General features: G+C 41.2%; 4 protein-coding genes across 6 annotated transcripts; 2 read left to right on the top strand and 2 right to left on the bottom strand.

Moving 5' to 3' along the window:
• Positions 1-3,208: 3,208 nt before the first annotated feature.
• Positions 3,209-21,079, top strand: mapk8ip1a (mitogen-activated protein kinase 8 interacting protein 1a). The gene is made up of 12 exons (XM_069686449.1): positions 3,209-3,576; positions 11,349-11,424; positions 12,455-13,039; positions 13,276-13,854; positions 14,521-14,778; positions 15,557-15,632; positions 15,723-15,889; positions 15,988-16,091; positions 18,511-18,621; positions 18,858-18,928; positions 19,543-19,641; positions 20,494-21,079. Exons 1-12 carry the CDS (start codon positions 3,505-3,507, stop codon positions 20,564-20,566), a joined length of 2,271 nt encoding a protein of 756 aa, XP_069542550.1. The 5' UTR covers positions 3,209-3,504; the 3' UTR covers positions 20,567-21,079.
• A 5,624-nt stretch (positions 21,080-26,703) lies between these two features.
• cstpp1 (centriolar satellite-associated tubulin polyglutamylase complex regulator 1) lies at positions 26,704-32,054 on the bottom strand. 2 transcript variants are annotated; one of them, XM_069686604.1, is made up of 9 exons: positions 31,850-32,054; positions 31,610-31,712; positions 30,526-30,656; positions 30,171-30,255; positions 29,679-29,764; positions 29,255-29,462; positions 28,776-28,885; positions 28,406-28,469; positions 26,704-27,650 (listed from the first exon to the last, which is right to left on the bottom strand). In XM_069686604.1, exons 1-9 carry the CDS (start codon positions 31,929-31,931, stop codon positions 27,482-27,484), a joined length of 1,038 nt encoding a protein of 345 aa, XP_069542705.1. In that variant the 5' UTR covers positions 31,932-32,054; the 3' UTR covers positions 26,704-27,481. The 2 variants fall into 2 exon arrangements, with proteins under 2 accessions (XP_069542705.1, XP_069542706.1); XM_069686605.1 differs by having other exon boundaries at positions 27,551-27,640.
• A 1,912-nt stretch (positions 32,055-33,966) lies between these two features.
• Positions 33,967-71,129, top strand: ckap5 (cytoskeleton associated protein 5). 2 transcript variants are annotated; one of them, XM_069685939.1, is made up of 45 exons: positions 33,967-34,056; positions 36,744-36,840; positions 38,927-39,120; positions 40,928-41,134; positions 41,652-41,823; positions 41,916-42,048; positions 42,159-42,259; positions 43,170-43,283; positions 43,456-43,560; positions 43,906-43,995; positions 44,932-45,096; positions 45,353-45,481; positions 45,577-45,756; positions 45,836-45,937; positions 47,317-47,427; positions 47,637-47,729; positions 47,905-48,090; positions 48,191-48,285; positions 48,448-48,631; positions 48,761-48,918; positions 50,253-50,427; positions 50,946-51,059; positions 51,607-51,735; positions 51,889-52,083; positions 52,211-52,334; positions 53,594-53,676; positions 54,835-54,945; positions 55,469-55,591; positions 57,053-57,202; positions 57,290-57,493; positions 57,577-57,712; positions 58,428-58,621; positions 58,711-58,883; positions 60,679-60,702; positions 63,997-64,170; positions 64,268-64,388; positions 64,494-64,673; positions 64,796-64,983; positions 66,261-66,336; positions 66,427-66,615; positions 66,810-66,947; positions 67,891-67,974; positions 68,091-68,250; positions 68,333-68,454; positions 68,615-71,129. In XM_069685939.1, the coding sequence occupies exons 2-45, from the start codon at positions 36,784-36,786 to the stop codon at positions 68,876-68,878; spliced, it is 6,207 nt and encodes a 2,068-aa protein (XP_069542040.1). In that variant the 5' UTR covers positions 33,967-34,056; positions 36,744-36,783; the 3' UTR covers positions 68,879-71,129. The 2 variants fall into 2 exon arrangements, with proteins under 2 accessions (XP_069542040.1, XP_069542041.1); XM_069685940.1 differs by lacking the exon at positions 60,679-60,702.
• A 1,675-nt stretch (positions 71,130-72,804) lies between these two features.
• Positions 72,805-77,882, bottom strand: LOC138613492 (homeobox protein DBX1-B-like). Its single transcript, XM_069687179.1, has 4 exons — positions 77,513-77,882; positions 77,129-77,212; positions 73,712-73,914; positions 72,805-73,107 (listed from the first exon to the last, which is right to left on the bottom strand). Exons 1-4 carry the CDS (start codon positions 77,880-77,882, stop codon positions 72,805-72,807), a joined length of 960 nt encoding a protein of 319 aa, XP_069543280.1.
• Positions 77,883-109,869: the final 31,987 nt, after the last annotated feature.

Raw genomic sequence — 109,869 nt, 5'->3', positions numbered from 1 at the left:
GGGACTTTTAAAGGTAAGGACGCATACAAGCTTCCGGTGTTATCCGCCTGATCGTTCCACCGACCGGACCATGGTTTGATGATATTCTGCCAAACCCCTTATTGGATTTGTTTGCTTAATCTGACTCAAGTGGTTTTGATGCTTGCCTTTCATTTTGAACAAAGTTAACCTCGACTTTAATCTTACCTGACTGTGATTGCTTCCTCTCTGAGCCTATTCATCAAGGCTGTTCACTGTATTTATCTAAGAGAGTAGCAACGTTCTGCCTTACTGTGAGGCAAGAAACCCAAAGAAAGCAAGAGTTCTTTAATCTACAAACAGATAAGAAGATGAATTTGAAGATACAATTACAGGAGATCATAAGGTCGTCTGGAAATGGTCCATGTAAGCCAGTGATTACCTCTTTCGTAGCATTCCGCTTCTAAATGCACCTGATCAGTAGACCCAGGAAAGCAGACAGAGTACCCATAGGATCCCTTCTGCGGCAGACTCAGAACTACCAGTCGTATCCAAGGAAAACTCTGCAATACACCAAGGAATTCTGCTCCAACAGACCAAGGACCAACTATTCATTATGTCCAGAATCACAGCTCCATCAGTCTCAGGATCAGTTCCTCAATAGACCCAGAACAACCTCTGCATTAGACATATGAATGCCTCCATTAGACTCAGGATCTCTTTGATAGAGGTAGGTTTCCTTCCAATATACTCTTCATAATACTCCAGGACATTGCTCCAGTATACCCAAAAACATTTCATTACACCCAGGAACACTACCGCAGTGGACACAGGACAGTCTCTTTCTGTAGACCTAGTATGTCTCCTGGATTTGTAGATCCACGACTACCACTTTAATAAACCCAGGGCTTCCAGGGTTCACCTCTGCATTAGATTCAGGACCATCTCTTTATTAGACCTAGGAACTTAACTGCAGTTGACCCAGGTCTGTTGCATCTGTGTAGACCCCGGACTTCCTTTTCAACCAACTTAGGCCTTTGCTGAAGAAGACCAAGGTCCACCTCTTCAAATGTCCTAGTTTCTCTTTTCCAGTAGACCCCCTCTCTTCAGTAGATGCAGGACTACTTTTGCAGTCGACTTAGTATCATCTCTCCAATCAATGTTTACTCCTCCTGTAGATCCAGGAATAATTTCTCAGTAGTCCATCAGTATCCCAACCCCAGTGGATGGGGATCCAGCTCCAAGGTATAACCAGAACAAGTTCATGAGAGACTCTGAAGATTTAGGAATGGCACAGACCTAGGACTGGTTTCTGTTACCTTAGGACATACAGGACAGCAGGCCCCACCCAGTCACCCATCCCTCTCTACACCGTAACAGGCTCTATCCAATATTATTGCGGCAAAATCAGGACCTGGCTGTTAGATGCAGGCTACGAAATATCAGAAAATTGTTGACGGTCAACACAAGGCAATATTCCCATTTTGTCTAATGGTTGTTTGTTTAACGAAAGAAAATATAAATGTTGCATTGTTCATTTTAAAACTGGGAGCCTTGGGGCAATGCCAAGGGGCATCAGTGGTTAAAAGAATGCAATTTTTTCCATCTCTGAATCATAAAAATCCACTTGTGTGTCTGCTGCATCCTTGCATCGTCCGAAGCAAGCGGTCCACGGAGGATGCGCCATTCGTAGCCTGCGTAGACCGCTGAGGCCGATCTGAAATGAGACTGCCCGGTATATGGAGGATTTCCTGTTTGCATCACCAGCTGTTCCCGCCCTTACCCTTGTGTCACCAAACGCTCCTGTCGCCTAACAAAAGGTAGCTAGCTGGCTTACTAGCTATCATAACTAAGGTCACGTCTCCTAACCTATTATTTTAAAGATAAATAGTTTCAAGGCCCCTTTCATTTTTTTTTTATTTGTATTGCTGGCTATTTGATTGAGTTGAAACCAAGAACTTTTTCATTTTAAAGTGTATTCCTTGGTCGTTCGAGAGTCCGCCATCTCATTTAATTTTACACGCAATGAATCTTGGAATATGTTGAACTGCTTAGGATGCACCCGATGGATCGTTTGTGGCCCAGGAAAAGGAGGATGCATCTGAAGGAGTCTTCGAATTGGGACAGCCTTCGACTTGCTGCTGTGACACAATCAGTCTTCAAATATGCCCTTCAAAGGACGCAGCCTCTGAATTGGGACACAGCTAATGTCTCAGTTTGCATCAGCAGTTGTTTTTTTCACAAAGGATGGGTGCACCATTCCGGTTGTCACTGCAGTACCGAGTTGACAAAGCAAACCACTCTTTTAACTTCCTATACTACATTTTCTATTAATGTGCTGGCTTGCAGACAGAAAAGATTAACTGAAATTAATGTCAATTATTTTCAGCAACAAGGAGGTGCTGCAACAATAATTCTTCTTTCATCAGCAGTGAGAATTTGTCACATTAGGACTGTCATGTTTTTTGTCACCTTACACCTACATCTTATAAATCAAATATCTGATCAGTTTTTGAAAGTACAGAACACCCGGGTCTTGCAACTTAAACTAACCTTGCCTGAACAAGGTTATGCTAATATCTCCCATTAAGAATCATACATACCTGCAATCACTGATATATTGTTTCTCACTCTAGAGGAGAGTTCAAGTTGAACGCAAATATTTCAATTTATATATTTTCTAGATTTCCTGTTAACCCTATAAATCACGCTATAATTTGGAAATTAACCTTTCACTAGCTTACCACACTCTGAAGGACACTGACTGAAGGACTGGTAGGGTTTGTTGACTGATCTAAAGACTGACCTGTTTGTTAGCTTGTTGGATAAATGGGTTTAATATCAATTTGCTGACTGCTGTGTGGGCTGAAAGAGTGATTTACTGACGTGCTTGTTAACTGCTTGGTTTCCTGGCTGACTGAATGTTTAGTTCACTGACGGGTCTGCGGTCTTTGTCTCTACGTGGGATCACTGTTTCAGTGTAATCTTATTTGACTGGGTTACACAAACACACACACCACACAGGCAGTGTTTATTAGCCTTAAAACGCCACAGGCAGATGAGCTGATGATGTCATGCCTTGCTCCGATTGGTTGATCCTCACTTCCTCCTCCCCCCTCTCTCTCCCTGCCTGCATCAGCCTCTCTCTCCTCCCTGCCTGCTTCTCTCCGTCAATCCTTGTTCTGCCCTAACCGTCACTACTCAACACCACCCACCTCCCTTGCTCTCTTCCTCTCTCCTCTCAACTCCTCTCTGCTCCTGCCAGGAAGATGATGATGATGGTGGTGATGATGTGACACTGCGGCCAGCCAATGATCACGCGAGGAGTCAGAGTGAGGGGTGTGTCCTGAGGGCTGGGAGCTTGGAGCTGATCGATGCTGAGGAGACCGAGCAGGAAGAAGGGGCAAGAGAGAGGGAGATAGAGGAGGGTGGGGGAGGCCTTGTCCGAGCTGAGGAGCGCCTACCCCGGCTTTATAAAGGAGGAGGAAGAGGAGGAGGGAGGGAGGAAGCTGTCACCTGTCAGAGAGGGATCAAACCTGTGCTGTCATGGACAAATATCGACCAAAGAGGCCGACCACCCTGGCTCTGTTCCCACAGCTGCCACAAGCCGGCACCCAGGTAGGGAGGCTGGGAGGATCCCTGTTTTTAAAATGAGCAGTGTGTGTGTGTGTGTGTGTGTGTGTGTGTGTGTGTGTGAGAGCAGGGGTGGATGCTGTGTCTAGCAGCAGTGACATCAGGCTGAATAAATGGGTTACTGTGCGTGCGTGTGTGTGTGTGTGTGTGTTTCCTGGGAGGATCCTGTCTTCACAATGAGACAGCACTGGCTGGTCGTGTATCTGTGTTTGTGTATGCTGCTGGGTGTGTGTGTGTGCTGGCAGTGGGTCAGCTCTGAAAATGGTCCATCTGTAGCTCGACGTATCTCTCCTACAGTAAATAAGCTCTTGCTTTGTGTATTTGTGGCGTCTATCCTTGACAAATACCCATATTTAGAATATATATAATCATAAATCAATCCATATCATGTTGCAGACCCACTCGACTTCCTCAAGGACGCTTTGACAGCAAACATCAGCTGTTGTAATGATAGATCACGATTGGGCTTTTGAATCAAGAGCCTTCATGTTATTCTGCCATCTTGTTAAATACAAACAAGTATGTCTAAAATAGGTCAGCTGTAGCCACATCTTGTAGTAAGTCAAAAAGAGGAAGAGGATAATACCAGCCAAGTCAAATAGACTATTTCAATTAAAAAAACATGTGTCGCTGATGGTGGTGTAGCTAGCCTTGGCTGCTCAGGCGGTCTTCAGTAATGAGTGCTCTCTGGAGGGAGCCAGCAGTAGTAGCAGTAGTACTAGTTTCCTGGTGTATCCCTTTAAATGAGGTGCATCCTGTTTACTGTGTCAGTGCAGATCGGATCAGACCATCCTAACCTTGGTTTCCTTTCAGTACAAACCAAATCACCCAACATTTTTGTAAATCAGAAGTGCCACTATATTTCAATAGAAATAGAGCATAGGTGGTTGGATGAGGGCATATTTTTTTTACAAGTGAAAGTGGAAGTATTTTTTAAACCTGGGCCAGTAGATTATTTTAGCCAGCAGTCGTCCTCTAGGTCAGTGGTTCTCAACTAGTCTAGCCTCAAGACCCATCACAACCTCCTTAATGACAAATCGCAACCCAATGACATTCTTTAAACACTGCCGTTTGGACCTGAGACGGAATGAAACAATATGTCAACTTCACAAAACACAGCAGTGTAATAGTTGAGCAAAATGATCAGCAGGTAGCTGTGCGTAAGAGGAAAATATGCCCTCTACAATTTATTAGCAGCCTTTTTTTCCCAACAGAAATAAACTAAAAAAAGTCCCTGTCAGGGACCTTAAATAGAATAAGATATTAAAAAAAGCAATACAATACAAAATATGTACTCTCTTACAATGTTTACTACTTTTTGTTGAAGACTAAGATACTTTTTTTGAATCAAGTGTCTTCAAAGCCACCAGATTCCATTGACAAAAACAGAAATTTTACTTTGCAGAACACACAACTCAATTGCCTGCCTCAGTCAGTGTTTCACAAATATTGTATTGTATATAAATGTTATATGTATATATCTGAACTAACCATTAAATAAAATAGTAACCCTTTTGTTTGCCACGTGTTTAGGGAATCCCCTTTGAGTAAGCTAGCATGGGTTGTCACTCTGTTTGTGTTTGAATATTCTCATAATCGGTGCTATGTCAGTCTGCAAATACCTCCTCAGTCCCTCCTTAGCCACCTGTTTTTAAGGGAACAGATATATGCAGAATCAAACCATCAAGCGGCTTCATTTATTTTTAAAGTAGCACTCTCAAAGATCTAAATTTTGTTTGGTTTGGCTGCATCTTTGGTGATAACGGGCTGCAGGTTCCAAAAAGTGTCCTCACTGAAGGTTTGACTGTTTGTCTTCACCTTAACTGCAGGATAATTTCTTTTTCTTTGGGTTTGCACTTGTTTTTAACATCTGTTAACATCTGTAGTTATCAAAGACAAGTGTTTTTAAAGTCCAATCCTTGGTGGTTTAAACAAAGTTAAAGATCATTTTATTCGTTAGCATTCAGAAACCTAGTTTTTAGTTTATCAGAGAGTTAGCAGAGTGCTAAGCATCCTAATTACTCAAACATACTCTGTTCTTATATAACATCTGTGCTGCTTGGCTCTTCTTGTATTGATTATTTTACAGCCTATAGTCTTAACTAGATGCCGGTGTTGGCTGGCCTCTTCTGCATCGTTGATATTAACCAACAAAGGCCTTGGTCCTGTGGGAAATGTTCTTTAAAGGCTGCTCAAATAAAAGAAATATAAAAAACAAATAGTTTAGTAGAAATGATGCAATGAAATTCACTGTTGAGTACTGAGGTTATATCTGTAATGTTATGATCTCCTATAGAGGTTATCAGTAATGATCAGACTGTACCAGATCATTGGAAAGTCAATGATCCTCTGTAACCTGAAATAGAGTGACGATGTGCTGACGGGCGTATATAGAAGGTTATTGTGTCTTCACTTCAATCCTTCATAAGCTGCATACTGAGACGGCCTGCTGGCTGTAATGCAGCAGCACTGTGAAAACCTGAGACCTGGTCTCAGTGGATTAAAGGCACATATAGAGCTACTAGCTATATGCTACTTCAAAGGGCTCCTCATTTTATTATGTATGATACATTAGCTTGGCTTAAAATAGGTTTTACATGAAGCCTGAACTGAATACTGAATATCTTTAAAGGTGGGATGTCGATTCGATCCTTATCCGCCTTTTGTCAAACCCTGCAAATGTCTCCCCTTGGTTCCCCAGCTTTGTGCCTTTGCTGATAACAAAATCCTGTGTTTGAATATATGTAAATATGCTGTTGTTGTTATGCTAGCTGCAGCAGCAGCAGGGGAGTTTTGAGTGTCACTTTTTGAAGCTGTTGTGATGAGAAAGCCCTCTTGTCCTCTCTGCATGCTAGATTTGCAGCAGCAGCTGTGGCAACAGTGAGCTAATCCAAAGCTAGCTTACGTTAGCTAAAGGCTAAATCATGCATTTATGCGTACAAAATGGATTTATAGCTACAAACAATACACAATAGGAAGGATATGAGTAAGTTTACTCTGCGACATGATACAACGGTATTACATATTATTGTGATCAGTTCAGGAACAGCCAGCGTAGTATCGAGCAGGACGTCGCGCCACGTGTCATCAGACACATCAAACCTGCAGTATGGTGATCATCAGAGTGCAGTAAACTGTGTCCTCTCCTGTCTGACAGCTGGACTCACACCAGGAGCTGGATTAGACTAGACCAGATAACACTCACTGTCACTTAACATGTAAGCCCTGACGCTCTCTCAGTCCTGTGTACACGTGTGTGAGGGTGTGTGTGTGTAGTCATCCACTCTAAGCTATGAATTAATTACCTAATTGCTAGTTCTAAAATGAGTTAGTGTTAGCAAACTGTCCTAAGATAATCAATAGGCAGAGTAAATGTTATAATCCACATGATCTGGACCACATGGGATCTTATGATTCAGCTAAACTTTAACATAAAGGTAGACATGTAAAACAATCTCTTGACGAATGTGATAAATGTTTTGATTAGTAGCTTTAAAGGTGCATCTCAGCAGGTTTTGTCACAGAGCAAAGCAGTTTGTTTCCGTCATTGTCCTGTCTCTATGCCAAGCTAAGCTAACAGGCTACATGGAGCTTCACATTGCTAACTGCAAAGACAAAAGACTGCTGCTGAGTCAAAGTTACAATTAAGCACAAGATCTAATCTTTGGCTTAAGGCGAACATTGAACTACTTACGAGGCCACGGTGGTGCTAGCTTATGCAGAAAGTGACTAGGCATCTAATGTGTACCAAGCGACATCGTCTGGGCAAAATACCACAACACAATAAAATACCTCTCTCTGCATTTTATACTGGTAAATTGGTCGCACCGGTATATAGGACACAGCCCACTTTTAAGATGAAAAAAATGAATCAAAAGTTATACACCGAATTTTAAAGTAACTACACACACCAATAAGAAATATATAAAGTCACACTGCAGCAATTTAGCTATAAACACCTGGCGTTAGCGTCATCTGGGGGTGATTATTTTTTACATTTTCTGGCCACGTTTCTGGAGTGTTGTTTTTCGGATCTGGGAGTAACGTTAATCTCTTTTCTGCAGCAGTTGTTTTGCGTTTACATCGTCGAACTTTAGCTCCGTAATTATATTGCCCTAGCCAATGCTACAGGGCCATCCTTTAACGTTTCATTCAAAGCTTTTAGAGCAAAAAGGAGCATCTCAGTTTATGTTTGTACAAACTTTTCTACTCAGGAATGATATGGATAGCAAAGCATTTTGTAATGACATAAAAAATATTTTTTTTGGTAGGGCTTCTGCTCCCTTTTTTTATTCTGCGACAGACGAGGCAACATGACTGACCGTTGCGCCATTGCTGCATGGAGCCAGGTTTGATCGGACACACCCACACATTCTTAATCAACGGTCTTAACAGCAAATATAACCATCTTTTGTAACTGGGTTTTCTCATAGTTATGAATGTGTTTTTTCTCTCAGATTTGTGTGAATGTTTCACGAGGCTCTTAACTTTGGTATCATAGGGAGGGCGGCTGAACCCCAAATTGTCCTCGAAGGCATAGCCATCGGTGAATAAATGTGTTAAACCCTGATTGGAGATGGCACTTTGCATAGTAGCTTTCGCCATCAGTGTTTGAATGTGTGTAAATGAGTGAATGTGAAATGTAGTGTAAAAGCGCTCTGAGTGGTCTGAAGACTAGAAAAGCGCTGTGTAATTGCAGTCCATTCACTATTTCAAGCAGATTTCTAAGGGCTTAAAGTGTTGAGGTTTTATCTGTCTGTGTAACACAAAGCAAGTGGATATCTTCTTAAAGTGTGACCTTGGAAGATATCCTCGAGTATTGAAGTGCATAGAAAAAACTTCAAATACAATTTGCATGGCAGAAGGACTCCCTAACACTAATCCACTTTAAAAAATATATATAAGGAAAGAATATAGAAATGTCAGGCTTAAAAATTGTGGAAAACTTCCTTAAACTGAATCATACAACAATGTGATCACCTGTTAAATACCTTACAAGGCATGTAGTTTCCATGTATTTCAGAACTATGAAACAGGAAGGTCACCCATCTTGTCACTGTTTTCTCATCTCCATGTGGTAAAGCAGCTGTATATGCAGACTCATCTGAGCAATGGCGCATTCATGCACTGTAATCCGAGCAGTGTGCACTGACTGTGCAATGCTGTGGAAAATTTAAACCCTTTAGACACACTATAAGCAAACATGGACGCGCTGAAAAGCAGAATGTGAATCTGATGGATCCATGAATTACCCAGATGGTGTGATGCTTTTTGACATGTGCCCTTTCCCTCATCCCTGCAGTCTGCATGGGGTTTTCATGGCATGTGGTGAGGATGACGAGGCTGCTGCTACGTTCGATGAGCACATGACAGAGATCCGGGAAAGGAACCACTCTGAAATAAATAATCTAATATGAAATAAAGCAGCAGTCTTTGGCCTATGGGTGATGTCTGGCTTTCTCCACTCTGTTTTCTGCTGTTAAAAAAGCGAGAGAGAAAGTTGTTGATTGAGCATTAAAGGCAGCCACATTGATCTGTTTTGTCTGTCCAATAGTCATTTTAAGTTCACTTTGAAGGGAAGGAGTCTGGTGTCTGGACAGGGCTAATGACATGTTGTTATAGTATAGTAAACCTGCTCCAGTCTGTCTACAGCCAATAAGAAATCCTGATGGTGACAACAGTTAAACCTGTGAGGAGGTTGTTACCCGTCTTGAAACTAACTTATATGGTCAGTTTTTCAATTCACTATTGTTTGGGAGTTCCTAGCATTGGATGATAAAAGATAAAGATATTTTTGTAGTTTCTCGTCGAGAGTCAGATGAGAAAATCATCTTCATATCTGTATGCTTGTGAAGCTACAGCCAGTTAGCTTAGCTTAGCTTAGCATAGGAGTAGAAAAAGTAGGAAGCGGCTCCCTGGTGTCCAAAGTTAACAAAAATCATCTGATGTATTGCATGATATATCTTCTTTTTTGTAAGCTATGGGGCATTAGGGGGTCATGACTAATTATTTTCCAGGAAAACTGACTTCCTGTTGGTGTTCTGAAGTTTTGTTGGCACTGTGAGGATGCTAGCAGAGACCTAAGGTTGTCTTCAGTGCTCCTTGTTTGTCCATTTGATATACTCTACATCGTGTTTGCACTTGCAGATTTGCATATAGAAGACTGGAGTATTCACTATATCTACAGAGCGAACATTTTTCTCTGCGTTATGCTAAGGTTGTGTAATTAAAGTACAGTGATGTTGTACTGCTGTATGTGTTAACATTTCACTGCAACAATTCATTAGCAACTGAAAAAAAACAATGGATCGTGAAAATTAGAGTCCATTTACTAATTAAACGTGATAACTCATTAACTACCACATAATGTTAGCATTAAACCAATCACTAGCTTACACTACTGTTAGCTAGCTAACATTACCGTTAGCTGAGCATTTATGCCTTTTCTAGTGTGTCATGTAACACTATAAAACACTGATGTTAATCAGGAATTCGTCGGATTACAAAGTCAACTGTTGTTTAAATTAACCTGCTAATGGGTTATCAAATGTTGGTTGGTGGTAACATTTTTGTCAGCTTACCAAACCATGACTGGCAACCTAGCAAACAGCAGTACGACTTATAACATTATTTATAGCTTCCAACCCTGAGCTTGACATCAGAGGAAAATGGCCGCCGTGTGTATAAGGTGAATTGGTCTTGGCGGAGGACTGTGCTCTCTGACTGTGCTTTTTATAAAAGTGGCTCCATTGAAATCACCTCAGACTGTTACTGTAACATCAGGCTGAAGGAAAATGTCATCAGAGAGAGAGATGGACTTCACACAGAGAGATACTTTGATCGGCCCCCTGTTACGAACACACACACACACACACACACACACAAACAAACACACACACAGACACTAGCACACATACGAACTGATGCAAACACACTGAGTATCCATAGTTACAGAACAAAGTGTGCAACAGGGAATGCTGATGCGTGATGGGATGTCAGTAAGTGAGTCAGCGTGGTTCACATGACGTTGAGTCTGGACAGTTGCCGTTCCCGTTGATGCTCCCTCCTCTTCCTGGCTAAGTTGAATATTAGTATTAATAGGTTTCTATTTCCTCTCTTTCACCTTTTTGTCTCGTGAATCTGTCTGTTTTTTTCTTTTGTGTGCTTACAACTAAATCCAGTTTTATGAGGCTGCAATCAAACAATTACACTATTTTATCAACTGTGCTGTTTTTTAATCATAACCACTGCAACTAGTTAACTGAATTAAGTTTCCAACAGGTCAATTAAGAATTAAAAGAAAATAAAAATTACCTACACGTTTAAGATCTAAATTTGAACATAGATTTTGAATATGATACGGTTTGATATTTCATTTTGATTAGGTATTCAGTAATGATATAGTATATAGTATTGCAGTTGCTTAAAACATTGAAATCTGTATGACAGCTATACTTGCTTCTTGATTTTTCTGGTGGACCCTCAGTCACCCTGCGCTGACACAACGTGGCCTTACTGGGCCTCAGAGTGACCAAAGAGAGAAAATAATTTATATAAGAGCATGTTTTACAACATTAAGTGCTCAAAAGTGTACTGCGTGTGCACAAGGCAGCACGAGAAAGGCAGCTCTGTTGTGCTGGCTCTTAGTACACTTATCTCATGCCCAATAAGACCTCCTGTGTGTTTGTGTGTAATTACCCAATCATGTGTTGGTTTTCGCTCTTACGCTGCTGCTCTGTCTCATTAACTCCCTCCAGGACTCCATCAACAACAACTCTTTAGGCAAGAAGGACAGCTGGAAGGACTCCCACTCCTCCTCTCCACACATTACAGGTAAGGACACCTGAAAAAGTTCAGTGGTAAATGGACTGTACTTATACAGCGCTTTTCTAGTCTCAACCACTCAAAGCTGCTTTTACACTACCTACCCATTCACACACTGATGGCAAAGGCATAAGTGCCAATCTCCAATCAGATCTATGTCCATTCACACTCTGATGGCTACGCCACCGGGATGAATTTAGGGTTCAGTGTCTTGCCCAGGGACACTTTGACATGCGGCTGTAGCAGTCAGGGATCGAACCCCTAACCTTCCAATTGAAAGACGATCGACTCTACCACTGAGCCACAGCCGCCCTTCTGCTGACTAAAGAAACAGAACACAGCAGAGGGTAAAGAAGTGGACAAATAGTTTGAAATAAAAATAAAATGGTTGCCATTTCACCTCTTTTTTTCAAATTCAGTAAAACTTCGCTTTTCTTCATCTTTTTTCCTTCATTAACACAGAATCAGCGACTTATCTTGCCACATGAATAATCTGTTCCTTAAACAGAAATACAAAAAAAATTGTTGATTATAGAAATGTGTTCCCTCTACACACACATCCAAACTGAAGAGGTACTGAGCAGAAATTTAATCAACTTCACCACTGTGATCAAGCCTTCAATTTAGTCACCGCCATCTTTGTACAATCTGAACCCTGTCAGTGGTTAAAACATCACGTTTATTGGATGGTCAGGAGCATGTGCCCCCATAGGATTAAGGTGTAGCCATTACTGCTCGTTGTTTCTGGTGGCTGAAGCTTAATAGTGGAGTAATTCCAAAAAGTTTGGCACATTTAGATGCTAAAATATCCAAATAGGATCCAGCTTTAAAAATACTGCAATCCCCTTTAGATCCTCAAGAATGAAGTAAAAATGTTCTTGAGCTCTTTGAATTTAATCTTGTGTGGATTTTTACTCTGTTCATGTAACTCTCATCTAAGATAAACTGCTTACTCGGGGCTACTTTGATAATCCCTCCTCATACATCTGGTTGCCTAACATATAATCTGATACTATTGTTTGTTTCCTTGTGTGTGAAGGAGACCTTACACCACCGGATATCCAGCCAAAACCGGAGGACAAAGTCCGACGCAGCACGCGCCGCCCTGCCCCAAAACCTCCCACTGCCAATGGAGCCAACAGCAAAACCAACTCTCAGGCTGCTGCCACCACTGCAGACACACGGGCTCGACCACAGGACAGACCGGGGTCCGGAGCCACGAACACGCATCCCTCCAACACACAGAGGAGTCAAAGGAAAGCAGCAGGAGGAGGAGGAAGAGGAGGCAGAGTGGGAGGAAGAGCAGCAACAGCGATGAGAGAGAGGACCCTAGGGGACATCAGAGGGAAAGATGGAGTGACAGCAGGGAAGGAAGAGAAACGAGGAGGACGGCTGTGCGAGGAGTCCAGGGGAAAGGAGAAAGAGAAGAATGGACATCAGAAAGTTGTAAATGGACTGAAAAACCGGGGGGCTGATGGGAAAGGAAAAGTAGGGGGTAAAGTGGGTAACAGAGGAGGGGTCAAACTGAATAACGTGCTGTCAAACCAGGAAGTTTATCTGCCTGCCATGGTGGTGCCACGTACGCCTGTAGCACCAAGAAACCAGGACAAGACCCAGGACCAAGGTAATGAAGCACCCTTAGAGTGCAGTGTGGTAACTTTCAACTGTCTTTTTGCCACAAACTTTTTTTTTTCATGCACACATCCACGACCCACTGAAAACATCTCTGCGACCCACTTTTGGGTCCCAGGCCACCAGTTGAGAAACACTGGTCTACATTTTCTTCTTGAGCTGTTTGCAAGACGTTTGTGAATAACTCTCCTAACATCAAACTAATGTCCAATTTTGTGTTCTTCTTAGGTCAAAATCATGACAGGACCCAGGACAACCCCCCGGCCCTCTCCCGGTCCAGCAGCTCGGGAGGCTCCAACAGAATGTCCCTCAGCTCAGACACAGAGGGCCCCCCACCAGGGCCCCTGCATCCCTCTGTAACCCAGCGAACCAACCCCGCCATCAGTGAGGAAGAGGGGGAAGGAGTTCCTACACCCTGCATGAACATCCAGAATGGCCCGATCCACTGCTTTGACGACAACAAAAACAAAGAGACAGACTGTAATAAGTCAGCGGTTGTTGCAGGCCGAGGAAAAGGTCACTCTAAGGTGGATGGTACCAACTCTGTCACTCAGGCAAATAGTGTGGCTGCTCAGACTGTACCAAAGAGTGAGGCTACAGCAGGGTTGAATTATGACTCTGTTAAATACACTCTGGTGGTCGATGAACACGCTCAATTGGAGCTGGTCAGCCTCAAGGACTGCTTTCACGGTTACAACGAGCACAACGACGACAGCGATGCAGAGACGGTCTATCAGTCGGCCAATGAGGAAGAAGACCCCGAGTATAAGGAGGAGAGGAAGAGGAGAGAGGAGGTGCAGCAGGAAGGTAATGATACAGATTCATTTCTAATATGGACAATCATATTCCTGTCACAAAACAGTATCTAAAAGTGGCTTAAAGTCTACATAGAGATATAAATTGCTTTTTGCTATTTTGCTTGTTTTTATTGACGTAGGATATCAAAAAGATCGAAACCAACTTGGTGAAGAATGACATCAGTGGTATAAGTTGGTCTATGTTTACCAGGTGCAACTCAATCAATGCATGTAAAGGAGGGACGTACCAGAGGACGACATGCGAGAGGGGACATTTTTCATTAATCAACTAACTGGGGAGAGCGTAGTTCTCTTGGGCTTAGGGTAGTTAGAATCGCATTACTGTTTTCTCTTTGAGTTGTTAGTGATGATAGAAAAGAAGATTACAGAGGATGAAACCTGTGCCGCAGAAGAGAACAAAACTGAGACTTTCAAGGTGGCTACCTTAAGGAGACAATAATGCTTTTGTACTATTATAAAGTAGGAACATGCAGTAGAAAGAGACAAGAGTAGAGGACCCAGCACTAGGCCTTGTGGAACACCACTGAACAGTTACTGTTTCCAGCACCACACTCCTATCTAGATGATTGTGTATATGTAGACATAAAACCTTAACTGCTTGCACAGTTACTTGGTTCTGCTACCAGTTTGATCTTTTCTTGTTCTCTGCTTGAAGAAAGCAGGAAAGAGGAGGAAAAGAAAAGAAATGAGGAGGAGGAGACCAAAAAGAGGATGGAAGAGGATATAAAGAGGAGGAGGGAGGAGGAGGTGAAGAGAAGGAGAGAAGTTGTGGCGAGGATCTGCAAGCAGTCCAAGGTAATATCGACCATAACCTCAGAGGACGAAGAGTCTAATGGAGGACTGTCCGAAGCTTCCCAAAGTAGGAAGTTCCTCAACCTGTTCGCCAACAAAGGCAGCAATTACAGTGCCACAGGTTTGTATACGCTTCAGCTATTTAGTTTCTTTAGAGATGTTGGCACATTACTAATAGGTCTTCATTAAGCGGATGGTGTTTTCTGAGTCTCTATGTGGTGTAGCGTAGCCTGACAATCAGACTTGAGCCCAGGCAAGATGTGGACCTCTATTTCAATTTCAGAAACTATCAAAAGAACTTTCACTTTGCTAATAAAAAAGAGCATATCTCAAAAACAAAAAAATGTAGAGAGGAATAAACTGCTAGTGTTAACATATGTTTCTAAATTCACCATGGTGTGGATCAACATGTTGATTTCAGAAAAACCAGACTGCTGTAATCTCAGACAAGAAAACCTTGGGGGGAAAGTTGCACTGCTACAGTCACAAGAATCACTTACTAGCTAACTTATAACATTAGCGAGCAGCGAGTAGCTTTTAGTTAACTAGCACCTTGAGGAGCACAAACATGCTGATAAACAGTATTGCCATTACAAACATGTCTTATTATGGCCATTTATATGTGGCTGTTTTGCATGAAAGTAAAGATGACTTGCCCTGCAGTATATGAGGCAGACACTATGAGCCATCATAGTAGGAAGTAGCTACTGAGCAGACGTCCAGCATATTGCAGTGTCAGTACCACTTATACACCAGTAAAGTTCTACAAACAGGAATCGTATTAAAGGCCATTCCTCCAAGTAATGTTTTACAAAACATTGAATTGCATAGTGATTATTTGTATTTATTAACTGATTTCATTCATTTTCTGTAAATAACATTAATTCTTTATCATACAGGAGCCGGGTCATTCGGCATGTTCTCCTGTGTTTTGGATGGGGTCGAGAGAGAGCAGAGCCACAGAGCTGCCTACAGGTTAACACACACATTCACAAGTGAATTATGACATGCCCCCATAAACACACTTGACTGAAATTTGTATATACTTTTTATTCCTGTTTTCAGGTTTGTCCCTCGTCATGCAGATGAGCTGCACCTCGAGACAGACGATCCGGTGTTAATGCTGAACCAGTGTGAGGACCTGTGGTGTCAGGGTTACAACATGAGGACTGGAGCTACCGGCATATTCCCCGCCTTCTACGCTGTCAAGGTGGCCAAAGACATGAATCAAGGTACACTGTAAAAAACTGAACTGTAGAAACAGAATATCACCATCATGAACAACATTTGGTAGATAAACATGTTTCTTTGTTCTGCTTTCTCTTTGCAGTCAAGAAAGATGGTTGCATGGAGCAGTTCCTGGTGCGATTCCTGGGTTCAGTACAGGTCCCCATCCACACCGGCAACGACGTGCTGTGTGCTGCAATGCAAAAGGTACATTAGTACAGACACTGTACAAGAAACTTAAAGGTTACAGATCCATTATTAGACATCCCCAACTGCTCCCAGCTTTATTGGGAAGTTTGATATGTAAAGTTAGGTAGCATTCTGCTACAGCCACATACCAAAAAATCTCACCTGCTGTTGTCTCTGAAAGACCCATGTTGAATACATCCGCCATATTTCTTTCTTCTTCGTCTTCTTCGTTGCAGACTGTTACCGTATAACACGTAGTAATGTGCAAGCACATTACACACTTTTGACACATCAGCATCACATAGTCATAAGTATCAGGACTCTGAAAAATTATTTTATTTGAAAATGACTCATGATAGTTATTTTAGCGCAGGCAGCTGGCTGCTCTCCAGATATGCCCCTTCAAAATAACATATAGTCCTAAATGAACAATATCTTGCAATATTATGACTGTTTTTCCTTGTGAAATTACGACTTTATCTCTTAGTATTACAACTTCTTTTCTCTTAAAAGCACAACCTAATTCTCGTAGTGTTGCAACTTTATTCTCGTAAAATTACGACTTTATTCATGTAACATTATGACTTTATTCTTGTAGTATTCCAACTTTTTCCTCGTAAAAATTAGGACTTTATTCTCGTAGTATAACAGGTTTTTTTTCCACGTTGAATTACAACCTAATTCTCGTAATATTACAACTTTATTCTCGTTATGTTATGACTTTATTCTCGTAGTATTCCAACTTTTTTCTTGTAGAATTACGACTTTGTAATATTAAGACTCATTTCTCGTGATCTCATATTTGATTTCCTTTAGTGTGGCCCTAATACTCTGTCATACTTTAGGCCTGTCTGCCTGACCGTCCCAGTCTTATTAAATATTTCTCAAATCCAGCTCAGAAATCCACTTGGACTCACACATGAACTGATGCTTAGAGGTCAAAGGTCATTCTTTGATCTCCTTAAAGGGCATGGCTTTATGTTTTTAATATAAATAACTGTAGTGCCACCCCTCTGTTTTTATGTTGGCCTACTTATGCCTCATTCTATACTTCTCATTCATACTTGTTTTTAGGGTAATCTTGTCATTCAAATATATCTAATATACAAATGCATCCAATGTCACAGCCATAGTTACACTACTCATGACATCATGTGAGCTCACATAGGATCAAGTGAGATGGCACATCATCCCATCGAGCACACGTTAGTTAATGTCTTATAGTTTGTGGTGTGCCATTATTTTCTAATCTTGTAGTGTCAGCTTGTTTGAAATTGGAGAGCTACATATCTATGAAGTTTATCATTATGTGCGTAAAATGATTATCAGAACTCCTGGAAAATGTATCAGACTGTGTACATTTAGGTGTAGAAATCTGTGTACACACAAAACAGTGAGCATGCATGTGCAGTCCTCTCTGAGCCTTCTGACCATGCCCACAGTTTACTATACATGGCCTCCAACACCACAAATTGTCACAAAGGACCAGCATACACTTAGTATTTTATGTAAGAGGAGAGCTTTGCCTGTTGCAGCTAATTCCTCTAAATCCTTCACTGGGTCTTAATCCTTATTAAATACATTACAGCACAGAGCTGGTTACTTGAGCTCAGATTGTAATGGACACACTCTCTCTCTTCACATCACATTTTATTCTCTCATTTGGAGCAGCTTGTGAAACAAGACGTAATTTTATTGATTCTTGTGGTGAAATTTTCATCATTAGACCCAGAAGAGAGTGAGAGAGGTGTGGTAAAGCGGTTTAACTCGAGTAACTCGGTGTTAAACTAAACGCATTACACAACAACTGAAAAGTATCAGTGTTTGGTATCAATAAAAAGGCTGTTTACATGCAAAATGAATTATTAAGTTAGTCACTGCAACGAACAGGCAAACAGAGTTCAAGTAAAGGACAAGATGGTACAAAGGCCAGTTTCAGATGACATACACTGAAAGAAGCTGTCATTTAAAAAGTAAAAGGAAAGCGACGGTCAGCGAGGAAAATCAAGTTTAGTTACAACCGGAGCCAACCATGGACGTCACACATGCAACACTGTCTGGATATCTGGGAGGTGTTCTCCTGAAATTACCGTTTATCACCATAGGTGCTGCCTAAGAGAACCAAACTGAGATCTTCGAGATTATAACTTTAAACATAAATTTGATCACCAGAGAAAAGTTAGAATGTCTACCAGGACTGGACGCTGAAAATTTGGTGCTGTTATCTTGGGGAAAAAATCTATATGCTAGGGCATTGTGATATTATGTTATGTGATACTATATCAATTTTTAAAAAAGATGATTCCAAAATGGTCTGAAAGAGCATAAACCATGATATCACTGCAGACCAGTCTTTGCCAGAACCAGCACAAGGTGCTGATATTCAAAGTTCCCCTGTTATGTAATCGACTGATTTCCTGATGATCTGTGTGAACAGGTGGCGTGTAACAGACGGGCAGCGGGTCTGCCGCCCTCAAACTGTGTGCTGGAGGTCAGCGTGAAAGGTGTGAAGATCACTGTCCAGGACCAGTGCCACTCCGCTCACAGGGTAAGTGCACTACTTTATCTCTCAGCCTTCATTCCTTCCCTTTGAGCGTCACATCCTTTTCAATCCAGCTGCTCCAGGTAATTATAATGATGGAAACGAGAGAGTTAGGTGTAGGTAGGTGCAACGAGAAGTAAGAACAAGCTAATCAAAAAGGTGAAAGTGTGGGAACTACTCTGCCTTTGGTCTGAAATGATTTAAACTTTGAACATTTCTCTCTGTATGTCTATAACTGACAGGGGGACCAGTGTTTCCATTTCTTCCAGTTGAAGAACATCTCATTCTGTGGCTGTCATCCAAAACACAGCAAGTGAGTCCAACTACTTAAGGGATTATTTGATCTAATCAATATCTAATCTGTATTTAGTGCCATTTATATAAGATGACACAAAATTAAAGAGTGGGTATTATGCTGTTTCACATTTTAAGACATATATATAATGTTACAATGTTGGATGTCCAGACTGAACGTGGGTGAAGTTTCAAATCTGTAGGTAAAAGTATGTTGGGGTAATCCCCAGGCTTCTCGACTCAGTCTGCAGGCTGCTGTGAACGCCAGGTTTCACACAGTTCTTCATTGCAAAGTGCAGCCTCAGCACGCTTCAGGCTGACCAATCAGAAGAAAGTGGGCTTATAGGGGTGAGGTTTCTTAAAGGGACAGAGCTGACTGAGTCGGTCCAGGCAGAGGCTGTATGAGAGCCTGCACAGAGCACCAGTGTGAGAAAAATTAAGAGTTTGCTTAACGGTAAATTATGTTAAGCTACTCCACAGGTATTACAGAGTGAAATATGAAGTGTGAAATTAACATAATACCCCCCTTCTTGTTCTTGTTTTGTCTACTATACTAGGGTGTCATGAATGAATGTGTTTGTATAGGGTCTAAAATGTTTCCTGCGGTAAGTGATGCTGGTTTTTGCACTGCAGGTATTTTGGTTTCATCACTAAGCACCCTGACCAACAACGCTTTGCCTGTCATGTGATGATGTCAGACACAACATTGTATCCTCTGGCTGTGTCTGTAGGGTAAGACCTTTTTTTCTGTTCTGCGGTTTATCCTGGATATCTTTTGGAAGACCTGTTGCTGTTGATTCTTTATGTAACATGTACAATGAACAATACTCCAAATATAATGATACCAAATCATACAAACTACCTTTCACCTCTACTGTATTATGATAGAGGCACAAATCTAGGACGCAGATGTTTAAAGACTTTGCCTCTGAAAAAGAGAGGCTCACACACTCATGCGACAATATCCGCATTAGTTGGGTTTCAAACCCAAAACCATAAAGCATTTGCTGAAGCAGCACCTTGCTGGATTACTTTTTGAAGAGGTCACTGTGGTGGCTCTTAGAGCTCAACACACTGCAGCTTAAGATAACATCAATTCAGTTTTTTTTAACCTAAAACAGCTGTTCAACACTCAAGAAGTCACCAGACTCCATCGACAAAAACGTTAGTTCTACCTGACAAAAGAGGAAAGTTGCTGCTCTATCCAGCCTCCTCCGGGGACTTTATTTGTGTTGTTGTGTGACTGCAGTGATTTATTTAGATCAAACAAATACGTAAAGCAGCAGTCGACCAGCAACTCCCATGTTGTAAGAAGTAAAATGATTGTTTTTGTCAGTGGAGTCTGGTGCCTTTGAACAGAGCGATAGAACAGCTGTTCAGGTTAAAAAAACTTAGGATGTACTTTGATCAGGATCGTTTGCCCCCGAGGATTATGTTTCTGCCATCACTTCCTGTTTCACTGCTGCTGACTGAAACAATCTGCTGGAGCAGTTTCAAAACGTTTTGAACCTATTAAACATTTAGGTTTATAAAACTACTGGATTTCCCCTTTAGTTTGCTGACTCTCTTCTCTCTGATCCACAGGAAGGCCTTCCAGCAGTATTACAAGGAACACATTGGCTACTCCTGTCCCACTGAAGACATCTTCATTGAATAACACCCGTCCTCTTCTCACACTATGTACTGAATACTCACTATGTGCATGTAAGCCTGGTCTTACACCACAAACTGGATCACAGATATATCTTTGTGCATGGTGGATTTCTTTTCTTAGCGGCATCCAGTGATACAGCAAGCTTTCCCTTCCTTTGGCCATGTCACAATATAAATACCTCTGTGGACGGATACGATCAAATGTTCCTGACAGTGAGATAAAATGTAACATAACGCTTCCCAAACGTAAATGCAAATATATTCATATATTTTATGAGCTAAAGTAAATCTCATGTAATTAACACCAACATATTTGATGTAAAAACATAGGGAGAGCCTTCAGGAGGATGGAGTTCATTCATAGACAGAATGTTTATATCACGTGCAAACTTACAACCGGAGCTGAAAAGACTCCTCCTTTTAAGGACCATAGGTTCCAACACAATTTCATGACAGTCTGTCCAAAATTTGGCAGATATTTTAATCTAGAAATGTCCTTCTTTTTGATATTTTATAAGCTGATGAGTCATTTTAACTATTCAGTACAGTAAAAGCAAAAACAGGAGCTTCTTTAAACATTAAAGGTAGTTTGGTTTTTTGAAGCTGGGTTGTATGAGGTACTTATCAATAGTAAGTGCACTATGTACAGTAGATAACAGTCAGCACGGCCCCTGTTAGGAGAAGCCGGCTGGAGTTCCTACAAAAGAGTCTTAAAAGAGTCCTATATATAAACAAATATTTCAGTTTAAGTGTACGCTGTATTTTATTTGCCACCACTTCACCTTGACGTCAGACAGCCCTTTCCCTCTGCACTATGTCTTACTCTGCACAGCGGCCCTGTATGCCTACGCATGCTGCGCACGGTTTCACAACAGCTGTTAAGGTCAGCGTTTTTTAGAAGAGACAACAAGCAAAATGTAATATAATGGAAAAAACAAAATGCCGTCTGCAGCGGTGCTTCGCTTAGCTTCTGTGTAGGAACTCCGGCTGGCTTCTCCTAACAGGGGCCATGCTTGACCTCATACAACCCCCCCCAAAAAAAACTATCCCTTTAAGCACGTCCCCTGCAAAGTGCATTCTAAAAAACGTTTTAAAAATCTATTCTTTATCTATTTCTATGCAAAAGTCTAACGAGTATGTAGACCAAATGGAAAATTAGTGTCTTTTCCAAAGTAAGTGATGCATGAGTTTGACTTTTAGCATAACATAGCTACTTCTAAAAAGTTGTGTTCAAACCAAAAGTGAAGCAAATTTTCACCTTGTGTTAGCCACAGTGGTGTGACCTTGGGATTATTTGTACACCGGAAATTCACCGGTAAAACAAATGCTGGGTGCCTGGGTTCATAACATCATTTCATCGGCTTCTCCAGGAACTGTGTCTGGACTAACTTCACTTCTGCTCCCAGCTACTTGAGGCTGACAAGTGCTCAGTTTGAAGGCCTGTTAGCCCGGTCAAACTCTGCTCGGTACCAGAGTTTAACCCAAAAGAGACTGGGTGATGCAGATAAAAAGCATATTTGTAAAATGTTTCTCCACCTTTGGTCTGAACACAGCATAAGATTTCTAGTTCTAAAAGATACTATGGGAGTATAGACGATAGGAGCATCTCCCTTACTGAGCTGCCTTTATCTTTCTGACCAAAATGAAATGTAAATTTTGGGCGTTCACTAAAAGGTCAAACCCTGTTTCGTGTGGGCAGAGTTTAAAGCCTGCATGTTTATGAAAAGAGGGTAAACATTCTGTCTCTAAATGAGCTTCATCCAGTAACAAAAGGACTTAGAAACAATTCCCCATTCAAGTTAAAAGGCAGTGCTTTAAAGAATTATACAACAAACAAATGAACCAGCTTGTTTCTTTGCACAGACGAGGACAGAATGATCCAAAAAAGTATAAAAGTATAAATCTGTATCTTAAAACCCTGAGACTTGACAATCTACTGTTTGACCTTTGGAGATGCTTTCAAGGTGCCTAAGTTCTCTTTCTGCTGCTTACTGTTCCTTTTTCTTCCAGGTGTGGTTTCATGCAGGGTTTCTCTGATCGAGCAATGACATGATTCCTTTAACTTTGTGTGTTTAACAAGGCCCAAACGACGCTGTGCAATTTAGTATGTGTGCAAAACAACAGCCGGAATCACTGGTCTGTCCTCAGCACTTTTTAGCTCACACTTCTTTTGTATTGCCTGCTCAAATCTTGCAACCAAGCTGACAAAATCAGAAATGCTTGTTTCAATTTGCTTCGATATGTTATATAGGTAAAAACTGAACTTGGCCCTGAACGTGACCCTCAATCTGACCTGTTTTGAAGAATCCATTTTCCATTCCCTTCCTCCATTAGCTTCAGACTTAAAGCTGCACCAATCAATACTTTTTACATCAAGAGTTTAAGTGACTGTGTGTAAGGAGCTGCTCATAGTGGTGAACCTACAGAGAACAAATGTCCTACAGCATAGTTGCACTCATTTCTATGACGACTTTCGCATCTTCTAGATGTTTGCTTTGGTTTTCCAGCACACAAACTCTGCTCTCCTCATTCTTGTCTCTGGCAGCAGGCGGCTATTTTCAGCCTAAAAGCTCTGATACATGAGCTTCATATTGATCGGGTCATCTGAAACATGACACGAAATAATGTGAGAACTGCTATATGTGTAGAGGGACAAATATTCCCTAACAGGCAAACCATGGCTGCTCTGGTAATGTGGCAGTGTTATTTTTTAGCTTGTCCTGTTGCATCCAGGGCTGGTGCAGTGATTAGCACTCTCGCCTCACAGCTAGAATGTTCCTAGTTCAAGTCCTGGTTCTGTGTGAAGTTTGCATGTTCTCTCTGTGCATGCGTGGGTTCCCTCCTGGTACTCCGGCTTCCTCCCACAGTCCAAAGACATGCTCGTTAGGTTCATTGGTGACTTTAAATTTCCCTTATGTGAGCGTGAAAGGTTGTCTGTCTCTGTGTGTCAGCCCTGGCGATCAGTCCAGGGGGTACTCTTCCTCTCGCCCAATGACAGCTGGGATAGACCCTGAACAGGATAAGCAGTATAGGTAATGGATGGATGTCCTGCTGCCCCCAAGTGGCCAAAATATCGATTAGTTCAGCTTTAAGATCCAGGATTTGAACTGTGACCCCTATCTCACACTGGATGCAAAACAGTGCACAGCGCAGTGCAATTGTTATTACTGTTGTCCAACTGACACAATTGTTCTTAAAATAGGCAGTGTGCAGGTGAATGTTGGCATTTTGCGACCTTAACTGCAGCAAAAAGTGAAAGACCTGAAAACTCTGCTCTGAAATCAATGGTGCAGTACTTTCCTGCTGTTTCAAGAGCGCATGAATGAAATGGTAAGATGCGCCTAAAGCAGGCTCTCAACCATCCTGCTTTGATTAATGAAGAGACTATGTACAACCTCTTTGCACCTTACTTTGTGCCCAGATTTTGCGCTATTTAACCAGCAAAAGTGCAGCTGGACACATGCTAAATGCAATTGCGCTGTACACTTCAAAATATGAGACCTTTATGGGGCCCTTTGACTTGGAATTCCAGCCAATCAGAGCGCATCTAAACACACTATATGAAATAAAGAGGTTTGAGCAGGCAAAGTCAGTAGAAATGAAACATGACTTGTTTTGTGTTTAAAAAAACAGTGCCTATTTTTTATTTTCTGGTGTAGTGATGATAGCTGTCCTCAGTATTACCTGTTGAATTCAGATGTCTCCATTCACAGAACTGAATCGATACAACAGCCAGACTCATTCAGATGAGTAGTCGTGTAACAGACAGGACGTGGTACACCAAAGATGGCTGACATGGACTTTAAAAAAAATGTGATTATGACTCAGTGGAGATGATATTATGTCAAGTAGGGTTAACAGGTATGAGGAGCTTGTATCCTCCAGTCAGTCGTTGCAGTAATGCACGAGCTCTATGGAGAGACATGAATCTAACGTGATTGTAATGCAACATGTTGGATTTTGCGCAACTACGGTATGAATAGAATTATTTGTTCATTAGTCCGAGCAGTATTAACAGACTTAGCTGAGATTTTTGTGGGGAAATCTTTGTCCCATGATCTGGCTGCTTCAGTAGCCAAAGGAGGATAAACATGCACGCCAAACTGCTCAATAAAAAACAGTTAAAGGTAGCGAATATTAAGAGGCATGCAGCCTGAGTCTGAGAATAGGGATACTGTTTTGTCAATTTCAAAATAAAAGAAGTGATGACACATTTTAATTTCACGTTTCTATTGGGCACACTAAAGTGAGTGAAAATAAACCCTGTTTCAAAGTCTTTACAATCGACCATATGTTTTTTTTCATGGCAGCCATCTAAGGTGCACCACAGGAAGTAGTTCTGACCCACCAGAAAGTGTCCTTTTTATGTATCAAACTTCTGTGATTCTACACCACGGGGATCAATTGTACATGACTCATCAATATAGATATATCCTGTATAGATCCTGTACGTATGTATGTATGTATGTATGGTTGTAAAGGAGTTATTATTGTATGCTGTTGGTTTGACCAAAACCTGGGTGTTACACCGCATGATATTAATGTTATAACATGAAGATGCTCAGAAGATGCACAGACTAGTGATAATGATGGTGGTTATTCTTGTCAATAAATCACGTTTACAAGTGCAACAAGAATCCGCGTTCTTTAGTGGAAACCAAATGTCTTTCTTATTATTAAATATAAGTTATTAATCATTCTTAAATGGATTTGATAAAAAGAAACTGTAACTCGGATAAAGCACCTCCTGACCAGCACAAAATATTTAGGTAGAGAAAACATCCAATACAAAGGGGTACAATACAGCGCTGCACCATCAGTGTATACATGTGAACTTTGCACGCAGCAGGCCATGCACATATGTTGTGTGTGCTTGTGTGTATGTTGTTATGTAAGTGTGTTGTTGCACTCTGAAAAGAAGATTATGAACATGAGGAAGTGGTTGCTCTTCAGCCCCTTGTGGCCAAAAAGAGTATTACGCCAAGGAACACTTAAAAAATGTAACAAATGAAAAAAAGTTAGGAACTTCAGAAAAAAGTTTTCTGAAAAACAAAACAAAACAAGAAACTAGAAACTTGATCACCACAAGTTTTCTTCCCCCTGACTTACCCCTGTACCTGTGGGCTTCTGTACCTCAAGGATTTAACATGTAACCGCTGAGCTAAACCAGCACCCCTGCATACTCTTTTCTTTTTTTAATTTCGCTGTAAGATAGAGATACTCTGGACTAAATGCATTCCTGTGATGGTCTGAGGAAAGACTCTGAGTGTCTCTGTGATGCTACAGAGTGCAGACACTAACAGTGGGCAGTGAAGAGCCAGTGGTACACCAGCCTGAGCAGAGCAGGTCCCAGACCAGCTGGTGATGCCAGTTATTAGGGTGTGCCCCACAGTACCATGTGTGAGACATTACACTTAATGTATCATGGACAGTGTGTAAAAACAAAATGGTAAAGTATAACTTACAAAGCCCTGCACACTACCAGCACCACCACACAGTTGTTTAATTAGACATCTCAGGACCATGTATGTGTACGGACTGAGCTTAACTGACATATTTTATTAATTCTGTTGCACTCGTTTGGTTTCGTTCGAACCACATCACCCCCATATACAGTGTGCAACCCCCAAACAGTGTGCAACATAAACTGTACGTAAGAAGTGGATTGAACATCTTGGTTTCAAAAGCTAAGCCAAAGGGCAAGTGCATTAACCTGGCCAGCAGGGGGCGACTCCACTTATGGCAAAAAATAATATCTGATTGTATGAAACCAGATGGGAAAATAAGTCTAATTCTAACATAATTTATTACCTCAGTAAACATTTTCCTAACAACGGCTGTTGTTTGAATATGATCACTTCTGGCTCCAAAAACCGAGAAGACGCCAAAATGCAAGACTCGATGATTCAACACATTAGTGTACAAACCAATGGGTGACGTGACGGTGGCTACATCTACTTCTTCTGGCAACTTTTTGGGTGCAGCAGGCTTTGAAATATATGCGTATCTTGTTTAAGTGGCTTTGGCAGAGGTGTTACCCAATCAGCATTAAACAGAGCGCTCTCACATAAATACACAACAGGGTGTTCAACGCACAACCATTTCCTTTTAAGGCTAAAACATATAGCTCATAGTCAGATATCAGTTAGACGTGAAATCATCCACAGTTACATCTTTATTATTCACAGCTTGAGTAAGCATCTTCATACATGTTTTATCACATTCACATATTAAGCTTAATGTCTTCAGTCTTTCACAGATAAAAAGTTAATAAATTAATTAATAAATAAGCGCTGTAAATACAGTTGAAGGAGTCAATACATTCACTTCCCTTGGTCACACACACACAAGTCCCACCATATAATCTAAAAGACACAATTACCAGAACATTCCTGGATGTGCTCAGGAAGACTCTGCCACGGCATTGTGAACCCAAAGGACCCAGAAAACTGTCTTTCCTAAAATAAAGTGTAGTTCTTGATACTGATACAGGGGGATATGTGTACAGTTAATCAACCAATCAGCTTTGAGCAGTAACAGGAATGTTATTACTTATATTCAACATGATTATACTGCTCATTACTTAAGCATCAATCATCACAACTAAGCGCAAATTAACATAAACGACCAACTGATTGATGCAGCAGTAGACAAGAACTCTGTGTTCTTCAAGGTTAAAATTAGCGTTTTTGTCAATGAGTCTGGTGGCTTTGAGGAGAGTGATGTAACGCTTGTTTCTGGTTAAAGAAAAGATGTTACCGTAACAAAAAGATCCATCAGTCATCACTTTTCTGTTAATGTTGTCAGACACGAACAATAAGAATGTGTTTTACAAGGGGAATAAAGGGCAGGAATGTTTTGTACCATACAGCCACAGTAAGCTCTGGACTTCAGATACATGTTACAGAGTGTTGAACATTCAGTTTTCAGAAGAGTCTGTCTCTTCTGTGGAGCCGTCACTTTCCACCTCCATCCTCCTCCTGTGGTGGATGTTCCTCCTGGGGGAGGCCCTCCTCTGTACCTCCTTCAGTGCTCCCACTGCGCTGCCACTGCTGTTGCTGCCAGGACTCACAGAGATCTGAGCGATTCTGCCCAAGAGGAGAGATGTTACCAGAAGAACAGTAGAGGAGGAGAAAGTAGAGAAACAAAAGCCATTTTCCCACTGGTCAAAAAATCTGCTAACACCTGCTAACACGCGGCTTTTTTGCTTAGTGGGAAAGGTTACAATCTGCATTCATTGCAGAGTCATTTGACCCGGCATGCCCAGGTCAAATGACTCTGCAGTAGACCCGAGCAATTATCGCCTAGGCTCTGATCGGCATTGATGGGCACACAAAACCTGTGTCAACATGCTAATCTCCGCCCCCTTTCCAGCGCGATGCTATGCTCCGTCTGTAACTTCTGTGACTCCTTGTCATCTCAGCTACAAATTCCGCCCGTTTCCGTCCAAGCGGGGTTTGAACATCGTTCCAAATTTGGCTGCACCGAGTTTGATAAACAGGCTGAATGAGTAATAGATATAATAAAGATCTAACCACCGTGACATCTTCACTGTTTACTAAACCTGTCTCCGGCGCGTTTGTGACGTCAGACGGTGACGCAGCAGAAAAGAGAACGACAGGAGTATACTTCACTGGCAATGGGAACAGAGACAATCGGTTTATATAAGTGGGTCTTCCCAGGTCTGAAAAACCTGCGTCAACACGCTAAATTTAGGTGGGAAAGGGGTAAAAGAAGCCTGGATGCAGAGAAGAGCGTGTGCAGTTTACATTATACTGCATGTGCTTGTTAATACAAGTGTGTGTGTAGGTCTTTGCATGTGTGTGTTTGAGTGTCCTCTCACAGCTTATCCAGTTCCTGGTCCATCTCTGGGTCAATGAGCAGCTCTGCCTTGCTGGGTAACGCTCCTGCAGAAAGAAGGAAGAACGTTTTTAAAACTGTATTTTTAAATATTCCCTGAATGCTTATTGGAACATGTAGTCAAGAACCAGGAGAATTCTTGCCAAATAAACTATATATATCATTAATATACTGTATTTAGTCAAGTCACGTTTTCAAGTAGTCAACTTTGACTCGAGTTGAACACTGTGAACACTTTGTAATTTTAACACATTTTGTATATGGTAGCATTAGCAGTGAGGCAGTAGGAGTATTGGTTGTAGTAGGAGTAGTAATAGTAGTTGTATGGTAATGTAATGTACAGTGTTAAATACCAATAGTTTGGTTGATGGCCTCGTGTTTGGCGAGGCTCATGAGGAAGCTGTAATAGGAGACTTTGTCGACCTGTTCCAGTGCTTCTCTCATACAGGACCTGGGAGGATGACTACACACACACACACACAAACACACACAGTGTTGCAGTTGCGGCGACACCAAATAGGGCTGTGAGAGGTTCAAAGGCCATCCCAAGTGTGGGAATTCACCTTTTTATATTCCAATACTAGTCCACAAACTGCGATACAGATACTTTTAAAGTACAGACGTGAGGGCTAATTATCAGTTACTTACTAACAATAGTAATAGTTTCATCGACATGCAATGTGTTGGCAGAGTGCTTCATAATGTCTTCTCTTGTAAATACTTCTGTGTATAAACTAGAAGGGCAGTTTTTTAGAGGCTGTCTCTTCCCAGTGAGAGAGAAGTGAGAGAGAAGTGTATAATGTATGTATGTGTGTGCGTGTGTGTGTATTACCTGCGTTTGAACCTGTCACACAGGTCGTCGATACACTGAGCCAGAGTGGACGGCTCCACTCCATCCTGCTGCTGCTCCTCCTTTTCGTTCTCCTCGGCAGCCACAGAGGGGAGCTGCTCGATGGAGGTGGACGTGGGGACGATGACGGTGTTGGGACTCTTCCCTGATAACAGATCCTGGTAGATCTCTAGCACACTGTCCAGGAACTCTGCGCACACAGGGGGGGAAACAACTCTGTCTGTCACTTCTGTTTTTATCAACTTTTGGTGGAAAAATGGGATTTTATAATAACATTGCCTTTATCAAAATAAGATACAATTATATATAAATAAATGCTCATCATTAACATACATGTTTAATAAGGGTGAATAAGCCCAGACAAACTGCTCATCATCACCAATGAGGCACAGTAGTTTTATTGTACCTTGGTAGAAGAACTGCAGCTGGAAGGCGTAAAGGAAATCGGAGAAAGACATCAGGCAGTCAGTGGCGTCGTCCATCAGCACGATTCTACGGGACAAGGAAAGAAATACTGTCAACGACATCTTAAGTCAGCCAGTTTAGTCCAGCTGAACGGATCATTAAGGGACCAAACTCTTCCAGCAGAAACACATGTCAAAGAAAAGACTGTATGAGCAAAAGAACCACAAAACCTGAGCGGTTTGCAACATGTAAACAAATGTGAAATAACTGGGTTTGTTAAAGTAACCACAAAAAGTGTGACCTTTGATATTCATGGTCTGTCATAAACATGAGGATGCTATGCTCTCGGGACATTAAGAGTGACTTTTGCTGTTTTGATCACGCTTATGACGGCTTATTGGGCTTATTGCTCGAACGTGTTCGCAGTTTTTCCCCAAAATAAGTAACAGATTTATGAGTGTCATGTTTTGTTTCCAGCTGTCAGCGTACCGACCTGGCTACGCTCTGCACCATCTCTGCTGGGAAGTCTGGACACAATAACTGCAGCAGAGACCTGTACTCTTGCATCGACAGCAGGTCTGCAGAAAAAACATGACATACAACCAATCAGGCCAAGAGGGTTTTGCAAGTAAATAAATTAATATTTGGCTTCTGCCTTCTGTTACATTAGTTTCTGTTATTAATTCACTGAAACAGTGTGTAATTACTAGGACTTTCCAAGCTAGTTTTATGTCATAATATGAAATGAGCCATATATAGAGGAAAGAGCATTCATTTATGACTATCATAATCAAATGATCATCAAAGCAGAAATGCTTCCACTCTTATTATTTCTGTCTCAGGCTCACCACCACTCTTGCCGATCTGCCTGTAGCACCTCCAGAAGACTCTGATGAAGGAGGCTCTGTTATGAGGCGTGGCCCTGATGTAGTTAAACTCTCTGAAGAGGACGTGGTTACTGTTCTTCACGCTGCTGAAACTACAAACACACACACGCACACGCACACACACACACACACACACACACACACACACACACACACACACACATTACAAAGAGGAGTTCAATTCTACCTTACCACAAAATTTGTCAGAGGATGCATTTTACATTGTGTTGACTCAGCTAGTTTGCATGACAGTCTTGCTTATGAAACAGAAATGTCACAGTCTTATTAACATTAGCTACAAACTGAACATTCAGCATAAGTATTGCTAACTGTATATTACATCTGCAAAGTCAGACTACAATCAAATAACTTGTAGGGATACACAAGATTAGATTTTAGCTTATATCTCACAATGCTAAAAATTTCCCAATGCATTTTGGGTGATTGCTGATGTTGAAACCAGTACATGCACATATATTTTTTCACCTAATTGCAGAGACCATCTAGTCTCTCCTGTAGAGGATTTAACATGTAATTCTGCCTTCTCTTACACTGATGGCCTGGTCAGATTTAGATTTAATTGCCAAAAACAATATTTAATTTTGTAGCCTTTATTGCTGACATCCCAAACTGTTTATTTATGAATTTATATTTTAATTAGAAAATTAATTTTTAGATGACCCTTGCAAACAGACGTGGCTAGCAGTGTTCTGATGTAAAAGTGTTAAAGTCAAAATTCGCCTACTTTTAGCTCTGGTTTAACTGAAAAATGATAAATTGCCTGCACTAATCAGTTTTTCACGAGAAATCAGTCACCAAGTCAATGGTAAGTGACTGATTATGACTACATACTGTATACCTATTAGGTCTAGCTGTTTGGCCTTTAATTAGTGCATTTCCATTCATTGTTTTCTATACATCTATGTGGAGATATGAGATTTAAACATGTTCGTACTGGCTTCACAGACCTGTTTCATGGTCTGCTATCAGACCTACAGCAGAACCTCTCTATACATGTAGATGTGTGACTGAATGTGTGACATACTATTCAGCAAAGTAGCGGATCACCCCAAACTGCGTGTATTCCTCTTTATGTTCCAGCAGCTGGGTCACTGCGTCACTCAGGTAAAATAACACATTACTGTCGGCTGGAAGAACAAATAAATACAGACACAAACGAATAAGATCACAGAATTTTAAGCTAAAATGGTTTGCTGATAGCTTCAATATATGAGATAGCTTGCGAGCTCAACGGTCAACAGTGCACAGCTAACACAGAACCTACCGAGGTATTCGTCAGTCGGGACGGTGGAATTAAAACGGTTCATTCTGCTCGTCCTTTCTGGAGCTAGCGTTGAAATTAACATCAATACACTTGAGCTGTATGTAGCAATAATCGGTCTCAATGTAGCTATGTACACAGTTTAATAATTTCATTTATGTAGCCATTGGATTTTGCTAGCTATTATAAAACGACACTTCTGACATGGTGGGCATCCATGGAGACATCGGAGTGTTTTGAGTGACATCAATTAAACGCCCCCAAAAACAACACAGCGCACAAAGGTTCCACTGCTGTACCGTAATAATAGGTTAATAGTTATAGCCAAACAATAATAATAATAATAATAATAATAATAATAATAATAATAATACTTGTATATTAATCCATTTTAGAGCACTTTGAATGCATTAATTTGTGTGAGAGATGCTACGTATATAAATAAAGTTTTATTGATTGATATTCAGACTGCAGCTTGGTCCATGTAAAAAATGCTCTATCTTTTATCCTTTCTGAATGTAGCACTAAAAACAATTTGGCAAACTTGATGAAGCTGGATAATTCTTTCAATTTTTGCACTTATTGTTTATCGCTTTGTATCAAAGCATCACATAAACAAATGTTAGAGTGGTGCTGTTCTGCAGCAGTGCTTTTGAATAGAACAATAATGTTAAGGGTAAAATCATCTATATCTCAACACCTCTTTCTCCATTGTGCACTGTGACTGTTATGCAGTATTCTGCAGTATCGCGCAGCAGTTTCCCAAATTTCCCTCAGGATAAATAAAGTATTCTGATTCTGATTTGACTTAGTCTGTAATATGGGTAGAGATTGATAAATTGTAAAAAGTATGAAGAGCTATACTGTCTGACAAGATGCAAATAAATAAAAAGCTGGTGTTGATTTTTTATTAAACTTTTTACTTATTTTAAAGTGTGAGATTTTTCATTGTATTTTGCTGATGGTTTTGCTATTGCATTTCTTTCCTCTTTAACAAATGCCATGATTTATCAGGTTAAATTCTATGAATTGCAAACTGTTAGAATACAGTAGTTTCTACCCTTTTTCATTGTATTATGTGTGTGGGACATGCTCCATGCAGAACAAAGAAGTTCTTACTAATTTACTAATATATATATATTTAAAAAAAATAGAATGTGATCTTTCATGATTTTTCTGTAGGCCTATGAGATTATGTTGAAGTTAATAGAGAGTAGCACAATTAATGAGAGGTAGTTTTACTTGGAAAAGGGATAGAAGATATTCTCTGGAGGTGTATAGGTCTTTTTAGATTTTTGTAATATTTTAATATTATATAAGTATACTTAATTTGTGTATGCATGTGTTTATTTTCACACTTTTAAACACATGAAATAGAAATAAATAACTTTTATGAATATGCAATCAGATGTACAACCTGCAGCCAGTCAAATCACGTAGGTTTAAAGGTAAAATATGAAATGGACCTATAATGGGTAAAATAGGAGGAGGGCTTAAGTTGAAATCAGCCAACCAAAACTCTTCCAAAGATAAGTAATACATGGGATGGTCCAATCCTAAAAGGAATTTCATACTTTGGGGGCGGCCCATAGTTCAAATTGAACCAATCATTGGACTTGTCTAGTGACAAATACGGAAGCCTATTAAACAATCACTAATGAATAAAGGATTATGTGTGAAGCTGTTATTTTGTAGACGAAGTTGAACATTCTCTTCTGAGTGTTCTGGCGATTCATAGTGTTAAATTATTTTTTGTGCAATGAAACTGTACACGAAGTCAATGAGAGAACACAGGAGTGATGTAGTCAGGGTGGTGCCCCTGTCTCCGCCCCTCCTCTGTCTCTCCGCCCTTGGAGGGTTTTCAAAAATCTTCAACAAGTTGGACACACGCAGCAATGATCAGACCGGAAATGGATGTTTATGTGTATCCCAATTACATAGAAAGATCAACAAATAGATCAAACTGTATCCAGAAATCTTTATTATTTTCAGAAATTTACAAATACATAATTTATATTCAATGAATCTATGCCTTTTGCTTACAAATAAACCTTATTGCTGTTTGTTTTATTTTGAACCGGAAATTATGTTTCATCTTTGCAGTCGCAGCCCTTGTATAAAGCTCGACTGGGCTTCTCTGTAGTGATCCAACTATCAACCTCATCGACCTGGATAGACAGCATCGTATTGTCTCCTAAAGACGCAAACAGGTATTCCAACGACATGATATTATGTTGATATTTTAGTAAAAACTCATATTTGCCTCTAAGCTAGTATGGTAGGCGGATGTGTTTCAGCAGCTGCTGTTGTGAACTGCGTTGTTAGGCCTGTCTCTGTTGGCGCGGATGAAAGGTTAGCTCATAGCCTTGTTTCTAAGCAGCTAACGGCGGATACCGACTTTTAGCACACAATGCTCACTGTCTGAACATATTTTGGACCTTTGACGTTTATACCATGTAAGCTTAAGGGCTACATGTTGGACGTGAACGGGTTGTATCTCTGCTGAAGCCGCTTCAAGCAGAATGAGCGGGTTACCGAGCTAACCTAGCAACGGTCCCTGTCGTTGCTAAGTTAGCTAACTAGTTAACGTCTCTCATCTAATTAACTTATTACCAACGACAGTTAGTTAAGATGCTGACCACTCCCAGTCTGAGCCAAATAGAAACCGGACTGGTGACAACCAGTAAATTGTTAGCTAACTAGATGGCAGCTAGGCTTGCAAACCTTATTGATAATGACGGGCTGTGTTTGAGGGTGCAGGCTTGTTTCTGGGTGCACGTCGAATAGCTGTGCATGCATGGTATGCACAGCTCTATCAATATGTTTTTCATAACTTAGCGGAAATTCATTGAGCCTTATGAAGCAATCGTGTATTCATTCTTATATGCAATTCAAAATGTCAGTCATATTTCTGGCGGTTTACTGCTGCCTCCATCATGCTTACGGGCATACCTGCTATGTGTGTTTAAAACACAATGTTTAATTGGGATTAGAGCTGGGTGACAGGTTATTTTGCTTTTTTTTTTTGTGATGTTGTCATTTTTAACGTACACATGATCTTTGATTGGTCCTAAAGGCTTGTATAACTGTTCAGTGGTAACATCTTTGAACCAGTTATATCGGAATTAAAATAATATTGACTGCTACTTTTAGTACGAAGATATTATAAGGTGTTGTCAAGTCAGTTTATCTACAGAGTAAATTTAAAAACAAGTGCTGACCAATATTTTTTTGCAGTGAAAAATAAAAACAACACGAGCTAAAAAGAGCTGGTTCCATAATATGAGTTTTCAAAATACCGATGATGTTTCATCTTTTACAATTGAACAACTTCAAATTAGGGATGCATGATATTGGATTTTTTGTTGATATTTTCCGACCCTTTTTGCCGATTGCAGATTTCCATTCCGATATATTAGGCACATATTTTTTTCCCCACTTAATTGCAGAGAACATTAAGTCTCCCCTGTAGTGGAATTGATACCATGCCTACTCTCATTGTAGTGGCCCACTGGCAGATGCAGAAATAACATAATACAGTGCTTTTTAAAATGTGCACATTCACTTGGCAATATAAGAAAACTACTTAAGCTTAGGTTATGTACAAAATGCCATATTTATGTAGCATTTTCTTTTCTATCTTTAGGGACTCATCGAGCATTTAGGCATAATTAAAGGGTTTTATTGGTGGAAAATATTGGCAGAAAAATGACGCCTGCTGATGGCGAGATTTCATTTTCAAGCTATTATCTGCAGAAACTGATGACTTGCTGTGGAATGTAAAGCACTGATTGGTCACCAGATCAGTGGTAGCAACATTTTTAACTTTTGTCTGTATTGCACAGTTTTACATTTTCAGGATGTGAGAGCAAAATATCTCTTCGTTAAAGAACTAGGCCTCTTGTTTCTTTCTACCCGAGCCTTCAGTTGGGTGCTAGTGAGCCATAGTGTCTGACCATAAAAGCATTGGCATGCTTTCTTTGTGGTAAGATGCCTTTTGGAAGGCTACCAAGTCAGGTTCAATGTGTATGAGCTCCTGCCTTTATGGCTGAGCCTTTTTTGTTAAAGTAGTTTAGTGCTTTCTCCATCCAAGGTTCTGCTGTCATTTTTGTGTCACATTTTCTGTATGTGTTGTGAATTTTTAAGGATGCCCTTGTGGATCAATATGCCTCAAACTTTTTGAAAAGCCAAATTTACTTTTACTGTTTGTAAAAGTGGCTTCAAGCTGACAGTACTTTGCAGAGACGTGGAGGATGTCTGTAGCCTGTTTACTTTACTGGCTTGGATCAATATGAAATATGAACTGAGCCCCTCCCTGAAAGTGCATTAGACAATCACATGCTCAGGCTTTCAAGTGGAAGGGAATTCATGTGAGTGTTGGTTTCTGTTAAAAGGGACTTCCAGTTGTCTTAAGTCACATATTTCGCTGTAATGTCAAAATATGTTTGGTGACAGAGAGGCTGGTCATGCTGATTAAACAGACATTTGGACATTGTTATAAAGGGTTGACATACTGTATAAAAAATGCAACTGCAGCCCACAAGTCTGTTTGTATTTATCTTACAAAGAACTGTGTTGCTTCACCTGAACACTCTCTACTTTTCATGCGGGTGTCAGAGTGTAGTTGTTATAATCTTGGTCACGAGATGTTAGACGAATGTCATTTCTATATTCACTGTTAAAACTGTTAAAATCATGACATGTGATGCAAAACATTATCATTCCAACTAATTGTGAATCCTATCACAGTTCCCAAATCTGTCACAGTAATCGCTCTCATTTTATTTTATTAACCATTTATGCATCTCTTATTATAGGCTTAATTTCCTCCAGGGTTAAACCACAGCTGAAATGTAATTCTCCGTTGATAATGATCATGATGTTGTTTGTTTTCCAGTTGAGTACCTTTGGGGAAGCCCACCCCCCGAGTGGCCACCATGGGGGACGATAGCGAGTGGATGAAGCTTCCCATCGACCAGAAATGTGAACACAAGGTGACTGATTCTCTGACTGATGTTTGTCCTCCATGATGTTCACTACATTTTAAGTTTCCTTGAATTCAGTCAGTTTGAAAAGTATTTATTAAAGGTCAAATACTGACAGATGTTTGTTCATCTCTCACTTTTGAGGACCTAGTTTTTGATGCATAGTTTCCTTTTTGTTTTTTAATATGTGTTGGACCACCTAATGGATCCTACTCGTCAGCTGTTTTTTATTGTTATTCAGCTCTATTCACATGCCCCTTTTATTGTACATTACAATAAAATCCTTTTCATTTCTCAGATTCAATTTAACTAGCACATGCACAACTTCCATCTCATAACCTTTCTTAATACTTTGTCACCCTTTTTTTTGTATTTTTACCAAAAGGCTTTAAATTTGTTACATACATAATACACAATTTTGATTCACATTTTACTAGCACCCTGTTATTGAAGCATGATATCCTCTTAATACTCTGCCATGTACAGTAGTAAGCCTCTAAATATGAAGCATTCATATTTATATTTTATTTAGTTCATATTTAAAGTTATTTATGGTGTTTGGTTTTTGCTTTTCTCAAACTTACAATGGCTTTGCTTAAAATATACTCCTGTGTGGCTGCTCATTAGGCTGCTTTATTTGGTGATGGAACATCTGGATTTCAGCCTGGATGGTTAAAGAATAAGAGGTTCTATATTTCACCAGATTTGATCTAATTTAGAGCATGTCTGATATTTGGCGATATCGCACTATTATGAATGTATCGCCAGATGCTTCCTAATGTAAAAGCGTTTTTGGGGGTAGGGGTTGACAATTACTAAAATGTAAAGATCCTTAAATATAGGTAACTGTATAAGAAGCCTGCCTTCTAGTGCGACAATATGACATGCAAAGGTTCTCACATAAAAAAGGTCCATTTCATTCCAATCCAAAAATACACCGTATCCGCTGCCTTATCGATACATTTTCCCTTGTAAATTTTATTTGGTTCTGCTGAATGAAAAAACCTATTGAGTATCGTCAGAGCCTGGTGTGTTTTGCTCCTCTGTGCCATAGAATTCAACTGTTCTCCAAAATGATTAACTGCACATTAATGATCCACACTGCCATCTCTGCACTGGGAGAAATGTCCATACTTTACCATGGTTTCACACACTGATACACATGCTGATTTTAACTCAATCCCAAATACAGTGTCTCGCTCCCAGACATGGCCCCTGGTCCAGTTAAGCTGAAACTAAGTCAGTCTTATACAACAGCCCTGCAATAAATCCTGCCTTCAAACAGGTTATTATCAGAGCTGCAACAATTTGTTGATTAGTCCTTTTCCAAGCTTGGAATTCTGAGCAGAAATTTCAAAATGATAATTAATTAATTTTTCAAACAAAGAATACTTAACACTTGATGGTTGTAGCTTCTCAGATGTTGCATGTTAAAGCTTTCATTGTCTTATACAATCTTTATAGCGATAGTGTGGTATATCTTGGGGGTTTGGGGCAGTTGGTCTGATAAAAATGGGCAGTTTTTAAATATGCAATCTTACAGACGATGATTAACAAAGTAGTTGCAAATGTTATCATCAGTATAATGTAACAGGGTGCAACATTTCTCTTCTAACACAAGTGTATATAGAAATAATTATTTTAGAAAATGCGGTCACCCAGCAGGGATTGTTTCACCTTCCTGAGTTAATTTTAGACTCTACAGTCAGATAAGAATCATTGTTGAAGTGGAACCATACAAGAATAACAAGCAGACGCGGTCACCTGGGACTTAACTAAACCATGCTTTACAGCCATACGAACTTATCCTTTTGTATCAAAAACAAAGGACTTGTTTTTGTGTTTACATCATCAAACAAACTAAAATCAGCCTACAAGAAAAGCGAACTACACAGTTAAATGCAAAAAGACAAGAGGATGGTATGCAACAGATGTTCAGTCATTATGAATGTAGGTCACATCCCCTGTTCGTCATGCAGACCCTTGTTTTCCAAAAGGAAAGACATTTGAACATTTGTCTATCGAGTTATGCTTTCTGTTTCTCTCCAGACAATGTTTTACTAACTGAATACCCTTTTCTCTTTCCCTTGGCCAGGTGTGGAAAGCCCGTCTGAGCGGTTATGAAGAAGCTCTGAAGTTGTTCAAGAAGATACCAGACGAGAAGAGTCCAGAGTGGGGGAAGTACCTGGGACTGATAAAGAAGTTTGTCACTGAGTCGAATGCTGTGGCTCAGCTCAAAGGCCTGGAGGCCGCCCTGGCCTTCATTGAGAATGCTCACGTAGCTGGAAAGTGAGTACGAGTTTGAAAAATAACGTCATCTGCAAGCTTAACTAAGAGTTATAGACCATAAGCAGCCCGGCAAAAGAGGCAGTGGAACCAGGTGTGGTTCATTTGTGGGAAGAGAGTATTTGTTTAATGGTTTATCAGATGCCAAACCACTATGAGAGAGTTACCAAAATGAAGTTAATTACATACATGACTTGTTACGAAATGAATAAAGGGTTGTATGAATGAAAAAAATACAGGAATAAAAAGGGGGGAAAACAAAGGGAAAATAATGTCAGAGGTTAGAAATGATTAAAAGAGCATCTGGTAGAGGCAGCAAATAATAGCGGAGATGGACATAGCATTTTCTTTGTAATGTTCTGTTATAAAACATACTAAGAAGAGTTGTGATGTGGTGATTAGTAGGTCAGTGGTGTTAGCGAGTTGATATCACAGGAATGTGGTGTGACGATACTGGAGAGGAGCACGACAAAGAAACAGAGCGTGACTTCCTAAAGGGAACACAAGTTTAAGTACTTAAAGAACAGGCACTTGGTGCTCCAGCACAACCACACCCACCATTTAAACACGCGACTAAAGTACAATGAGGCAGATACAGCCACACCTAAACAGGCTGTGTTTGAAGTTTCCCCATTTGTAAATAAACAATAAGGGGTATAAAGTAATGCAACTTTAATTAATAACATTCAATGCGGAAGTTGAATGAATAATACTAAATGTTTAGTTTAGAACACAGTTTAGTCAAATGAGCCAATTTATGTGACTGACAAAACCCAATCAGCATGCAAATGTGTGTCAGCATCATCATTTCCAATAGTCTGTTTCTGCACAATTAATGCAGCCCCAGACTTTTCACCTAAGCAGCGTTTCCAGAAGTCTCTGTGATTGGAGCTCTAAAAAGGCCACAGAGGTGTGGATGCAAGGCGTAAACATCGCAAAAGTTATGTGTTATTATAACTAAAATATATTTGTCTAGATGTAGCATCTGTGTGGGATTGTGGTCCTGGAAACCGATCAGCCACGCCTCCACAAATCCTCTTTTCTCATGACCATTATTTCACTTTTCATTGACGTGGACAGCTGTTCTTCTACACATCATTTTCTAGAATTTACACTTTATTCTTGAAGATGGCTCAATAGAATCCATTAATTTTTATTTTTTTAACAGGTTTAAAAAAAAACCCAAAATATTCAGGCAAACTAAGCAAATCGTAATAACTGCATACTTTTTATTAAAACTGTTTGGTAATGGATTTCGTAACTGATGGTTTTTCGCTCTGTTCTTGATTTGAATTGTATTAGGTCCTTAAATTTCAATGGATTCAGTTTGAAGAGTGTGTTTGTTGGTTCCCTGTAACTGGATTTATTTACGATTTTTATGGCTCTTTTTTGAAGGATGAAGATTGGGTCTGTTTTTGTTTTGTTCCCCCACGCTTCCACGCAGTAGCAAATGTATGGGAGTATGAAGGAGCAGCACAAAGTGTATCATGATTGTTGATTAAGGAGATCTTTGATGTTCTATAATATGATGAACCTGATTGATTTAATCTGATAGTTTAATGTCAAAAACAAAGAGAAGAGCAGAAGACTTTCCCACCATGAAATGAACATTTAGCTTTGTGTTGACAAATGTAGCTGCACTTTTCTCTTTTAGATCTGTTTGACAAATTACTGTGTAAACCTTAATCTGACAGCGCTGTTCACTGGAATTTATTTAACCCAGGCTTATATACGTACACCGACCTGAGCTGAGACAAGTCAACTGCGTTGTTCTAACCTGCTGTGTTTGTCTAAATCCTCTGTGCCGCAGGACGACGGGTGAGGTGGTGTCGGGCGTGGTGACCAAAGTGTTCAACCAGCCGAAGGCCCGGGCGAAGGAGCTGGGCACGGACATCTGCCTGATGTACATCGAGATCGAGAAAGCTGAGGTGGTTCAAGAGGAGCTCCTCAAAGGACTGGACAACAAGAACCCCAAGATAGTGGTGGCCTGCTTCGAGGCTCTGAGGAGGGCTCTCAGGTCAGTGCTTCTATCCGGAGCTAGAATGACCACAATGAATGCACCATGGTTCTGCACTTGCAGCATTTTAGTTTGACTAAAGATTTATATGCACGAGACAACGGCTGTTAGCCAAGGCTGTCTGTATTTGTTTGCTGTGCTCTGCAATAGTCTATAGCTAAAGATGCAGTTGTGCTGATAGGAGTTAAAGCATACGCCTTGTTTCTGCATGTCTTTCTTACAGGATAGAGCCAGCTGTGATGTCATTTTAGTTTCCGGATTTAAAAGAAGAGATAGCGCTATCTAACTGTATGATCAGGACACTGTAATTCTTTTCTATGCATGCATCGGGGCGCTGCGCTTTGTATATTTCAGTACAGGCCCAGTAATTACTTACTTTAGTAGTAATTTAATTTAGTAATTTAATTTAGTCCATCAATGATCAAATAGATATTAAAGGGTTTCACTGGTTCTTTAGTTCGTCACTCTTGTATCTTCTGTGGCACTAACCCTTAGCCCTTCTTCTTCTTATCCTCAGTGAGTATGGGTCTAAGATCGTGACATTAAAGCCCGTAGTGAAGGCTTTACCCAAACAGTTTGAGTCCAGAGAGAAGGCGGTGCGAGACGAAGCCAAGCTTCTCGCCATAGAGATCTACAAATGGATCAGAGACGCTCTAAGAGCACCGCTGCAAAATATTAACTCTGTACAGGTAGGACTCATTCATCATAGCACATACTCACCTGTCTTTTTAATGTAAAGCCTTCAGAATCATAATAAAATGTCTGTTTTCCGTCTGTGCAGCTGAAGGAGCTGGAGGAGGAATGGGTGAAGCTGCCTTCATCTCCTCCCAAACAATCCAGGTTCCTGCGCTCACAGCAGGACATGAAGGCCAAGTTTGAACAGCAGCAAGCCCAAGGAGGAGACCAGTCTGATGGTGGGTTTAACTATACAGTAAAATACTATGTACATTGTGCCTAGCTGCTCTTCTTGGACATGAGTAGTTGTAGAGTCATGGTGTCATCTCATCCTCTGTGCCTCTTCCAGGAGAGGAGGAGGTGGACACGGTGGCAGCCGTGGATCCTTATGAGCTGCTTGAATCTGTGGAGATTCTGTCCAAGATGCCCAAAGACTTCTACGAGAAAATAGTAAGTTTAACTAAGTACGCTAGGCCTGTGCTGATTAACGGTTAGATTATATATTATATACATGTGAAACGCTGGTTTTTTTGAGGCGACTTTAAATAGCTTACTAGGGAACTCCTATGATATGAAATATACTGTAGAATATGTGGCCTTCAGAGAAGTGTCTGGTGGAGCAGCATGTCCACCTGCTGCGCCCCTTTGTAATCAAGGATTCAAAAATTACACACCCAAGTCTCTTTTTTTTTTTTTTTTTTTTAATGGATCTGACACCTTATAAAAGTAGTTAACATTATGAATATGATTTAGATTTGTTATAAAAGATTTAATAAAAATGTTACATGGAACATGATGGTGTGTTATTGTCCAACCAAGCACAGGGACAGAACTTGAAAAGAAATGCATTGTTTCAATAGAGCAGAATATGTTATCAAAAGATTTTTAACATTTTAGATATTTAAAATAAATGTTCACACTCGTTAATGAATGTCTATTCATGTTTCGCTTGTAAAAAATTTTAAGGTTTGATCATTTCAAAGCTCCATCAGACCCTGAGCCGTGTTTAAGAAAGATTATTACAAAAATCTTCAATCCAAATTGAATTCTAACATTAGGCTGCCATATTTCATGGGACCAACATGACTGTAGTTTCCATGGGAACGCAGAAATGAGTTGCAAACCGACACACTTTCTAAACAGATTTTGTGGACAGAGAAAAATATGTACAACAAAACAGATATTCACTTCAATGTTTTACTGTTTATGAATCTGTTACGTCTCATCTCTCTTCCAAAGACACAATCTTCTGCTACAACACTTTTTATTGGGAAATATGTGCAGCATAAGCATGTTTGTAAATGAGCTTCTCTGAGTGATGGAGCCCTGATTGTGTTAACATGTGACATTGCCTCTGCAGGAAGCTAAAAAGTGGCAGGAGAGGAAAGAAGCTCTGGAGGCTATTGAAGTTCTGATCAAGAACCCCAAACTGGAGAACGGAGACTACGGAGACCTCGTCAGAGCGCTGAAGAAGGTGAAGACTCAAGTACTTTGCACAGTTTCAGATAGGCTTTTATATTAGGAATTCTCTTACATAGAAAGGTAGGACAAATAATCAAAAGTCCCTCATTTCTCATCATGTATAAAGTTTGCTCTAAGAAGATCTGGTGACTCTAAATCGTATACTTTGTGGTTTTATGTTCCAGGTTGTGGGCAAAGATGCCAACGTGATGCTGGTGACGCTGGCAGCTAAATGTCTGGCAGGATTGGCCGCAGGGCTCAGGAGGAAGTTTGGACAATATGCAGGACAAGTAAGTTAAAGGAAGCTCTTAACATAATGAAAGAAAGTTTGTGTCTGACTAAAAAGGTGCAACTACAACTACTTTTCCTTTGTTATTTTAAAGAGTGGGTTTATTTTAATTCCATTGAAGCTAGTGGAATAATCGGCACAAAGTTCTTAATTAACTTTTGCCCATAGATAATATTCCATTTAGCACACACTCTATGTAGGATTTTTAAAACATTTAATTATTTAGATTATGATTAATTATTATGATATAAAGGCTTTGCTCACTAACAGCAGTTTAATGACAGTATTATTACATCTATCTAAGCCTTTGATTACTTCTACATCTGAGCTCTCTGTGTGTTTTCAGGTTGTTCCAACTATTCTGGAAAAGTTCAAGGAGAAGAAGCCTCAGGTTGTCCAAGCCCTGCAGGAGGCTATCGATGCTATCTTCCTAACTGTAAGTAAAGCCTTAATACTTATAACAGTTTGCATCTGCTTTCAAACACGTTGTCATCGGCCTCATAAGGACAATCCTTGTAACACATTGCCCACAAAAGCGCACATTGACCTGATGCGTTCAGCCGCATACTAGGTTTTGACCTAGTCTTGTTTCTTATACATGAAACAATTACTGTAGAAATCGTGGAGGTATCAAAACGCCAGCAACTGGTTAGTCAAATTTGACAGATTAAATAGACCTGCGCCTATGCAAGACTCAAATATCATAGGATGTGCAACCTCCAAAGTGCTTTCACTTTATTGTTTTCGTCGCAACTGCTTGATGAGGACCAGGTGTCCTGCGCCAAATGGCTTAACTCATAATGAAGCAGGAGGAACATGTCAGGTCAGGTAATGGCATTTAGCATGCTGCTCCTGCCTCCTCATTAGAGGCCAGCATAGACCCCAACAAAGCTAAATTAAATTTACCTGTATTAGGGACGTGTCCAATAAGCTCCCCACGGTGCACCAGCTATTTTCAGTGGAGACAAAGACCAGAATGGAGCCTGCAGTGGGCAACAGGTGTTATTACCCAATCACTGTGCAATGAATCATAGGTCCAGTCAGGCCAACTGCCCCACAACCTCCGTTTCAACAGGCTATTCAAATATAATTACGATAAAGGCACACTGAGATACTTGCAGGTGGGGAGGGAGAAACTATATTATCTTAAGTTTTGGTAGGGCACATATCTTAACCAATAGTCCCTTAGTTTTTTCAAAAGCCTCCTTCAATTGTCTCGGCAAAGGACTGCAAACCCCTGATGTATTGATTCCTAGCTATTGATTAGTTATTTATAGAGCACTTGACTTTCCAGGCCAGCTTCATGTATTTTAGAAGTCACCCTAATCTAGATTGGGTAGAACATCATATTTAATGTTATCTTCTTCTCCAGACCACTCTCCAGAACCTGTCGGAGGACATCCTGGGTGTGATGGACAACAAGAACCCATCCATAAAGCAGCATGCCTCTCTGTTTCTGGCCCGCTCCTTCAGACACTGCACGCAGGCCACTCTGCCCAAGAGCGTCCTGAAACCCTTCTGTGCTGCTCTCCTCAAGGTATACATTACAACATTATTATGACCTTTCCCTTTGATAGTGTACAAATTCCTGTCTGTTTGTGATAATTTATAACTCAAATTAAAATATCACTAGGATTAATTAGTAAAAATATGTAGAAAAGTAAAGCACAAAAATATGAGATATTACCCTGAACATTTTTCTTGTCTTATCGTTCAGCCCCTAAAAAGACACTTGGCTCCTGTTTTCAAATCTTTTAAAGTGCTTTGTTTTGTTTTCTCTTTAACCTTCTCAGCAAGTGAACGACTCTGCTCTGGAGGTGCGAGACGCTGCTTTTGAAGCTTTGGGAACAGCCATGAAAGTGGTGGGAGAGAAAGCTGTTAACCCTTTCCTGACTGAGCTGGATAAACTCAAACTGGACAAGGTGAGGATCAGCAGCAGGATGAACTAATCCCTTGTCTACTCCTGTTTTCATGAACGTTACTGCTAACCACTTTCCTCTGTGTCGCATGTTAACAGATAAAGGAGTGTGCTGATAAAGTGGAGCTCCCCGGAGGAAAGAAGGGAGCAGGAGGAGGAGGAGGAGGTGGTGGTGGTGGAGGGGGGGACAAGAAGCCAGGTGCTAAAGCTCCCCCAGCTGAAGCTCCACCGAAATCTTCTGGTCCACCCAAGAAGAGCCAAACTTCTGCTGCCAGCAGGGTAAGCAAAGAACATACAGATAACTATACTTAAGACTTCTATTGTCTCTGTTTTACTCAGTGTTCTGTCTCCTCTGCAGCCGGCAGCAGGTCCATCTAAGAAAGGCAAACCAGCTTCTGCAGCTGGTGGAAAATCGAAGAAGACCTCAGACAACAAAGAAGTGGCAGAGACTGAACTCTCTGTAAGTCTGATTGACACAACTTTAGACAAAAGCTTCTGCTGAAGGTTAAATATTTGCAGTGTTCAAGATGATGAAGATGTTTTCTTGTTTGAAAGTTATCCCTGAGGTGATTATGAGTCCAAAAGAAGAGTGTTATCCACAGTGAAACCAATTACACCAAACATTTCACAAGATTGCATTATAAACACTCTGAGTGTTGTCAGGTCACGTGGATTCAGGCAGTACTAGAAGGCATGCTTTTAGTGAGAACGAGCAGGAAGATAAAATGTAATGAGTCTTGTAGAGAATGGCGGTAACAGTAGGCAACATTAAGGCCCAAAGTCAAAGAGGAGCTTTTTGCTGTCTCAAGAGAATTTACAAGATGTTGCATAGCTCCCGAAGGTCCTGTATCCACTAATGATGTTTTCTGCACTGGCAGTGCCCACAACCTCAATTTCAGAGCGCTTCTCACTGGCGCTTACTGTTGTTCAGGTTATGAAAGTTGTTAAAGACCAGCTCCAGTCATGTTTTAAGACATATAAAATTCTCTGCTTCTCTGCGTCATGAATCTGCATAGTCTCCGTCCACTATGCAAATTTCCAACCGCCCCCTCTGTCGCGAAAACAAAACACGTCTCTGGCATCGTTTAGTGGCAACTTGTTGAAACTTAGCTAGCTTGAAATGTAGTCATTAGTAGTAGTAACGTTAGTAGTCAGTAGTGAGTTTGCAAAAATTAGGATGACGGTTACAGCTGGCTCGCATATCGCTGAAGTGGTTACCATAGGTTACACATAATGATATGCATATTGTCACCCCGTCCATTAACGGGATTGGCTCCTTAGCTTTGTGATGTCTCAAACCTGCCAATATGAAAACGTGTTGTTCAGCCTGTCCTTGGTACACTGCAGTTTAAAAGCAGACAGGCCCAGCCATGGAGATGACTGCTGATGTTGTCCCTGATATGTCTTGTAGCACATGAAGAACACCACATGGAGATGTTTACAAGGTTAAACACTTTTTCACTGGAGGGGTTCAGTAAGGCTGTTTTTAAATTGCTCTGTATGCTTAATACTTGCTTTTATTCAACGGAATTTTACAAAGAAAAAATTAAGACGATGTAAAGGAATCACTCATCGCGCATTAGCAGCAGAAATGAAAGGATGAGCTTCTCCTCCACCATTGTTGTCAAAGTTCAAATCTGAAGTCCCGCCCCTTCTGGATTTTGATTGGTCGGTGAGGGAGGTGTTTTTAGTCGCGTGCCATGTAGGTGTCATGTATTTACTGCCACCTAAAACCTAAAAATGTTCTACAGGTCAACTCTTCCTTGGTACCCCACTCTTGTCAAATGTTACATGAAATCTGACTGATGATACTTCTTATTTTCTATTTGTGTGTGTCAGGTTGAGGTGTGTGAAGACCTGGCAGCAGGTGTACTTCCTGCCTCTTGTCTACAGCAGCTGGACTCGAGCAACTGGAAGGAGAGACTCGCGAGTATGGAGGAGTTCCAGCGGGTAAAGGCTTTGTTCTTCTACTTTGATGACACAGTGAACTCTTTAACAAAATGATTCCATTAAGTTGTTAACATTTTTTCATATTTGTATAAAAGTACCATACCTTGTTACCTGTCTTGTCAATATGACACAAGTCGGCATGAGCTGAAATATTCAGTGTGAAATACTTTTGCATTCGATGTCATGTATGGATTTATGTGTGCTTCCAGGCTGTTGAGACCATGGATGTGGCTGTGATGCCCTGCCAGGCTTTAGTCCGCATGTTGGCCAAGAAACCCGGCTGGAAAGAGACAAACTTCCAGGTAATGTGCTGCCGCCAGAGCAGATCCACCTCCAGGAGAATGTTTTGTCATTTCTACTGGGTTGACTTCTTCAAGAGCTCCTTGAATGTGTTGCTGGATCTATACTCCTACTGGTGAATCATTAAGGGATTGGGATGCACTTTTTCTAACTCTAATATTTTCTCTCCCTGTGCAGGTGATGCAAATGAAGCTGCACATCGTGGCTCTTGTGGCTCAGAGGGGACAGTTTTCTAAGACGTCAGCCTCTGTGGTGATGGACGGCTTGGTGGATAAGGTCGGAGACGTCAAGTGTGGGGGAAATGCCAAAGAGGGACTGACTGCTATCGGGGCGGCCTGCTCTCTGCCGTGGACCGCAGAACAGGTTTGAAGCCTTTATCTACTGGGCTGTTAATCTCTCTTTTCTGTCCAGAGAAAATGATGAATGATATTCTGTATTTACACGGTTTGTGTTTGTTTGACAGGTTGTGTCGATGGCATTTGCACAGAAGAACCCCAAAAACCAGGCAGAGGCGCTCAACTGGCTGGCTAATGCCATGAAGGAGTTTGGCTTTGCTGGGTAAACAGACAGTCCTTATTATATTGAAGCATTTAAATAATTAAGTCAGTGTAATTTTTATAATAACTTTTATTTTAAACAATTCGGCGCATTAGTATCCTAAAAATGAAGTTACAGCACCTCAATGCCATCTGCTGACCTTTGACCTTTCCCTTTCTCCAGCATCAATGTGAAGGGTTTCATCAACAATGTGAAGACGGCTCTGGGAGCGACTAACCCCGCTGTCCGGACGTCTGCCATCGCCCTGCTTGGAGTCATGTACCTGTACATGGGAGCTCCTCTGCGCATGTTCTTTGAGGACGAGAAGCCGGCCCTCCTCTCACAGATCGATGCCGAGTTTGAGAAGGTACAGAGTGGATCAGGCAATTGCTGTTGTATATAATACATATGTTAATTTTTTCTCCCCATCTCGCCATCCTGGTGTGTTATTTACAGGGAAAGGGAATCTTGAAACCTCTTTGTATCTCCCTCACAGATGCAGGGCCAGTCTCCACCTGCTCCAAGCAGATTCACTAAGAAGGCAGCAGCAGATGACGCAGGTGATGACGGAGAGGAGCAGGAAGAAGATGGAGGTGGAGGAGGAGGAGGAGGAGGACAAGACATCATGGACCTGCTGCCAAGAACAGATATCAGGTAACCAACAGTGACAGTTCAGGACACGGGCTCTAAATAAGGCTGTTGGTCTGATTTCTTTTCATGAGTGCAGGTCGACTCAAAGACACAAAAATAATCAGTTAACAGAAATGCTGTTTCTTGATTGTCTGATGTTAGAAATCCCTGAAAAAGTGCAATTAGCTTTTTATATCAGTGCAATTTATTTGAGAGACTAACATAAGTAACACTTTTTTAAAATTCTTGGTTTAAAGCTCCAAGATTTTGAATTTGGCACGTGATGATGACGGCAGCTAATACATTATTTCATTTGACAACAAAATTTTATTCTTTATTTATTTATTCTATATAATAGGACTTGTAAACAATAATAGATTTTGGGGTCTTAATGACCAATAGTTACCAAAAGTATTGAAATTGCTCCACATGATTGCTTTAGCCAGCAACATTGAAACCGGCTGCAATGGCTGCAACCTTGTCTTTGCGCACAAATGGAGCCTGGTGGTTTTGAAGAGAGCGAACAGCTGTTTTGGATAAAAAAAGAAAGAAAAGAAGTCTAGTTTAGTCTTACAAAATGAGCCAACAGAAGGATCCACACAGACATAGATACTTACACTTAACAGTCTAAGTGCAAGTCCAATTTTCTGTCATATCTTCGTTTTACTCGGGCTGGAAGAAACTAACTTGCGTCTGAACTGACTAGGGGTTCCACGATATTATCAGTACATTATCGGTATTTGCATATTATGGCTTGACACTGACATATCGGCATCGGCAAAAAAAGTCACAGAAACTCGAGCCAATGAATAGAAGTTAAACAACTTTCACGACTCTTAACTAGCTAACAGTTAGCTCACATTCTCATCATTTTACCGGACTTAACGACATCAAACACGGCAAAAATACACTTGCGGCCAAAGCCGACGCTAACAGAGTGTAACATAAACATCAGTGCAAAACGAACTTGCATATTCATGGACACACACACACATGATAAAGAGTCAGTCTGCGATCACTGATGTCCTTGTAGTAGGTGTAGTAAACAAGGCCGGGCATGTCTCCCTCGCTGCCACGTTTTGGGGGGATGCTGCATTCAGGTGAGCTCAAAAACGTGAGTGATCAGACATGTGCCCTTTTGAATGCCTCTTCCGTCAAGCCTGTAAAAGGGTGCAAGATGTCTGTGGTATGGTAGTTTTTTGCCCAAAACATGTGCCTAATATATCAGTATCTCAATCGGCAAAAAGGGTTGGAGAATATCGGCATATTGCATGTTGGATTTCGGCCAAAAATCCATTATTGTGCATCCCTAGAATTGACTGAAATAAGTAACCTCTCGTGTCTCTCTTCCCTTTTAGTGACAAGATAACATCTGATCTGGTGTCTAAAATTGAGGATAAGAACTGGAAGATCAGGAAGGAGGGTCTTGATGAGACTGCAGCCATAATCTCTGAAGCCAAGTTCATCACAGCCAACATCGGAGAGCTGCCTCTGGCCCTGAAAGCCAGACTCGGCGACTCCAACAAGATCCTGGTTAGTGAAAGAGCCGGCCTGTCCGGCAGGATATCTGTCGATTTAACCTCAGTGCGGGCACTGGATCTGACGTCTGTCAGCTCTGGTTAAAATGACGAGCCCTCATTCTACATATTGTTTTACTTACACAGTTACTTTTAACTCTCTTTTTTCCTTTTTTCTCAGAGTGGAAAGTGTACTGGTATTACTTTGAGCCTTTTTCAACATGGCTTTGATATTTTCACTTTTCCTAAATCTCCAAAAGTTGTTAAACAGAAGATGATAGAGCTGTAACAAACAGTTTCATTTGCAAGTTGTGTTTAAAATGATGTTATAAAAGACATCTGCAGGCGTATCTGAAGATTTTGTTTCTCCTGCTTGAACACTTAAGTGTTAGACCTGGAAAACGACCACAATTTATTCATTGAGAAATTGATATGATTTTAAATAATATACATTTTACTCGTTTTCCTCTTATTGTGAAAGTAGTACCTAAATCTTCTGGTAAAAACAAACTGTTTGTTTGTTGTGATGTTCAGGTCCAGCAGACGCTGACGATCCTGCAGCAGCTGGCCACAGCCATGGGACCTGGACTCAAGCAGCACGTTAAATCAATGGGAATCCCTGTGATCACTGTACTGGGAGACAGCAAGGTATGTGGCACACACTCACATCAGAAATACAACAATTGTAAGCCCTTTTTACACTGTGGTTCCGACTCGGCGCCGTAACGAAGCTCCTCATGCAGCCTTTGCCGTTTTACATTGAACCAAGCTACGCTGGCTTAAAGCCGCCCCAGTGTGTGTTTTTACACAGGGTTCAGGTGTTGCGGAAGCAAAACGTGCACAAGCAAACAGCACGTCCTTCAAATACACACACACACACACACAGCACTGTTGCGTAAAGTAATGTTTGTAAAGGCCTTTGAATTTATACTTTGTGTCATAAAATGTTTAAATGTAAGAAGTAGATCTTAACTCTTAGAACTCTGCCACAGAAATGAGTCTCTTACTGCCTACATTGATAGTTTTGCTCATTATGACGTTGAGTTTTTTGCTTTTAAAATGTGTAAAAACAATCACACTCACTTTGAAAATGTTGACTGTATATGACAGGTTCAGAATAAATCAGATGTGGCCTAAGAAGATGGAACCATGTTGAGCTGTGCTGATGACAGACATTTCTTTTGCTCCCCTGCAGGTTAATGTACGAACGGCTGCCATGGCCACTCTGCAGGCCTGGGTGGAGCAGACTGGTATGAAGGAGTGGCTGGAAGGAGAAGACATGTCAGAGGAGCTGAAGAGGGAGAATCCCTTTCAACGACAGGAGGTACTCCCATACACAATGTCTTACTGTCTTGTTTCAGGAGGATAGTCTTTTATTTCAGTGTCTTTGATCTGCTGTGTGTATTTTAGGATTTCTGTCAGGAATAGAGACGGGTGTTTAGCAGTAAAACCTTTTTTTTTTTTTTTAACCTCCTAGCTGCTCGGCTGGTTAGCAGAGAAGCTGCCCACCCTGAGGACCGTCCCCGGGGATCTGATGCTGTGTGTCCCTCAGCTCTACAACTGCCTGGAGGACAGAAACGGAGATGTGAGGAAGAAAGCTCAGGACGCCCTGCCCACCTTCATGATGCACCTGGGCTACGACAAGATGAACAAAGCTACTGGGAAACTCAAAGTATTAAACATATATATTGTGCTTAGAGTAGACTAACAAATAACTAAATTCAATGGTCCTAGGCAGTACTTAATGCATGTCTTGTCACATTAATGTTTAATGTTTCCCTGTCCTCTCCTCTCTGCAGCCGGCCTCTAAAGATCAGGTAGTAGGCATGTTGGAAAAGGCCCGAGCAGTGATGCCGGCTAAACTTGCAGCTCCTGCCAAAGCTGGTGGAGGGAAAGGCTCTGCAGAGCCGCGGGCTCCTTCAGGTTTGTTTGAGATCACTTTTAGACTCATTACAGCCACAATATCAGATTCTCAGTGTTTATACTCATTTGTGGAAGTTCAGTGTATGATGTAAAGTCGGTTTGGGTTAGCTGATAGCTCATAAACTTTGGCTAAGCTAACTAAATATGTGCTCAGCTTTGACACAGACCCGTCCTTTTATCCAGCATACCTAAGCAGAATTTTAAAGGTCTGGAAAAATATGAACAAAAGAAGAGTATGGAAAATGATTTATATATCCAGAGTAGACTAATGCCCCTATTCTGTTTAATTACATATATCATACAAGTAGAGTGTTTTTAATTGCGTTTGAACACGGCAGCCAGGGCAGCCAAAATGTTAACCACCGTGTGAGAAACATGTACACAGAGCTGCCTCTACTTCTGTACGTCACCGCCAATGACTGTATATATAGATGGACAACGCGTCTCCATCTGCTCCCTTTGTACGTAATTGATGCCAAAATAGCCCCTGTGATAGGCGCTGCCATCTTGCGATGGTGACGTCAAATGGAGCCAGAGACTGCGCAGTAGAGATCGGCGAGTGAAGCGGCCTTAGCCACTTCCGCTAACCAAAACACACACTTAACTTACCGATAAAACAGCAAGGATCACCGCCTGCAGAAAAGCTCTGCCACAAGTGCCTCATAACCGACTCACATCCCGACATCTGTGACTACAGTAGCGTGATGTAAAATGGTTAAATGCAAGTCTTTAAATGGCTGGCTCGAACCACCGAGAATATAAAGCTTGGTTTGCCAAGGATTGTGGGAAAAAAACATATTTACCTGCTTAATAAATATCTAGCTAATTTAACATTCATACCATATTTGACTTCAAATTACAAACAAGGCTAAAGATTTGAGTCCAAAAAATTATGAATGTGCTGGAACACTGTTTATTTCACCTCCCTTTTTTATTAGCAAAGATCAAAGTACAAAACAATCATGTGACAAATATAACGGTAACAGCTGAAGCCAATTAATGTTAATTCCTTCATCACTGAAAATCTGTCTGCATGCTGGATTTTCTGCTTGGTCAAAGATAATTTATGAGGGTGAGGAAACAACTTAGTGATTCCAACTTCACTTCGATAAACTACACTTAAAAAATATAAGGAAATTTAGCTCTGCATGTTATGATAGACCAGTGTGAAATATCAAATATATGGATCAGCAACTGGTTAATAAATAAATGATGTTAACGCACTTGAGAAAATGTTGACCTCTGCATCTCTTCTGCAGCGTCCAGAGCCCAGCCAGCTGCTGACGAGTATGACAGCAAACCAGAGGTGAAGAAGGTCCGAGGAGGAGCGGCTGCTAAGAAGGTATGTGTCTGTCTGGATTTTTTTAATAAATATTTTGACTTCCAAATGACTTGTAGGTACAAAGAGTTTTGGAATTGCTCCAGAAATAGATTTGTATTCTACTTATCATTTCCATAATGTTGTAACACGCTGCCAGTGGCAAAAACAAGCACTTTTAGTGGATGTACTTTGATCAGACGTATTTGCAACACTATATTTCATGGCAGCTGTTAAAACCTGTTAAGTGGCTGCCAGCTGAAGCAATTCCAAAACTTTTTGTACATACACGTCCGTTAGGGCCTAGGTTTAAAAAAACACCAGAATTCCCCTTTAAGAAAGAAAATCTGTACCTGTCTAAACCAATGACTGTATATATAGATGGACGACGCATCTCCATCTGCTCTCATTGTACGGAATTGAAACCAAAACAGGTGCTACATTCTTGAGATGGTGACGTCATTTGGAGCCAGAGCTACACAGTAGAGATCGGCGGGTGGAGCGATTGTAGCCACTTCCACTAACCAAAACACACACTTAAATTACCAATAAAAACAGCAAGGATCCCGCACGCCGGCGTATTTAACAGCAGAACAGCTCCTTGTGTTGGTCTGAAGCAGACGTTCACAGATATGGAAACTTCATTGACTGTAGTGATTGTTTTAGTTAAGTTTCCTCTCGCTGATCCTTCTCTAATCCAGAACAGATCGGCTGCAGGAGCCGTATTTGTCAACAGAGCTGTCAATCATCCTTTTTACAGCATCAAATAACTAATTGAAAATAAACATGTCAGAAAAATGAGCACTTGGACTTTAATCAGCATGATAAGAACTAACTATAATGACAGAAACCATGTTTGATAAAAATGTATTTGGCGTGTATTTTGATTTTATAGTTTGACTCATGTCCCATCTGATAACATGGAGGAGGCGGGCTTTATGAGCTATACGGCAGCCAGTCAGCAGGGGGCGATAGAGATGTTTTGGCGTCACTTTTAGGGAGCTGTCATGTCGTCCATCTTTTTGTACAGTCTCTGGTATAAATATTCCCTTGTCCACCATTTGTATCTGTTTTCAGTTCGGTTGTTGTGTATATTGTTTCTTCTGTCTATGCACAACATTTTGGTTTCATCATTTCACAACCATGAAGTGTAAACATAATGTGGTTTTTCTACTCACCCAGCCTTCCTCCCCTCCCGAGGAACCCACCCCTCCCCCTCCCTCCAAGGACAAGGACAGTAATGCTAGTAAAAAGCCCCTGGGCAAAGGGAAGGCTGCTGCTGGCAGTCAACAGGTAGATGTGAGGCAGGGGTCCAGAACGTCTTTAACCTTCATCACCGTTTCTCAGTGGGCAGATGCTCTCTGCCTCTGTGTGGTCAGGACTCGGCTCCTGTTTCTCTAATTACTAATATTGAGTGTACACCTGTAACATGAAGTGCACATTGCTTGTGAGGTGAAAATATAACATCAGACGTGTTTTAAGCTTCTAACATGAAACTACGTGTCATCGGGATTTATGTGCATGAGAGGTCACATGTTAGTTTGAGGTTTGGGGTCACTCTGCTACATGAATGTGGGTGTGTTTCATGGTTTAAAATCACATCACATCTGTGTTTCTGCTGTGTGTGTTAACCTCTGCTGAGAGCTTCTCAGCATAACACCCTTTATCTCCCGTTTCTACTCTTAATGTCTGTCACCTACAAACACACTCACACAGACATTGTTAGAACTATTATAAATACAGATCCACAGACAGACAGAGCCCATTGGTTCATCTCCTCTCCCTCACACTGTGATGTTGCCCCCCCCTCTCACAGGGTGCAGCTGGTAAGAAGCCTGCAGCCAAAAATGCGAAGGATGATGAAGATAGGTCCGGGCCAATCTTTGTCCTCGTCCCCAACGCTAAGGAGCAGAGGATCAAAGAAGAGAAGCAGCTCAAGGTACCTGACTGACTTTTCAAGCAAAAATATTATTGGATATTCACTGGGAACTATTAGTTTGAGAAGTATTCGCCAAAACAACACAACTCGTTTTGAATTTGTTCATCACACAGGTGAGCCGCGCGTGAAGGAGGCTCTTTCTTACAGATGTTGCCTGTCGAAACAATCAACTCTAAATGCATGCCGTGGTCCATGTTGTGCTTAGACTTATGAAATGCAAGTTTTACCTGGCAAAGTGCAAACCATGCCAAATTAAAATTGCATTTTAAAACTTCAGTCCTCATTTTCGTTCCACACAGAACTCTTTGACGGCTGCAGAAGTCTCTGAATTTTCGGTTCCGAATCTCACAGTGCTGCACCTGTTTTACTGGCACCTGGCACTAATGCTTTCTTCTTCTCTTGTTATTTAATGGCAGTTCGCAGAGATAATACTCGCATGAACTAAAAAAAAAGTACTATTCAAAATGTATGACCCATCCCTTCTGAATAGCACGTTTGTTTGCATATATGAGGTAATTAATGACAAAGCTTACAAGCTGGGCGACGTAAACTAAAAATGAAAGATTTTTTTTTCTACCATTTTAACAGATTTGATGCTTCATCTTTATTTGTCCCTGAGGGGCAATTTGTCACGATGACACGGCCCATGATTAGTTTTCCTTTTAAATACTGGTTACTGTTTTAGAGTTGGTTCAACATATTCCAGGTCTCCTGCTGTCACTTGATGTCTTCATGTAGTTAACCTGTGCATTCTATATTTTGATCTGGCTGCAGGACAATCTAGCACTGTGAGATAAAGCCTCAGAGATCAACCAGTGAGACCTGACTATTGGCTGTTTAAATCTTTATCTCCACCCTGTAAAAATTACAAGACATGTTCTGGTGTCTTCCTAACCCTAACATGGACAATTTACTCTATGCTAATGTCGCTAATGCTACCTGCATTTGTGCAAGGCAATGGGGTGCCATTGTCTTGTAGAAGTCACGATGCTGCACACTTCTTCCATTGCCTGTGTGCCTCTGATGCTGAAATAAGTCAGTCTTGCAGCTGCTCTTAGTTGCCACAGACTTTAAAGCTGCTGCCAAAACAAACCACTTCACAACGGCTAAGGAGACTTTTTTTTGGGAAGGAGCTCCTCGCTGTTATTAGCTCTTGCGCGAGCCGCCATGTTGACATTAGACTTTCAAGCTTCTGTGAAGTTTGGGAAACTCTAGTTTTCTGTTAAACATCTTCCTGAACTATAAATTTGAATGAATCGATGACACTTTTTTGCTTCTCGGTGTCTCTTAGTATAAAAATGACCAAAATACATAGTTTGATGGAAATGAATTGCATGGAAATAAATCACCATCTAAAATCATGAATGCGCCAGCTCTTGGTGCAATGTAAATGAACTTCTCTAGTTTTCTGCCTCTTAAGTGTTACAAGAATTTTGCTCTTAAAACTGTTTCTCTTGTAAGATTCTGAAGTGGAACTTCATCACCCCGCGAGACGAATACGTGGAGCAGCTGAAAACTCAGTTGTCCACTTGCTTTGCGAGGTGGCTGCAAGACGAGCTCTTCCACTTTGACTTCCAGAGACACGTCAAGGCTATCGGAGTCATGATCGAGGTAGTGCTCAGTCTTATTTCTACAAAGTGAAGTTAAGAGTTGGCTGGTAGTTATAAAATCCTGATATGTGTGTGTTTGTTTTGTCAGAGAATGGAGAGTGAGAGCGAGGCCACCATAAGCTGTCTGGACCTGATCCTGAAGTGGTTCACGCTGCGCTTCTTTGACACCAACACCACCGTCCTGATGAAGGTGCTGGAGTATCTTAAGCTGCTGTTTGCCATGCTGAACAGAGAGAACTACCACCTGACGGAGTACGAGGCCAACTCCTTCATTCCCTACCTGATACTAAAGGTGAGCACCATCACACTCAGAATGTAGTAAACAAGCCTCTCTGAAGCTTCCTGCTCACGCTCCTCTCCTCCTCTCTCCTTCAGGTCGGAGAGTCGAAGGATGTGGTTCGCAAAGATGTCCGGGCCATCCTGGGGATGCTGTGTAAGGTTTACCCTGCATCCAAGATGTTCCCTTTCCTTATGGATGGAACCAAGTCCAAGAACTCCAAACAGAGAGCTGGTAGGTCTCTACACAGGAGGGCAGAACAGCTAAGGCCTTGTGGGTTAAAAGCAAAAGCACAGTCAGCGGGATGGGGAGGAAAGAAATAAGCGTGAGCATGGGTTTAGTTTCTATGGAAACCGTATCTTCACATGCGCCATTATATGATAGAGTAGTATTTCCCCATTGTGTTTTATTATGTAGCTTATATCCCGGTTGCAGGCAATTTTCCATTTGAAAATAAACCACTGAACACACAAGAGCAGCTTTGTATGTACCGTATTGGTCGGAATATACGACAGGGTTTTTTTCCCTCAAGATACTGTAAATCGGAAAAAGTGGGATCCTCTTATATTCTGGGTCTAGACTTTTAAAGGCCAATAGAAGCATATTGATGCTTGACAAGATCCATCAAATACAAAATGACGGAGCCTGATTCCAGGCCTGTCCCGCCACATACGACTGGTTGAACTTTTTGGCACTAGTGTCATCACTCTCACCATTTTTCAGTCAGAGATTTAAAAGGTAATGGGAGCAGCTGCACAAAAAGAGTGCTCTGTAAAAAAGATGCTAAGTGCAGCGCCTTTTCTTGAGGCTGCCCCGTATGTTCTCTCTGCATTGGGAACAGAAGGAAAAACATGCTTATACTAATATAGACACAAGCCCTAAATCTTCATAAAGCTCTTCCCATACGAGCTCTGTTCCACTGTAAGCTTTGTGTTTCTCTTTCCCTCAGAATGTCTGGAGGAGTTGGGTTGTTTAATAGAAGGCTATGGGATGAATGTATGCCAACCCACTCCTGCTAAGTCTCTGAAGGAGATCGCTGTTCACATCGGCGACAGAGACACATCAGTCCGAAACGCCGCCCTGAACACCGTGGTGGCCGTCTACAACGTCTGCGGGGAACAAGTCTACAAACTAATAGGAAACGTAAGCTACAGTTCATGCTTATATGTTAAAAACCCCCAAATCCACCTTTGTACAATTTAACAATATTCTTTCCCCCCCGTACTGTCCAGTTGTCAGAGAAAGACATGAGCATGCTGGAGGAGAGGATCAAGCGTTCAGCCAAGAAGACCCCTGCCGCTCCTGCCAAGCAGAGCGCCCCAGAGAAGTCTCAGAGAGAGCACCCGACAAACCCCAACGCCACCTTCCTCCGCAAGCCCGCACAGGAGGACCCCAACAAACTCAAGTAGGTCACCTCTGAGCCAGGGCTGCGAGAGGCTGTAAACACAGCCGGATGAAAAACCAGGAAGGAGGATAATAATACTTACTGAGCATTAAGTTTATTTTATCAAGGAACAGGAAGTCAGTGCATTATTGAACTGTTTATTTACAGAGGTTATTGAAAGTGACTTTAAGAGTGCATATTACAGACTAGAAGATAATAAGTGCAGATAATAACTCAATATAATTCAATCATCGGCAGCTTTTTAAAGAGTTACATGACATAGTTAAGAACATGTTACACTGTTTACATAAACTCCCTTCTTCCTAGTTTACAGTTATTGATGGTTATTGTAAGCATCTGCTCAAAACTACTTCTCTTGCTACATATCTTTATCTAAACTATTGTAAGTTCTTCCTTATTACTAGTATTAAAAGAACGTCTTATACACCAAATTTTAGGGTAATTAATTTAGGAGTGCATTGTACAGTAAGTGCTGGTATATACAGTTACAGTACAAACTAGAAGATAATAAGTGCAGATAATAACTTGAGATAATGCGAACATCGCTAGCATTTTAAACGGTTATCTGACTGGTCAAGAACACGTTACACTGCCTATTTAAACTCCCTTGTCATGTTTATTTTACAGTAATGAGTATTGTAAGCATCTGAAAATATAATGCAGTAAAAATGCATTATTTAAAAAAAACAATAATAATCCAGGACAGGATAAGAATTTATTTATGTTTTATTGAAAATATAAACCAACTTCCTCGTTTGTAAGAGTGCTACTGGGGTAACAATTTAGCTGAAGGTCCAGTTTTGTTATTGTATTTTTGCACAAATCCCTAACCACTGTGGATATGATTAGACGCTGATGACAAAGAGTCTCTTGTATTGATTAGTTTGTGTAAGAAATTAATGTTTTCATTCAGATACAAATGTTGAAACTTTGCAAAGTTGTACACAAAAAAAAAAATGCTAGTGTGGACGTACCCAAAGAGTCTCAAGCAGCCTACATACAAAGCCTTTCTTATAATCTAATATAAAACACAGGGATGAAAGTGGTAGATCAAACATTATGATCTTAAAACATTAACACAGTAACACTCTTACAACCCTTTATACAACACGTGATCCTGAAAAGTCTGCTAATACCATTCATGCCCTTGCACTAAGTTTGATTGTATGAAATGTATTTGATAGAAATGCTTTCAGGAAACAATGGTGCTTCTGCAGGATGTATGAAAAGGATATGAATTTGTGTTGGCAAAAATTTACTCCACAGAATCACAATTAGACTCCGAACCAAAGGACGTTACCACTTCACCACCGCCCCTCCGCTACTTTACAGTACACACTTCTGAAAACAAACATGCTTCCTAAATATTAAAAAAGTGAATTGCACTAAAGTCGTGTAAACGGATGTGAAACCCCATTTTTCCAACAGTTTTCATGCATGTTTTCTGCTCTTTCAACCATCGTCCTCTTTAATCTGTCTGATCCATCACAGAACTCTTGACTGTAGTTAGATTCATGCCATAAATCTTCTGAATGTTTGTTCTGCTCGGAACTAATCTGTCCTCTTCTTCTCGTCCTGTTTTACTGAGTCACTGCATGTCGGGTTGCTCTCACAGATGCATATTATGAAGGGAAATTGGCACTCGACTCTCTCCTCTGTGTCTGTGAGACCAACCTGTGTGTGTGTGTGTGTGTGTGTATCATCTTTAGCTGCCTGTGCGTCTCTTAACCCTTCATCTTTCTTCCTGTGTGATTTCCTCCTTTTTCTGCTCTGCCTGCCTCCCGTTCTGGAGCAGGATAATGTATCGCACGTATAGGATGTAAGTACCTCCTCCTCCTCCTCCTCCGCCCCTCTTTTCTACATGTCGTCATTAAAGGACTCCTCTCTGAATGCAATCTAATGTCCACCATTCATAAAACTAATGAACTGGGACGTTTTCAGTGACGTTTGAGCTGAGGTCGTTGTGCTTCTACAAATTGTTGGTAAAGCACCAGACTGATGCTCAAAATGTCCTGCAGTCACTTTAACTGTGGTTCATTCTTCTTCTGCCATCACCTCCTGTCTGACCGGTGCATGTTCCTGTATACTGTGGCAGGCAATGTGACAAACTGTCCTCTGCTTAGACTTAAAGAATCCTGCCAGCTACAAATATATATAAGGACACTTTAAGTTATTTATGTATATTAAGTATTAGGGATGCACGATATTATCGGCACGTTATCGGTATCATCCGATAGTTCATTTTTAAGCCAATATCGGCCATCGGCCAACACGCCGATTATATAATTAACAGATAAAATGGGCTGCTGCATACTTGATTAAATGCCCGACCTCGGCGCAATGTCCCCGGCGCGAAGAAGACCTGCGCGGTGCAGTGTGATGACGTCACGTGTGTCTACCTGCAGCATGAGAGCGTTAGAAGCCAAAATGTCCGTGGTGTGGACGTTTTTCAAAGTGTCCGAAATAGAAAGCAAAACTGCTATTTGCAACGACTGCTCAGCTTCGGTGATGCGAGGAGGAGCCAAGGCAAAGTCTTTCAACACTACAAACTTGATCAACCATCTCAAGACCCGTCACCCCGACCGGTGTAACAAATGTGATAAGAGTAGCACCATTATACTGTGCGCTAATTCCAATAATGAAGAGAGTTGATGATCTCTGCAATTAGGTGTGCGGGAAAAAAGTATCGGTATCGGTAATCGGCTAAACGAGTTGTAAAATATCGGCATATCGGATATCGGCAAAAAATCCAATATCGTGCATCCCTATTAAGAATTTAAATATAGGTCACTTACTTTGGCCATTAGATCCTTCCCCGCACATTTCATGATTAAGAATATTTTTGTTATTAGTTTAATGGTGTGAAATTTGAAATTAAGGAAAATACTTTTTAATCCTTTTCAGCAATTTTGTTTTTATAAACCTCAGTTTGCAGTTGTAATGTATGTATGCACCTAGATCCACAGTGAGGCAAGTCAAGAAAATATGGAAACTAGGCTTGGGCGGTATCCTCTTTTTTTGTTTTTTTTTATACCATAATAATTTCTTTCCACAATACTAGAGTATAGGGTATATGAAAGTATTGGGGGGCGGAGTGCTTGAAAACTGCGGAGCGGCGTGTTGGAGGGGGAAGTCAATGTCACACAAGTCTTCCTACACAACCCAGGATTATACGAAATGTTAACATAAATTATACGACTTGCAGATCTCAAGGACGCACACACACAAAAATAACAGCTTCATTGGTCGCTGATATTTTGGCGTGCCAGTTTCAAGTAACTCTCCGGAGCCGTCCTCCGATTGCAAAGTAGCCTATAAAGGTGCTTTTCAACGAAAGTACCAGGAACTTGTATTCAAGGAACTAAATGGTTCCTGTGGCCCATTGTTGTCTGCGTTTCCAGGGCGACCTAAAGTCCCGGGAGGATTATGCAAATCAGGCCAATGACTTTATGAAGAAGCAATAAAAGTAAATGCACTACACCGCCAGTCCAGTAGGTGGCGGTAAGAACAAGATGAAGGCCATACAACAAAGATGACGCCACAAAACACGACAAACAGGGCTGTATCATCATTTGTGTGACTACAGTTAGCCTGTTAGCATGGAGGAGATTCAACTTGCTGTTTTGATCATGCTTTAATGCATTGCAAACAATCTTGAGGCACAATGATTACAGTGAGCTTGAAGCTGCAGTCTTTTAAACATGGGGGGTGAAATAAAATGCTGCGAGTACTCGGCCAGTCAGAAACGATCAGCGCTGCAGGCCCCGCCCTGAAAGTTCCTGGACCTGGTAAATCAATTACCCTGGAACTAAATTTAGACCCTGGTTCCTACTGTCGAAATGCACCTTAATTTAATGAGGTCATCAGCTGTCGGTATAATACGCATCACACTGGCAATAATAGGTGTTGCATAAACGGATGTTGCGTGGACATGTTATCATCTTTAGCGACAATTTTTCTGAGGCGCACAGTACACACAGCTTCGCCAACATTTGCCCAAACGGGGCAGAGGTATCTTTTTTATTTTCACAAGTTAATCCTCGCCTGTGGTTGTAATTTCTGCATCAGTGTAATAGAAAAATGAGAGTCTGCATTTCAATTGCTTCAAAAATCCAGATGGTTGGGATTTCTAAATATCATAGTTTACCGCAATACCATGATACCGCCCAAGCCTAATGGAAACTCATACCCGAGACTTAAATCTTCACGGTCTCTGATGCATCACAGTTTGCACATAAATTAATTACTACACAGTTCTGTGTTAGAATATAAGTAATTTGACAGTATAGACCAAATTACAGTGCTTATCTCTGCTAGTCACATACCCAAAGTGTTATTTGTGCGAAATCAAAGAGTTACATAGGAGATAGTTCGATTTTAAAAAAGGCAAACGTGTTTATTTCTCTTGTAATTTTCAGCTCCAACTGTTACATTTTAAGGTGTTACAATTTATCAGGAACCCCTGGAGGGTAAATCATGTTTTACATCTGGTTTATTCATTTTTAAATCTGTGACCGATTTAGTGGAAAATCAATTGGATGTAAACTACAGCTTGACTCATTGGTGGAGATGTACAACCACGAGGCAGTAAGACAAGTGAAAGCTGCAAAGCAATGGGAAGTTTGTTGTCGTCGTTTCCCTTTAAGGATTCGGATGTTGTTTATAGATCAGTCCTGATCAGCTCCAGTCCTGACTGTCAATCTCTATAAGATAAGAACATCGACACTTGAATACGTTACTAATAGAAAAACTAATATTACTGAAGGGTAAAACTACTGAACACATCTTGTCATTCAAATGTCCAAACATCCGACCATTTTAGAAGTCTTTATAAATACATTAAAAAAAGCTGGTTTTAAAGCCGAAAAGTAAAAATTCTTCCATTCTCCAATTTTATTTAACGTAGTAAGTGCTCTATGAAAGTGTTTTTACCACCTGAGAATCAGATATTGGAAGTCAAACCTTTTTATGACAGTATGTGAATATATCTGATGGTCTTCAAACTAATAAGTAAAAGCTTGTGTCACTCAGGACTGGAGTTAGATGGCACTGATCGAAAATACACTGGATTAAATATACTGTTCTCTCCAACCCCCCCTCTCCCACCGTTCAGCCAAGCCCGACAGAACGCCCAGCACAGCGAGTCCTCCCACCCGTCCTTCCCTAAGGAGTTCCAGTTAGACTTGGACATGATCGAGATGGACCAGAGCCGAGTGTGCGAGCTGCCGGACCTCGTCCAACACAAGCTGGACGAGCTGCTGGAGCCCATCAAGATCCCCGAACCCAAGTATACACACTTACATGTTTCTAATCTGCTGTTGTAACAGACTTTGAAGCACACACAAAAGTGAAAACATTAGTTAATATCATTTTTGTTTTTACAGGATGCATTCTGTCTCTCCACACTTTGACGACCTCCACAACAGCACGGCCTCCACCATCAACTTCGTCATCTCTCAGGTGGCAAGCGGTGACATTAACACCAGCATACAGGCGCTGGCTCAGGTATGCAAACATACTGTATTTAGATAATATGGAGTTTCCAATAACATAACGTGTCATAATAAAAGTATATAGCAGCTTCAAGCATTGAGTTTTTTGTCCCTTCAGATTGACGAGGTGCTGCGGCAGGAGGACAAAGCTGAAGTCATGTCGGGACACATCGATCAGTTCCTCATCGCCACTTTCATGCAGCTGAGGCTCATCTACAGCACGCACATGGCCGACGACCGGCTGGACAAGAAGGACATCATCAAACTGTACAGCTGCATCATCGGAAACATGCTCTCTGTGAGTCACAGCCTGCTGATGTGCAACATATACTACATGTGTGTGGTTGATTCAGAACCTAAGATGAGGACACAATATTGTTGACATGAACCACCTCCTCCTTGTCTCTGTCTCTCTCTCAGCTGTTCTCCATGGAGTCTCTTGCCAGAGAGGCGTCCATGGGTGTGCTGAAGGACCTGATGCACGGCCTGATCACGCTGATGTTGGACGGAAGAGTGGAGGACATAGAAGACGGACAGCAGGTCATCAGATCAGTGAACCTGCTGGTCATCAGAGTCCTGGAGAGATCTGATCAGACCAACATGATCAGGTTAGTGTGAAGGAACTTAAATAACACCATCATCTGTATCGGACTGTCACATTAGTCCAAACAGTCTCACATGTATTTGTTTTTTAATGCTAGTTATTTGTAGATCTGCTATGAGTGGTCCGTTTAAATGGCCACAGTATTAACTAGTACTGGGTGTCGCTGATAACGGGATTACACTCACTGAAAAGCCGCCTGGCGTGAGTGAAAGCCTCCACATCCAGCTGACATTACATGTGAGGGTAGCAGCAGCGTCAGGTATGTGTCACCTGCGATGTGACTGGCATGACAGTTGAGTGTAGGGCTGGAACCCTATACTCAACGCATGTGCAGTAAACAGTGGCTTCACTGAAGTTGCATCTGTGCCTTTTTAAATGCTCGACTCACCTTATGAAGTAGCTTACAGAGCTGCGTCATGTAAAAAGCTGCACACTTACAGTACTATTTTGAGGTGCTTTTATGACCTGTCAAAAGATATAGAGGAGCAGCACGTGTCTGAGAGCGTGTGTTGGTGGATGTATGTTTATTAGGGGTAGGAGGGGCTTGAAAATATTTTCATTGACCAAAGGGGGGTCCTACAAGAAAGTTAAGGAACCACTGCATTAACCAACCACAGGTGACATAAAGGACAGATAGAGAAAATGGTACCTCTGAGCAAAACTTAGATTACTGCTTTCTTATCTTATATGAGAAGGAAACTGGAAGCTTAGAAATCAATACATTTTAAACACACTCGCGCACTTGGTGATTTGACAGTGGGACAGCACTAAGCACTCACGGACTCTGAGGCAGGTTCCCGGTAAGTGTGTGAGTGTAGCACTGCCGCACTGGTAGCTAGCAGGGTTGCAAACTCGACATGGCCAAAACAGATGGTTGGCTAAAATGTGTGTTTTTGTGATTCAAATGAAAATAAATTGAAATGGTGTTTAAATAACTTGAATACACGTTGTTATTATTAATACATTGTAATAGAAAACCTTTTTTTTTTTTTCTCTGGGAGACACCAAAACACAGACTGCGACTTATATTCTGGAATTTACGGTTCTATAAGAAAGAATATAGCCTTAAAAATGTGTCGGACAACTTGAACACAAGTTAATCACTATGTTGTAAAGATCCCTACAGTCCTGTTTTTGCCTTACATTAGTTTTGACTGAATCCAGCTGAGGGGGCAAAGTCACCTCTTGGATCTTTGTTTGTTCTTGAATAATTTTCTTGTCAGTCTGTTTAATCGACACCTTCCCTCCTCCCTCCCTCCCTCCCTCCCTCCCTCTCTGCAGCGCCCTGTTGGTTCTGCTTCAGGACAGTTTAGTCACAACAGCTGGTCCCCCCATGTTCTCTGACCTCGTCATGAAGGTAAGAAGAGTCACAGCAGAGGACCTGACACACACACACCCCTGACCCTGCTGTCCATTAACTCATCTGTGTGTGCATGTGTGTGTTTAGTGTCTGTGGAGGATGATCCGCTTCCTCCCAGAGACCATCAACAGCATCAACCTGGACCGGATCTTACTGGACGTCCACAACTTCATGAAGGTTTTCCCCAAAGAGAAACTCAAGCAGCTGAAGAGCGACGTCCCACACAGAACCCTCAAGACCCTCTTGCACACACTCTGCAAGCTCACCGGGGCCAAGGTAGCACACACACACACACACACACACACACACACACACACACACACACACACACACACACACACACGCACGCACGCACTGCATTTCATCATATTCTGAGCAGCATTCAGTTACATTCTCCTGCCATGTTTGATATTTATCTTTTACTTTTTGAGTTGTAATCTGTTTGTTTTTTTGAATGTGCTGCTGAACAGATCCTGGATCACCTATCAATGATCGAGAATCGTAATGAGTCCGAGTTGGAGGCCCATCTGAGGCGGGTGGTCAAACTCCCTGGGAACATGTCGGGACACAAGAGCGACCGCGGCAACGAGAAGGGCGGTCTGCGCATGGTAAGCAAAGCAAATACACAACACTTCAGTAGCTCCTAGCTTCAGGATGACTGTAAATGTAAATTAAAAGGGAATTCCCACGTTTCTAAACCTGGACTGTATTTTAAGTGCTCTGAATGATCACTGGCTACAATATGTTTTGGAGTTACTTTCTCCAGTAGATTGTTTCAGCGAGCGGCGGCAAAATGGGATGTAACATGCATGAATCAAGTAAAAGTGCTTATTTTGGCCTGATAAAATCAGGGTTTATCTCCATGTCTGGTGGCTTTGAATAGTGTGTATGTGAAAGTAGTGTGATGGATTGAGGGGTGCAACGATTAGTCGTCATCAATCACAAAATTAGATGCCAATTACTTTAATTGTCGATAATTAGTTGGTTACATCATCGCACGTTTTCCGGAGCTGAGTTTGCTGAGGGGTGAGACATCTCACATCCTTACTATCTCTGCTGAGAGTTGCGCATGCAAAACAGCGACTTGGAAGAAATAGGTAAACAAAACATAGCATATGGCGGCGGCAGATGCAAGGCCATCGCTACTTCAAATGTCTAAAGTCTGGGAGCATTTCACCCTCCACGCTGCGAACAAAAGGATCGCATGCAAGACTTGTAAAGCGGACTTTGCTTTCCACAGGAGCACTTTGGACCTGTGGATATGCTGTTGTTTGCTTTTATTGCTGCTATTTTGCTTGTCCTTGGTCAATTAGTCGATTAATTGTTTCAGTAATAGTAAGGAAAATGCTTCACTAACTGGGCGCCACTTGTGATTTATTTGTGACCGACACCCAGTCCATAATTATACCATAGACTGCAAATGCAAGACTTTCTTCAGTGGGCAACAGGCTCAATCACCATTGTGTTACCTCATTCGGTGATAGATGGTGACTTAACAGACATTTATTTACATGAAAATCTTAGATTATTACATTAATGTTTTGTTTCCAGGACGACCGGATGTCGAAGGCGAAGGTCAGCGACATTCTGTCTGAAATCTTTAAGAAGATCGGCTCCAAGGAGAACACTAAAGAGGTCGGCTCCACACTCGATTCATTCCAATTCCTTTGACTTTCAGGACTTCACTGACAGAAAACGATAGCTTGAGCCTTGAAACATGAATGTTTGAATAATGTGTCAAATCTTTTCAGGGTTTGACGGAGTTGTATGAATACAAGCAGAAGTACTCTGATGCCGACCTCGAGCCCTTCCTCAAAAACACGTCGCAGTTCTTCCAGAGCTACGTGGAGCGAGGCCTCCGCGTGATCGAGTCTGAGAGAGAGGGCAAGGCTCGCATCCAGACCTCTGCAGGTAACGGAGAGCTGTCACTGTTTAGGTTTATTTAGAATGATGGCAGGAGTGTGTATTAACCCCGGTGTGTGTGTGTCTGCAGTGATCCCTCAGCACGGCATGGACTCCAGTCTGAGCAGCAACAACGAAGAGCTGAAACCAGCCGTTTACTACGAGAGACTCAAGATCCTCCGACAGAGACAAGGCCTGGAAAACAACGCTAGGGTGAGTGTGCGCACACAGACACACACACACATACACACACACACACACACACACACACACACACACACACACACACACACACACACACACACACACACATTTACTGCATGCCTACAGAAGCTAAAACATCCCTTCCTTCTCTTGTCCTCTCCACCTTCAGCAGGGCCTCGTAGGAGGCGAGGACGAGCCTCAGCACCGACCTCCCATCTCCTCCCTGCTGTCCTCCAAGCCGTCGGTGGCCTCCTCCACCGACATGCTCCACAGTAAGCTGTCTCAGCTCAAAGAGTCCCGAGAGCTGTACCAGCAGGAACACAACGCACACTCCCACTCCCCGACGCACACGCACACCCGCTCCGCCTCCCCGGCAGCCAACCTGGACGACCTGAAGAAACGTCTGGAGAGAATAAAGAGCAACCGGCAGTGAGGAGCGCCGCTTCACCACCTCATCTCATCCGCAAAAAGCCTGTGGAGTTCAGCCGGTAGAACATCCATCGTCCTTTTTAACTCCCTCTGTGTTCATTTCCATGTTCTGGTAGATGGAGGTAGAAAGCACTTAAAGCCCATACATCTTTCAATAAACCAGGTAGCAACAGACAAAAGACACCCCTGAGTTTTAACCTGACTCCACCCACTGTGCCTGTACGTTATTAGAAATCAAACGCACCCTAATCTGATTGTATAGTTGAGTACCTTAAGATGGAACTAAGGCTGTGACTGGGATTTTTAGCACACACACAGCAGGAACCATTTTTAGCTAACATTCAAACTCCTCTCACACACACGCATCATGTTTGTTTGTGTCGACCATCAGAAGAGATGAATCCAGAGTGAGTCGTGACGTAGTTCTCAGTCTGTACAGTTTCCTCACCCCGCCATGTCCCAGCCTCCACACTCACTGTATTATAATAACGACATAGTGAACTTACCCTCCTCCACCTCCTCCTCCTCCTCTCTGTTTTAGTATCACCACACAAAATGTTTGTACATATTTAAAGGTTGTTAACCACTTAACCGTTATGAAGAGCTTCTCGTGTGGTTGCAGGAAAAAATAACGACTGACAGGTTGTTCGTTCCTGTTCAAACCATGACGTACCATGTCACTGCTGCTGTGTCTGGAAGGAGCAACACTGCTGTAAATAGCTGAGGTAGCTGTGTAAATGCAGGGTGTGGCTGCCCTCTTGTGGCTGAAGCTGGTATCTGTTTTTAAATGTCAGTGGTTCTAGTTGAAGGGTGAAGGGTTTTACTATGTGTGCATCAGTTGTTTGCAGAGTAATAGAATGCAAACAGGACTTGAAGCTCCAGCACTTACTGGAATAAACAAAGTAACAAAGTGTCTGATTTCTGTCAATTTCAGACAATTTGGGCCACAAAACAAGTGAAACTGCATTTTTCACAGTGATGTCAAGCCCTCTGTCTTTTTTCTGCTGACCAGACTGTAAAAGCCGCAGCTGTATGCACATGTTGAAGGACGTGTTAAGTCAGGATTACAAAGGAGACTGTTAAGTTTTATCCTGAAAGCATTTTGTGGCCTTTTGTTATTGTTTCAAGTCAGTGTTTTTTAAACTCTTAATTTAAATAAAAATTCTGGCATTTTTAAACCAGGGTCATATTTGTACCTATAAAGGGGTCTAAATGACCAATAGGTACAAAAAAATCTTGGACTTTTTTCTTCAGTGGATGCAGCAACAGCAGCCTTGAAGCAGTAGTAGCTGTTCGCCACATTGCTCTCAATAAAGCCACCAGACTCCATTGACAGAAACAGTCATTTTTGCATTAAAGAACACAGGAGTTGCTGGAATACAGCTGCTGTCTTCTGAGAGGTAAATTTACTGTTTTTGTCAATGGAGTCTGGTGGCTTTGAAGATGGCAATGTAATGGTCACTCCTGGTTTTAAAAGAGCATCTCACTCTTTAACAAAATCTCTGTTGGGATCCAAAAACGAGCTCTTTTATTGTGCATACTTTGATAGTGCACATTTGCCCCAAAGGATTACATTGCAGCTGTTACAGCCTGATTCCTGGCTGCCAACTGAAGCGATCCACAGGAGCAATTCCAAAACCTTTTAGTACCCCAAAATATGTAAAAATGTGACCCAGGTTTTTCAGCATTTGAATTCACCTTTAATGCGGAACAGGGTTACAAACTACTTTAATTATAGAGACGAAGTGGCTCAAGCCGCTGTTGCTTTTCAGCCCATCAGAACGGAGAATCTGTCCCCTCGTACAACAGGAAGCAGAGACGAGCAGAGGCGTACACAGGTGTGTCTAAGTCGTGTGTTTGATTGTGCCGTCGGTTGACATTTCGCTGTAAATACTGTACGTAATGTCCTCCACTAACACCTCCCTTCAGTTATTTAACAGCAGCCGCTCTGTTGTGTTCGTAGGCTTTAAAGAGCATGGCATGATGTCAGTGATTGTTTTTATTTTTCATGTAAATAAAGTTAATGAAACCTCTGTTTAATTAAGTCATTGTTTTTCCGATGATGAGGATAAAGATGGTCACGGCCCTGTCAGTCATCTGCTCTGTAGCTGAATGTTGAGTAAAGCAAAATAATTAACATTGTTTTTGTATTTAATTCAGTTGTCAGTACTCGTCTTTCATTGTTGCTCTCCAGCTTTCCTTGTATAATCCATAGTGGAAAATGGCAATAAAGTCTTGTTTTTTTTAACAATCAATCTTTGGGTTTGCAGAGTTATTTGTCCTTAATTATTCGTTTGTTTGTTTTACAAATGTGTTACTGAAATCCTTTGCTTTGTCTCTTGTTAGCAACCAAGTCTATGATAGTAACCTGTTGCAGCTAAGCAGGAAAGTGGCAGCTCAGGAAAACAAAAGACTCACAATTTAATTATTTTCTTAAATCTTAGATCTTAAATCTTTTAAGTTACAACATGCAAACATGCTTTTACTAAAACGAAAAAAGATCTGACATTAAAAAGTGCTGGAATAAGAATATTATGTTCACACTGACGGCCTCTACTGGGAGGAGCAGAGCAGAATGCTCTTTAAAAGAAGAACTCAATGGGAAGTGCCTGAATGCTTCACAAAACTGTTTTACTTTAATTCTGGCATACTGCTTTCTTGATTGATTAGTTTTTTAGTGTCGTGTTTTACAAATACTGTGAATGCAAACAAACCATTTAGACCTGTGGCTCTCAACTGGTGGGTCGCGGAGCTGTTTTCAGTGTATGTGTGCTTGGAGAAAAAAAAAGTATATGCTGCACTTTTATTTTAAAGGACATGGGTACATGGGTAGTAGTGTAGTTTATTCACACTCCATGTATCCACTGATTACTACAGTTGCAGCTACACTCTTGAAACTTCACGAGCCCTACAGTAGTTGCATTTATGTTGCACTTTTTTGTTTTATTTCTGTTGGAAAAAGGCTGCTAATTGAAACATTACATAAGACAAGCCACCAAAAAATGCTGTAATACATGAGTAATAAAGATAGATATTATACAGGACGGATTGGAGAGTAAGAACCATGTTAAAAGGAATAGTTTGACGTTTGGAAAACACACTTGTTAACTTGCTTTCTGATACACAGATGAGAAGATACAACGCTCACATCTGTACAGAGTATGTAAGGCTACAGCCAGCTGCCAGGTAGTCTAGCATAAAGACTTGAAACAATTGAATGAAGCTAGCTTGGTTGCTCCAAAATAAAATCCAACCACTCACATATAACACATTACATACCAAACTGTACTATTTTTAATTAAATCAAATTGAGCAGTTTTTAGAAATTTGGGTGGCGATTTCTCATTAAGGAGGTGGTGCTGGGGCCTGAAGTAGGCCAGTTGAGAACCACTGATTCAGAGATCCACAGTCACACAATAAAACAAAATTCTAACAGTGGTAGCAGTGACAACCCCTGTGTTCTGCAGGGTATAACTATTTTTGTCAATGGAGTCTGGTCGCTTGTAAGAGAACGCAGGGATTATGTTCCCTCTTAGGGCTGCAGCAAACTGGTCATTTAAATTTAAATATGTTAAAATAAATACTTCCCACATTTAAATGAAACCATAACTCCCCTTTATTTCTAATAGTTTTATGTCAGTCAGGTGGTCAACAAAAACACTAAATGAGACTTTTTAACATTTATTAGAAAATATAAAGAATACAAATATGTATGAAAAAAAACATTTGTATATTTAAAACATTTCAATCTACAAATATCTAAAACAGCTCAGTATACCTCATTTACTGTATATAGATAAACTGAAGTACATATAAAAAGTGTTATATACAAACTGTACAGAAATATGGCACTGAGGAAGGAAGGCTGAGAAAACACAGCGATGTATGGAGAAGCTCTTCTGATATTTACATCAAACCACCAGTTGGTCTTTATGAGACTGTGATCTCTTCACTGTCTGACTCCGACTGTTTGCTGGACTCTGACGGAGAGGAGGGTTCGTGATGATGATTATGATGGTGGTGAAGACGTGACTCCTGGCTGTCCTGCTGTGTTTGGCTGGTGGGTGCAGTCCTGTCCAGCCTCTGGCAGTAAGTGCTGCCCACGTCAGTGAGGTCTGGGTGGGGGTTGGTTTTAGTGGGGAGGGTCTGTTGACGGCAGCCGCCCGTAGACAGCAGCTCTCTCTCTTTGGAGTTTCTCCATTTCATCCTGCGGTTCTGAAACCAGATCTTCACCTTCACAGGACACAGAATAAAACAATGTTTAATAAAATAAATAAATAAAAATGTACTATTACTTTAATTCTGCTGTTGTGTTTTCTTGGATCAGAGCTAACCCTTTGAAAAACCAAAGCCAGCAACAGCACAAACAAACTAACAGATAGAGGTAGCTTTAGACCAGCAGCTCTGGGTAAAATTACTATTTTTTTCAATGGAGTCTGGTGGCTTTAAAAAGAGCGATAAAACGGCTGTTTATGGTTAATAAAAAAAGGGTCTAACCTTAACTAAATCTTTCTGTAATGTTGTCAGACAATTAAAATGACAATCTGAGACTGTTAGTGGCAAAAAAAGCAGTTGTAGTGGACATTCGTTGATCGAGCGCAATTGCCCCAAAGGATTGCATTGTAGCCATCATGTCTCCTGGGTGAAGCATTTTACTGGAGCAATAAAACTTCTTGTACTTTTTAATCTTTAAGATCCCAAAATATGTAAAAATAGGACCACGATTTAAAACACTGGCATAAATCTTAAATTGCACACTATAAGAGCGAAAGATCATAAAATAAACGTATTGTTTTTTACGATAAATTAAAATAGTAAGTTAGTCCTGAGTCTGTACCTGGGAGTCTTTCAGTCCTAGTTTACTGGCGAGTTTCTTCCTGTCTGGTTTGCTGATGTATTTCTGCTTCTGGAAAGTTCTCTCCAGCGCCTTCCTCTGGAGGTCTGAGAACACGGCCCTACGCAGCATGCCCCTCCTGGGCTTTCCTCTGGGGGCCAGGGGCCACGAGAAGGTTCCCGGGACAGGAACCACAGAGGAAGAAGCTGGAAGCACAAAACACATTTTAGTATTATGAGAATAAAGCATTATAGACATTTGATAGCCACCATCATTCAACAGATTTTTAACAATGAAAAGATACTGGACAAAATTTTGTTGTTGCAGTTGTTTTGCCAACAGTTGAGTCTCCCCCTGGTGGACATTACAAAGGATGCAGTTTTAAGGCACTTCCCTAAGACATACTCTATAGCTCCTAAAGATTTAATTGTTTTTAACATTTTTCTTGTACAATTAAATAAATACGCAGCTCATAACATGAAAAACTTTTAATTGCTCAGATAACTTTCAGCTTTACACTGGTAAAAATGTGGGGCTTTTCAGGATCAATTAATCAACATCTATTTATAGAAATTGTGATTTTGTAGAGTATTTGTCTACTATTTAATTTTAAAGTCATGTAAATTAAGGTTGTTTCCTTTGCTTTATAGTTGCTGGAAAGTTTGAATTTCACTGTTGACTCAAAGCTTTTAAGTTGATTTGCGCTAAACTCTGATATTGTGCTTTGGTAAAGTGTTCTCAGAAAAGCATCACTCACACAGGCTCCCTGATGCGGCCCGTAATATACTTGTTCTGCCTGAAATCTGCTGTTTAAAAGCCCAATTTGTCGGGCAGTGGAAACAGAGCCTATGCTAATGAGTCGGGCTCTCCAAAGCAGCGCTCACACTGCCTCTAATGAAGCATGAAGGGGGATTGTATGGGCTGCAAATGCATAGAGAAAGGTGATTGTGTTGTAATGAATTGAGTGGAAAAGGCCGTCGACAGGCCAGTATATTACAGGCCCATTAAAGACAGGTCAGTATAATGTAGAGCTGCTGGAGAGTCTTCACTTCAGCTTCAGAGGACACACAGAGCTTAGAGTGGTTCACAGTCACACACACACACACACACACACACACACACACACACATTACGTCATACAGATGTTCTGTCTAAATACACAAATATACGCTGTTTGTTTGTTGGATTGATTCAAATGCGGGAAAATAAATACAGTTAAATCCAGGTCCCAACATGTCGAAATTGGCCAAGAACTTTTTAGATTTTTTTTAGGAGTGTGTGTGTGTCTCTGTGTGTGTGTGTGTGTGTGTGTGTGTGTGTGTGTGTGTGTGTGTGTGTGTGTGTGTGTGTGGTTTTGGCTCCGTTTGGTCATGGTGCTGGGAGCTTTGTGGGCAGGAAGAGGGGGCTTGGTGGGAAAACGAAGGCGCGTGAAGAGGCGCTGAGTTCCCGAGCTGGGAAGATGCCCGCCTCACATTTAGACCATGACAAACGGCACTAATACACTGAGAGCGTGACGAACTGGACTAATTTGTAGATTAGGACAACTGGTGCTAATGTCAGCAGTCACTGCGTCGCCTAAATAGGCCTTCAAATTGGCGGAGCTGATTCTGAGCTGTCCGGGGGGATTCCCATGCTAACAGGCTGAGGACGGAGAGGTGGTCATCGACAGCTACTAGAAGAATGTGTTTTCATTATTCAATAAAATTCAGAAGCTTTTTGGACTGAACTTAAATTAGCCAGAATTGTAGATCTATTGAAGATCTATTCAGTGTCAAACTTCTGTCCCAATCTTCATGACACTCCTTGAAAGGTTGAGTGTTGGCCAACGAAAACACTTTAAATTTTGGGCCTGAATTTGGACCAAACTGATCCAACTACTCATGTCTCGTTTGATCTGGTGCTTCATGTTTTATGGTATATAATTGTATTGTAATTTGTAGCTTATATTGGGCTCATTATGTATCTATGTTGTGAGTTCATGTGTATTTGTTATTAATTGTATTAAATGTATTTAAAGACTCATCTGTGGTCATGGGTTCAAATTAGCTCAGGCTGTACATTTTAAACTATACTGGTGTGTGACATGGGTTTACTTGCTACTTACAAATGAACATTAAATAAATAAACTACAAGTTCTTGCTTTCGAACATACAGTTTTTAGTAACAAGCTGCATTACTCGTGATGTTACTTTAGTCTTAGTTTATATTTATACATCATATTTGTGTATGTTAAACTCTAACCTGTGCAGTCAGTTTATGCAGTGCTCTTCTATCTCTGTGTGGATATTTAAATTATGACTTCCCGGGGAACCGAAGATGAAGCTTTAAGCTTTAAGCTTTAATAATAAAATATAAAATAAACTATATTAAATTAAATTGATAAATACAGAAGTATATAATAGATGCACTGCTGAGATTGTGATGCCTCAGCTGGGCACAACAATATGTTAACATGATTTGCAATTTGGAAATAAAACCACACGTATATATTATAGTATATACTGCATTAGAAGAGAGTGGACGATCAGCCTCTGACTTTCTAGCTTTAACTGTTTTCTCCCACAACTCTGTGGCAGTTTTATATTTAACTGTATATTTCACTCATTTTGTATTTTAATACATTTAATTTTATGTACATGGCATACATTCTGTACATGTTATATATCTTAGCGCTGTTTAAGGGAGCTTTAGACTCTTAACTTTATCCTCCCAAAAACCTTGAGTACCTTTACTCAGAGATTCACTTTGACCACTTATATTATTTTAAATGAAATTACACAGTCGATCAGACATATTAGCAAATATATTACATTGATATGTTAAACAGTATCAGTTGAAAATACAAAGTTTTAATACACTTGTAGAATGTACTGCAAGGTACATTAAAACATCATGTTGGCACAAAGACTTATGAACCAATATTATATCTTAATTTTAACTTCAATTGTTTAAGCATTTAATAAATACACATGCTGCCATACAATATAGAAAACTGCTTTTGGAATTGTTTTTTTTTAGCCTATTTGAAATCAATAACCAAAGTACAGAAAGTGTGGTATGAGAAGCAGAAAACATGCAAAGTAACTGTTGAATCACAAATAACTGCACATGCGGGGAGATCATTTCTTCATGGAGAACATTTTAGTTCAAATGTTTCTTAGATTTTTCTTTTTTTTTTCTTCCTAAGAGACATTGAGGTCTGAGTTAATTGACGTTTGTTCATCACGTTTATAATTAATATAAATTCAGTATAATATATAAAACAGTATTAAGGGATACCCAGGTTTTGGTACAATAAGTGAACAAACATGTGTTGAAAGTTTTCTCTCTGATAAATATCAAACATACATCAGCTCTAAATGAACACTTCTGAATCTATGTATATATTAACTTATATATGGCACTGGTGTTTCCACCTACCTGTGAAGTAGGAAGCTCTGATGAAAGGATGGAGGCTCCCATCAAAGAAAGGCAAAGGGAACGACTTGGTCTGAAAACTCTGGACTGAGGAGCAGATAAAAAAAACTCAAATTAACTTCACACCTGTGCTGAGACATACATCAAACGATAAATCTTTAAAAAAAATAATTATAGCATCGGAAATTATTTGAACAACAAGAATATTGTCATAAATGTCTGAAAAAATAAACATAACATTGCACATCAACATGCTGCTAAACATTATTGTATGTCTAACGAGAGAGGGTGCAACGTACAGCGCTGGTGAACTAATAATAATGATAAAATAATAATAATAATAATAATAGGCTTATCATCATTATCCAGTTTGTTCCACACACTCACCGTTCCGTGTGGACGGGGCCAGTATCGCGCTGACGCCGAACTTGAGGTAACCGGAGTCCGGGCAGGCGGTCTGCGGGGAACCGGGGCTGTTGTGGCTCGGCTGGCTGGTGCTCTGGAGGACAGACCGCTCTGTGCTGGGTCCCAACGGCCGGGGAGAAGCGCCCGGCCCAGGGCTGAGGGTGAACAAGTCCCCGGGACTTCTGGAAGAGATGGTCCGGTGTATGTAGCTGACAGGCTGACTTAACCGGAGGAGATCTTCTACCAGGAAGCCTGAGGGGAGTGAGCGGGTCAGGGGCGAGGAGAGAGCCGCAGGGGGACGCAGTAAGGCCGGGCAGAGAGGAGGCGGCAGGGCGCTGCAGGGAAACATCATGGTGGGAAAAGTTTTCTTCTCAGTTTCTTAGTTTTATCTTCAGGTAAAAAATAAAGCGGAACCTAAACAACACACTCTCGCTCTGTGCTGTGCTGCGCCCTGTTGAAGAGGTTTTATACACCCCTACACACAAACAGACGCTCAAGCACACGTGCACGCGCACAAGTTCAACCATCAGCGATGCGCGAGACTTCTCCGCGTGAGGCTTTTTGAACACAAAGTTGAGGGTGAGGGGATTGGTCAACGGTCCTCTCATTCATATGTGATTGGACCTCAGTCAAACAGTATTACACTATACTGGTCCTCTCATCTGTTTTATTAATCTGACTGTTTGTGAGCAGCTGGTAAAGAAATGTCAGGATTTCACTGAAACATGAGAAGACACCTAACGGTGCACGCGGCCTACGGGCACCTGTAGTGTCCAAGGAGCACGAATTATAATATAATAACAACACTTCGACTTTTTAATAGTTTGATTTGACAGTTTGTTCTTGTGACAGGGACTTGTTGGCTCTGATTGACAACGAAACGCTGAACGTGCTCTTGCTTTTCAAAAGAAAATAACCCATGCTCAAAAAACAAGAAATCAACATGTCATGTACATGTGAATGCAACACGTTGGCATCCGCAAAACATCAAACTCTATAACGACATTATTTATCAAGACAGAAAAATATTTCTTTCTTTCATTCCTTCCACCCAAAACGTTTTCCGAAAATTCAAATAAAACGATTTTAAAAAGTGAGGTCAGATGTTGAGTTAAATATGATCAAATATTTTCCTAGAAATAGCCTATTATAATTAGGCAATAAAAAAAACGGTAGCTTAGCTCCATATTTATTTTTGCTTTAATTATTAGCTTTAAGTTTTTAGATGCTTGAAAAGTATTCTGCAATTATAATAAAAACAACAACAACAACAATAATAATCATAATAATAATAATAATAATATAGTAAGGCTCTCTTCACAGACAGTCCCAGGCTCTCATTAAATGTGACCTTGGCCTGCTCGGTCTGATCCCGTTAAGCATGAAACGACCTCGGCCGAGCGCCCGCTGTCTGTCCGCTCTTTGATCCGGGTCTCCACGTCTGTCAAAGCCGCGTCAGTCTGCGCACGAGCTTTAACGCCGTCTATTATCAAGGTAGGTTGTTAGATGTGATAGTGAATTTAATGAAACCATTCACAATAGCTTGGTTGACCTTGTCCATCCTCGTGATGTTCAACTAGCATTCTGATGAAGATGATACCCAGCTTATAGCAGTAGCCTAATAACAACACAAGGAGAGAGAAATTATTTTTAGTATGGAGGCGCTTCGTCTTCTGTCTGTTTATTCTTAAATTCACAGCATCTTTTTTAAACTCCCATAAATCCTCTATTTCACAAGTATCATCATTATTTTGCAGCTAATGTCACCAATTATCATTCTGTCCACAAGTTACCGACTTTAAGGCTTAAAACGATTTAAAGATGGAGAGGCTTAGGGTCAGCTTTATTCAGATGCCTTTGATCACAGTGATCGCCTGAATGTCTCCTGCTGACTTGAATGAGAGTGAAATTAATTCATTAAGTTCATAAAACACAAAACACCCACTGCCCCTAAACGCTGCATGCTTTCATGCAAAATGATCAATACTTGCCCAAACAGATCAGATTTACCTTCTTTTAAAGAAACAGTACAGTAGGGGAGACTGGGGACGGTTGTTTCACCTTTTTTTTGCATTTCTCTCAGTTACTCAGAGACTATTAGACTACAAAAGACATTTTTTTAATAAATTAAACTTCCATCAGTCTGAGTTTCATTGCTCAAATATGTTTGTGTTTGGAGGAATGAAACCAAAGGTTGTAACCATCTCCAATCTGCCCTACAGAGGGCTACAAAGCATTAGCAGGCAGAAAGAGACCCAAAAACGGGAACATTTAAAGTGCATGTTCTCCCCCCCAAAATCAAAGCTGCAGCAACCAAAGAATTTGTAAAACTAAGCTCATGGTCAACAAGCTAAACACCAGTTAGCTAACTTTATGCTGTAATGCTGGCTTAAACACAGTGTTGCAGATCTATCAGATACCAAACTCTTCACCTTTGACCTTTTCCAAAAACCAGAGGGCAGGTTGCCTCTGTGTTGGTGTTCTGGCAGCGGGTGGACTTCAGAAAGACAAAGGTGAGAGAGGAACAAAGAAGATCTGGTCTGAGAGTTGAGGGGAGCTGGATCTGAGTCCCTGAAGATTCACGGTAAGACCTGTGACTAATGGCATTGGAGCACGTGCTGGTCTCTCTCTCTCTGTGTTCACAGAGAACAGGTTTATACTTTCTGCTCAGTTATACGCTATAAACTGCTTCCAATGACAGTGTGAAAGGAAATAATTGTATTTGTCTTTCCATCCCCACTGCAAATCTTTACAGGTTTACTTAGGAGGGATCTGTACCTTGTTTAAATCATTATCCCCCCCCCTACAAAAAAGAGTATATAGGCTGTCTTAAGAAATAAAAGTAGATATTAGTGCGGTTTCTGCGGCCAGCCTAGTACAACAGAGGTGAATAAAAATGACTGCACAACTTATCTGTAAACAAATTTCAAGTGAAAAAATAGTCCCTCTGAAATCTGTTGACAGGGTATTTATAAGGATATAATGGAGTTTCAGAGACGTTGTGTAACCTTTAAATCTAAAAAAAAATAACATAGCAAATGTGATAAACAACATCATTGACAGAAAGGAAATAACAATTGTTATATCTGTTCAGTACACTGTTCTGTCTTTATAGAAATAGGAACAAATACAAATTAGAATAATAATATTAATACAACTTTATTTATAAAGCACCTTTCATACAGGGTAAGAGGCAGAAAGTGCTTTACAATAATCAAGTGCAAATGCTGGGTGATAACCAAACAATGCAAAAAATAACAACGAAAACAGGCACCAAATTACCATGTGCCTGTTTTTCCTTAGAAAGTGTGTCAAAGAAGTGAAAACAAAGTATCACTTAAGAACAATAGAATATGTAAAAGATAAGAATAAACAAAGGAAGAGTGACAGCTGTAGTCAAAGTAATGTTTAATTAATATGGTGTCTGTTGTAAATTAAAAATGATCACAGATTGTGTCTCTTATAAACTTTGGAGAGGGAGATCCACAGTTTTGGTGCAGAGTAAAAAAAATGTTGAAGTCCTGTTTTTCTTATCATTGTGACAGTTTGTCTTTAGAGAACCGGCTGAAGAGGATCTAAGAGGCCTTAAAGGATTATAAAACAGCAAAAAAATATTAATGTAGGCCGGTCCTAAACAATTAAGAACATTATTAACAAGAAAATATAAAAGATGGTACATAAGAAAATAAGGAGAAATAATATGTAAATAATGTATCTTGGTCCTCAGAAGACTGAGACTCACTATTCAAATAAAAAGAACCTCATTATATTGATAATACACAAAGTAGATCCTTTAGTTTAAATACAAATCAGAGGCAGACTTCACATTGATAATTCATCCATTAAGGGTCTCCCTGATGCCTTTAACAATGAGGCCGTATTAAACAGAGGTACTTTTTTTCCTGCTTTTTAGTTAAGTGCTTTCATCACACTCATTTCTATATGCATTTAAATGCATCCCGTTAGGTTGAATCCTGTAACCTCCTCACTCTAAAGTCATCCTGATGAAATGATCCTCCCTCCAACAAAAGGAGCCAATCATTAAATGTGCAGCAGATTTACCGAGTGGCCGTCCTGCCGGGACATACGACACCTTAACCAAAAGCCCTCTCACAGAGAGAGAGAGAGAAATTGTTGCGTTCAAAGCATTTTATTCCTTCAGAAAATCCCTCTATTGTATTGAAGTGGAGCAGATGGTTCCCTGGGAGGGAATATGGGCATCAGCAGAACTAATTTGTCCTCCTGGTCCGACAGACAGACCGGCCCGTCGCTCCATCCTTAACCAGCACAACAGCTGTTGGTGAATTAAACACCAGTTAAGACTCATTTTAAAGCTATTAGCCTGTTGAAGTCTTACAACATGAACCCTCCCCACCTAACTGCTTGAATTGATTACACATGCAAAGAAGGGAAAACAACTCAGGCCATGTCTATGGGGACATAATAACTAGTTAAGACTCATGTCACAGCTCTAAGCCTCCAGGTCAACAGGCTAACACTGATATAAACAGCAGAACACTTTAGGATGAAGGCAGGAAATAGATTTATACAACCAGGACTCATTAAAGTGTCTTTAATATGTTTATTAAAATAGAAAAACATACAGACATAAAGCTAATTTAGAACGAGCTAAATGAGGCTAATAAACTTGGCTAAGATTTGGAGAACTGGACTGAAAGAAAAGCCAAAGAGTAAACATTGTTATATTTGTTTCAGGTGCAATTATGGTGATTAATACTATACTGTATAGGCTACTATATATATATATAAGTGTAAAAATACACCAACATAGAGTACATGTTTGGGTTTATTTATAATTAGCATATTTTGATTCTATGAAGAGTTAGCTTTACGCTAGCTCTAGCTGTATTTACAGTTTTTATTACAATAGCTTACAAGCATCATACAAGCACATTTAAGATATGTTTTCTTAACTTTAAACACACCTACACCACACAGTCAGTTAATTATCTGCTTTTTTTAAACTTTCTGCCAATGCTGAAGAGAGACAGGAAATGTGTGGAGTAGAGAGTGGTGGAGGACTTACACCAAAATGATCGGCAGATCGGGAGTTGAACCTGCGATCAGCGCAATGTTGACTGTAGCCTATCATACATGGGCGCTTGCTCTACCATCGGAGCTAAACCAGCAGCCCATTTTCACCTCAAACAGCATTTAGTTCTTTGATTACCAACTCTACTTAAAAAAAAAAAAGTTTATGAACATAAACAAACTCTTTAAAAAAAAAGTGAACCAGACTTGATATGAAATCGCTCTAGCACAAGCATGTGTTTTATGCCAGAGTCATAGTTCAGCCACTTTTACAACACTGACAGTTAATGGCAAAACAAAAGCTGTAATGCTTTTCATGGTTCTGTCCTACCTGCAAACAATATTTAACACGAACTCAATAGTTTTGATTGTTGAGTTTCTGGTAATCATGTATCGAATGTATGCAATGTATTCAGTCAGCCTTTTCTCGGTATTTCATTGATCTGTTTATTCTAAGGTTATCAGCTGTTTTCGTAAAGCTCTGAGCTGCTGTTGTTTCAGAAGTCGAGCCTTCACACTATATTTGTGAGCTTGTGAACTTGTTTCTGTCATGTTGTGTCAAAGCATTTGTAAATGAGACAAGAAAGATCTAAAACTTTAGTACTGAGTAAGCCTGTATTTTGAACAAATGTGTGTATGTATCTGTGAAAACAAAATGATGTTTTGATGGTACGGTCCCCGATACACTGCTGTTATGCTAACTGTGAGTTCTAAAAACAGACTGGACAAAAGGGAGTCTACTCTAAAAGTTGCATAATCATATTTAAAGTTGTAATTTTTAGTGGAAGAAAAGGGGAATAACATCGCCTTGTTTAGCCACAGTTTACCAATAGAAAGTCACATGTTTGCGTGTAAGTGTATTAGTGATCCCAGTTTATAGTGAAAATGTAATATGTCACTACAAAGGCTGCCTTCTGATTCACAACTTAGCTCAGTGAATCAATAGCCGACAGTATCCTCTCTCTCTCTCTCTCACTTTGAGTCTCTGTCAGTGTCTCTCGGCCGGGCATCTGTTTGCAGGCGGTGTGGAACAGAGTGGATTAGTGGGGCCTTCAGTGTCGAAGTGCGGCGACAAGCATTAAAGCCATATTAGCTTTCCATTAAACATCACCTCGCTCTGTCGAGGGAGAGAGAGACCGAGCCCTGGGATAAAGCTTCTTATTGAGAGGGGGAGAGAGAGAGACTGTATGTGTGTGTGTGTGTGTGTGTGTGTGTGTGTGTGAGACCCTCAATGCACCTGTTGCCTAAACAGACTTTTCTGCACTGAAGAAAAAGAAAAGTTGCTTGATGATGTTTGTTAAGATGAAATTTAGACTCATTTGTTGTGTTTTATGTTGGATATAAGATCAGGGGTATTAGACCATGAATACCACTCAGGTTCTGAAGCATTGACAAAAACAAGAGAATATTCTTTATAGTTTTTCAGTCACCAAAACAAATCATCTTTATATTTAGACTATTTCAGATGTAATGCATTGATTTGATTCCCTTTGAAGGTTTTTAACTTAACATATCTATTGATTTGGAATAAAGTTTTTAACCTTTACAAACCAGCAGTCTCCCCTCATTGTGTCCTATACCTTAGTATTTTTAAAGTGATCTGGTTGTATAGCTTGAGATGGATACAGACAAGAGACTAGTCAAGTACAAATTTAATGGGAGAGGAGCCTCACCTGTACCTTGGTCAACATCAGCATGTTCACATTTTAATCCAACCCATACAACCACATAAGCTGTTTCCACAATCCAGTACAACCCACAGGAGTGTTTGCTATCCTGGTAACCTTACTGTTAGACGTCCTCATACCTATACATCTCTATAGTGAAAAAAAAAAGATGGTTGGGCAAGTTTAAACAACAAAACTATTTAGTAAGTTTTTGAGAAAAAAGATTGTGATTTTGTGTAAAATAAATACACTTGATACATCAAGAAAATGATGCTGTGGGTTATGTTACGGATGTGATGTAAGTACCTGAAAGGATGTCAACTTTGATTTTTGGGTTCACACGCAAGTCAAACCCTGGTCGACTAGATGAAATCTTTATGTTTGTTCTGAATCCTTCTTTTCTGTAGTATTACTCACTACAATCACTAAGGATAACCGCCTCACTAAAAATGTAATTTCGAGTTGAAAAAAGCAGATGCACAGAAAACCTATATGGATGTATTTGTGGTGCACGGTCTCTAGCATCGTCCTTGTGAGCGTGTTAGCATGCTGACGTTAGCACTTAGCTCTAAGCAAAGCCTTAGAGTGCTGGTAGCATGGCTCTAGGCCCTTAGTTTTATTTCTATTCATCACCGTGCTATTCCTCAGTCTAAATAATCAAGTCTGTTTTTTTCCGCAAATAACCGAATATTATAGGACGCATCGTTGATAGCCTGAGATAGCCAAGGTGTGAAATGTAGAATTGGAACTGTATTTGCGGTTTTATGCTGAGTTACTAAGCAAAAGTGTATGTGCATTAAAAGTAAAAATTCAAACAACACTAACGCCTTAAATAAAGTATATATCAGATTTTTCTTCTTTAAATTTCCTCCTCAGAATGTAAAGTGAAAAACTGAATCCCAGGACGGCTAAATGAAAATCTTGCCCGTGAGCAGCCCCATGAATTTTCATCAAACAGTGTGAGAATGTGAGCGCGTCCTCACTATATTGAGTTCATACAATAAAAGTAAAACTTGACCGAAGCGATTAGCCTGTGCTGCTGACAAATATGAGAAATTGCTCGCCTCGGTGTCCCCATCGGGACACTTGTGACATAGAGCACGCTCACTGAATGCTCATTAGTTGTAGATTGGTCATGGGAGCTCAGAGCGACACATTGCTGTGCTAACAATCTTTCCCATTATAAGAGCTTCCATTCTTCCATTCACAGCCCATTCTGCTCTAATCTTATTGGAGTCTCATAACGTTCTGCGGCCCTTCAGCGGGAGGCTTAAAGCACCTGGCAGGTTGTTAAGAGGGGAGCTTGTAAATGCCTGTGGTTAAAATGGGCTCTGGGGCCCAAACACAAGCCAAGCAGTGCCGGGGAAGAGGGGAGGGGGAGCGATGTGGTTGTCAAGTTTAGTTTACATTTTTGTCAGTTTAGTCGGAGAAGTGGGGAAAGAGAAAGTGACCCAGTGCTCACACCAACCTGTTGCTTCAGTGTACTTCTGTTTTCCCTGGTGCTTTTCAGATGGTGCTTTTGGCGAAGCTTCGTCTCAGAGCCAGAGGAAACCGTGGAACAGTGCATGGACAACAGGTGATCCCTGCTTACACGTATTCAAATTTAGCCACTACATTATGGTATTTGGGTGTTTTTGGGCTGTAATGGCTGCTACGTAATCCACTGGGGCAAAGTGAGGCAGCAGTAGACCAGAAACACCAATGTTCTCTGTGGTAAAACTATTATTTTTGTCAATAAAGTCTGATGGCTTCAAAGAAGGTGAAGCTGAGAATGTTTCTGCTTTCAAAAAAGGATCTTACCTTAAAATATAGGTCTACCTCTATCATGATACTTTCTGCGAGCCTGTGATCACATGCACTATTAGTAGGCGACTTTGATCAGCGCATTTGGCACCCAAGAATTGCATTCATGCCATTACAGTTTTGTAGCTACAAGATAAAGCAATCTACTGTACTAATTATAAACATGTTGTATGTACAAGTCATTTTGAGCCCAAATATGTATTGACAGGTTTAATCCCCTTTAAGTAGGAAACTGCTCTAAAAACGGACCTTGAAATACCTGCTTAGCATCAAGTTGACAAACGTGGTTAGAGACTTTTTGGCTGACCACCAGGGTCAGCCCTACACCTGGGTCTGTATGTGACTGACTGAGTGACGGTACTTTTAGAGCCATAGAGAGAGAGAGAGTTGCGACATCGCAATGGCCGATTATGGAGCATATTGGACCTCCACTGACGCAACTCTCTGTCTACATGGCTCTGGATACTTTGTTCGGAGAGTAGGCGGGCTGCTCCTCCCCTGCTCGTCCGCTATCCTCACCTCCGTCCGCAGCGTGCGCCTGCTTTCAAACACGTTGTCATCGGCCTCATAAGGAAAGTCCTTGTAACACATTGCCCACAAAAGCGCACATTGACCTGATGCGGTCAGCCACATACTAGGTTTTGACCTCGTCTTGTTTAACATAGCAGAGCATTTAGCACCTAACCCCAGCATTTGCCTCAGAAGTTGGTGTAGATCAAACAAAGAGCTAAAAGAGAGTAAATATTTGACTTACATTTACCATGTGGCACAAAACATTACTCAGTCGGGCTATCATGATGGTCTGTAGTTGCTGGATGTGCAAATAACCAACTGTTTGCTCACAAATTTGCCATTTAAAAAACAAGGTGATGATGTGTCAATGAGCTCATCAAAAAAGGGATCGATCACCGTAGGGGTCTTTCTGTAATGTTCTCAGACACTTAGAACAACCTAACAATCTAAGTCTGCCATTGGCTATATCAAGCACTTTTAACAGATGCACATGGATTGTGTTTCAGCCATTACTGCCCATCGCAATGAAACAATATACAAATTTAGAATCCAGACGTCTTTGAAATGGGGCTTGAAAACTGGTACTCCCATTGAAATCATCCCCTATGGGCCTGAACCAGATTTAACTGTGATTGTCTCTTAGTGTATATAAAGTGTGTATATTGACTGAGCAGATACAACAGAGAATTTGATTCTAATAACACACAGACTTCCTGTCATAGTGCTGTGTGTATATTATTCTATCAATAGCTGTTCATTCCCACTGCCGGATTGGGGCCTTTGGGTGGTTGAGAGAGCATTCTGTTTCAGCCCAAGGGCTCTCAAAGAGCCTGGGGAAGCACCTTGTCCAAAGGCCTGTATTAAGCCGGGCTGACGGGTTGAGCGTAGGGTTGAGGGCAGAGTCTCAGAGCGAGCTGAGGTGAAGAGACCAAGGTTAGTGCTGGGCTTGACGATGAATACGAGCAGTCTTATTTCTGAGGCGGGCTGAATACAAGGACGCCAGCGCAGCACTGCATGGCTAGCAGGTATTGAGGCGGGCCACGCCACATAATTGGATTGAACGCCGGCCACGGTATTTATGTCACTTCTCGTCTTGTCAATCCCATAACAGGCATGGCAACGGCGTGGGGATCTCCCATGGTGACGGGACTTTGCCTTATTCAGGCTGAATGGAGAGAAAGGAGCCAAGCCTCATTTAATTCACGTTTAATTCTCACTCAAACCGTTTTAAGGGCTGATGTTATTTGCATAACAGGGAAAAAGGGACTCTGCCTTTTCAGTGTCCCAGTGTGTGTATGTGTGTGTGTGAGACAGAGAAAGAACAGGAACAGTGTTGTAATTGAAAGTGTATAGTAGGCTTATATATGCATACGCTGAGGGACAAGCGTTCTCACACGGATCAGCAGACAGAGAGATTCTGTTGCAGTACACTCATGCGTACGTCTGTTTATCTACAGACTGAAATCATTTATGTGATGGCATCTCTACACAGCGTGACATAGTTACATCTCCCCCAGTGTTAGACCCCCATTCAATGCATCACAAATACCAGAGAAAATCTGTTTTGATTAAATATAATCCTTCTCACTTTCACTTAGCGAGCAACTTATTTGGAAATTAAAATCTGGGTTCATTCGCTTTCTTTGGAAATGCATTCATTTAACGGCACGTAACAATGTGATAAGCTTCAACTTTAAACTATTTGGGGAAATTGATTAAAATTTAAAATAGGAGAGCAGTTGAGACGACTTATTTTGTTTGGGAAAATGCACTAATAACATTCAGGGACAACATTTCCCTGATGCTTGTTGCTTGCCAGGTTCAAAAATGTCTCATCCTCCCGCGGGAGACAGTCCTGTGGGGAAACAACTGTGTTTAACTTTTGTTGAGGTTGGGGGGTTATTTGTCAAACCAACCGGTTACTACTCATCCTTAAATCTTTTCTTTTGTAGAAGTTTATTAATTAATCAAGTATAAAACTCACCTTTGTGGCATGTTTGTGTCTGTTTCCAAGTGTGGAAACTTTGTCTCCTTGTTCGAAAACAAACTTTAACAAGAAGCACAAAGGTTAGTTAAAATTAATATTATGGTTAAGTAGTAAACTGGACAATTCCAGACTCAAGCTGTGTCCCAATCCAGGGGCTGCAGCCTTTGAAGGCCGATTGCGTCACAGAAGCGCGTCGAAGGCTGTCCCAATTCAAAGGCTCATGGCAGGAAAACAAAAAACATGACAGGGCGATAGTGTACGATAGGGCCCACTGTCTTGCTTACAGCTGAAATGTTTATTTAATCCCAGTCACGGTAAATCTTAAACCATTGTAAGTTTTGTCATGAAAGGCTTGTCAGATGATATAAAACCTTAAAACTTGAACTTTAAGTATAGAACTGTATAAAAAGGCAAGAAATGCTTTTGCCTGTTTTGTAACTTTATTGTAACATTCACAAAGCCCTGAGGAAGTGTTCCCTGGCAATTCCAGCATAATACACCATGATCTTAGTATTTAAAAAGGTGAAGGTGCATAGGTTATGCTGGTGATAGATTAATAAGAAAAATGGAGCTATGCATCTGTGAACATTTTTGTTGGCCTCTGGAAACAGTGGTTAATGCAAAGTGTCTGGATAGGACCACACCTCAGCTGCGCCTCTTCCAGCATTCCCATGAATTCAAACCTAACCCTCTCCTCCTCTTTTGCCCTCACATTTTGCATCCCTCTCTCTCATCTTTTACTCTCTGTTTCTTTCTGTCCTCCTATCAGTAGGGACCTGAGGGGTTTCATCATGCTCTGATTCGGTGGATTCCCACTAAAGTATCCCCAGAACGCTAATTGCAAGAAGTGTGACCTCCCCAAGTCCAAGCATCATCATCATCACCACCATAGGCAGTAAATTGTTAAATAGCTTGGGTCGTGCACAGATAACGGTGACTACTTCCTAACGACAAAGAGACAAAAACACGATATAGAATTGTATACACAAACATTTATTTCCCTTTTTTTAGTGTCAGACAGCAGAAATTTCAATGTTATGTATTTAAATTGTAAGTTTATTTGCAGGTGATATTTGAGAGTGCCAGAGAGTCTGATGGGTTGGCGGTTGGGGATGATGGATGGGTCACACAAACAAAAGACTTTGGTGGATTGGTGATCACGTTTCATTCAAGACCAAAATTCAAAGTTGAAATATTCTAGTCTTGTAATGTGTAATGTGACTTAACTCTTTGTTTAACAGTTTCCTTGTAGTATTTTTTAACCGAAACCATGACCTTTATTCTTAACCAAGACGTTTTTTTTCCAAAAAATAATCACATATGACCATCTTTTTAAAAAATAATTTAGGCACCAACACTACAGCACAAAAGATCATGGTTTGGTCTACAGTAAAGCTGTTGACTTCTGGCTCCACATGGGACACGATTAGGGGCCTTTTGGGGTTAATGAGGAGAACTTTCTGGCAAAAAGTGCTGGTGCCTTCAGGACACATAATTCATGCTACCACCACGTATCACGGACTGCTGACTGACACAAGCCCTTTTTACACTGCAGTTCCGCCTCAGCGCTGTAACGAAGCTCCGCTGTCATGCAGCCTTTGCCATTTTACATTGAACCAAGCAACAACAGTGTTAAGCTATCTCAGAGAGTGTTTTTACATAGCGTTTCGGTGTTGCGGAAGCAAAACGCGTGGGAGGTATAAACAAACAGTGCGTGCTTCAAATACACACACACGGCGCTGTTCCACTCAGCTGTCTCCGCTATTTACACAGACTCCATTTCGACCTTGTTACGCCTCTGTTACTACCTTCATTGCCGGCTCAGAGGTGGAACTACTTCGACCAACCATTCCACCTCGTGCGTTCTACATACAAGACGAAACGTAACTGAGACGTAACAATCCCGCTTTGAACTGGCAGTGTATAAGGAGCTACCAAAATACTTTCATGTTACAGGCCAAAATTAAATGTCCAATTGAAATACATTAGTATGAAAGTGCTGACTGACATTAAAAAAAGGAAATTCGTTTCCATGTAAGCATTTCCATGTATATTTACGGGACGTAATCACAATCTGCTATGAGACTTGGTTGGAGAGGAAAACAGACCAAGGAGCAGACAGACAATCTAATCTGAGCATTGAAAATCATCCTGGTCCTCCGCCCCTCTCCACTGAGGGCTAATCCCTGGTTCAACCTTTGATTTTAACTTTCTCCCTTGATCCCACCGTCTGCCCAAGCAGAGAGAGAGAGAGGGCGAGAGAGGGATAAAGTGACTAGTCAGCTTCCTGCTGCTTCCCTCTTCTTGTTCTTTGTTGGCTTTCGGCCCTTTAGCCTGGCTCTTTGCTCCCCGCATGCACACACACAAATACACGCACGCACATGTTATGATATGCACAGTCTGCACATGTATACTCGTGTGTGGGGTTTGATCTGGTTTCCTGGTGGACCCTATTGTGTCGTGGCAGGAAACAGCTAATCCAGTCAGATCCAACCCAGTCAGGGATCTGCTGCTCATATAATCTGACTGGCAGGAGCTCGGCTATGAGGAACAGAAATAAATAAAATCTGTCACATCTCCAGTCGGGTCGGTCTCTGCTCAAAGTAACATAGATGTCTGTTAAGTTGAAAAAGGAGATTTTCTATAGCGTTATTGAATTTAAGTACCTTGTTGTGTATATTAGGGCATATTAACAATTTCTTTCTTCATTTGTAAAAAAAAAAAAGAAACAGTAAATTTAACAGTAATATGCATAGGAACAGTTAAATAAGATGCTATGTGCTAGACAAGCTAACCTAAAATGTGTCAACTTTCTGTTTATTTTATGTTGCAGATAATTTTCAAACATAGCAATAAACTCATGAGACTTTTGCTGGAGTTTTGGCGTGTTCCCGTCACCTTAATTGTTTGGTGTAAGTTGGTCATAAAACACAGTCTCCAGCACCAAACAGGAAGCAGTAAACAGAGCAGATAGTTAGCATGGAGGGAAGTCCGGGGAGGGCTTCTGTCAATAGCTGTGTCCCAGTCAACGGGCTGCAGCCTTCGAAGGATGCAGTCTACGGAGGATGCTCCATTCATAGCCTGTGTAGATCACTAAAGCCGAACTGAAATGAGACGGTCTGATCTACGGAGCATTTCCTGTTTGCGTCACCAGCTCTTCCGGCCCTTACCCTTACGTCACCAAACACCACTCCTGTCGCCTAGCAACAGGTAGCCAGCGGGCTAAGTAGGTAGCATAACTATGTTGAGTAAGTTAACCTATTATTTTAAAGATCATTTTTTCAAGGGCCCTTTCGTTTTCTTAAACATTTGTATCTCTATCTATTCAATTGAGTTGAAACAAAAAACATTTAAACATTTATTCCTCGGCTGCGTAAAAGTCTGCCATTTTGTTTGAATTGGCGCACAATGCATCTCAGGATATGTTGGACCGCACCTGATGGATCCTTTGTGGCCCGGGAAAAGGAGGACGCACTTGTCGGCTGCATCTGAAGGAGCCTTTGAATTGGGACAGGCTTCGATGCGCTTCTGTGACGCAATCAGCCTTCAAATACGGCCTTTGAAGGCTGCAGCCCGTGGATTGCGACAGCTAATGAGTCCTACCAGATTGAGGACGCTTTCTTGCTGTTAGAACACTGTGTTAACGCGGCAGTGGTTAGCGGTGGAGAGTTTGAAGTAAGCTATGGTGCCGGCTTGTTATGCTAACCAAGCTAACGTTTCAGCCTTAGTCACTCCACATAACACAAACCACTGCACACAAACAAGTGCAGTAGTGGCAGTAAGCTGTTTCTGTTCTGTTTGTTCTCCGTTAGTGGTTTTTCTTCTTGTATATTTCCTCCTGGAGCATGTCACAGACAAATCTAGCTCTACATGATTGTGGACGCTTTCTTGCTGTCAGAACACAGTGTTAGCATGGCGGTGGTTAGCTCTGGTGAACCGTGGAGATGAGTGGACCGTGAAATTCTTTGCTAGCAACGTGCTAGCTCATTATGCTAACCTAGCTAACCTTACGGCTTTAGTCACTGCACGTGACACAAACCACTGCACACAGAAGTGCAGCTGTGTCGGTAAACTGCTTCTTCTCCATTTAGTTGTTCTTGCTTGTATCTTTGGGACATATGAATGATGAACATGGTAGGACATACATGCACTCTTGTTGTTACTATTTTCTGTGAGTCATGAAATTGTTAAGTTAGCTATCTGTCGGTGAGTTTGATAATGACATTTTTTTTGGCAGAATTTGACAACGTAATCCCATTATCTGCTGTCAATCATAGTGTTTTTCTTTTTCTTAATATAGCTTGCTAATTTAAATTAGCTGACGACGGGAAGACAACCAATGAAAGAAGAAATGTTTTGATGAGAAGGAGAAAATGTGTTTTGACTTTTTTTTACTTGATCATTAAAATTCTATGTAAACACTTATATCAGATACAAATTAGGATTCATTGTAGAGTATTGTCTGGAAGAGACATTTAAAGATTGTGTTAAAAAATGGATTAAAGAGGAGCAGCTAAGATAACGGTATTATAAGTCAGCATTTTCATTCATAAATAAATGTTGGACATATAGTTAAGACCAACACCTTTCTTCATATTGCTACTGACTAACTATTATATCAAGATGATGATTCATTTCATGGCCAATCCAAAAGACAAACATTTAGTATGATCCACTTTTATTTTACTGTCTGCAAATAATACCATATGCATAACTTTTAGGAGCATGTGGTCAAATAAGTCTCTGTCCTTGCGCCTCATGTGTGAGTAAAACATCAAACTGCATGAGGAAAGATATATTCATTCATTAGTACAAGATCATACAAGTAAACAGGGCGGTCAAAGACCACGGGGGTTTAATGTCAGCTGAATTTCAAGTGCTTTTCACACTAAGGATATTCAAATGACTCAAATGACTCATTTAAATATCCATTCTGAGAAAAACAAACACTTTTCATATTACAAGCAGAGCGACAGTCTCGCACAATAACAACAGTGATGGAACAAGCGGAGCAGCGTGTCCGCTGAAGGAAAACTCACAACCGAATGTGCACACAGAGAAAAGGATCAAAACACTTTCATTTCCTGTTTGAGGACTGTGTCAAACAATTCTTTCTCATACAGTGAATGTACACGGACGCACGCACACATGCACACACACACCAGATTATGGTCATGGTGCCCAGCGTGAGCGCTATTCATATTACTTCCTATTTCAGCTTTGTCTGATAATTTCACATGGGCCGAAGTCAGAAGCAAAAGCACCCTGCACGAGCACACACACACACACACACACACACACACACACACACACACACACACTAGAATAAAGGAACAGCCAGGAGGATATCCCCATTTCTTCCATATCAGGGCTCCTTTGAAAGCTTCGACTCGAGCTGAATGAGAGGTTTCACTGGAGCCATTCACCTCAATGATCTGCTCTGATCTGCTCACAATCAACCATATCTGTCATACATGGCTAGGTCTGAGAGCCAGGAGAGAGAGAGAGCGAGAGAAGGAGGAGAGGGGGGTGAAGGTTGGGTGAGGTGAAGTGGGGGCAGAGACGTAGAAACAGAAGAAGCTGTTAGGACATGAAGAGCGAGTGGTGCGACATAGGAATGGTCTTTAGTTCTGCCTTTTTCACCAACCAGACAGTAATGGTGTCAATTTACCATGGGCATTACCGGCATGAACACACACACACACACACACACACACACACACACACACACACACACACACACACACACACAGAGAGTTAAAGGGTGATTTCATGGAGGTCTGTCTGAGAAAGGAGAGGAGAGCTCATGTGTAAATCGCTGCCTCTCAGGTCCAGGTGCTTCTACGGTCCAATGCTTGGCCAAGTCAAATGCAAATATGAAACTTTACCATTATTTACTACAATCTTACTTGTCTTGTTTGTCTAAAAGCCAAACATTTTCTGTCTGTTTTTACATTTTTTGAATAGCTAACAAGCATTTGTAACCACTGAAGACACTTCTTCATTTCTTCTTCCTTCACTCGTTTTCAAACAGTCTGAATAACCAACTAAATCTTGGCCTAAAGCCGGAGAAATACTTGCTTTGAACTACGCGTTCTCTGCATCTGTTGTGTTGCATCGGCTGTGGACGTCATCAAGGGAGAGGGGATGCGACTTGATAGACAAAGTTCACAATCGTCCACATCTGTACGATGTGTCATCGCCACGCACCGCGACAAATATGCCAATCAAAATAGCTGGCGACAGATAAGCTCCATTTTAGACGTCATGTGGAAACCTGCCACACTAAATGGAAACAAGTCAAAGACTAGTACATCCGTGCATGGAGGAAAATGTTGTAGAAACGGAGAGGGGGCGGTGCCGATGGTGTGTTCTGTCCGCCGGTCATCAGTCACATAAATTCCGTGCCACTGAGAATTCAGAATTAACATAATAGTGACCTCCTCGAGTGTTGCCATGTCTGTTGTTTACGTCCCGCACATACAGCAGTTGCAATCGGCATTCAGACCCGGGTCAAATGACTCTGCAGTAGACCCAGGAAATTATCGCCTCGGCTCCGATCGGCATTAATGGGAACACAAAACCTCTCTGCCGCCTTTCCGACATGATGCTATGACGAGCATTGAAGTTGATTAAATTTGTTCCTTGTTTCATGCAAGATGCAGCAACACTGGCAAGATGAGTGGCGAGTTGAAAGAGCTTTTTCTGATCCAAGGAGAAGAAGAAATAAGGGGACAGGTTTGTGACGTCAGACGGTGACGCAGCAGCAAAGAGACTGAAAGGAGTATACTCCACTGGCAATGGGAAAACAGACAATTGGCATTTATTAGCGGGTCTTCGCGGGTCTGAAAAACCTGCATCAATGTGTAAATTTTGGTGGGAAAGGGGTATATTTAAACAATTGCGTTCATGCAGACGGTTGTGTATGCAAACACAAGGATAAAAAGCAAGTATATCTCCGGCCTAATGGTGAATATTAACTGAATATCATACTTACTCAAACTACCAAATACTTTGTGCATGTCTTAAGATGAGCATCCATCACTCATAACACAGTGACCTTAAGATACTCTAAAACTTAGTATATATAACTAAAAGTATTTCAGAGTTGTGAGAGATTTAATCCACTGTATTTGTCTGCTTTGACTGCAACAATATTTCTCCTCTCTTGTGTTCTTTTTACTCAATACTGACTCAACACTTTTTTTTTTACCCGCAGCAAAGTCATTTTTATGCCCTCAAAACCAGCAACAGCTGATCCTGGAGGCACAATGTTTTCAGGTTGTCTGCATGCTGAACGTCTGTCCTCACTGTTCTTGTAAACGAGATATCTAAGGAACACCAGGGATCCATCTTCAAACATAGCACAAGCGTCCACTGGGATCCAAGAATAAACTGATTTTTGTGTTTAAAGGTCAAAGGTCAATGTCAGTTTGACCTCACATCCAGCACATTCTCATGCACATGATATCTCAGTATTGCCTGGAGGCTCTACTGACAACCACATGCTCTACAGAGAAACACACACACAGAGAGGGAAAGAAAACTGGCTGTAAAACTACGTGACTGGTTGACAGAGGGATACAACAATGGGAGAAAATGGAGTGTGTGTGTGTGTGTGTGTGTGTGTGTGTGTGTGTGGCCTGCCCTCCTTACATCTCTAATCCCTGTAATAGAGTGAAGATCATGAAAAAGCTCTTCACCCCGGCCGGCCTCCACTTCTCCGTATGTCAGATAAAGCTACATTCTCCTCAAATTATCATTCCCATCATTTACCTAAGAACCTCCTCCAATCCATCATCCCGCCATCCATTTATGTCTTTTTGTGTCCAGATAATTGTTGCTTTTGTTGTTTTTAGTTGCTGATCGTAAAGAGAGAATGGAGTGACGGGCAATTCTACGTGACCAACTGCATTTTGATGTAATGCCCTCATTTCCATCCCCCTTTACAGAGAAGGAGAGGGGGGACGCACATGAGAGTCAGTTGGTAAAATATCCCACAGATAGCTGATAGCAGATAGCTGTGGAGAAAGTTGTACCAACAGCTGGTGATTTCGTCCATTCTACATTCCTACAACATCCAGCATGCATTGCGCCCCTCCCTCTGAAAGGAACGGCCCAGCGAGAGACGCTGGAGTGAAATACTACCGTTTACGCTGCAGGCAATGGCTCAGAGCGGCACAGAATCCGAAATATGACGAGAATATACCGATAGATCGTCTAAATATCTTCAGGTTTGCAGTCTACATTTCAAACCTGAAGATTTTCAACGAGACATGACATCGGAAGCTCCCTGGCCTCTGCCAGATGACGCGTTTTATGTAGTCTGGTGGAGGTTTTCCAGGGCCCATTGGAGAAGCGGATAGCGTCCTCCAAAGGCACGGAGCCAAATTGTGTTTTTCTCTACCATGAGGGCATTAGCTCCCAATAATAACATGATAGGACTGAGGTTGAAACTGGCCCTTGAACAGCTTCCATGGCTTATAGCCTGCAAAGTACAGTTCAAGTTTTGTCCTCCATTTAAAGGGTAATTCCAGTTTTTTTTAACGTGGACCGTATGTCTTCCATATAGCCATTATCTATACCACTTATTCTGTTCAAGGCTGCAGCAAATCGCAGCTGTCATTGGGCGAGAGGCGAGGTTTACCCTGGTCTGATCGGCACTCAATCACAGGGCTAACACTCACTTTTCATGCAAATGCATTCAATCAAAGTACGTCCACTAAATTAGCTTGTTTCTGCCACTAACAGTCTCAGACTGATATTATAACAGTCTGACAACATTACAGAGGATCCATGCAGTGAAAGTCCTTTATGCCATAGAATAAGAGAGTCCCCCCTCTCTAAAAAAAAAACACCAGACTCCATTAAAAAAACGATAAATTTACCTTCCAGAACAGTGGACTTCCATGTTGTGTGAGGTAAAGGTAGTTTTTGTTTCTATAGCCAACCAACCAGACTTATTTACATAAACCACATGGTAGAAAGATAGAAAGCGGACACTAAAGGGTACCTTAAAACAAACACTGGACCTCCTTGTGTGAGGACCCATGGGAAGGCAAGTCAACCTCAATAACCACGATGAGATTGCTTGGACATTTGTATGATTACAATCTAGAAAGTTGTGCATAAGTTTTCTTAAAATATCACATTAATGTTGTTGTCCATGTTGAGTAAGATTGTAGCAATACTGAAAACTACCTCCCATTGTGTGACTATTATGTTTGTGTATCCGCAATGAAACCCACGTCACCTTATTTAACTTCTCCTCTCTGTTTGCCTCCCCACTGCAGCTTGATGAAGGTTTTTCTCTAAGGCCATCAAAGCCCTGCTAAGCCACACAGAGCTCTGCGCATACAAACCTCCGCCACCGGAGTGTCGGCCTGATTGTTCCCCTCAAGTGCTGCTGCTGCTGCGGGACTTTGAAGTCTCACATTCATCGATCTCTTTCTCTCCTCTCCCTTCTTTATCTGTGTCTCTGTCTTGCTCACGTCTAATACCGTAATGATGTTCAGAGGCAGAGGAGGAGGGGATTTAAATTAGAGCGCCGTCTTTCTCTCTCATTGTATTTAATGGCTCTTATTGTGAGAGCTGTCAGGCCACAAGGGATCCCTGAAGGGGGGATAGGGCCATTCCTTCTGCCACTCTGAAGAAAGGATAAAGGGAGAAGTGGATCAGGAGAAGGAGTCCGGCCAGTGTAAGAGGGGTAAGACCAAAATACGGAGATGTGAGAGTGCCAGAGTAAGTATCCCAGCTCCTTTCTGTGGTTTTGATTAAAACGGCCCGAGGAATTCTAAACAAGCCTCTTGTTTCTTTCTCTGAGTTCAGAGCTTAATGTGTTGGAAAGCTCGTCGAGGTTATAATGGGAGAGGGACGAGAGAGGAGGATACTGAAAGAAAACGAGAGGCTGTTTACAGATGAAGCCATTACCATTTCTCGTTAATCAATTAACTCATTCATGCTTAAAGAAAAGACTAATTAACTCCTGGTTAAAAGGTCATGGGAGGCTTGTGGAGGAGAGACGGTGTAAGTGCTGAGAGCTCTCTGAAGAATAAACAATAGTATGATCTCCCTTTTAAATTGTTCTCTGCTCATTTAAAGCAGTATAATGCGTTGATTAAATGAGAAAGGTAAGTGAAAACATTTAAAGTGTCCTCTGATTTTCTCTCATTTCTGATCCAAATCTTTTATCCCCTGCGTTCTCTAACTCCTCAGATATCCTGTTTCCTTTCCTTTCCGTTCCTTTTCTTTTTTCTTTAGATTGACAGCACTAATAACCCACACTTTAAACATCCTGTAAGCTTAAGATTTGGCTCAAAGCTTAAGAATTGTATTGTAGTACTTATGAAATATGGGTACACTAATGTATAGGCGAACGTGACCGTAACAAGACATCATTTCTTGTCATTTCATTGGTCTGTGCTACGCCTGACATCCTATTAGTGAGGAGGTTTCAGGGGAAACAATAGTACTTCTTTACACATACAATTTGAAGTACAGCTAGTTTAATAAAATGCAGTGTTCCCCTCGGTCATGGTGCGAGCAAAGCCTCAAATAAAATGGCATTAAATAACATAAAACAATATATTCTACATGCACACACCACTAACAAAATAATAAGTACATGTTTACAACATTAATATATGTTCAAAGCACATACTATAACTAGACAAACTAGAAATCCGGTCAAGCACAAAGCATGATGGGACACGAAGCACGATGGGCTGCTGGAGCAGACTACGCACTCTGCACAGCCCTAGGACGACAGTCATTGACCAAGACCTGTTGCTAGGCGGAAGTATGATTGAGCCCCTCCCCTCTTCTACAGAAACAGAATCAATCAATCAATCAATCAATCAAATTTTATTTGTATAGCGCCAAATCACAACCAAAGTTATCTCAAGACACTTTACAAAAAGCAACATTTGGTACAGTGGCAGAAAAACGTCCTTTTAACAGGCAGAAACCTCGAGCAGAACCAGACTCATGCAGCCATCTGCCTCGACTGGATGTGATCTCTGCTTAACATGATTATTAAAGTGTTCATTTGAGCTAAATAGTTCAAACAACCAATTTACTTTATTTTTTGTTTACAAAACATAAAATAATTATTAAAGTCAACTGAGTCAAGTTTCATTATAAATCAAATCCGGGTTTACAGTGTAAGCTGAAGCATTTAGTTTGAGCACAAGCAGAGCAGATCACAGTACAAGCAGGTAATGTTTGAGTGTGAGGGCAGGGTTTTGAGGATGATACCAATGAAAACTGATTAAATTGATTGATTGAAAAAGGCTCTAATCTGTTAAAACCTCCCCAAGGACCACAAAATTAGAGCATTAGCAAACTGTTAGCAAACATATTGATGGGAAAATTAAAAATGATATATTAACGAACATATCATTGTTTCTACATTGTCAACACACTCTTGAGCAGGGTCCAAAATTAGCACCCGCCACTCGCCAAATGCGAGTAAAAATCTAATTTGGTGACTTAAATAAATGAGGTTGGGCGCTCCCATTACTACAAAACATACTTTAAGTTGTTGACGAAGTTTTGTTTTGCAACGACTCTGCACGTCACTGGCGTGTGTCTGTGGATAATTATATCACAATCCTTTAATTGACCCTCGCTGACCACCATCGGCGCGACATTATATCTAAGAGTTTTTATGGCCGGCTAAAAAATATCTTGGCCTGTAAAATTTTTTGGCTTACCCGCCAATGGCAGGTAGACCAAAAAGTTAATTTTGGACCCTGCTCTTGAGTATCATGGGTGATAGGCAATGATCTATTAGCTGCTGCCAAGTGCAACTGCTGTTAGCAAGTTGGCTTAGGTAGCCTCTAAGCTAGCGGTACTTTAGCTGACTCGGCCTGGTCTGAGAGGTCTGAGCACAGGGGAAGGGTCAGTGCTTACACCTGTGACTATCATAGGAGCTTTGGACTGCCAGGAATTTGAGGCTATCAGGCCCGTGTCAGGGGGGACTCTGTGGTGAATTCTGGCTGAGTTTAATGATAGCGTTAATGCTAAACTACCCAGATGATTTACAGCAGATCCAACCAGGACTTGTACTTTACCCCCCTGTCGTCTACCTAACCTCTGTGTGTTTCAGGGGCAGCTTTTGTCACAGTCTGAAAAACTCATCCTCCTGGCGGACTAAGTCTCCTTAGTGAATTATTTTCCCCAATGCTTCTCCTGGATTGGTTGATGAATGGTGGTGTCTAGCTTATAACTCTACCGCTGGCCCATGGACTTGAGAACAGGCACTTATGTCAAGCGTGTTACACCAGCTACCTGTACATCTGATTTCATTTGTGTCCACGTGTTCTAACTTGAACAAACTTTGGATGAACAGCAGAATGTATATTTGCATTTCTTCAAGTAAATTCATGCAATGACTTTGAAGAAAGATTTATTTAATATATTTTCTATTCATTATGTGTGATTTTATTGTGTTTTTAATTTAATTAAGTGTTAGCATTCACCAAAACCATGAAAGGTTTATTTAATCTTAATTTATCCGTTACTCGTTCTGCCCTACTCTTTCTCGCTCGTCTCTCTCAGCTCACTTGTCTTAAAAAATATAGTGAGACGGGAAGTTAGTGGGAGTGGGTAACAGTTGGATTTAAGTACCCAGGCCCTTTGAGTAACAGAGAGAGACTCTATAAAAGAGGCAGTGAGGCATGCTGGGGGACAGGGAGTGATCTGCTGGCTTCTTCTACCTGAGAGGAAACACAGGACACACACACACACACACACACACACACACAAACACGCACAAACACCATACCAACGGGCTCTCAAGTGCAGCTGAGAGAAGCTGAGAGAGGGGCAATCACAATGGGCCCCTGGGGATCCAGGGTGACCCCTAGGAGTCTATAATTCAGAAAGGGGTTAGTCAGTCATTCACACACTCACACAAACTCTCTGAACAGACTCACAGGGGCAAGACCGGCAGTTCATTATCACTGTGGAGAGGCAGAGGAAGAGGAGGGGGAGAGAGGAAAGATAGGAGGAGGGCTGAAAGGAGGGGAAGGAGAGGAAAAGAGAAGGTGTAAATAGATTTCTCTCGTGAATGAACACGGCGAAGTAAGCTTCAGTTTCTAAATTAGCAACATTATAAGCAGGAAACAATACAAAGAGCAAAGGTCAAGTCCAGGGGGACTAAAGATCCCTGAGGACTTGTGCAGTACAAAAAGATCAGAAAACAAATTGGAGATGTTTCATGGTACATGTGCAAAAATTACATCTGAAACACAAACATTTGGGTTTTCCTACTGAAGGTCAGAGGTCACTAGTAGAGCATCAGCCCTGAAGTCTTTACAGGGTTCATTGTGTACAGAACTTTTAGTAGCACAGTTTCTCATTTATACCCCGATCCTGGGCCAAAACTCAATCACCAGAGTATATGTAGGTTTATAACCAATACACTACAGCTTGTGGCTCTCTGAGGCTCTACTTGAGTACAGCGGTACTGTGAGCAAACTGCTGAAGCCACCATACTATTAGAGTTTTAATCTGGTTACATGCATTTCTCTCTTTACCATCATGAAGCTCAACACAGTTCAGGTATTTCAAACTACAGTGGTTTTGGTCCTGTGTGAAAGAATGAGTCAATGTTGGGTTGTTATTTTAACCCACATCTTAATAAGTTTCCAAAACTTAACAAAGAGCGCATATGGCTCAGAGGGAGAGCGGGTCATCCACTAGTCTGAAGATCGATCAAAGAGTCCTGCAGTCATCTTTCCTTTTGCCCTTTTACATGTAGAATTCAAATTTCAAACCACAATGACTGCTGTTGTGTTGAGTGGACAGAGTGTCCTCTGTCAGCGTCTTCTTCATCCATGCTATGATGTCCATACTGAATATGCCGTGCAAAGATTGGCGACACGAGAAGTTTGCTGTCAAGGCCTTCTGCCAGAGAGCAGTGCTGACGTGTATTTCTTGCATGAGATTGTGCTTAACCACCTTAGTAACACATAGTTGGTTTTAGTGTGAATGGAAGAATCACCATTTTCAAAATGATATGAATGTTTTATCTTAAAGCATAATACTTTAAAACATGGAGACCACTGATATAACAAATCTACACCAATAAGCCATAACCTTATGACCACTAACAGGTGAAGTGAAAAACATTTATTATGTTGATATGTTGGAAGCAGTAAAAATGCGCAAGTGCAAGGAAGTGAGCAACTTTGACAAGGGCCAAATTGTGATGGCTAGACGACGGGTCAGAGCATCTCCAAAACCGCAGCTCCTGTGGGGGGTTACCAGTCTGCAGTGGTCAGGTCCTACCAAAAGTGGCCAAGGAAGGAAAACCAGTGAACTGGGGATAGGGTCATTGATGCGCATGGGGAGCAAAGGCTAGCCCGTGTCGTCTGATCCAACAAAAGAGCTGCTGTAGCTCAATATGCTGAAAAATGTATTGCTGGTTCAGATAGAAAGGTGTCAGAACTCACATTGCATCGCAGTTTGTTGTGTATGGGGCTGCGTAGCCGCAGACCTGTCAGGTGGCCTGATCTGATGAGTCACATTTTCTTTTACATCGTGTAGGCAAGGTGTGTGTGCATCACTTACCTGGGGAAGACATGGCACCAGGATGCACTGTGGGAAGAAGGCAAGCCGGCGGAGGCAGTGTGATGCTTTGGGCGATGTTCTGCTGGGAAACCTTGGGTGCTGTCATTCATGTGGATGTTACTTTGATACGTACCACCTACCTAAACATCGTTGCAGATCAAGTGCACCCCTTCATGGAAACGATATTCCCTGATGGCAGTGGCCTCTTTCAGCAGGATAATGCGTCCTGCCACTCTGCAGAGATGGTTCAGGAATAGTTTGAGGAACACGACAAAGAGTTCAAGGTGTTTACTTGTCCTCCAAATTCCCCAGATCTCAATCCAAACGAGTATCTGTGGGATGTGCTGGACAAATAAGTCCGATCCATGAAGGCAACTTACAGGACTTAAAGGATCTGCTGCTAACGTCTTTGTACCAGATACCTCAGCACACCTTCAGAGGTCTAGTGGAGTCCATGCCTCAATGGGTCAGGGCTGTTTTGGCGGAAAAAGGGGGACCTACACAATATTAAATGGTAAATGGACCATACTTCTATAGTGCTTTTCTTGTCTTCCAACGACTCAAAGCTACTTTTACACTATGTGTCACATTCACACACTGACGGCAAAGGCCTAAGTGCCAATTTCCAATCAGATCTATGTCCACCCATTCATATATACAGCAGTTTGGGGTTCAGTTTCTTGCCCAACGACACTTCAACATGTGACTGTAGCAGTCAGGGATCGAACCCTCCACCATCTGATTGAGAGACGACCGACTCTACCACTGAGCCACAGCCGCAGGAGGTCATAATGATATGGCTGATCAGTGTATATTTCTATCATAAGAATGCACATACCAGTCAATTCAGTCAAGATGCAGGACTGACAGAAACTCACCTTATGTGAATTATCAGGCCTCTCTCCTTTGGAATCGTCTGCCAGTCTGGGAGACAATCTCCTTCGCATCGGAGTAGGCTTAAACATTTCCTTTTTGGGGTAGACGGTAGCTCAGTCTGTAGGGACTTGGCTTGGGAACTGGTGGTTCAAGTCCCGCTACGGACCGAGCTTGGAATTGGTGCTGGTAGCTGGAGAGGTGCCAGTTCCTTTCCTGGGCACTGTCAAGGTGTCCTTGAGCAAGGTATCAAATCCCCCACTGCTTGGGGCGCCTGTCAATTTGCAGCCTCCTCACTCTGATATCTCTCCATTAACGCTTGTCCTTTGGTTCCTGTTTGGGCATGTGTGTATTTCGGGCCTTTGTGTGTGTAGGAATACAGTGAAAAAATTGGGGATAATCAGGGATTAATAAAGTATACCTTCTTCTTGATAAACCATATATTTAGGGTTGGCTCAGTTTATGTACAATGTCATGAGAACTATGGTATGATATGGTGCTACTGAGCTTGAAGTTTCTCTAAATTACTTTGAGCTAAGTGATCATCTCAAGGTCTGCTCCCTTAATCCAATCCCTGAGCCTCCTTCTCCATGATTGACGGGTGTTTATCTGTCATAGGTAATGCTTGCTTTAGTGATAAATACGCCCCCTAGTGGCCAGAAGGTAAACATCTAAGGTCACTGGGATAAATGAGAAACACTGTTTTGTTAGTTGTAGTTTAGACCCTGACACACACTGATACACACAGTGTGGTAACATGACCGTGATGAGTCACATGTGTAACACATCAACTACATACAACATCATATGGTTTCTCGTGTGTGTGTGTGTGTGTGTGTGTGTGTGCGTTTACACGGTTCCTCGTGTCTGTGTGTGTTGGAAGATACCACACAGAGCTGTGACTAAAGGAGCAAAATACAGACATTTCACACACACACATTCTCACAGACACACACACACACAACAGTTTTTCAGCTCATTAGGCAGAGGGTTGCGTGTCTAATCAGGTTTTGTATGGATGGTGCAGGGTCATTATGATCTAATTTACCTTTAGAGGTTATTCAGCTGGGCAGAGAGGGAGGGAAGAGGAAGGAGGAGGAAGGAGGAGGATGGTCCAGATCGAACTGGAACTTGTGCAGCGTGTTCGTTCTTCACACTGATAAGAAAACATAATTTCTGTGAAACGCTAACAAGACAGTTGAAGCTACGTCGGTAATGTTTCTGTAAATTGTTAGAGCAAGTTTACATTTTCCTGAAAAGTTAGAACACAACATGACAGCTCTAGATAAAATGTGTGCGTGCAAGAAAAAACTTTAATATTTTGGTTTGGTCTCACTGCCCATTTCTAGTGGACGCTGGCAGCTGCTGTCAGTTAAACATTACGATGCTAACAAGAGCAACGCTAAACTACGGCCCACAAGGCTGCTGTTTAGCAGATCACAAAAAAAATGCAACTTCATAACAGGTTCCCTGATTTTTTTATGAAACTGGAAGCTTTCCTATGGAGAAATTATTTCTTAAAGACAGAAAGCTTCGCTAATGTAACTTCTGCTGAGTGTTGCTGCTGTTAGCTAGTTAGCTTAGTTAGCCGTGCAGCTAGCTGTAGTATTAGCTGAGCTCTGAGCACCAGGGGGAGTGTAGGTCTTTAGGTGGCCTCTAACTAGCATAGGGCTAGCATATTGTCGTTTTTAGCTTATGTATTTGGTTTCGATTTATGCCGCACGTTTCAGTTGTTTTATGTCTTTTGGAGTTTTGTTTTTGTCTTGTAATTGGAATTCTTCATTAATATGTTTCTTCGGATGGAAGTCTTTCCTGTTTGTCTCAACAGAAACATAAAGCTCTGGAAAACACTGAAATTGAAATCAAGGAAAGGTTAAGTTACTTTGCTGTTGTTTAGCTCGGCTAACCAGACCATGGAATAATGCGGTGGAGAAAAATTTATAAAATCAGTCTCTCAACTGATATTTCAGTTTGTTTGGTTGGATATAGAATGTATATATTTTGTGATATAAATGGGGAACAATGTGTTTAAATTCTTTAAAAAAATAATCAAATGTCGTTGGCACACTGAGGCCAAATGTCGCTAACTTTAGACCCTTAGAGCTGGTTAAATTCCAAGCTGTTCTGTGGTGCACGGACATGTATACATGGGGGTCCGCTCCCTTTGTTCAAGTGTGTTAAATGGGTTAAAGAGTGGTGTCCAGAGGCAGCAGTGTGTGTCCTGCACAGCATGCAGGGATAAAGCCTCCATATGTTACTGGTCAGTCAGCTCCTGCACCCAGCCAGGAGGGCTGACCACCTGCCAATCAAACCAAGCTCACACAACAATGGGAGGGAATCAGCCTGAGCCACCTACACACACACACACACACACACACACACACACACACACACAGGTTCCATACACAACAATATACTGTCCAACGGCAAGTTCTTTGCACTCACTTGAGTACCTACATTTTCACATCATTTGTGGACATTCAAGGCTACCACAACATGAATTTGCCACCAAAATCCTTGGAGAATCTCTTCAGCATAAGGGCCTGTGTCCAATATGGGCATTTTATATTGCTTAATATAAGCTTTTATTCACAGAAATTTACAAAGAAAATAAAAACAATGTAAAGGAATCGTGTCCTGCCATTAGCAGCATCTCCAGACCTGGAAATTGACTCTTGAAAAAACCAAAGGACTAGCTTCTCCTCCACTATTGTTGTTTACAAAGCTGATATCTGAAGTCCTGCCCCTTCTTGATTTTGATTGGTCGGTGAGGGAAAAGTGACGAGTACAGCGGCGTTCCAAAAGTTTAACTATTTTCAACTGAGAGCGCTGTGAGCACAGCGACAAAGAACAACTAACACCGTGGGCGTTTTTGAAATGCTGAACTCTTTTGGTTTTGTATAGCAAATAGGTGCTACCAGCGCAAAACCCTTCATTAGTGGACACAGGCATAAACAGAACCAAAATCTGATATCACCAACAGATTTGACGGAACAGCGTCAGCCACAGAAAGTCTTTAATAAGTGAATAAGTTGTATTGCCAGAGCGCTCAGATATTGAATGCAGCATTCAAAAAATAGGACAAGCCTGGACATTGCTTAGACAGTTAAAGGTGGAATATGTAGGTGTTACAAAGCTACCACCTACATATTCCTGTTAATAAAGTTAAAAGCACTTTTGGAAAGTAATGTAACCAATCAAATTTGAATCACGCCTCATTACTTACACACTTGCCCACTTGCTCTGCTGTGGTATAACACAGGCCTATTTCACTTTGTAACCTATAAAACAAAATCAGCTTGAAAGGGCATAGTCCAGGGAAAAGAGGATGGTGGAAGTGATGTTGAATAATAACAGATGGACAGTAATGATGACGTCAAGCATTGAGAAAGTAGAGATCACATTATAAAACACCTGTTTGACTTAATGCTGACAGGTGATGTTCAGAAAGCTTATCTTTGGTCATGTGCCGTCTTTGTTTTTTGTTTGTTGTTTTTAAATTAATTGAGACTTAATTGAAGTTATCCCGTAACAATCTGCAGCAGCCACGTGAGTGATCTCTGTCTTTGTCCAAAACTTATATTGACTCTCCTTCAATATAATGAAATAATTTCTATACCCCCAAAGTATTACAGCTGTTTTGACCTTTGACACAACATGGTAAATGCTGCACCTTCATTTGACATTACTAGAACCATTTAAAGCAATGCAAAGGCAGAGTTATTACATTTTTGGGGTCAAAGGTCAAATCAGACAGCTTAACCCTGCATAATGACTGCAGTGAGGCTTTGTAGGGCAGTATGGTTGATAGGCTGACAGGTGCCTTTTTTTTTTACACATCTAGCAACACATCATTTAGTTGGAGTAGTGTCTCAGGTGTCTCTCCTTTAAGAGGCTGGTTCTTAAACTGCTTAATGATCCAGTAACAAGTCGTTTAATAGATAGTATAGGTAGTTCACAGTGGGTTTATCAGAGCCTTCTTTCCTGAAAACTTCTTTTTTAAGAAATGCATAGAGCATAGACTCAAGTAGTTATGTTGCAGCAACTCCCTACTGGCAGGCCTTCCTGCATGCACATACAAACCTCTGCAGATGATCCAGAACGCAGCTGCGCGACTGGTCTTCAACCAACCCAAAACAGCACGTCACTCCACTGTTCATATCCCTCCACTGGCTCCCGCTCGCGTCAAATTCAAAACCTTGTTGCTTGCTTAAAAAACAGCAACAAAATCGGCTCCTGCCTACCTGAAAGGCCTCATCCAGGTCTACACTCCCTCTCGCCCGCTAGGCCTGGAAGATGCAGACATTTAATCAAGTCTTCTTCCTGACAATGTCATTAAAGCTTTATTTTTTTGACATGATACACTCAAAAGGGACTAAAACAGCAGGTTTCGGTCATGAAAACACATACAGCTTGTGGAAAACGCTTACAGTTAATGGGATAAGGAACACAAATCTGTGATAAGAATATAAAAAGGGAAGAAAAATGCTATAGATATCTATTAGAATATAATTCAACCAAATGTCTACCTTTTTTAATCCAGTCATGCAGTGATTTCCCAGCAGGACCTTGTCTTTGCGTCTCCATTTGCTCCGTTCGAAAAGCACTTGCATTAATCTTTTGTAATAACACTTCACTTCTCTCGCTCGTCTTTGCACGTTGGAATTGTGTTTATCTTTTCAAACGCTTCGAGAAGTAATTCAGGGACAATCATTCACTCAAACTGGCCCGGCCACAATGCAGCTGCACTACAAATCAAAGCCTCTTAATGATGCCATTCTCTCCACGCTGAATTTCAACCATTCCTGATTCTCTCGGGAGCTTTTGGCACATTTGATTAGGAGATTAGAAAAAACAGAAAATTGGTAGAAGAAAAAAAATGAGAAAAGCGGCTTTGCGGGGTGTTTACAGACAATTGTGAGCGCTGACAGAGGGCAGGGTGTGTGGCCGAGACCTTCAAGTGCTACTTCACAGTCACACTGGCATGTTTGGCAGGATTGAGGCTCTGATCTGCTGAGATCAGTGGACTATTCTGTGGACCCACGTTTAAAGCTGGTATACTCTACAACCTGCATTAAGTTATGAGTCTGTATTATGTCACGTCAGAGGAATTCAAGAAGGCCTGACAGAGTGTTAGAGCGGACTGCTAATCATAGAGACATCGGGTTAGAATAAAGCAGCAAACTAACACTGTTCATATGGAGGCTCACTGCAGCGCTCCCATGACCCAGCAGCACCGGGTCCTGACCCGCTGTGTGGTCTGATCAGTTGACCTCAATTTGCACTTCAGATTCACAGCAAAAAGGCTTCACAGAAAGTTTAAAGCTAGAGGGGGATGTGAGGATGATAAAGTTATTAACTAAATTAATAAATGCTTCTGATCATAGAGGGTAGTTCAGGCTCATTATTCTGTCGCTCGATAACAACACTGATAGTGGAAGAGGTATTAAGGTTATTTATTTAAGGATGTTTTTAAACCTGAGGCCTTTCTTTACATGTCTTTGAGTCTAAATGACTAATAGGCACAAAAAAGTTTTGGAAACGCTCCGATCAGATGCTTCAGCCCTAAACCACCAAACAGACTTTAATGGCTGCAATGAAATTCTTGGACGCAGATTAAAGTACGTCCACTAAAAGTGCTTGTTTTTGCCACTGACAGATAATTATTCTAAGTGTCCGACAACCTTATAGAATTGATCCCTAAAGAGAAATAACTTTTTGTGTAATAGCTGTTACATCACCATGTTTACAGCCACCAGACTCCATTGACAAAAACAGTAATTTTACTTGCATAACACGGGAGTTTGTTTTATTGTGTGGCTTTGGTGTTTAAATGGTTAGTTCAGAATTTATACAAAATTTGTGTT

Source organism: Semicossyphus pulcher, unplaced genomic scaffold (assembly GCF_022749685.1).
Source record: "Semicossyphus pulcher isolate SPU_LCO1_2020_fin unplaced genomic scaffold, fSemPul1.0.p SCAF_8, whole genome shotgun sequence".
Lineage (NCBI taxonomy): Eukaryota > Metazoa > Chordata > Actinopteri > Labriformes > Labridae > Semicossyphus > Semicossyphus pulcher.
Note: the sequence above shows the minus strand (reverse complement) of the source record. Positions and strands in the feature narration are given on the sequence as shown.

Excerpts from the sequence above, each read along its gene's own strand:
- mapk8ip1a (XM_069686449.1), top strand. The coding sequence starts at position 3,505 with ATGGACAAATATCGACCAAAGAGGCCGACCACCCTGGCTCTGTTCCCA. Across the intron at positions 13,040-13,275 it reads GGACAAGACCCAGGACCAAG|GTCAAAATCATGACAGGACC; the intron begins GTAATGAAGCAC and ends TGTTCTTCTTAG. Across the intron at positions 16,092-18,510 it reads TGTGTGCTGCAATGCAAAAG|GTGGCGTGTAACAGACGGGC; the intron begins GTACATTAGTAC and ends CTGTGTGAACAG.
- cstpp1 (XM_069686604.1), bottom strand. The coding sequence starts at position 31,931 with ATGTTAATTTCAACGCTAGCTCCAGAAAGGACGAGCAGAATGAACCGT. Across the intron at positions 28,470-28,775 it reads GGCCATCAACCAAACTATTG|GAGCGTTACCCAGCAAGGCA; the intron begins GTATTTAACACT and ends TTCTTTCTGCAG. Across the intron at positions 27,651-28,405 it reads GACCAGGAACTGGATAAGCT|AATCGCTCAGATCTCTGTGA; the intron begins GTGAGAGGACAC and ends CCTCTTGGGCAG.
- ckap5 (XM_069685939.1), top strand. The coding sequence starts at position 36,784 with ATGGGGGACGATAGCGAGTGGATGAAGCTTCCCATCGACCAGAAATGT. Across the intron at positions 45,757-45,835 it reads AAACTTCTGCTGCCAGCAGG|CCGGCAGCAGGTCCATCTAA; the intron begins GTAAGCAAAGAA and ends TCTCCTCTGCAG. Across the intron at positions 50,428-50,945 it reads GCGACTCCAACAAGATCCTG|GTCCAGCAGACGCTGACGAT; the intron begins GTTAGTGAAAGA and ends TGTGATGTTCAG.
- LOC138613492 (XM_069687179.1), bottom strand. The coding sequence starts at position 77,882 with ATGATGTTTCCCTGCAGCGCCCTGCCGCCTCCTCTCTGCCCGGCCTTA. Across the intron at positions 77,213-77,512 it reads GGCCCCGTCCACACGGAACG|TCCAGAGTTTTCAGACCAAG; the intron begins GTGAGTGTGTGG and ends TCTGCTCCTCAG. Across the intron at positions 73,108-73,711 it reads TAGGACTGAAAGACTCCCAG|GTGAAGATCTGGTTTCAGAA; the intron begins GTACAGACTCAG and ends TGTCCTGTGAAG.